The following is a 144179-nucleotide window of genomic DNA, read 5'->3' on the forward strand; positions in this document are numbered from 1 at the left end:
TTATCCATTTTAATCTCAGTGCTTGCCTCCCTAAATGCAAATATTTTACTAAAAACAGTTCCACTTGTTGCTATCTTGAGGGAACACTGTCGCCACACCTTTCGCTTAGACCTTCCCACTGTGATTGGTTTTAAACAAAACAAACAAGGCAGTTTATTCCCTTAAAGCAGAAAGATAAGGTGTAGCCAGACCATTATGTTCTGCAGAATGGATGGACAAAGCAAGATCCCTTTTTGTGCATATTTCTTTTTCATTTGAGTAGCATCTTTCACCCTCTGTTCCTTCATTTGTTATGCATATATAAATATATATACAACCTGTGTTGGTTTATTTTTGTTCACCACCTACTTAATAAAACCAAAATCAGCTCTAATTCAGCTGCAACCATCTGGCTGTGTCATTTGTTATTTATCTTTCCCCAAGCGAGGCTGGGTCGCAACACTGGGTTTCACAGAGATTTCACAGAAAACTCCTGATAAAAGACTGAAATAATGCAAACTGCTCAGTGCCAGAGAGGATGTGATGGCCAGAGCCAATAATTATAAATTCCTGCTATCAGACTTTTTTCCCTTCTGTGTGTATGTGAGAGAGAGAAAGAGAGAGATCTTATCATCAAACCCAGAGGCCAGAAGGTTTTCATCACTTCACCCTTATTATGCCATTTACAACTGCAGCTTTTGGATAATTACACCGATTTCATCTATTGAAACAGAACCGCTGATTTCTTCGGGTAATGACCTTGGATGTCTTCCTGAAATTCGAGGTATCTCACTGAACCACAGGCCATACTCAGTTAAAAAGGAATGTTCAACTTTTGGTAAACCTTTTTGGACTCAACTGCTGTGCATTTTTGTTTACTTTGTGAATGTGTAATTAAGTCGCTTATACATAATAAAAGCATTTGCATCATTGTTCATGCTGCAAAGGAATAAGTTTAGTTGTGTTCAGAAAATGTGAAACCAAGGCAAAGGAGTAAAAGCCTTGAGTGTAACTTGCAGGACGACACAGTGATGCTGAAGTTTTAGTTGCCTTTCATTCATGAATCAGACTTCAAATAACATCATGATCAATTCCTCACTGATAAATTGCTGTCAGGCTGAATTCTAGAAAGTTCTCTGACTGTGGTTACTGAATACATGAGTTCTCCCATCGGTATGACTGTATCGCATGCATGAAAGCAGACTCTGCTGGTCTCAGTGGGCTCAATGCAAAGAATTAAGCGACCTCTGTGACAGAATTTAATTTGTATTTCAACCCCAGCTCTGTCTGTTATGCTGCATTTTGTGCTTGCTACAGACGTAGAATTAGAATTTCTAAATATATCGAGAGCTCAACCCCACTTATCCATGGGTGCAAAAGCATGTATTGCGTATGACTTTCATATTTTGCATCCTCAAGTGGAGAGCTAACTCTAAAACACTGGTTGAACTCATGCAGGTCTGCTGTGCCGTGCCTGCACTAATGGATCCCGAGTAATTTCACATGCACCCCATGTCATGTTGTTCTGGCACTGGGCCTGTCAGCGGCCTTGTCTGTTTGTCCTTCTGTTTGTCTCCAATGCAGTCTCTCACTTTGATATGTGCCTAATATGAATACTTTCAGTAATCATGTTTCCACTGTCAGAAAAGATTGACATGAAAGTAGTCCAGCTGTAATTACCTCAGCTCTTCCAAACTAACCTTTGTCAGTTCACACAGAACTGCAACAACCTTGAAAAATGTGTGAATTGATCACCATGAGAAGTGGAGCGACAAAAGATCTTTTTTAGGAAACAACAAAATAGAAGAAGTCGGTGCTTGCACTCTTGAACTCTAAAAACTTGGCTTTTTTGTGCAGAGTTGACATGCATAGTTTTAAAATTAAATTTTTTGACACAGAGTGAAATTAAATACATTAGTTGGATTTATGTGTCATGCATTGGCTTTACTTTCAAAAGACAGTTTTCTAGCTTAAATTACAATTGTCTGGTTTTTGGTTGAAGATGAGGGAAGCTACACTTGTAATTATAACTGCCTTGCAGTATGTTTTACTGCAACTCAAGAGGAAAATACTTTTTCAAAATGAACTCCGTGTTGAAACTGAGTTTCCTTTGTCTGACTTTGGCTCAGACTTTGATCAAGTTAAAGGTTGTTCTAAAACACAATTGGATCATATCTCAGATTAAATTTCTGAAGAATAGAGTATTGTGATAGTGACATTGGGGACCTAAAATCAAAATGGGCAAAATACCTAAATTAGAAGTGCAATAAGTTTAGGGCACCACTCATTCTCCCTTAACTCTGCTCTGTTCCCTGATCCTGCATTAATTGCATTACAGCGGCCAGGACAGGGACCTAGGAGGTGCCTTTTAAAATTAGAAGGTGCACAGCTCCTCCAACTTGTGCTTCTTCTTGCTGATTGGTTCAGTGATCTGTGGGAACCCCAACAGTGATAACCTGATTAGCAGTCAGCCGATTAGATGCCTTTTCGAGACGGAAGCAGCCATTTCCCAGGTGGATGACTAACGTGGGCTTGGGCCGGTCAGCGCCGACTAATTTAGCGAAAAAGGGGCTAAAAGTGTAAAATAAATTATGAATTTTGCAGAGCAGATGCTTGAGTTGAGCAGCAGCCACCATACAGAGAGATTTAGTGTTTATAGATGAGCTAAGATATGAGCTGAGATCAGTGAGTTCACATGTAAGATAAATCCATGAACAGCAGCACAGAGGCAATGCAGATGTTCATTTAAGTAGAGTGAGTTTGTCTTAGCTTTTTTTTATGAAATATTTTATCAGATGCAACAAAACAAAACATGAAACATGATATCAACATTATTTATCGACCTGCTCTCTACATACTGTACCAACGATTGAAAAACCAATTTCAATCAACCGTTAAACCTCAATGCAATCAGTCCCTTTCTACCTCCTTTCTAAATATACTGGATGTTAGACCAAGGTACTGTATTCACTGAGAATGGAAGAATATAAAACACAGTGTAAGTTGTAATGTCGTCATGCTGTACTGTGACAGATATAGCAGAGAACCTTGTCTTGTTTTAAACAGGGCTCCCTGCTCCAACAACACGAGACCACAATGACGATTCCTGCATAGTTTCGTAGTTTCTCAGTGTTGATATTGTCCAAAAAAGGCCGATGGTTGTCTGCAGATATAATCAGTTTATATTTTGCTAACACTAGCTCCACTACTATGCCAATGTTCCCAGTCACATCTTTAAAAACAAGAGCCCTGTAAAATTAAGTCTTCTTGAAATCATATCTGTACTTGTATTTGCCTGTTCAGCTAGTTCAAACTATTATTGCGTGTTAGAATAAGTATAATGCTAAGCAATAATAAAAATGTATGATTGCACTAGATTAGAATGATTACATCCAGAATATTTTCAAACCAAATCTGTTAAAGCACTAGCACGGCTTGCTGCTTATGCTAACCTGACTCACATACGGGAAATACTTCACAGCAGATCTAATGATTACAAACTGAGCTTTTTACTTCTTTCAAACAATTTAAAGCACAGAAGCCGATGTTATTGGTAATATTCAATTAAAACTGCCACATAAACTCACTTTTAAAAAACATTCCATGTAGTTTTGCTGTTAGTCAGAAGACACCAACCTCTTTAAATGAGCATCACTTATGTAGGCCCATCAGTCTTCTAACAGAAAGCTGACATAGTGTTGCCCTTTAAAGAGTGTCCTCACATTAAATGAAATCAAATCAATTTTAGCTCACTTTTGCAAACTACTGATTCGCTTATTTTACACAAAACACACACCGCACTTACTTGTTGAACAAGTGCAGTGTGAGTGATAAACTGGCTCTTTTAGTGTTCAATACTGGCCTCCAAGCTTTGAGTATTCCTCTCATCTATGCTAGGGCTGGTTCCCTTAATAGTCTGGTATTTGATCGCTCTTGTTCTCATGTATTTTTAAACCCAGCTGTGATCAATTTTTCAAAAAGAGTTGATTATGCTATCGATCTTTTATATTTTCTAGTCATGCGTATGATTTGTTCTACGTGTCTGAATCAATATTGAATCAGATATTTACATAAAAGAGCCAAATTAAGTCTTGAAAATTCTAAAGCTCTGATGTCAGAATCAAATTATTAGCCAGATATATCTGCACAAGGGTTTTTTTTATTGGTATTGTAAAGAAATAAGGCAGCAAGAAGATCAGAAATAAGGTTAGACAGGAGAAAAATGACATTATTAAACTAAAAATATGTTTAAGAAGAAGTAGAATAAAACAGTTCAAATTATAGGATTATATGCAAATACAAAAAAGCAATATGTACAGCAGAGTTTGCAAACCAAATGAGGCTTTATGATGACTCACGCAAAAATACCAGTAATGTCCAATAACTTCAGTACAATCACATAATTACACAGTTCAAATATCATCATATATAACATTAGATACATATGTGAAAAAATACATGATAACCTATGACAAATATTCAGAGCACACTTTTTTGTTTTTACATCTTATAAATAATACGGGTGACAATTAGAATTTAACATTTCAAACATACTGTTTGCATCACAAACACTTATTTTTATCATAATTCCTTTCGACTCTGAGGTTTAATTAGCATCTTGTATGTGTTTTGTTATTATTATTCACACTTTCGCTTGAAAGCATCAAATAATTTTAGCTGTGTGTTCATGTGTTGTTTTAGCAGAACATTCAATTAAACATGAGTTTAAAAGGTGAGCCTTGTTGGCATACAGTGGTGGAAGAAAGTTTTTGGACACCTTTAAAATTTTACACGGTCTCAAATATTATCATGAAATATTTGTGGGAAAAATCTTTTTCAGGTTTCAAAAGGTGTGGCTGCATTAGACAGATACAAACAAATACAAATGATATTTTTTTTGTTGTTTACAAGAAAAACTAGCACAGATTAATTCTACCAAAATGACCCAACCCTCAGAATTTCTTATTTTTATGGCAACAATCAATTTTAGGTTTTTAATGATTCTTTTAGGATTTGTTTAATATAATGGCTGTGATTGTACTAAAAGAAACTGCACTTGAAGAGTGCAGCTAAGAGTAATTCTTAATGGTTTGGTGCGTGACCTGATGTGTAAAACTGGGATTTCAGCCGCAGAGTTCAGGGAGGTCATAGCCCCTACAGTGTGAAAACGATCTGCCAATCAGCTGCGAAGTGGACAATATATCTTTGTGAATGACTATAGTTGGTGTCTGAAACTGCTCAGCCGAAGGAGGCTTAAACCACCGATGCAATGCAATTGCTGCCTGAAGATGAAACGTTTCATAATTTAAACTACAAACTTAAAGTCTCTCACTAGGTTGTCACATATACAATTTCCTGCATGCGAGCAGTGCAGTGAAATGATCTTATCAGTTTAAGCAGGCTACTCCCAGAGGTTTTTCTGCCGCTGTCGTAGATGAGTCACACACTTTACGAGCACCGGAGAGGAGATCCTGCAGCACAGTGGAGCTGCTCAAGAGCTCTTCACAATGCATTTATCTTTCTCCCATCTCCTCCAGCATTCATGCTACCTGCACCTCCACTACTTCCCCGAGTCGAACTGCTCTTGAAACACCTTTCTGTCTGTCAGTCACCTCTTCCTCCTTGGAGTCCATTTTCTCTCCTCATCTGTGTGTGAGGATGTGTGTTTTGCCCTGTGTGTTTGTACCAGTCTCTATATATGGTTTTCGGCACACTTTCTTTGATACCGCTCATCTCTCAGAAACGGGCTTTCATATGATAATTCAGACGGCATTATTCGGCGCTATTGTTCAAGGTGTTTTGATGTATGGAAAGAGGCACGCTGAGCTGATATGACAGCGGGGAGGAGATGTGGAACAGGGGAGGCCCAAAGTAAAACTGCAGTGACAGAAAATGTAAATGTTAGGTGCAGAGAGATAGGCAAAATGAATTATGTTGTATCTTCAAAAGAGACAGATGTCTCACTAGCTGGCAGCTCTAACCATCCACACTTTGAATTTTATAGCTCATGCTTAAACCAATGCAGTGTTGAATATTAAAATGCAATTAAATGTTTTCAAAAGACAAAAAACATTCTTATATAGTCTGTTTCTCAAGTTAGATAAATATATGATTTGCTTAAAGAACTAGGGTAACTAGTTTAAGTTAATTGTGTACAGGTGCTTTGTGTGTTTCCATTTTTCCATCCATAAATGAATGTGTGAAGCTCTAAAATTTCACTCGAGGAAAAGAATGAAAAGATTATTAGCGAACCCTAAAAACATTATCAAACAGTAAGTATCAGGCTACAATTAAATGTGTCTCTTTACCAAAGTAACAGACATATTTCACTGCTAAGGACACACTAAAATCCATCGCCCCAAACTCAGTTCTTCAGACATTTCTTTCCCACATTCGCTTTGGTTGTTCAAGGGAGATTAGGTTTATCAGCAGCGCAATTACCATTTCTAAGAAGAGCCCATGGCCGTCTTTAAACACTGGGATGATGTGAGAGAGAATTCTTCTTATACTAAATTTCCTTCTCAGAAAAGCGGTAAACAGATTAGGGGGATTTAAAAAAAAATAAAAACTCCCCTTTGCTCCTCGGCGCTCATACAGAGACTTGACACAATAATCACACTCTTATGTATTGTCTGCACAATGTGTCATTAATATTTTGACGTGATTAACTGTAAATTTCTGGAAGACACGCTGGGAGTGCAGTGCTGCAGCTGTAGTAGGTGAGGGATGGTTGGGCACAATAGGACAGTGTTGAAAATAAAAATGGACTGTACTTATATAGCACTTTAACTGACAAAATGCTGCTTTTTGCCGCTCGTTCACCCATTCATACAATGGCAGTGACAGGTAAGCTGCTGTTGGGCAACTTAGGATGCTTTCACACCTGTTAGTCCGTTAGAGTGGTTCGTTTGGACCCAAAAGTTGTTACAATGTTGCTATTTTCAACTGGTTCAGGTCGCATTCACACCAGTGTTTTCGCAGTTGAACCAACTACGATGAATGTTATATCTCCCCCCCAGTCATTTGGCGGCGCTGTTCACAAAATAAGGTGTTATAGATGACGTAGGTGAACGCTGATTGGCGCAGCATGTGAAGAGGGAAAAATCCCTGAAGAAAACAGGCTGTGTTTATTCCATGGATCGAGGTTTATTCGTAAACAATGAACTATGCTCTCCTGTTCGTTCTTGTTGCCATATATTCATATCATTGCTTTATGCAGCAAGCACAAATACTGCTGTTGTTCCAGCATGAAGCTCGCATTCGGTACGAGAACATTACACAGTCGTTTTTGGCACGGAGAAGATGCATTGCGAGACGTTATCGTTATCCCAAAATTCCCTGTGCAGGTTGCTACGGAAGCTCCCGTTGACCAAAAAGTCTGCTGCGCCATCAAGCCGGTCCGAGTGGAGACAGGTTTGTGTTCTCACCAGGAGTGAACCGAACTGGAGTTCACATAGAAGCGGACCGAGACCACCTTCGGGAGGTGGTCTCGGTCCGGTTCTTTAGTCCGAACCAAAAAAATCTGGTCTGCTTTCACACCAGCCCAAACGAAGGTGTTGCAGGTGTTGCGGACTCCAGTCTGCTTTAAGCGGACCAAAAGGTGTAGGTGTGAAAGCACCCTTAAGGTTCAATTTCTTGCCCAAGGACACTTTTACTTGTGCACAGGAAGAGCCTGGGATTGATCTAATCCCTAAACCTGCCTGTGTGAAGAAAACTTTGACCATTTGCAATGTATATCATGTTTCTTCTAGAAACAAAGAAACAGTACAACAAAATATCTAGGGAAGGGCAAATGCAATTGTGTGAAAGGCGAATGAACCAGGTCATGTACAGGGCTACTCTTGAAATCAGTCTTCTTCCATCAGCTGGAAACTTTTTCCTGCCTCTAATGGCTGGATTTTCCAACAAGACAATGGCCCGTGACAAGGTCAGTTAAAGCCTGGATGAAGAACCACAGCACTGGAAGCATGCCCTGGCCTGCTCAATCACCAGATCTAAGTCCAGTTGAAAACCTGTGGAAAATCATCGAACGCAAAATGGAGAATCCCAAGCCCAAAAACAAAACAATCGAATTTGAATTTGTGACACAGGAATGGGCTGCTGTGACAGCAGAACAATGTCAGAAGCTGGTGGAGAGCATGCCAAGACACATGGCTGGAGTCATCAGAAACAATGGATATGAAATCAAATACTAACTCCTGTGTGTGTGTCATGTGACTAAAACGGATAAAAACGACAACATGAAATGCCTAAAAGCTGTTTTTGACAGTACAATTCTATAACTATTGATGTAAGAACTTAAGTGATTTCGGTTATCAAGAAAAACGGTGGAAAATGTCTGATATCAGCTCTGAAATTAAACTCTTATGAGCTATTTTTGTTATCATTATATTTGTCCAAACAAATGTACCTTTAGTGGTATCAGGCATTAAAATGAGCAAAAAATTGAAGAAAACAAGGGTGGTGTAATAATTTTTCTATGACTGTATTATGTCATTATACTACCACAATAATACCATCAAATCAGCAGTGCAACCATTGTGGAATCTGTGCTACAGCTAATTTAAACTTCTCATTTAGTTATTACAGATATCATTTAAAACTGATGATAAAAACATAAAATAGGAAAACATTCTGGTTGTGTTTACAGTGAACAAAACATTTGGGCCTATTCATTTTATAAGTTATTAATTAGTAAAAAAAAAATAAAGTAAAAAAGAAGTGATTGTTGGTTTTGCAGAATTGCACATAATATGGCAGTTATCCATAGGTGTCAGTTTAGGGGGGGGCGGTGGGGATGTGTCCCCCCCACTTTTTGTCAGGGGTCATTTTGTCTCCAACACATTCAAATTCTTCACATGTAAGCCGTTGTAAACCCAGTTATTTTCAGCAGTATAGAAAATTCCGACGCTCCTGAACGCACCATCCGCACTCCGCCGAGAATTGCACAGACATGCAGCACACCTTCGTGAGGTTAAAAAAAAAACGTGCATATGCTAAATTTCCGCCCGTGCCAAGTGGAAGCTCCGACCAGAGGCATGCAGGGGCAAAATTTCGGCCCGGGAGAATTAGTACTATAGCGGCCCACAGACCTCTCGATCCACATGTACCGATAGCTCAACAGGTTGGGCCTCTGCCTTTGGTGTGGTGGTTGTGAGTTCGAGCCCAGCTTGTGGCATTTTGCCGCCGTTCTTCGACATTTTTTCAAAGTGCTGTCTTACCAACGACACGGAAGCATATGAGAAAAGCAGGCGTGCCGCACCAATGCTAAACTTTGATCTCAAGTAGAGGGCCACAAAATATCGTCCCACGGGCCGCAGTTGGCCCACGAGTTTGAGACCCATGATTTAAAGCATTATTATTATTATTATTATTATTATTATTATTATTATCATTGTTATTATTATTTTATGACTGGAGTGGCCCAACAATAAAGCGGCCCACCGGGGATATCCCCGGTGTTCCCGATTACTCAGCACGCCACCCAGGGTGTGCATTTCTATCTGACAATGGCTGTGGTCTCCATCCCCCCCACTTTTAAAAACAAACTGACGCCCCTTGCAGTTATCACATCAGCAATAAAACATAATTCATCTACCATTTACTGTTTGGGCTTTTATAGTAGTTCAGCAGCAAGACACACTGCTGTAGAAATGAATAATCTTACACAAGAGCTGTTAAAGTGGAATTGCTTATGTAACTGCCTACATAGCATTTCAATTGTGTCAGTCCTCTCTGCTCAATAAACCTGCTCTCTTGCTGTATGATGCATTACTTGACACAGTAATGTACCTTTCATTCATATATTCATCCACCAGAGAAGTCATACAGCTTCTTTACGGGAACACTGAGTACTACTACTCCAACGTCTGAGGTCTAAAATCTTGATCTCTTCCAGCCACTCGTGCCTGGAACATCTCCAGAAAGACTGAGGGATGAGAATGTAGATTCCTGAAGCACTTCAGCTGACTTCTTTCAGTGTGAGGTGTTGAAAGATTGACACAAAAATCCTCACTCCATCTCACAGACTGAAAATAAGTCTCCCACAGAGAAAGCTAAACTGAAGCATTTATATCAGTGATCTTCGAGTTGATCATCACCCAGATCTTGAGATAAGGTTAGAAATGAAGATTGACTGAGACTTATTTGCTTTTCAGTTCTGTTTTACCACAACAGCACTGCATTCCTGCACTTTTAAATCCATCACAGTGTTTTTCTTTCAGTTCATATTTTTTCCTATCTCAGGCTTGGAGGTGTTGACCATCTTTCGCAGCCACGTCAGTCAGAGGTCACAGCTAACAAGAAGGGAACTCTGGGAGCACAGACCTCTGCCAAGGTCGATTCTCTCTCTTGCAACTTTTAAAGAAAGTGATCTGAACCCACACCAAAAGACTGTAGGTTTTTCCTTTGCCCATGTCTCAGTTCTCGACTGAGCTTCATGAAAATCAGCTCAGTAGTTTTTCCATTATCCTGCAAACAGCCAAACACATGAACAAAGCAAAAAGCACCAATTAAACCAAAGAGGCATTGGCTTGGTGGAGTTAATAGCATCACCTGCATATAACAGAGATAACACCCTCCCATTTACAAAACACTTTTAGTTCACTTTATTCTGCCTCCTGATGTTGACACTCCAAGACTGACATATTTAATGAATTTAAATATTTTGGCAGAATTATGAATCCAAATCTCATTTTTAACATTCAATGCTTTCAAGAAATAGTTAAAATAGTTGGACATGTTTTGACAAATTAAAAGCCATCCGTCTGTTGATGGAGCTAAAGACAAACACCTACATCACTAGTATGCTGAGCGACTTTCTATTAATGTTCTGAATAAATGCATCAAATTGTGATATTTGTGTTTAGTGGAGCATATAGTGCTCAACAAATAATACTGCAGAATGAACTAAAGATTTATATTTATGGTCACTTGCAGAGGTGTGCCATACTTTCTCTGATATTACTATTACATACTCTTTTTACTCTGCCCCGTTCCTTGGCGGAGTTGTCTGACAGTCGGCGTGTTTGTCCTTCTGTTAATCCGTCTGTAAGCAACATTACTCCAAAATGAACTAACGGATTTGGATGAAAAATGACACAAGGACCACCTCATTAGATTTTGGCAGTGATGCAGCTTATAGACTGGATCCACGGATTTGTCCAGGATTTTCCATTGCGAGATAGTGGCATGGCTTTACTGTAACTATGACAACAGGTGAACACTACATCACCTCCCTGCTGACGATCACATGATTGCGATCCTACTACAAATCCACTGGGACTTATCCGTTGGAAATGATACAAGGAAGATATGATTAAATTGTGGGGATGTTTCCCAGTCCCATCAATTCCCGTGGCCCGCTACATATTTACGTCATGCAATTTGATATTCAAGCGTAATGTACACATGCACAACACATGCCTGTGCTCTCTGCAAGGTCATTTTTTAATTCGAAATTTCATCTGTTGGAATTGATACGACTGAGCAGCTTTGGCGAACTACTGTACTCTCTTAGTGCTCTTCTTGTTGCACAAGTGGTGCAAAAAAATGCACCACTGGTGTACTTTTTGCTATCAAATTACAGAATATAAAGTTTCAAAGGACTAGTGCAGGTGAATCTTGACATAAGGTTGACCGGATAACTAATTAGTGCATGGTTGGATAGAAGAGAGGAATCGATTGTAAGAATCCAAAATATCAATACAATAAATAATGCATCGATTGCATGTACAGACAGTGATTTCTCCAGAATCCCTCCCTCAGCGGCAGACACATCAGCATAGGACTGTTTGCTGTGCAGTTTCCCCTTGGATGCATCCGTCCAGTTCAGAATCTGCCAACTATGTCAGCCTCAAGATGTCAGACAGTCACAGGAGTCCTCAGAGTGTCTGCATGTGTGAATCAGGACGTACGCTGAGCTCTTACATTCATGTTTGTAGTCAGCAAACACCACAAAGCCACCTTAACACATCTAATAAATGTGATTTAAAAGAGGAAATTGTGTTTAAATAAGTAGGAAAGCCCTTGGTGCATCTGTGCTCTTTTGCCAGAGGAATGTAAACACTTCAGTTACGAAGTATGTTATTGAGTGTCAACCTCTGCGGCTGGTTTCTGGAGACGTTGGTGAGCGTGTCCTCTAGTTTCTTGACATTTTCACAGGAACAAGTGTTTCAGAAGAAGTGGTAGGAAGTATTAGTTTCTGACCTCTGTGAGATTGACTGTCCTCGATTCTGTGACATTTCTCACAACATAAAAAGACTTTTGCATTTCTGAAGAAGCAAACATGGTGAACTTCTGCATCGGGTTTGATTGTAAAGAGCACTCCAGGCATGCGTGACCAGTCACATCGGGGTTTGCAGTAGAGAGAACATGTGTCGACCTCTGTGTGGTGTGTGGGAACATTCAATCTTGGATATTCTTCAACCTATTCTTGATTTATTCAAAAAAATAAAAATAAAAATCAGGGAAATATACCTTGCAAGTGCATCAGTGAAGCAAGATATTACATATCTGTCCTCAGATGCCTCAGCAGAAGGTTGTATTTGTTGAAGTTTTCCCTTGGATGCATCCATTCAGGCAGTTATTTCAGCCTCAGGACTGTGGGACAGGACAGACAGCAGTAGCTGATGTGTGTGTTGTTTGTGTTGCAGAGGGAGGTTCCTGTGCTCTGTGTGTGCTTGGTGTGCAAATTGCAGCATATCTGTATCCGCTGCATATTTCTTTAGCCGTCATCTTGATTCAAAGGAGCAGCAGTTATAGTACAAATAGTCGTGCATCTCATGTACCGTTTCATAAGTGACCTTTTAGTCGACTCATAAATGTCGGTGTGTAACTGTAAAAGACACGCAGTGCTGTAGATCTCACTGTGCCTTCACATATGGTATATGATTCAATGTAAGCTGTCGTGCAATATGTGCAGTATGAACATAATGTGGAGCTGGCTGCTAAAAAGTAGCAGTAACACCTTCCTTGGTGTATATCTCCAGTATGAAACACAACACACGAGTAAATCTGCACACCGATAAATAACCATTTACACTGGTAAATTCCAGCTTTTCCAGTTAAAGTGTTTCTGACATTTTGAATGCTGTGCAGACCTTTTTAACTAAAATTTAATCATCAAGGCCAATTTTACAAATGAAACATGATAACTCCAAAAATAGAAAGGAAAAAAAAAAACTCTCCTCAAGGCAGATGTGATTAAATGCCACAGTGGTATTAGGAATGCATGCTCTATTCAAATTACAAATCAGATATTAATTCTGTTACATGAATAATTTTCATAAGACCACATTGAAAGTGTGACAAACGAGGGACCTACGGGTTTATTTTTTGCTTTTTTTCACAACTGTTAACATGGGAAAAAAGTCTGCCAGAGGTGATATGTGTCATTAACATTCTCTGTAATATTCTACATAATTGTAAATAATTTACGTTATTTAGGTGTGAACATGCTGATAGACTGCCCTCCCGAGACGACTGTATTTTCCGTCACATTTTATTTCATTCAGCCACGATGGGCTTTAATGAAATGTCTTCCTTGTTTTTGATAGTAACTGAAAATATATTGATTATTGTCCTTGATAGGAGGCTTATTTCTTTTCGATTGCAGCGGAAACCTGATTTCTATTGGCCCTCTGTCTGAAAATGTGCACCACACTGTCAAGATAATAGGTGTCTTCCTGGATTCCTATTTCAAATTTAATAAACATGTCAGCAGTGTCGTGAAGAGCAGCTTTTGTCAGCTCCTCATCATCAAACTGGGGCCAGCTTTGTCTTAGAAGGACCTGGGAACTGTTATATAAGCATTTATTAACTTGAAACTGGATGGCTGTGACTTCCTGTTTGGGATATGGTTGACACAGTTCAACTTTACCACCTACAGTTGGCTCAGAGAGCAGCTGCCAGGCTTTTACTGGTACAAATAAAAACAGCATATTGTCCCACTTCTGGTTCACTTGCACCAGTTACCATTAAAATTCAGAACAGAGTATAAAAGTTTACAGTTTCTTTCTAAAGCTCTTAAAGACCCACCGAGGAAGATTTTAGCGGTGACACGCACTGTCGCAAACCGTTGTACCCACACAGTGTTTTTGCCACAAACTTAGTCAACTAAACCAGTCACAGTCAAACTAATCCCATAGTCTACTAACCACACATCGCAAGCAACACACACAAAAGACAAAAGAATTGTATCAAACTTACAAAGAGCTAAAGTTACGTACCTGTCTAGGAGAAGCACAGCCAGCTCGGCATCTGTTTTGATTCCTTTTTGCTCATGGAATTCTCTCCACCTCTGAAATGCCTGTCCAAGATGAACTTTGTTGTCGATCTGACAACCTTTTTGCTTGCAGACTTTGCTCCATTCGCTTCCTTTTGCGCTCCATGTGTGCCGTCTTCTCAACTAACTCTCCGCTCTGCTACTGCTAAAAACAACTAGCTCCGCTCTGCTACGCTCCGTCAGCGCACGGGCACCGTATTTGCTGTAAATCGCTCCGTCTCTCACAGGAAATTCTAGACGAGTCAACAAAAAATTAATAAAATACAAATATTTACAAAACAAAAATGATTCATGAATCGAAAATGGGGGCATTAATAAGTGTAAATAACGAAGATTCATCCACATTAATATGAGACTTTGTTACGAGCATAAAAATCTTCCTCGATGGGTCTTTAATGATTTAGCTTCACAATACATCACTGATATGTGAATTCTGTTTTCTCCTTCTAGATTACTTGAAGTGTTATCATCACACCCTGCTAATGTCCCCCAGAATAGTGGCTGCATTAACCTACAAGTTTCAATAATGTGCACAACCAAAAATGTTCATGCAATATTAGTGCTGTCAAACAAGTACAAGTGAATTTTCAGATTAATCAGAGTTGCTGTGGATTAATTTTAATTAATTGCAATTAAATAGCACTCATTTAAACTTAATTAATTGCTCATTTTGCATGAGCAAGTAGACTAAAGAAAGAAGGAAATATACAGTGCCTTGCAAAAGTATTCGGCCCCCTTGAACTTTTCAACCTTTCGCCACATTTCAGGCTTCAAACATAAAGATATAAAATTTTAATTTTTTTGTCAAGAATCAACAACAAGTGGGACACAATCGTGAAGTGGAATGAAATTTATTTGGATATTTTATACTTTTTTAACAAATAAAAACCTGAAAAGTGGGGCGTGCAATATTATTCGGCCCTTTTACTTTCAGCGCAGCAAACTCACTCCAGAAGTTCAGTGAGGATCTCTGAATGATCCAATGTTGTCCTAAATGACTGATGATGATAAATAGAATCCACCTGTACGGGGATTCGTGAAACTGTCACGTAAGTTTTAGTTTCGGTTTCGTGCGCACCAACACGATTTCGTCATGTTTTTCGTGCCGCTCACCACGAAATGTTTTTCGCTGTGGTAATCACATCTGAAAGTGGTTTATACCGGCGGATTCATGACGATCGAAGCTGTCCATCGGCGTATACTGCTTGTGTGATTGCGTTTGCGGCCGCTGGCCGCTGGACATTCTTGAAATTCCTATGCAAATTGGTAAGTGTACCACCGGCTTATGGTTAGGTTATGGTTAGGGTTATGGTTAGGGTTATGTTTAGGGACGATGTCATGCAAAATATAGCGTTGGATTCGCCACGGTTTTACATTAAAAATATAATATACACATTCTTTTGAAATACGTTCTGAGTGGCACGAAAAGTCCGCCGTTTAAAATACATTGGTGCGCATTTCGTGGTGAGCGGCACGAAAAACATGACGAAATCGTGTTGGTGCACACGAAACCGAAACTAAAACTTACGTGACAGTTTCACGAATCCTCGTGAGATCGGGCTGGTAATCAAGTCTCCGTATAAATGCACCTGCTCTGTGATAGTCTCAGGGTTCTGTTTAAAGTGCAGAGAGCATCATGAAGACCAAGGAACACACCAGGCAGGTCCGAGATACTGTTGTGGAGAAGTTTAAAGCCGGATTTGGATACAAAAAGATTTCCCAAGCTTTAAACATCTCAAGGAGCACTGTGCAAGCAGTCATATTGAAATGGAAGGAGTATCAGACCACTGCAAATCTACCAAGACCCGGCCGTCCCTCTAAACTTTCACCTCCAACAAGGAGAAGACTGATCAGAGATGCAGCCAAGAGGCCCATGATCACTCTGGATGAACTGCAGAGATCTACAGCTGAGGTGGGAGAGTCTGTCCATAGGACAACAATCAGTCAAACACTGCGCAAATCTGGCCTTTATGGAAGAGTGGCAAGAAGAAAGCCATTTCTCAAAGATATCATAAAAAGTCTGGTTTGAAGTTTGCCACAAGCCACCTGGGAGACACACCAAACATGTGGAAGAAGGTGCTCTGGTCAGATGAAATCAAAATCCAACTTTTTGGCCACAATGCAAAACGATATGTTTGGCGAAAAAGCAACACAGCTCATCACCCTGAACACACCATCCCCACTGCCAAACATGGTGGTGGCAGCCTCATGGTTTGGGCCTGCTTTTCTTCAGCAGGGACAGGGAAGATGGTTAAAATTGATGGGAAGATGAATGGAGCCAAATACAGGAGCATTCTGGAAGAAAACCTGTTGGAGTCTGCAAAAGACCTGAGACTGGGACGGAGATTTATCTTCCAACAGGACAATGATCCAAAACATAAAGCCAAATCTACAATGGAATGGTTCACAAATAAACGTATCCAGGTGTTAGAATGGCCAAGTCAAAGTCCAGACCTGAATCCAATCGAGAATCTGTGGGCAGAGCTGAAGACTGCTGTTCACAAACGCTCTCCATCCAACCTCACTGAGCTCGAGCTGTTTTGCAAGGAAGAATGGGCAAGAATTTCAGTCTCTCCATGTGCAAAACTGATAGAGACATACCCCAAGCGACTTGCAGCTGTAACTGCAGCAAAAGGTGGCACTACAAAGTATTAATGCAAGGGGGCCGAATAATATTGCACGCCCCACTTTTCAGGTTTATTTGTTAAAAAAGTTTAAAATATCCAAATAAATTTCGTTCCACTTCACGATTGTGTCCCACTTGTTGTTGATTCTTGACAAAAAATTAAAATTTTATATCTTTATGTTTGAAGCCTGAAATGTGGCGAAAGGTTGAAAAGTTCAAGAGGGCCGAATACTTTCACTAGGCACTGTATATGCACTTAACATGTTTATCAATCACTTTTAAAGCATGTCCACAAAGGAAACACACTTCCAATTAGGCATTCAGGAAACGTTTTAAAACATCTTTAAAAGAAAGTTATCCTTCCTATCTCGCTGAGGTCATTGCTCAAACTTTGCAGAACCTCCTCGGAACATTTTAACAACAACAAATTTCTAGCAGTTACTCCTTTCAGTTCCCCATTTACACCTCAAAAATACACATTGGTTATCAAGACCGGGTTCTAGAACAATATCCTGTTTTACAATAAATCCTGTCTACCATTGGCAATTTTAAATCAAAGTTAAAGCCTCACCTTTAATCTTAGTTTCTCTTTATTGTGCCACTGCTTTGTTCTAATTCTTTTCCGGATTTTGCTGTTTTCTATCTCGATATTAAACAAAACCTACTTTTTCTTGGCTGTCCTGTTCATATGACTGCTATTACACGTGTTCAGTTTCCTCTCGTCCTTGTAACTTCCTCCCTGCATTTGTATGCACTTCGGCAGGTTGATAACTTTGTGTCCTTTCTCTGCTGTAGTTTGTGCTTTGTCCTCTCTGTCCTTCCTCCCTGTACCTGTCTGCAGGTGTTTCAACCCTGTCGAATCTGAGATGGATATTTACAACTCTTTACAACTCTTCTAAAAATAGCACAAACTGCCCTGAGCATAATTTCAAGATTATGTCAACTTGTCATTTATTAGCTTTTTTCTCCATTAGATGAGCAACAATACTGCACGTAGTGGGGTTATTTTCCATACTAAGTTAAACATGCTGTGATTTTTTTCACCGCTTGAGGGCAACCAAAGTAATTTTGTCACACATTCTCCACCTGAAGAGTAACATCATCATTTATTTGTAGTCATGCTTGCGGCTACTTGGCAAATGTTTCATCAAACATTTACACCTTTTTAGCTCTGTTTCGGTTTCTACCAAATGCTAAGAGAAATATCTGCCAAAAGCACTCTATACATCATCATATAAATATTGATTGTTGCCACTGTAAAGACAATCAATTGCATATACACCAGTACTTTACAGTGTTCATTAAGACAGATATTCATTTTGACACACTTAAACTCCCCAAAAAGTGATGAGATTGCCCTCTATTTTCTGCTCTTTCTTGACTAAACTATGGGGGATTTTCTCACATTGTAATTTTCTATCTTCTCTGAGGGAGCTTCTTGTGTTTCTATGACTCACCCTGCCATCATTTGGTCTGTTATGCTCCATACTGTACATTTTATTTCCCCAGTCCCTTCTGGCATCTTCTTTCCACCGAATTAAATCCAATTTTCTTCAATGGTGGAAGAAATAAGTGAAAAATGCATTTGCCTCTGTGACTAATGGAAAATACTGTTTTTGTATTTTTGGAAGAAGAGAGTTAAAACAGACTATCAAAATCCCTACAATTTAGCAGCATGCTAAGGAGGAGATAATACATCGTGCCTTTTTTCTCAGTCTGTCTTTTTGATCTGACTTCACTGCCAGGTGACAATGTGATGAGAGTGATATGCTGCTGAATGAAGACCTTGTTTCAGGATAATTAGAGATGGAAGAAAAAGAGGAGAAGGAATGAAAAGTGGATAGGTGTGGAAAGTCTTTTCTCAGAATGAACATCTGACTTTTAATGAGCACCAAACCAAGAGCCTCAGCAAGAGTCGTGATTCAACAGCATGAAACTGTGACATCATTAAAATCTGAAGGAAGCAGATTGGAGACCGGTGTCAACACAGATCTGGTAATGACTGGGTGACGGTTGTGATTTAGTTTGCTTATGGTTTTTGATTGAGGCGTAAATCATGCTGTAACAGACCAAATGAATCCAGTGAGGAGAATTGCTCCAAACCATGTGCTGGTTTCAGCTGAAACGTGAGAATTTTTGGCAATTTGGAATTTATGTTCGTCTTTATTCCGAAACAAAATTGTTAATTTTGTCGGGATTACACCAAATCTATATGCACAACCCTGCGATACACATGTGTATTAGACCACAGAATAAATTTCCTTCAAGAAATTGTGTCCAGTTACAAAACCTTTAAATTCAATTGAGACTGCTGTTCTCCAGCTTAATATACAAAAACAAAAAGACACAAAATAACCAAAAAGAGTCAAGATTACCCCCACAACAAGACACAGAACTTCCACAAAGAACAGAACAACTGCAAGAGATGCAAAATCGCGACCAGTATTTTACAGATCAGTATTTTACAACGAAATGAGTTCCTGCTGTTTCATCGAGAACTCGGTTCAAAACGCCGTGTCTGTTTTAGTTTAATAACCTGAAATCCTAATCTGATTCACTGGACAGATATTTCTACCCTCCAAGCTAGTTTCCTAAATTCATCATTTCTGAAATCAGCGAGCTGCGGCCCAATCACTGGAGCAAAGTACTTGGTGTCATTACCACAATTAAACAGGATCCTGCCCATGCTGGCAGCCTCGGCCCACAGAAGAAACTAAATCACTTGAGTCATAAAATTAACACATTTGTAGCCAGCATGTGCACATGAAATGGATCCAAGCTGGTATTTAACATCATCTCTTCGTAATCCGAGCTCTCGTAGAGCACAACTTGCTGTCTGCAGCACACACTGAGTTGGCATCCGTTCCTGAATATGACTGACATCTGACCAAGGATTATCCCATTGCCCCACTTTCAGTGGGACCGGGGAGCAAGGAGCGCTGCGTCGTAAATAAGCTGCACAGAGTGCACAGAGATCATTGTGTGTGTGTGTGCCTATGTGTGTGTTTGACCCCCTTAATGTCTGACTCCGTTCACATCTATGTGTGTGTGCATGCCTCTTAAAAATATTGCTCAAGCATGAACATGCGCACACATTCACATTAGCCTGTGTGAGCATATGCTTACTTGCATGAGGGCGTAACCCGGTGTCTGCTTTGATTCAGTGGCTGTTTACAATTTTAAAGTAGTAGTCTGAAAAACAAAGTAGACATAATAAATTTATTTGCAAGCTTATGGCCTAATGAGTTCCTGAAATAAAATGTAAATAATGAAAAGCCGGGGTGAGTGCACCACTGAGCCGTATTTTCTGTTTTATGCAGTAACGGTGCAGACAGACAGATTATTATGCTGCCTCTGTAGCTGCTCCCTGAGAGACAGAGACACGACTTACATCCCTTAACCCAGACATGTCTTTCTAAATAATTGAACTCTGTTCAGTATTTTGAATATTATATGTACCGAGCTCTGCAGGGGCTCCCCAGCAGCAGTGAGGGTCTGTGAGCTTAAACGGGTGGGAGAAACTAGGCCAGAACAAAGTACATACACAGACACACTTTAGGCCTTTTAACACCTCAAAATCCCAACCAAGGTCTGAAATGGAGTTCATGTTTTTGTCACATTTTGTACTTTTAGCAATTACCAATTATGTCATGTACAAAGTGATTTTCTAACAAATTTTCCAACAATTTGCTGTTATTTTACAGAATTTGTCAAATTGCAGATAGCTAGTAAAATCATTGTTGGGGGTGGGGGTGGGGGGGTATTAATTTCCATGTTGACTAAAAAAATCCTTTAACTAATGCCCACATTAGGAATATATATTTTTATAAATGATCCATTTTTTATGATACAACATTTGACTGTAAACTTATGCTTATTTATTGTTTTTTAATCTAAATTAGCAGAAAAGCAGTACATAATAGATATTTGCAATTATTTGTAAGAAAATATATGTATATTAAAGACAAAAAAATAAAGAATAGGTTTTCAAAATGTTATTTTACAGATTTTCCGGTTATGTAAAATCACAAATATCTAGTAAAATAACATGATAAAGTGTTAATCTACATGTGGACTGTAAAAAATAAAAATGAATAATTAAAGAATAAACTGTACATAATGTCCCCATCAAAAACCTGTATTTTTGCAAATGGTAATTCATTCTGTTAGTTACACATTTTGCTGCTTTAAAACCAACTGAAAACAATCATTGTTTTGATGGAAATCTGCTGCTATTCACAGTTTATAAAAGCTGCAATATTCCACCGCTTCTTAACATGTTCTTTCTGGCACCCTTGCAGACAGATTTTCACCCAGTTTTTACTGAATTTTCTACAGTGTAGGTCTTATCGTCATCTACATACGCCTCCATATATTTGACACTGATTGGTTTGTCATCGAGGACCCAGAATGCAATTCAGGTCGTTATGAAAAGAAAAGTTGTCCTTCCCATTATTTCATTGATATCACATAACTTTGTATTCTGCACCGGCAGTGTTTTTATCTTCAGAAGGATTTGCTTTCTGTCATCTCATATCCCCCCTCTCTCTCTCTCTTGCATCCTTCCTGGAAATATCTGGAAAGTCGCTGCATTTTTCTGAGTTTTTTTGTTATTGATCCTAATGTCTGAACAACAGCAAAAAAAATGTCTTCTGAAAAGTATAACAGTTCAAATCAAATGAGTTGGATGAAGAAGGACCCTTAGACGAGCAGCTGAACATTTATTGATTGGAGTTAGTCTTTTGTTATCATACAGTGCATTTAATTTCACTAAAGATGTACCATAACTACCATCATGTTTTTATCTGTACTGTAGATCAGCTTTAGACACAGAGAGCAGGTGACTGGAAGTCCATTTTAAAAGCCCAGTGAGTCTTGTAAATGGATTAAAAAGAGGCACAGTTTTGTATGGTGTAACCCAAAAGCTCCTTTGAGATTTTCCTGTCCTTCTGAATTCATTAATAAACTGCTCACATCACCTGAACTCAGCATTAGTGTGGATGAAACCTGAGTCTTAAATGTAATGTCTTTTTTTTTTTTTTTTTGCATTTATTCTGGCTGGTATTTTAAAATATGTTGCTCACTTACATCAGCCACCTGCAGATGATTTTAGATTTCATTTTTGAGAGGGTCAGAGTGGCATAACGCCACATTCACCACAGATATCAGATCAAGAAGATGATATTCAACAGACCAGTGTGCCCTTAGCAGCTGGGCTCCTGCTTTGACTCCTGGTGGGTTTGAATCTTTGAATCTGTCCTCATCATCTGCTTGCTTTCCCAGATTTCTTGTCTATCTTGTCTTTCTCTGCCTATAAGGCAAACAAGACAGGATTTTGCATAAAGTTACTTTCTTTGTTTTGCACTGGGAGCTCTGTGTATTATCTGTTAAATGTGTCAGGCAGCATGATGCTAATCTCTCAATACAATAATGCACAGAAATCTTTTTTTTTTTTTTTTAATTTTGCAAAGTTTACTGCATAGACTTGAATTTATTTACTTTAGTCCTTCAGTTATGAAGCACTGATGCTATGGATGGTGTTGTGACCTATATAGAACATTTTACAATGGGAGAAAGGAAAAAAAAATCATATTTATTGTAATAAAACTGATTTTTTTTTTTTTTTTTTTGTAGAACCCACCAATGTGTGTTATCTGTAGAGCAAACAGTCTGTGTATTTGATGGCTTTTGTGCTCCATCTGCAGATAGCAGTTGCTTCAAATGGAAGCAATTTTTTATTTTTTGGATAATGTTTTTAAGCTGTTTGTGCAAATGGCTGTTTAACCCTGTTTTGTAGTATGTCAGTGTGTCTGTTGTTGTTGAACATCTTTACCACCTACAACAAACACTGATCAACCTCAGTATTAAATAATATTATCTAATATTTTGGAGCCCTGTCATGACATCTCAATAGCAGCTCTTACCCATTATCACATGGACTTTTCAGTGACCACCATGTTGGCAGCTCGGTCAATATATAATTGAGGGACTTTTGAAGTCCATGGGACATATCTTGCATACATTATTATCGAAAGTAAATGAAAAGTAATGTTTTTTTTAGGTTCATTATTTATTATGGAAGCTAACACTTATTAATAAAAAAAATGACTGGATATCACTAAAATGTCAACTAAATAAGCATCCAAATTTAAAAACTGCCACCTTCTAATTAGCTAAACTATAATAAAATGAGCTTGTCAAAAAAATGTTTTGATTGTTCTTTTTAAGTTGAGATAATCATTGCAGATATTTTGTTTTTGCTAATATATCAAATTTTATATGTAAATTATATCTGTCTGCAAGAAATCCCTTTCAACTAAGTTATTCAGTACAAAAACGCCTCTGATGGAAGTGTGATGATTCCAGAAAACAGCAAAAATGTCAACTATGTTACAAAAAGTCCCGCCATTATATATTAACCCAAAAACACATGCAACATTTCCACACTGATCTCTTAGATACTGGTCAACTCACTCCCCAGAATGTCACTCCACAGAAAACTCACTCCCCGTCTGCTTAGGTTACTTACCTATAACTAGCTGAAATCTATGGATGATATCCTTTTACACTGAAAGCTGAAATACCCTAACCCTAACCGGGGAGTGAGTTGACCAGGTACCGATCTCTTAGTGCCTCTCTTTCTCATTGGCGCGCTCACCTCATCAAAATCTTTTATCACATTTGCACATTTAATGACTTACAAAACTGGAAAAAGGGCAAATCAAACTTGAAGGCAGAATAGAAAACTGCTAGCATCTCCCAATGAGCATGCAGGTATGTCTAGTCCGGCTTTAATGAAATTCTTCGCTGCTGCGTCCTCGCCATTTGCCCAACTCCTCTCCTCCTCTTGTAATTCCCTGCAGGTCCGTCCCCCTCCTCTACTGCTTCTCTCTGTCTGTTCCTTCTGTTTTTCCTCCTCCACCTCTGAGCGCTGACTGCTGAGAGGCAGCATTTCTCTGACAGCAGGAGGGCCGACGGAAGGTAGAGAAGGTGTTGAGCACAAATTACAGATGGCCATATGTGTGAGAATATTTAGTGTGTGAATTTTGATCATTAAACCACATTTGATGGACATAAATTACTGTATTTTGCAAAGGTTTTTAAGAATAAATGGGTAAAAAAAAAAAAAAAAAAAAAGCACAACCGACAACAATAAAGCAACCCGGCTGGTGTGTAGCTTTTGCAGAAAGTTGGAACTTAAATGTAATGAAAACTGGTAATAGGGAGATATGGCAGCATGTCACAATACTGCAACAACCATGGTTCAGTTCTGGCCACCGACCAGTGTTTCATGTGGAAGTCACCTCTTTCTCTTTGTTCATGCTCTGAGTTTCCACTGTAAGTTGTCCAATAAAGGCAAAAATTACCCAGAAATATGAAAAAAGAAACTTCTATACACACGTGGACAAAATTGTTGGTACCCCTCAGTTAAAGAAGGAAAAACCCACAATTCTCACTGAAATCACTTGAAACTCACAAAAGTAACAATAAATAAAAATTTATTGAAAATTAAATAATCAAAAACAGCCATCACTTTTGAATTGTTGATTAACATAATTATTTAAAAAAACAAACTAATGAAGCAGGCCTGGACAAAAATGATGGTACCTCTATAAAAGATTGAAAACGATTTGACCAGAGTGACATGATTAACTCAGGTGTGTCATTTAATTGACATCACAGGTGTTTCCAAACTCATAATCAGTCAGTCTGCCTATTTAAAGGGAGACAAGTAGTCACCCTGCTGTTTGGTGAAAAGGTGTGTACCACACTGAACATGGACAACAGAAAGCGAAGGAGAGAATTGTCCCAGGACATCCGAAAAAAAATTATAGACAAACATCTTAAAGGTAAAGGCTATAAGACCATCTCTAAACAGCTTGAAGTTCCTGTGACAACAGTGGCTCATATTATTCAGAAGTTCAAGACCCACGGGACAGTAGCCAACCTCCCTGGACGTGGCCGCAAGAGGAAAATTGATGACAAATTGAAGAGACGGATCGTTGGAATTGTATCCAAAGAGCCCAGAGCAACCTCCAAAGAAATTAAAGGTGAACTCCAAGGCCAAGGTACATCAGTGTCAGATCGCACCATTCGTCGTTGTTTGAGCCAAAGTGGACTTCATGGGAGACGACCAAGGAGGACACCACTGCTGAAAAAAACTCATTAAAAAGCCAGACTGGAATTTGCAAAAATGCATGTTGACAAGCCACAAAGCTTCTGGGAGAATGTCCTTTGGACAGATGAGACCAAACTGGAGCTTTTTGGTAAGGCACATCAACTCTATGTTCATAGACTCAAAAACCAAGCATACGAAGAAAAGAACACTGTCCCTACGGTGAAACATGGAGGAGGCTCAGTAATGTTTTGGGGCTGCTTTGCTGCATCTGGCACAGGGTGTCTTGAAAGTGTGCAAGGTACGATGAAATCTGAAGACTATCAAGGCATTCTGGAGAGAAATGTGCTGCCTAGTGTCAGAAAGCTTGGTCTCAGTCGCAGGTCATGGGTCTTCCAACAGGACAACGATCCAAAACACACAGCCAAAAACACCCAAGAATGGCTGAGAGAAAAGCGTTGGACTATTCTAAAGTGGCCTTCTATGAGCCCAGATCTGAATCCCATTGAACATATGTGGAAGGAGCTGAAACATGCCATTTGGAGAAGACACCCATCAAACCTGAGACAACTGGAGCTGTTTGCTCATGAGGAGTGGGCCAAAATACCTGTTGACAGCTGCAGAACGCTCATTGACAAATACAGAAATCGTTTAATTGCAGTGATTGCCTCAAAAGGTTGTGCAACAAAATATTAAGTTATGGGTACCATCATTTTTGTCCAGCCCTATTTCATTAGTTTGTTTTTTTAAAATAATTATGTTAATCAACAATTCAAAAGTGATGGCTGATTTTGATTATTTAATTTTCAATAAATTTTTATTTATTGTTACTTTTGTGAGTTTCAAGTGATTTCAGTGAGAATTGTGGGTTTTTCCTTCTTTAACTGAGGGGTACCAACAATTTTGTCCACGTGTGTAGATAGGGAAGATCTGATTGTTGCACTGGCTGGCGTTTGGAATGTGAAATGGTGAGAATTATTAATGAGAATATCTGCCGAGTTTAGAGGTAGAATTGGGACTGAGGAGGAATTTGTGACATGTCACTACAGTGCTTTATGAAGGATTATACCACTGCACTTTAAATCTTTCAAAAAATCTTAATTTTAATTGGCTGGATGGTGCAGACAGTAAAACTGAACAGACATCTAAATCCATTTATGCATTTTTTTTCCGGCTGTTTCTCCTTCTGGGGGAGCGTTCCCCCTTTGAATAGCCGGACAAAGCAGAAATGTTGATTTCGAAATGTGGAATAAGGCAAGCATTGCACAGTCTATTGGGAAACCGGGACTGTAAACAGTGATGTTTCCTCCAACGCTCATTCCAGCCTTCTATTATGAGTTGCTCTTCCAGATACTGACAACAGAAGATTTTGAGTCCCACAGGCTTAAGTGAACAGACTGGAAACCTTTTGCTCCTCGGTTTGTCAGACTGATAAATTTGGTTCTAAGGCCTGTATAGACTGTTAACCCTCTGAACCCCTGGTGGTTTCTGGCTGTTTTTTGCTCCTGACACATTTTCCCTTACTGCGGGTTCATTTTTCAGTGCAATGTAAAGTCCTAGGCTTCTATGGAAACAGCACAACCACGACTAGAAGACGACTCAGAAATGTCCTTTGTGCAGTATTACAGCACAAAGTTATGTTGACATAAATGCTACAACAAAGAAAAACAAAAGTCATAGTTTCTTGCTTATTATTCTTTCACAAAAACCTCCCCAGAAATTGCCAATACTGGAAAAAGGTGCCTCTATACTCTAAATATTTTTACTAATTTGTTGTCGTAGCTGTCTATCTGCTCTGTCTGAACACCGCCTGCAGTTCATCCCAGTTTAAAGCTGCTGTCCGGAGTTTCCGTTTGTTTTCAATTTATGTATCATTTTTTAACAAAGCTTAAATGTGTTAGTCTAGTTCGATACTATAATATAAAGTTAGTATAACGCGATATGAAAATTTATTCCTGAACTCCGCCTTCCTCTCATAGACCCCCATGTTATTCCAAAAAGCGCCGGTCGCTGCCGACCAATCAAGTTCGAGCTTCGGCTTTGTCATGCTGTCAATCAACGGTTACGCGCACAGCAAGCAAGCCCATGCAGAGGTGGGCGAGCTACGCACTACGCAACCGCGTGCACATTTGTTTTGCTTGTGGAGGAGAGAGCATCAGGGCTCAGCAACTTCCAGAAAAGTTACCAATCCCACGGCTTGTCAGGCCAAGAGACTGCAGGACGTTTTTTGGCTCGAGGTGCTCGCGTCGCTCCCCGACCACGGCCTCCATAGCCCGGCTGACGGCTTCGTTTAGATGCCGTGGTCGGGGTGCTTGCGTCGCTCCCCGACCACGGCCTCCATAGCCCGCCTGACGGCTTCGTTTAGATGCCCGACCTCTGGAGGAAGATGTTGGGGCGTCTGGGACATACTCTTCGTCAGAGGAGTCATGCAATTCTGAACTCTAGATAGAAATAAATAAACAATGTAACACATATACACGCGTAAATGCACTAAGTTTGATAAACAACGTCATCGAGAGGGATACACGAGTGTAATCACATATTGAAACTTTACTCGTTCGTCCTAGCAGATTCATGTTATTTTGGTATTAGGACAAGTTAGACTCAATACAGCATTCTAACGTAATTCCTTTATTATTTACTAAATGTACTAAATGTAGAAGAGGGGAAAACAGCAAAACAGGCGAGATGCTGCAGCACTCCGGGCACTTCTCTCATGTACTGCGCGCGTGCACAAATAAAGGGGCGAAATCAGAGGGAGGGAGGGTGGGACCAACAGTGTCTTGGGAGACGCTGCGATTCAAACTCCGGACAGCAGCTTTAACTGAAAAGTCACAGAATTTTTGTCACATGGTTGTTGGCTGCAGCCGAGTCTCCAATAGCTTCATGGTTGAAACAAGGAGGGCAACATTTTCTGTTTTCACAAAACATAGTTACTACTACAGTTTATATTGGACACATTTTCAAATGAGACCATTGGCAAGTTACAAATCCACAGATTCTCCCTGTTTTTTTTTACAGTTTTTGGCTCTGGCAAATGATGTAATTTTGGAAATGTTCAAAGATAATTTGTCTTTCAAACTTGCTGATGGGCTTTTTGGTCCTAATGGTAAAACTGTCTGCAGTGCAGCTAATGTAGCATGTGATGGAATACATGTTTGTAGTGTTGTTGTTTGGGTAAACATTGTGCTCTGTCATTTTGCAGGTGAAAAAAACCACGCTAAAACAGGAGCATATGGTGAACCACATTTGTTGATTCGAACCATTTCAATCAAGAGCAGCTTTTTGAAAACCTTCTCTGTAACTCTGAACAAATATTTCATGCTGGTGGTTACAGTTCTTTTAAAATGTGAGCAAAATCCACCATCCACAGCTGTTCCTTACAATATGTGCTGTGATTGGAGCTGAATAGTGCTGCTGTTATCACTCTGTACCTGGAAAATTGCACCTCGAAATTGTCAGATAAGTTTTAAGTCCTCTGTCTACTCCTCTGTTGGGAGACAACAGGATGGGCATATGTATGGCTATTCATTTCTAGATGCCAGCCTTAATCTCCCTCTTTGCCAGGCAGCTTTTCCTCGCTTTATCTTCTCCTACTCCTTCCACTTCCTCCTTCCTCAATATCCCTCTCTCCTTTGAGAAAACACCAATGACCTGTCTGCAACAATCAGTCCTTCTTCACGTCAATGGTCGGATTTTAGCATAAATTTTACCTTTGGAGGCTATTTGCTGTTATAATTAGAGAGCCAGAGAGAGGATTAAGCGGCAGTTCATTTCATATCTGATTGCCAATTGTCCCTCATAAGTAATCAGGGCCACGAGGTCCTTGGAATGAATGGTCTAATAAGCTTGGTGAGGATTGTACACTTCTGCAGTGTGAAGAGAGGAAACAGATCCTATAATAAGAAGTCCTACTTAAATCAGCAAGCTTCGAAAATCATCTTCTCAAAGACGATTTTGTCTTGAAATGCTGACAAAAGATGCATTAGCATATCCAAGTGGAGCTTTCTGTCCTTCTTTTTCTTTGTCTTTCAATACAAATTTAGTAATTCCTTCAGTCATTCAGGGGTTTTATCTTGGTCTGATTATATCCGACCTTGGTTAAAATATTCAGAGACTGGACGGTCATGCACCTTCTCTTTCACATATGAAGCCACCAGCTGCTCTTCTTCACCTGCTCCGCCCAGTTCACAGCATGTCAGGGTTGTGTTAGCATTGTGTAAGCGCTGCATAAGCAACCATCTGTCCAATACGTTTCCACTCTGAGTCAGTCGCCGTTGTGTAATCTGTGTGGGAGTTTTTTTTTTTCTTTTTAAATTAAAAAGGCTAAACATCAGAAAAATTATCACCATCGTGTGTCAAAAGTTTTTCGTGTTTGCAACTTTTCTGCAACCATTTCGCACTTCAGAGGAACTCTACTGGCACTCTAGCAGCTCCCGGAAAATGTCCACTTTAAATGACAAAAGCAAAAGTTGTGTGTGTTTGATTTAAAAAAAAAAAAAAAAAAAAAAAGAACAAAGTCTAGATATGCTGCACATGTTGCTGGATCTGTGTGATTATTCACAATACCTGCAGAAGATGCTATTCACTTTTTTTGTCAGAAGGAAACTGGTGTTTTGGTTTCTTTTATGCATTTCCAGAGAAATGTGGCCCAAAAAAGTCATGCACTGACGGTGAGAAATCGGGTAGTTTTGCTTGTTTGTTTGAAGGCACAGAAATACACAGTAGCCTCTTCTTTATACACGATAACACTTTATATTGCATCTTCTTTATTTGCGCTTGAAACCCACTGAGTATCCATGTTGAGCATCACTGAATGAAGAACTGTCATTTATGTTGCATATATTATGGGCTGATTGAGCTGTTACTGAAAATGAATCAATGTTTAATACTGTTTTATGGCAATACTGAATTTTAATATCATTTTGAATCACTGTGATAAAGATTTTTCCGGTATGCACTTGCTGTATTCCCCAAAAACTGGAATTCCTCTATGGTTATATTATCCATTAGCAATTTCCCCGACTCATTTTCCAGGAAAGATTAGATTATAATGTGCTTTACTTTTACACCTTGTGTGAAATTCTATAAAGTTTACAGTGATATAGGATCACCCACCTCGAGCGACGAGAAACACTTGACCATGAGGGAGATTTTAAGATCGAAAAACAGGCAATTCTGGGTCGAGAGAAAGAGAGACCTTTTATGGAGCCATTATGAACCAATTATGGAAGAACACGGCCATGAACGCAGAATAAAGAACGGCTGGTGCTGCAGAGAGAGCTGTGTGCTCAGTATAAATAGGAAAATATTTAGATTTGCAAGTGGATCATCACCTGTCGTTTGGAAATACTTTGGTTCTATGCCAAATGACAACAAGCAATTACTGATTGGCTTATGGCCATAATGCAGAGCTTTAGAGTGCTGCTGCTGCTGTGTCTTGGGGAAATAAATGACGCAGGTTTGCCTCACAGACGGGATGGCTTTTGTCTACTAATGGGACAGATAGTCACTCTTTAATGCAATCAAATGTGTCCTTTTATTACCACTGCTACATTACAGGGCTGCTACATGGTAGGACGGTGTGTTTCCCGTCCTTCATTATGGAGAATTTATTGCTATTTGAAGCAAACTTAGCGTACTTTTAAAATGCTGAATTTGCTGTACGCGTAGTTGTATTCGTCCAAAGACTGTTTATTTCTGTCTTTTCACTGCCTGTTTCATTGTACAGTAATGGAAAACACAAGCAGCTGATGGATTCATTAGAATACATGACTCTAATTTGGAAACCCAGCTATTCATGTCACTCAAAACACAAGCCTTATCTGCTATTCGCGGAGGACTCCCGCAGATGAATAATATATCCAGTAGCCATGAAGGATACAGGTATTTTTCTACTACTTTTTTGCTGTCAATCAGCGGTGTGCATCATTATAGCCGGCAAATCTGCTCTCTGCAGCTCTGGAATAGTTCCACCCGTGGACGACAGAATACAAATATAATAGCACGAGTCTGAGTGGGAGTGTGAACATCTGAATACAACGCGGTGGGAAAAAAGAAAAAGCCTTCTCTGTTGTTCAAATTGAGCTCCCACAAGGCCTACATTAGGCACCGTGTGAGTGCTAAAGAGACGCAGCGGTAAGCAGGACTGACAGGCACACTCAGCACAGGTCACAGCTTCTTTTATTTTGAATTCAAACCAAGAGAGGAGGGACAAGGATGCACACTGATAAATTACACCAGGTATCGCTACATATCAACTAACGACATCACGATATCTCATTAAAGCGCTCTTGACAACGGATCCAACGTTACAAAATTGGGTAAAATAAATACATAATAGAATAAAATAACAGTACAGGAACAGAACTCGGCCGCATTTGAAGCCCATCTATGAACATACACAGCGGAAAATTGGAGTTTTGGCAAAAAGACACTGATATGCACAATATCTCCTTTCCTCTTTCTGTAACATTGTGTTTAATGAAGCTACAAGACTGGCAGCTGAAGCAATATGTAATTAGCTCACATGAAGGAATTGTAGATCTATTTTTTTTTTTTAAAAAAGAAGAAAGAAAAATGTCCTAGCAAAAGCTACTACAATGCATACACACAAAACTAGCCTGAATGCACAACTGTATGTACAGCTCGGGTCACGGGGGGGGGGGGGTAGGATTTCAAATGTATGGCACAGCACATTGAAAATGTCATTGTATTTATAGCTATCAAACAGCCATGACAGAGAAATTCATTCAGCCAACTGAGAGTAAATGTGGAAGTCGGCCTCAGACGGACCAGCTATTTCAAAATGTGCTGCAGGAGACATTTTGGGTCTGAATATGAAGTGATCTGTGTGTGTTTGTTTTCCAGGCATGCCTGAGGTAAATTAAAGGCCAGAAAGGGGGAAAAAAAGTGGGGCTGAGAATGAATTTACAGTAACTACAGTATACACAATTGGAAAAAAAAAAGACTCCAAACTCCAGAGAATCTCACAAAGAGGAAGCGTGAAATTCAGCATCGACTCGTGCCTTTGTACAAAGAGTTACCTGGTAATCACATACAAAACATCCATACAGTACAGTAAAAAATAAATATATCATGACAGTCAATGAATAATAAATTAGAGGGGGGGGACATGGTAATGAGTGAGCAGACTGTGTGTGAGTGTATCTGCAGACGATGATAATCCCAAGAGAGCAAACATCAGATGCCCCTCGATAAGAGACGGGGCACATAAATGGGCAGACAAGGTAATCAGAATATGACCTAGCATGTGCTTGTATGTTTTAATGTCTGCATGCATGTTTTCACTCTATATTATATATGTAGCTGCTGTGGTAACACGTGTCTCTTTTGGCTATCGTTCTAAATATTCACCTAAATGTTTGTGCGTCTATATCTGCCTGTGTCTGTATGCACGTCTTCATGTCTGCATGTGTCTATGTGTGCGTTTACATCCTTTAACTCAGTGGCCCTCGCCGCTCGGGGGTTTAGCGTCGTGGCCTCCCGTCCCTCCGGGGAGCCAGGGGGAGACAGAGTGCGAGGTGGTCTGCTTGGCCATGCTGTAGTGGCTGATCACTGTGTAGAAGCGGCCCCTCGAGTTGGCGTCCTGGGCGGCGTAGTAGGCCTCCAGAGAGGCTGGGATACACCGCTTGTGCTGCGAAGGGAGCAAGAAGAACAGTCAGGTTAATATGTTTTGGCAGGACAGTATCAGGTCAATAAAGAAAGCCAATGAGCCGTTGAACAAATAGAGAAAAATATCAAAATCCATTTTTCGTGACCACAATTGGAAGTGGAATTTAAATCAGAATCATTTTCTACAACTTACATTACATAAAATACTGATGTTTGGTGGTTTCGGTTTGCATGGTCTTAAATCAAATACGGTCCTATCAAGTGCACTGACATATTGAGAAGGTTCACAGCTGTGGTTTAGTGCTTTGACAGCTCTGACTCATATGTGCGTGCTCAGTTTTCTGATTTTATGTACACAAACACACATACATTAATTAGCCATCGCTGATCTCCTGATCTAAAGTTGGACTGACTGTATGAATAGATCATAAAGTTATGCTGAAACTCATTTATTTACAACAAAAGCAGCTTACCAGCCCGGTCTAAAGAATTCTGCACTTATTTTCTTAGTATTTTGTCAATCGAAGGACTGACATTTAGCCAGCCAGTACCCATTAGCCCAATTTAAGCCATTTTAGTAAAAAAAAAAAGTGTTGCAACCCAAATTTAGATTGCAACACCTATGGACTCTGTCAGTAAGAGTACTGAATAAGTTATGCAGGCACAAATGAAGACTTTAAATGCAATTGAAGTTAATGTGTTGTTAAATATTGCACTGTCCAAAGTAATGAAAGGATCATTTGCAGAGTTTTAGTCTTTACTAGTTAATGTTTAGAAAATAATAATCACTATTCCACTTACAGGCAACCGGCAACTACCGACAGCTTTTAAACAGGATTGTTTTCTTGTATGTTGCTCAGTGCAAGAAGTTGTGAATCAATCAACCCATCTTAACTGTCAATATGACAACAGTGACTGTTAGTTGTTTTTTTTTTTTAATTGGCTCGCTTGCTTGACACACTTTAAGTGAAGATCGGATCTTCTATTGCTTAAAAAATGTGGATGAATTTCACCTGGATTATGCAAACCGTGATCAATCTACTTCCTCAATTGGAGAAAATAGTATAGTAGTGTCTTTCTGGTGCACTCTGGCAGCAGTACATATCTGCTTCACAGCCCCAATTATTGTAGGTCTGGTTTAACAGGCAATTACAACAGCTCTCAAATACACCTGACCACTGCCAAGCTAACGGACAGAATTTTCCCACAAATGGAGCAATCAAAAACTACAGGATGGGTTCTTCTCTGCCAAAATAAATAGATCGAAATCAGAAAACCATCTGTGGCCCAGCATAAATTATGTTACCAGCATCCAGAGAGCATTATGTAAAACACAAGGAATATATTTTTAAGGCTAATTACCTGGAGCTAGTTATTTTGCTGATTCCAACTGTCACTCGCTCCAGCTTGTTAATGTTTTTCTAGTTAAGGGTAAAATCATGGTTTTTGCAAAGTGGAAAATGGACTTATTCAGTCCCCATTTTCAAACACAAAAGCTTAAGGGAAAGAAAAACACCACTATGCTCAACTTTTCCTCATTTTCCAGTCTTTCTCCAAGTGTTAGGCAGAGTTAAATGTTTCATTTGTGAATAGCCAACTTAGTGTTTGAACATGACCCACTCTGTTCTCTTACTAAATTTAAAGTACACTATATTTTATGACCCCCATTAAAAATTGCAATAGAAAAGAAAATTGAGTCAATTTGCAATGTAATTAAATATGACTTCATAAGAATTTGAACAAAACCTTTTCAGAAAAATTCACTTTAATCACAGATGCAAAACAATGGCTTCAGAGCGAGAATGTCTCACAAGAACGTGGTGATGGACTTTGGAGAGCTTTGATAAACAACACAGTTTACTGCCAAGGTGACATCTGTCTCATCACAAATAAAAAATAAATAATGAGCATTTTCATGAATCCTACTTTGATATCACAGCGGGAATAAGAAAGAGGAAGAAGACTGTGTAGGAAAATAATGAGAGGAAGAGAACTCAAAGCCCACAATACTGTAATGGAGCGTATGTGTGAATTAGCATATTCTGAGTCTGTATAGAATTCAAATGTGCCTGATTGTGTGTACATTTGCAACCTGAAGGTGTGTTGTGAGTGTGTGTGTGTGAGCCCATCGACACTTTTGCACCTTGTGAGCGTGCATGTGACACTGCTAATAATACCTCGGCAGACTGCAGTCAGAGCCCCTGCAGAGGTTGTGGGTCTGAAAGTAGATTTATTCCACCTTAGATTTGTCTAGAGACGCAGCCCTCCAAGGTGACCTCATTCGAGGTACAGTGGAACTTGTAAAGTACAGTGCAGTGGAAATCAGAGGAGGGGAGGCCGTGCACATCCACACACTGTAAAACCCTAAAAGTGTGATATGCAGCGTTATTCCGAGCGGCAGATTGTTGGACGAAAATGGCGACGTGAGCCATTTTCCTTTACGAGCTCAGCCGTAATGATCGGGAGTCAATTATAATTGTGGTAATTATTGTAAAATAGGCAGCAAGTCTGATTTTTCTAATTTTCATTTAATAGTCGACACAGCTAATGACATATGAGAACGGACTCAGCGGAGTGGCTTTCTTTGGCTTCTGTATCGAAGAACAAAAGCATAAAATTACACTTGATTACACTGGTCATAACAAAATCACTGATATCATTGATTGATGATTGCCCATCAGATGAGGGTTCATTAGCGTCTTCGGTTGCCATGACCTGAGACATTAGTGAAAGTAGGGCGGAGGTATTTTATTTTCTCTTCTCCCGTAAGAGACTGTGCTCACCTTTAATTCTTTATTTAAGTAGGAAAGTAGACCTAGAAGGGCAGAGAAGACACTTTAAAAAGGTGAATATCTGCTAACATGGCAGTGTAAGTGTGGCGTTAATCGAATAAAGCAATTAATCACTCACTTAAATGACAGAAAAATACAGTGCCAAGCTTTTAGTGTGAGGTTTTGCTGCTTTAAAGGGAAAATCATTTGGGTTTTACTTGTTGGTCTCACAGAACAAGCAATCTGAAACCTTTGGCTGTTATTTTTTTACTATTTTTGTAAATTTATCCACCATATTCCATGTAATTATGACAAAGATAAAGTGAAGAACTTTCAGTGTGAGGTTTTATTTGGATTTTACTTGTTAGATTCACTAAACAAGCAATCTAACACCTTCGTCTGGCTTTTTTAAAAAATTTGTTCTTGTGCTATTTTCGTACATTTAACCACCTCTTTCCTTTTAATCATGGGTGTGAATTCCAGTTTTTCTCGTCAATGAACCAGCATCTGTGAGAGCTGCAGGTTTACCTAGTTTTTACCACACGACGTTTGAACGTAGATTTTCACACCTTCAAACAGTTTGACATTTTGAGAAATAAGCTTATTCTTTCAGTTGATAGATGATAAGAGAGCGAAAACATATAAAGCAGTTGCTAACACTCAGATATCTTAACAAAAAAAGCTTGGAAACAGCAAGATATATGATGATGTTTCCCAAAATATCTAAGTTTACTCAGTGATTGAAGAAGTGTCCTTGGTTAGCCGTAACAAACGCAGTTATCTTAACATTAGCTAACTGATCAGTGATTATAAGGCTTTGACTTTGCTCCATGTCTTCATTTTAGATAGACAAGCTTCCCTCCACCTTCTTCAATAAAACACACTCAACCTAATTGCTGTGGAAGCGCTGATAAGCCACGCAGCTTGAGAGATTGTTCATCTCTTCTCGACATGATCACATTATCCCATTCGAGGTGTGACAGACCGCACATCATTTATTTTTCTTAACTGCGAAGCTGCCGTCCTCTGACCCGCCGTACAGTCCGGCTGGCCTGTTAACCACCTGACTGTCTCTGGATAAACGCGCCCTCGGAGCTGTAAAATGACAAATCCAGGCCACTTACGGGTCTCACCTTATAAATGAATCCATCTGGGCAGGCGTGGTCGTAGGTGAAGGCTTTATAAACCACCAGGAACACGATGCAGGCGAGGAAGGCCAAGGCCAGGATGATCAGAATTGTCACCTGGAGGGAGGACAAACACTGGTTAATGTGTGTGTGTGAGAGTGTGTGGGAGCAATAATGGAGGATGCGGTTTATATATATGAGGCAGGGTTAGGGTTAGACAGTGAGAAAGATGGAGGATGTGCACCGGTGCTTGTCGCTGTGTGTGTGTGGTTATAATAAATGATAAGATGCTGCTGACTTAGGTCAATGGCTCCTCAAGGCAAGGTGTTCCTGTTGAGTTATGTGACGAATGAGTCGAGTTGCGACACTTAAAAACTACCTTGTTTCCACGGACACAGAGAGGGAAATCGGTGAGGTAAATCAGCAGCACTGGAGGATTGTTTCGCTGCTGTTTAACGCTGTTTGTTCTTTTTTGTGTGTGTGTGTTGCTACATAATGAAGGATTTCTGAGCCCATTGCCTCTAATTTGCCTTTCTCACAGCCATACATTTTTGTCTTATCACAGCTACTAAAAATCTTAATGATGATTCCGTCCTGTTCAAGCATTCCAAAGAGCTGTAACAGCGAGCTAACATGCACAACACCAACTAAAGCAGCTAAAAGGACTTCAACTATCTTTTTTCCCTCTGTTTAGAGCACTTTTTCTCTGTGACATATAAAAATACTCTCCTAAAAAGGCCAGTTGTAAAAATGAACTTCTCATTAGCTGTGGTGAAATTTATACGCATGCCTGCCCCTCGCTAGATTACAAATGTCGTTCAAAAGTGCGAGAACAAATTAAGCTCATTAAGCTACTTCAGAGTCCTGCAAAATTTTGTTGTAATCCTAAAAGATTTCCCGTCCTGCTCTGCAGATGGTGAAGTTTTCTCATATGCTGTGAGCTAAATATGCACGACTGTTGTGAATTTATCGCTCTGTGATTTCATTTTCACCTGCACATACATCCTGCTGCATTAGTGTTTCCAGTGACTCCAAGAAATTTGTCATTAGTACCCTAGAAAATTAGTATTTTGATTATTTTTTGCTGATCTGAACAACAATACATTGATTATTTTGTCTTCAATTTGCTTGCATGTTTTGATATATATAATTATTGCTTCTTGAGAATCATCTCCAATGTTATGATATTATTAGACAGTAGCTAACACTTTGGCGTCATAGATTTCAATTGTGTTTTTTAATCAGCCACATGAATCAATCAGGGTCCTTCCTGCCACAAACCTGCACTGATTTTCATCATTCTCAAGTCAGCAAGAGAAATTAATTAGCCCTTCATCTCATTTCCGAATGCTTCCACCTGTTAACTGCCAAAAGCAGAAATAAAAAAATAAACAAATAAAAAAGCTCCTTTTTTTTTTTTCTCGCAGTAAACAAGGAGGTGGTAAATCTAATCATGGATTTTCTTTCCTGACAGTGCAAGCGGCTCTGAAGTGTCAAAGCCAAACTAAGCTGTCATTTGTTGTTTGTCCAAACTCAATGTATTATTTCAAAGAGAAACAGCGAAACCAACTCAAATGTTCTGGTCAGTTTCCACAACAAGGAAGTATGAAATGTTATTAGCATTTGCTTCGGCGAGCACTTGTACGGAATCAAAAATAATTATGCAGTGTGAAAAATGCTCAACATCACCCAAAAGCGGAGCTAATGTGAGAAACGATGGAAATAATACATTTATTTTCTGCGTGCCGATGCAAATGTGTAGTTTGAGGTGTGAAATATTCATTCCCCTGGCAGGCTAGACAATGCTGTAGTAAAGTAGATTAACATATAAAAGGATTTGTTTCCTCCTACTTTCTACCTGACACCCTGATTGGGTGATTCCGAGTGAGCGTTTAATTAGAATTATGCAAATCAAAGTGCAAAGGATAGCTGTAGGTATGTGTGTGGTAAATGCATATGGCTTCATCGCCTCACATGCACAGATATTTTTTTTTTTAAAGAAGTGTCATTATAAAATAGAACCTTCGATAATGGATAGATGTTTCTAATTTCCCGTTTCCTGCCGGTTTTTAAACCTATTCCCGACTCGCTGCTCTCTATGCGATCCGTCACAGCGAGATGTCACAGCAATTACACATGGGTGTGATCATCGGTCTCCATCAGCGTTATGGGGGTGGACAGGGACACGCTAGCTAAGTGACTGTTTACTTGGTGTCAACTGGGGGACACAACTCTCAGCCTTGGTTGCCGCTGACAACCTCAGTAAATTACATCTCCCCAAATCGCACGCTGTGATACATAAAAAGGACACGTTTAAAGTCATGGTGACCCATCTTCTGGTGTGGGAACAGACGTGGAATGACTAAGACCCTCCCTGACCCCTTTTTTATTTTCCTGAATAGTGATGCACATGAAACGGCTTATTAAGAAGAAGGATTACTGTAAAGCTCTCATATCATGGCGAGTGTTGCACGCATGTGGACTTTGCACACTTTGAAACATGAAACGAAGTCTCAAGTAACTCATGACAGAAGAGATTTACACTTTTTGTGTCAAAGTGGATGAAATTCAAACTGTACATGCATTTGGATTTTTTGAAATAGTGGGTGAAGCTGCTTCTCACATGATAAAATATCTGCTCTCTCTTTAACGAGCCTCAACATTAGGTCATGACGTGGCACATATAAGAAACAGATTAGTGGGATTAACCCTGGCATGGAGGCCTATGCTAATGTTCACTCTTAATTGTAGATTCAACAGCAGCAGCAGCAGTTGGAACAACAGTTCAGGCTTTCTTTATAAGATAACTGGTTGCTTTAAAATCCCTGTTGATGCAGCCATGTGGCGTATAAATCCATTAAAAATCTAGCCTGACCTTTCTCCATTATTCATAATCTGGCTGAACTGTGCAATAAACCTTAGGAGGTCATCATGGCAACGCGACAGCTCAGGGATGACGACTGCCTTCATGCACCAAGTGGATTCCTACTTTTATTTACTGGCCTGCTGCAAATATTCCTCTGTGATGGGATAAGGCTCTTATTTATCTGATGACAGCTGAATCTGAAGGGTGCAGCCACATTATGCGCAAGCAAATGGGCATGATAGAAAAGAGCACAATGCAGCTGAATACAGCAGAATAACACAATTCTGGTCAGTACGGAAGGATGATATCACCCAGCGAGGCCGCTTCGCCCACCCACATCAGCCTCATCCTATTTTCTATTCACTACAGGCAATATGACTGTTTTGTCATTAGCACTCCGCTACGTGCCATCCGACACCACTATCACCTCCAACACACCCACCGTCCTCTTTGCTGTGTGACACAGATAACAGACAGACATTTGTTTGTCTTGGATTCAGGTGGAAGCGCAGTGTGTTGCTACGATTTGGACAAAGAACAACGTGTCCTTAACAAGGATTGGCTTCATAAGCGAAGGTTGGATTGACTGCGTGGCAGGTAGCTGGGCCCCGCCGGGCTTTAATCGTTCCACCGAATCCACCCAGGGCTGATAGACAACCTCATGCGCTTCTTTATGCACACTGAAGAAACATTTGGATTGTATTTAAAGATGCAAAGAGCAAAGATTTCTATCCCAAAAGGCAGTTTTTAACCAGCATCCCAGTTTTCGTGAGGATTCCCACTGTTTGGCTGGAAGTGGAAAATAGAACACAAATACTGATACTATACCTATAACTGCAAAAAAAAAAGATTAAGTTGAGAAAAGTCAAAAGGTCAAGGCAACAAACTTATGTAAGTTTTCAGTTGAGCTAAGTTGGGTCATATAGCTTAGTATCTTAAGTGTATTAATGCATAACAATGAAACATACTTATCACTATTCCTCTGGCTTTTCTTTATAGATTCTTCCAACACGATTTTCAGCAACTAACTTAGTCCGCAGCTTTAAGAAAACCCTTATAAGTTATACATTAAAACGTGCGGTTCAGTCAGGAATGTTGCGCTATGACCCTTGGTAGCAATTTGTCATGCGGTTTTACAAAATTCCTATTGAAATGAATGGGACGTCGGCCAGACACCTGCCAAAACCCAGCCATCTTTGGAACCCTGTATCTCTGGCATATTTTACAATAGAAGCTTCATTCAATGGTTAAACAGGTCAAAAGACATAACATGTATTTCACATTTAAATCTTGGTCGTGTTGTCTTTTACGGTTTTTACCCAGTCGCAGTTGAAGTTAAATAATTTTTTTTTGAAAATCAAGATTTTTAAAATTTTGAGCAAATACATTATTCTGATGGGTGCAGTTCACCTTGTTTCCTTCTCACATTTTTCCTCTGCATGAATGATATTTCTATCAAAAATTTAGGCATTTTTGTCCTCTTTCACCCAGCGTGAGTCTCATTGCTGTAGGAGTTGTGGGTTTTTTTTATAAATCACATCAGAGCACAGAGTGTGCCGACCATAACTCTTATTGACTTCCATTATAGCTGTGCTCTAAAATGTGCAGCAAAAACAGCAAGGCACACTCTTCTTCAGAAATGTTCTAGTTATAATTTTTAAGTCCATTATAGTAAAGTTATCAACAAGAATCACAAAGAGATAGAAAAGGCATAGAGAGGCGTGCATGTGACATGTTTTGCTAGATATGTCTGAATGGTTTCAATAAACTTTTCTAACTCTCAGCATGACAGTTTATTTTATTTACAAAATGTCAAATCTCTGCCTTTATGATTTGTTGCTTTTGCTGTTAAAATCAAATAAATGTCAGAAAACTATTAAACTGTTGAGCTATAAAACGTCAGAAATGATGAAAAACACCCAGCTCACATTGCCTGACTCGTCTGACCAACATTGCAAAACTGAAAAAACGTTCCATCACCAAAGAAACTTAAAGTAGTGAAGCATTTCTGAACGATCCCGCTGATCTAATGCATATGAATCGTACTGTCTTTTCATAGAGCTATCAGTGTGACGACAGGCAGCTGCAGTTGTGTATTATAGGCAAAGACAAACAATCAAAACAGATTATAAAAGATCCATTAGGATTGTTCCTCTGCTCCCCAGCCGTCTCTCATCTCTGACTGCAGATTAAGCGTCTACAGTTTACCTACTGTTTACCCACCTTCTTTCACAGCACACACACCATCTGCCTATTTCCTCAAACGCTTACTCTCTCTGGAATCTGGATTGTACAAAATAATTGAGTGTGAGTGCAACATTTTCCGCAAAAATACATTTAATTATTTACGGCTGCGTCGCGAGTTCAAAGGCGGTTTGCTAAATGGATATGCCTCTCCACGGCCTGTTCTACCGTCGTTTGACATATGATTTCTCTCCTCTTTTTTTTTTTCCTTCCCAACGCCGCGCTGTGTTAGAATGCAACACGCCACCCACACTCTCACTGCTGTAAGTTGACAGGCCATATGGGGGAGCAGACACCTCCTCACATCCACTCGAGGAACAGAGGAGGATCTCGTGTGTCGGGGCGAGAGAGAGAGAGGAAAAGAAAAGGTGGGTGTGTGGCAGGAGAGAGAGAAAAAATGGCTGATAAAAAAACAGATAACAGAGTGAGCAAAGTGAGAAATAAGGGAAGGGACGACAAAGACAATAAAGCGGCGAGCAAAAAGGCAGACAGAGAGCGAATGATAGAGATCCAGGGGCAGATGGAGGATCTCGATGCCTCTGTTGGCAGCAGGTGGCAGAGGCAGACAGACAGACAGAGAGGCAGGCAGGAGGGCAGCAGACTCGATGGGATATCGGTTGATGCATCAATCAATATGCCGCGGAAGGAAGCATAAACAACTACTCTTCATTCATCTTCCTATTACCCCTCCAACACCTTCTCAACAGCAGCACAAAAGGCGGTTTCATGGATTACTTCCTTTGTGGCGCACATGTGAGACATCTCCAGCTACATGCATTAAAAAATGGCTATTAATATCAAACGAGGAAGTGTTAAATGTGTTTTATCTGGGCTGTAATATCTCGAATGCCTTCGGGCTAGTGTGTTGATTAATGAAATTAATGAGCTCGGTGGCAGGTTGAGTTAGTGCAGCGCAAAAACCTCAACTAAAATAATAAAGAAAGAAAGGAGGGGGAAAAAAGCTTAAAGGTCAGTGAATTGATTGCGGCGAAAAAGCCAACATGTTGATCAGACTCAACATCACAAAATAAAGAATAGATGATGTAAGCTGCCCCTGAAAAGCAAATTCAGGGCTATCGCACATTTGCTCTAATTCTGTTCATTACAGTATAATAGGTTAATCGCTGCGATTTCACAAAGCAGCTGCATCACTAAAATGAGGTCAGAAGAGGCAAGAAATGAGAGTGGACTGATCATCAATCACTTCATAAATGATTTTTCATTTTATAAAGCTAAGATATATGAAGCCAATATGAGAAGCTAAGAGAATATGGGGAAATTGCCACTTAACTGTTCAGAATCCAGAGCAAATTCGGGTTCAAATTTGACTCCAATTTCCATAATTCGATGTTACCAAATGTTTCCAGATCATCTTAATAACCATCTTTCCCCAAATCTGGGCTTAGAATGATCTTCCAGATGTTACCTATCCCCTTGGTGAGCATGAAAGTATTGCCACAGATGAAAACAATGACTAAAACTAATAAGAATGCAGAATAAAACCCAAAAAATGGAGTTGAAATCGCCTTGAAAATGTTGATTTCATTTCACTTCTTCTCTACAGGCCGACTTTGGTTTCCAGTGACTCTAAAAATTCAGTAAACCAGTCAGATAGATACTGTGTATTCACAGCAGCAATACAAATGTGCAATCAGTAATTGGAACTGGTGATGAAATGATTAGCCAATGAACCAACAATTGTAATTAATGATTTAAGGCACTGGCCCGTAACAATCTCTCCAATCTGTTCAAGTAGCAGCTAAATGGAAAACAGCCATCATTTAGACTAGTTTCACATCTGTTCCTTTGTTACATGTCAAAATGTCTGCAGTTAAAATTTAGTATTCATGAAGTAAAACTCATTTTTTGGTTGCAGCTTTCCATTTGTATGTCTTCTGTTTTATTGCGCTGCATACGTTCGAGTTTTGGACCGTTCCTCATAAAAAAATTAAAAAAAAAAAAAACAGACCGTGGCTTCTGGAAACTTCTAAAAGCCATCTTTCTACTTTCCCCCAAACACCAGTTCAGAACATAAAAATACACAGTTAAGTAAAAAAATATTCCACATTCATTCCCTGGGGAAACCCACCAACCAATCTAACCACAAGATTCACCAGCGGAATGGAAATGTGCCCAGCAGAAGTAGAACCAACCCCTGAGCTATTCAGCACATGTATAAGCGTTTAAGTCAGGGATCAGCTAGCGACATAAAAATGTAAATGAAATATTCTCTTATCCTCTTAAGGCAGTTTTGTCAGGACAAAATTAATGAAGTGGGTGACAGGATACCTGTTAGGGCAAGTGGTTGGAAACTCCAGCTGATAAATGAAAGGTCACAGGTTTGATCCCTGCATGTCCTTGAGCAAAATACAGCCCTCATACCTACTCTGTCACTGTACATGGAATATGAATGTGCAGGCTGTGGATATGGCCATTAGGTAAATGATGCCAAAAAAAAAAAAATCAGTGGACTACTGTACTGTACGGTGCTTCAAGGCGGTTTGATGATCTGGAGACTAAAGCAGTTTGGGAAAAGACAGCAGTGGTCATCTGGGCTCCACAATTAGTGCAGTTAAAATCCTATTAACCTCTTAAGCCCTGGCCATATTTTCAGTAAAAATTTCTTCGGCCCACCCGTGGGCCGACCGGGCTCAAGAGATTAAAGCAAAATCACTTGTGCTTGTACAAAATGTGCACCTATGACTTATACATTTTATATATATATATATATATATATATATATATATATATATATTTTGCATTATTAATACATTTTACTGCTGTGCTGTGGTTAGTTGAGGTGGAGGTACTTTTAACTGCTGGACCACCAGTTAAGAGGACTGGCATGATATCAAATCACTTGACTGTTAAAATTCTGATTCATTTTGCCAGTTTTTCTCTATTCTTTATCATTCACCTCTCCAGACGTAAATGATTATTTAAAATGAACAGTCTGACAAGTTTGTAGGTGGAATTTCTCTTATTAAACTGTAAACAGCTAATGAAACTGAAAAGCACTCATTTAATTAACACTGCTGCATTTTATAAACTCATTACTTGTGTTGTTTCTGTAAAATATTCATGTGAGAAGTAGCAAGCTATCTGATAATTACGGTGGAGTAAACAGAAATGCATTGTGTCGCTTTGAAATGCAGCGGAGAAGCAGTATAAAGCAGAAAAAAATGAAAAGGTACACATAATACTTTAGTACAAGATCGATTAATGGATTTTTGAGAACGATACCGATTTTTAGAGAGTAAAAAATTACATAATGATTTATCTCTTGATATTCTGATAGCAAATATTGAGAAGAGAACATGATGAGCTTATTATTTATTAACTTTCATTTCATAAAATGATTAGCAGCTTACCATGAAGACACCACATGACTCCACACCACTGTGTGGGACACTCTGCTACATGTGCTGCAAACAGTACTGCAAAGAACAGAGTTGGAGCTTTCTAAGTTATGGCAAACTGCATTAAGTTCTGCAGAAAAAGTCATTTAAATTCCACTGTATATCGGACAACTCTAACAGTTCAGTATTAGCCATTAATGCGGGATAAGTGATGGATCAGTCGGGCTCCATTCAGTAGTTCTCTCTATATACTCTTCCAGTATAGTTAGAGGTACGTTCAGATACTAGCATGGTGCCACACTTGAAGAGAAAACCTTTCTTTTATTTAGAGCTATTTTGTGCTACATTTGAGGAGAACACACTTCACAGGTTCCCTTCTATTTTCCTTTTTGCTATACTGTCTGCTAATCTTCTGCGTTGTTTTACCCCCACAAAGACTCAGTGAAAAATTCTCTTTGTTTCTCGTCACCAGAACAAAGACAGCTCTCAAAGCAAGCCTTGTTTGGGGAGTCGGCCATGCCAGAGCAGAGTATCTGAGATAGGGCAAGAGGGATGTCAAGGAGACGGCGTTGTGGGATTTGGGCTCTCAAGGACAGGTTATCTGGTTGAGACAAGCGGAGCTACAGTGGTGTGGCAACAAAGCACAAACACAAAGTGTACTGTCGCGATGCATCGCGTCTCGGATGGAAACACAAACTGTTAAAATGCCAACCCTGAGAAAACACACGATTTTGCTCTGAGTTCAGGTCGGCTGAGGTCTGCACACAAGAGCAAGTCTCCTCCAGAGCTTTGATTCGTCCCGGCAGCTCAACAACAACTACACTGTTCACTCTTTTCCTTAAGGATGTGACACTGGGGTAGAGTTTGTTAATGTAGTACTCATGCTGTTTTTCTGTGTAGATCCACTATTTCATATAAAGCCCACTTGGCTGCAGTAATGAAAATGACTCACTCAGTGAAGCCACATCAAATTCTCTATGTTGAAGATGACAGATTTAGATTTTTTTTTATAAACTGTTGCATTTAAAACCTACATTCGAGCAAATATAATCTCCCTCTCTCTGACTGCGCACATCCAGAGGTGAATGAGATACAAGCATTTTGTCCTTGAGTGTCCTCTGCAGCCTCCAACATAAAAGCACAGTAAGAGTTGCTGAATGTTCTTTTTAAACAGACCATGCTGGCTATCGTACTGAACTGTGGGAACAAAGTGAAAGCTTTGCGTCATACAGATTATGCACTGAAAGGGAAATATACAAACCGCATGCAGACGAGAGGACTTTTCAAAATCCTAACCCGCCGTGAAAATAACTTCACGTCTAACAGCTGACTTATAACACAGATCATAGCCATTCAGTTTCAAAATGTGTGGTTTTTAATCATCTTAAACTGCAGGGTGTGCATCCATATTAGTCAATTTGATTCATAGTAATTAAACATTTGTCGATGTTGACGCTGATGTAACGACGAAGGATCCAAGTGCTCCAATGCTTTGCTGGGAGATTTAGATTCTGCACACTAAAAGATAACGTGAATCTGTCCATGGTGACTTGGCCTATTTTTCTGGAGAAAAGACAGCCTCTTTACAATCTCCAAAAAAACATGTTTTTATTGAAAATGTAAGATTCTTGGGGCAACATGAAGCTGAACGTACAGCACGAAGGTCTGACTATACTGGAATACTAAAGGTATTTTCTGCCCACGTCTATGCACAACATCAATGTGAATTTTAACTTCCTCCTCTGTTTTGTAGTAAGACACGTTAAAGAACATCAAAATTCTCTCACATCCACAGAGAACCCACAAGCCCAGAACCGAGCGACACAGTGGCGGTTCAGCAGGAGAGGGGTGCTAATTATGCTAATGCTTCCCAATTAAGCCAGGTCTCTATGGAGACAAAACTTCAAAGGTTTTGTCGCTGCACACTGTCGCGTTCGTTACAGACGCTGCTCGGAGGTGAATGTGCTCTTGGGGTGTAGACTCCCAATCAAATAGCAGGTGGGCTTTAAAAAAAAGACATAAATAAGAAACAGTATGTGACAGAAAATGCATAAACAGGAGCATGAAAAATAAAGGTCACATGCAACCATGAAAAACCCTCCAGTGCAGGGACAAGACGATACTTCCTGGAATATGAATGGGAGGCCTGCTGTGCTGTACGTGTGTGTGCAGATCTCTGTATGCATGTATACATACATACATGCATGGTCTTTTATATTCATGTTGTTTGCAGGTCTCAGTGATGGCTTTTTAGCAGCTGCTCTTCCCTTTGAGCCTTTTTCCTTCAGTCGTCTGATCTAGAAGCATTAGCAGAAGATCAACAGTGGTCTTCCTTCTGTCTCTTATACTTAGAATCTCGAGGTGTCTGACATCTGCTTCAGTTAGCTTGCGTTTTTGACCTCTTCTTTGGCACATTATGTAAGTACCGGTCTTTGCAATCAAATCCAAGGCATACTTGAACACACCGTGAGCGCTTCTGTCTTGCCCTATTTGTATCAAAGACCATTCAGAATCATGAAGTGCTTTAATTCAGACTCTTAATGAGTTACCTACGCTTCACCATTTTGAACAGGAGGAATTTCAAACTCAGTCAGCACACTGGAATTATCTGAGAAGTCAGAAATAATCAAGACCAACATAAAACCACTAAAAGTAATTTTCCTGTTCAGGAATGCAAGAAAATAATAATAATGTGCTTTACTGTTTCTTTCTGCTACTTTTGTAAAACAGTAAATTTGGAAAGTCATGGATAACAACGATAATTATATTTTAAGATTAAAGATATCATAAAAAAATATTTTGGTTACCAGCAATACTGTTAATTTACAGCAGCACCCTATACTGGGTGGTGGTCTGATAAATTGGTTAAACATCGTATACATATATATAACACTCATCAAGTATTCCAACTAATCTGAATGCATCCTGAATAATGTGAACAGACTCATGAACACTTAAACAGACACTAATCATGAATCAGTAATAAGTCTCTGAGGAGACGCTAAACATCTGGATTATATTTGCTAATCAGCTCCAGCTCTGCTAGATGAAGATGCGGCAGGCGATGAGAGATTATTAATGATGAGACTTTCCTGCTAACACAGAGCACACCTCTAAACAGCTGTTTACATCACAAGACAAGGTTCATTACTCTAATGTCTCCTCAGCTCGCAGTCTCCTGGGTACTTTTTAGTTTTCTGCATATGTTTGCCATGTACACAGCTAACCGTCTCTAACAACTCCCACTCCCCTGCATTCACATTTATATAACATTGTATTTGATTTTCATTCATCATTCACCTCAAATGAAGGTTTTGGAGTCTAAAACATTCTCCTTGTCCAGATTATGTTCATATTTTTGTAATTGATTTGATTCCTTGGACTTGAAATAGCTGCTTTATATTACCCTGATTTCTTTGCATTATAAGGTAGCGGCAGCAGTATTATAAAATGCTACAGTGGTGGCTCTGTAGACTAGCATTAATCATATAATTTTTTATGCTGTTTTTGATGTTTTAGGTATCTATTTGATGTCCACTTCCAAAACATTCAACGTTACAGACAAAACATAAACTAACTGAATGTATCAGATCAGCCAACCATTCAAAATTTCCAGAATCTTCCAAATTCAGAGCCACCATGTCCTGACAGTTCTATTATACCATCAAAACTGATCACCAGAGACAAGTGTTCAGAGAAGAAATATGAGAAATAAAAGCTGAGGGGACAGATAGAAAGGATTTCTGTACTTAGGGAGTCGATGGAGAGATTTTGAAGCAGCGTAAAATTCAGCGGGGAGCGTGGTCGGATGGGAGGATTTGTCTTGAAGAGAAGAGCTTTGCGGGTAAAATAGATGATCTAAGCTGCCTACTGCTCTAATCATAGCTGGAAAGTTACTGCACCATTTTTCACCAGTCAGTAAAAAGAACCCAACAATGTCGGTCAACACAATTGAACAACGGCCATGTTTTCGGACTCATCAGCCTTTTTATTGACAAATGAGAAGTCAACTATGAACAAAAGAAATTTCTCAATTTCAAAGTCCTGTGTTGGTTAATCCAGTGAGAGTGATACAACTGATATCTAGACTGCAACTACAGCATGTGTAACGTCCAAACAATAGCTAGTCCACTTGTGGGGATGTTAAAGTGAGAGAAAACAAGAGAGAAGTCCGGAGTGGAGGGTCAGACCAGTCATCCGGAGTCTGTCTGTGTCCTAATTGCTCCCATGGCTCAACTTGTCAAAAAAACACAGGAGCAAAGTGAAGGACTCTGGCTGAGGACAAGGAGCACAATGACTGCTCACTTTCTTTCCTCGGTTTTTCATTTCCAACATGGAAACATAAAAGCCAGGCTTTTTCTTGGTTTTCTCTCTCCATTTTTCATCTTTTGATTCTTTGCTGCGGCAGAATGAGCAGAATAGTTCGGGCCGTGAACCTGAGCAGCAGCCATTAGGCAGCCGAGATGCAGCAGAAATTTGTTATTTGAATGAGTCTAAGGCTTTGTGCAGACTGCAGACAAATCTGATTTGTCTCTCAAATCAGATCTTTCAGGCCGACTGTCTGCACTGTTGTTTGCAAACCCGACTGCATGAGTTGCTGTGGTAACAATGTAGGCGTCGGGACCTGATTCCTGCTTAATCGGAACAGAAACCTCCCCTGAAGTGCAAACAGATGATTTATTTTAACATATTCTCCATTTTCTCCATAGTGCTTTCCTTGTAGCAGAACAGATCCTGCTCAGAACTTCTGTAACTCTATATGCGATTGTTGCAAAACACTAAAAAATTCAATCTGAGCGGATACAGTGGCCGGTCTGTGACACATTTGCAGAAATAAGATCATTTCAGACCACCTCTATATGGAGCTTGGATCCAATCTGCAAACATGGCGTTTCATTTGGTATTTCGTTATCTAGACTTTCGAAGATCAGAATTTGATCATTGTTAAATTCATTATAGAGTCCACAGTGTCCCCTGAAACTAACATCCTGCTAAATGATACACACTAGTGTCTGATTTGACGCCCTTATATCATCAAGATGACATCATTTTGACACAATTATGCTAAAGGTTTGGTTGAATTGAAGTATAAAAGCAACTTGGTTCAGATTGGGAGATAATACCCATTGTGTTAAATATCATTTTCCCCATTTCATAGCTAAAACTTTTGTTTGGAAACAGTTGGTAATTAGTAATTACTGTTGTCCTTTATGATTGTAGCTGTCCTTTCATTTACGTCTCTAAACTATTGAAGATTGGCTCCACATACCAGTCGTGACATTTGGAAAAACTGGAAAGCGTTAATCTCAAAAATGTCTTATTTTAAAAGCACAATTAATTTTTCATTTAAAACACACCCAGTCCTAGCCAGTCACTTGATACATGTGCCAGTTATGGTCTTAAAAAATGGCTTATCTTGCGGCGTGACGAAATCCTTTAAAAACCACTGGATCAGTACCAGACGCTAATTACTTTTTCCTTGGGCTACGGCCTAATTTTCCACCAAATTTCTTTGAAATATGCTGACACGTTTAAGAGAGACCCAGCTCGCTATCAAAACAAAAGGCGCGGATAATAATTATGTTCACAGGCAGTTTCCAACCAACCAATTACGCCTTAAGAAACTCGTAAAACACAACTGGATTGGGTGGTGGGGTGATGGAGAACATGTCGGGTATATGCAAAACATCATGGATTGTTATCATCGATATTCTGTACTGTGGTGGCTTTGAAAAACAAAATCTGAAAAAACTGACTGATACAAACAAGACAGGCTTGCGTCAGAATATGAGGACCAAGAGATTTAATAGTGTCAGACTGTATGCGCTTGCTGGCCATCGATCAGCCTCAGAAATCCTTTTTAGTCTTGGCAACCCCTGACAACTGAGTTATTAAGTCCAACAACAGAGTTTTGGACGCAGCCGCTGCAGCGTCCTTGCATCAAAGCGAGATAGGATGGTCAATCTTAGATGGATTCAGGACTCACAAATTAAATTTCCTCTTTGCTTTGACCTTTAAGATAAAACAGGACATCCAGTTAGAATTTGACCCAAATGTTCCGTGTATGCACATACTGACTGCATCGGTAGCACAGATGATTTATGTATATGTATTCATATCTGCTGATACTTATAGGGAGACGGCAATTGAAGTGCGCCGTCCTTTGAGGTGCGACTTGATATGGGATCTGAAAGAAGTAGAGCAGAACGGATGCCATCTGGACTTCTAAATCATCCCGAGTATCACTCACCCAGCAGTGATGTGTGTCTCGGTTGTTGTCTGTCTGTCTGCCTTTCACTCTAGCTACAAAGTTGTCTGCCTGTCCTGCCTGTTTGTCAGCGTCTCAGATGGCAGGGGGACCTCTTTGCATCGAAAAATGACTCAAATATGAGTCGACTTCGAGGGTTTTGGGACAGCACACTGACCCAAACAGGACAGTGTTTGTGGTTCAGTGGAGCGTGAAGACGTACGTAAAGCACGATGGAGACTGTGTTGCTGTTTTCAGCCTGTTTTTTTGTCTGTTTTGCACTGATTCCTGATGTTCCTGCTCACGTGAAGCTAATACACCCGTCACATCCAGCTGAGGTCTAAACTCAACACTTCAAATCATAATGACAATGAGAGCCTGCAACTCAAAAGTGTCCACTTCACGTCTGTGTGCATGCCAGGGCTCCAGGATCCAGGGATCACATCTGGCTCGTGCATTTAATCAGAAGCCAATCCTGAACAATAAGGCGTCTGTTTGTATCTGCCAACAGGAGCTGGCACAGCTATAACTGTAAGCGTGTTTGTGGTACGAGTGCTTTAAAATGCTTCCCAGCATAGAGTTTGATGAGAGAGTCTGAGCAGACTGCTGCCAATTGCTGGCTTGTTATGACATGATGGAGAGGCAGAGAAAAAAGGAAGAAGTGGGTGAAAGGAAGCAAAATGGCGAACAAGGGAGCAAACTCCACTGATCATGAGAGGGAGAGGAAGTTAAGGAGGAAAGACGTGCAAAGCGAAAGAGGGCTGAAGAGAGAAAAGACAAAAGAAAGTAAACAGCCATGAGGAGCAAAGGCCAAACCGAGTCTCAGAGCAGGTTAACTCGCACCTTTGTCACCAATTACTCTGTCTGCCTTTGGGCGAAACCACAACTGCTGAGGTGCAGATAATAACAATACAAGTCTCTTACAACATTCAACTTAGCTCAGAACTTGTTAAAAATGAATAGCAATGTATGAAAAGTAGAAATAAGTAGCCCTTAGGCATGTATGCTTTAAGTTGGCTGTTCATGAATATATTCACATAATGCATTTTCTGCATTTTGTTCCTTAATATTATTCTATAAGGGAAAAATGTAGTTTCTTGCTGGCAATGTATTTTGGTCTGCTTCAATCTCCTTTGCTAAAATTCTATTTTCTGTCTGTAGGTGTTGTCAAAGACTGTAGTTGAGCCGTCTTTGCTTCCGTAGTGCAAAATCAGCAGCATTTTCATGTTTTTTTTCCACACTTTCTATCAAACTTTGCCTGACCTGCTCCTCTCAAGCTTGACTTGAACAACTTTTGGATGCACATGGCATGAAATTTAGGTCAAAATCCGCTGCAGCAGCACTCTTGCTTTGACAAAATATACTTGTATTTCAGGGAAAGCAGGTTTAAACATGCTGCAGTTTTAAATGTGTAGGGTTTTTAAAAAACAGATGACCACAGCAGTAGTGGATGCTCAGATACAACCATTTTTATCTGTGCTTTTATAACACCTGCTGGACTGTAAGGTTGAGATGTGGTTTCTCCCACGTTAAGGAGAAAAAAAGCATCTGGCTTCCCTCCCTCTGATCCTCTCACTCCATAAGCAGCACACCACAGTGTATAATGCGAGTAGTGAAGATGAATCAGTTGTTCCACCTATTGTTCACTTGAGTCCGTGTGTGCGCATCAGTGTGGGTGTTTAACTGAGATCAGACGAATGCTCCCTACAATCAGCGTACTATTAGTCATCTATACAAAACAAGGAGGAGCGACACTCGGAACAAGAGGCTGCGTGAGGTTTCAAACCACAGCAGTAATTACCTCCAACCTGACGAACAGCGAAGGTCTTCTGTGGAGGTGGCGGACTCCAGGAGAGCTTTTATCAGAAGGCGAAATGGAAGCAATAATGGGATAATTGTTTTGGACAATGACGGCTTCTCCCACTGCTACCTGCACAGGCCTGCTAACTTGTGCTGGCACCATGCATGTTCTACTTGGCAGTCATGTGCTTGATGAGGTTTGAGTTGGCATTTATCGGGGAGCATGAGTCTGTCAGACCTGGACGTATGCATGTGGGTTTGAAGAGTGTGTGTGTGTGTGTGTGTGTGTGTGTGTGTGTGTGTGTGTGTGTGTGTGTGTGTGTGTGTGTGTGTGTGTGTGTGTGTGTGTGTGTGTGTGTGTAGGATGGGCGTCGAAAGCTGGCCAACTACACCGGGTTTTCCAAACAGGAAGCGAGCCAGAAACCAGGCAAGACAACACGAATTAAATCCCCCCCTTCATCAGTCTCTACACCTGCATCTCTCAATCCCTGCCCTGCTGCGGCACACTAATCCTTTCCTCTCTTGCAGTCCACATTTTCAAAGATGATCTCCATTGCATCCTTTTATGAGAAAGTCTGAAGCTGAGCACGGAGGAGTAGATCAATTGTAGCGAAGGCAGTGAGCCGAATTCAAATCGAAAACACTGCAAGGCATACTTGTTTTTTTTGTAATCATAACCTACCCTCTTGACTCTAGATGTTTGGGTTCTATGTTATTACGGAGTCTAGCGTGCACAAAGAATCTGAGAAAAGCAAGTGTATTTTCCCAGACTGTATGGCCACTCATGTGGGCAGAATCAGCTCAAGGTAGTCCATTGCTTGCATTTGAAATCCTGACTAGATATTTCATTTTCAATGTAACAGATGATGGCAGCTAAATGCTCACTATCACATATATTTGGGTCCTGTCAGGTGCAGGTCTTTTTTTTTTTTTTGATATCCTAAGAAGTACTGCAAAGACAATAAGGCTGATGTTTTGTGTTTGTGTACACATTTTTGAAGAGATTAATTCCTTTTCATGTATTTATACTCAAACCCTGAGACCACAAAAGTCTGAAAGGCATATTATCTTTTTTAAAAAATGCCATAATTATGCCATTTATCTGGAGAGTAACTGTCAAAACAGAAGTAATTAACAGATTTTTGCCTTTCTGACAATGCCTGAATTTTTCGTTATTTTCAGTTTTGTTTAAAAAAATAACAAAATCTAACCTGAGAATTGTGATATTTTATTGAAATCACTTCATTCTACCATCAGAAAAAAACTGTTTCTATTAACCAAATCTAGTAAAAACAAACAAAAAAATCTACACCATTGTGAAGCTAGTCACAGGACTCAAATTCTTGGGCTTTTCGGTTGAACTACAGGCTGTGCTTTCACAGAGCAGCAAGGAGCCAAGAATAAACGCACATTTAAAATTATGGTTGTGAAATATCTATACAATGCAGAGCTACCAAATTTTCTGCTAACACCTGTAAGCACTTAGCAAAAATGCTGCACATATTGATTCCAGCTTTTTCAGTTTTTGTAAAACATATATAATCGGGAAAAAGTAGCTTTCTTGTCTTTTTATTTGGTATGATTTATGTCAATACAACATTGTTATCCTGCATAAAAGACATTTTTAAGTTCTCTCTATTTCTAGCCATGGTTGTGCTGTTTCCATAGAGGTGTCAAACTTTTAAAATGAATCCACAGTGAGCAAACGTGATGGTAGATTGGGCCCGATAGGGTCCAAATTTGTATTAATTTATCTTTAATTTACCTGTATTCTTTTCTGCTTTTTGCTTACAACACCTACAATAACATATGTTAGACATATATGTTGTATTTTTTGGTATTATCATCTGACAGCATACTTGGATATACAGATTATTTCATTGGACAACATTCGGTCGGTATGTCTTTGCCTCTGTTCATCTGTTACTCCTGTTGGCCTCCCTTCTTCCTCATCCATTTAGGACCTCTCAACTTGCTCTACATGCAATGAAATCGAGGAGCTCTGTAGTCGTGTCTTCATTTCAGTCAGCTAACGAGTTGGGAAATGTGCCCTCCTCGGTTCTTTCATGGAACAAAACAACTACGGGGAATACGCTGCAGCCCATGTCAGCCGGGAGTAATCAGAAAGACAGAAAGCGAGTGGGAGGGAGGAGGGTAAAAGACAGACGGCGAGGGACGGAGCGAGAGTAGGAGGGAGGGAGGACAGGGATGGGAAGCGATGATACATGAACCTGGTCTGAAGGGAGCAATCTTTGGGAAACAGAGGGACGGAGGAGGGATGGAATAGATGATACAGACAAGAAGAGAGCAGGAGGGAAGGGTGAAGCCGTCACCACATATCTGCTGTTAGGTCCTCGTCCTGCCAAATTATATTAGCTATTTTCTGATGTTTTTTTCCCTGTTTAGGTAACAAAAAAAATCAGCCAATCTGCCTTTACTATCCTGCCTTCTTTGCAGACGAATCACTCTGGTGACAAGAACACTGTATATGATCTGCAGCCAAATATCTGAACCATGACATTTATAAATGAAGCTGCATTGCCATTTTTACAAACTAAGAGCTGTTTTGAACCAAAAAGAAGGGATAAATCTGTCTTGTTGCAGAAATATGCAAGGAGAGGAAAGAAAGGAGCAGGATGGAGAGTGGTAAGCAGGAACAAGGCAGTGAGGGAGGGCAGATTAGAGAACATTTTACACTCTGAGCTCTTCATCCATCAACACAATCTGTAAAGCTTTGAAGAGAGAAGAGATGTGCAAGCTTTTCATCCAGAAATGTTTGCTCTGCACTGCACAGCGAGCAGTGCTGTGCATGTGTGTGTGGCTGCAGAATCAGCTCTGTCAGTCAAGCAAAGCAAGCGGGTTCAGCTGAGCACCCAAAAACTAACCGACATTGCATAAAATCGCACAGACTGAAACGCATTTCTGCCTAACAAAAGCTGATGCGGTGTGGCAAGCCGGAGATGACGGTAAAGTCTGCCGCAACATTTCAGCCAGCTCTGATGAGCAGCATTCCTGCAGTGTACATTTCTGACACGGTGTCTTGATTTGTTTCCTCTACTGCAAGTGTCACATAAGGCTCCAAAACACCTGTCCAGTGTAGCATGAAAAAGCTCAAGAGGAACACTCAGAGTTTACAGCCACACCGACAGCTCTGTGATGCTGTATTGAGGCTCTTACGGTTGCCTATGGAGTGATTTGAGCAAAATGGTATGCTAACATCAGGATATTAACATACTCACAATGGCAATGCCAGTGTAATGCCTGTATTTACTGTTTTAATTTAACATGTCCGCATGTTAGCTTTTGCAAAACCTCTAGTACAGTCCAGCAGTGCCATCTTTAAACTCAAAAGAAAAGCCAGTTCTTTCAAAAAAACTTGAAATTTTACTGTCCAGGGCTCATTTTCTGAGTAAATTTCACGCCTCAAAGGCAGTCTATATTTTCTTCGTTAATTTGATGAAGTAACTGATTGTTTTTATAGTTTTAAAGCATTTTTTGTAATAAAACAGGTATTTATTTTATTATAATGTCATCTGGTATTTCCTCTGAAACCCAGTTTCTATCAGTTCCTTTGCTCCTGTCACATTTTTAGTCTCTGTTGCTCATTTTTCACTGCAGCATGAAGTCCTGCACCTCAGTGGAAACAACACAACCATGGCTAGAAGTACAAAGAACTGGAAAAAAAACACAAATGTCTTCTGTCCAGTACAGCACAGGTACAATGCCATACATGATTTTTAAACAATGAAAATACAATCGCTAAATGTCTTTGATAATTTGTGTTACAAAAGTCTAAAACATCAGGAATCAATAAGCGCAACGTTTTTCCAAATGCTCAAAGGTGTTCCCTTACTTGGAAAGAAATGGTTGCTTTTCATAGTACAGTGGGTCCCGGTTTACAGCGTCCTTGACCTGTGATGCTTCATAGTTACGTCAGAACTGGTTATGGGGAACTAGTTAACAAGTGGAGTGGATGAATACATCATCATGCTATAATGCATGAAAGTCAAGACTTTTCAGAAGAACCGATCGACATCGTGATGCACGTAATGGCTTTATTTGAATTTTCGCCGGAATCCTGACTTACAGCGAAAACCGACTTGCATCGATCTGTAGGAACGGAACTCTGAAGTAAGTCGAGGACCCCCCATGTCAATATTTGCACTTTACTACCTCTGCGACCTTTGTGTTCTTCATATTAACTCTAGATGGATATTTCACCAGGCTGAATGTGTCTTCTTCCTCTGCATGCTTTTTGTTGTAGCCATGCTGCACTTGTTTTACTCATCAACTATTTTCCTCTCAGTCTCTGGTCGTCTCCTGTCTGTTCTGTGTAAACACAGTGTGCAGTTCAGCTGGAAACTCAGAATTTTTGTCAGATAACTGTTGGTCAAATCTGAGTCACTAATGGCTTTATTTTTTATACCAATGTTGTCTTTTTTACACAATCCAGTTCGTTGATTTATTTTTTAAGTATTTTTGATGAAATATCACAATTTAAAGCTTAGATTCAAATACATTTACTGATAGAACTGCATGTTACACATTATTTGTTCAAGGACCGTTGGAAAGTTAAAACTCCATTGATTGTTCCTGTTTTTCCCAGTTCCTGGATCTGATAAATGACGGGTGTTTTCAAAGAGAGCATGTCTTTCAGACCTATTTGCAGCTTTTGCGGTTCAGGGGGTTAAATCGCTTGTCAGTCGAATTTCTGAAAAATACGCATCATGTCATGATATATAAAGATACTGCGACTTAAATAAAATGGGCTACACTGTGGGGGATATTTTTTTCACACCGCCCACTCCTAACCCTGTTTAGCCTGCATAATTTCATATATAGTTTATAGAACGCTGGAGGACTTCCAGCTCTTTACATGGATGTATTTAAAATCAATAAGGGGGCAGCTGGACTCGACATCACGGACAAAACTGATATTCTCCCGGCATAAAAGATTCTTGACATGCTCGTCCATTAATGCCAAGACCATCTCATTTCTGTGGAGTACAGGAGGGACCCGCTTTTCTACTTAACCTTGACAGCTTGAGTACAGTCTGTGAATATATATGTCTCATCCAGACAAATTTCCCAGCTCCCATCGGTGCCCAGTATCTAATTCTCTTCTCTCCAGCTTTAAAAGATATTTCAGGCCAGTGCTGAGCCGCTCATTTGCGCACATATACACCTCTACACACAAACATTTGCACACCTCTGCTTGTGCACTTTTTCTCCTGTCTGGCTTTCTGTCAGGGTTGCCATGCAGGGAGGTTTTCTTTGCTGCCATGACAACATGAATTCTCTTTGGTCTCCCCTAACGACAGGAGAACGGACCAGACAGCGCCTGGGTGATGTAGATGTTTTTGGAACTCTGTGATTCACACACACGCTGCTGAAATCACCGTTTCCACCCTTTTCCAAGGAAGGGCAGTGGTGGAAGACGCACTAAATTCCTCTGCTTCAGTAAAATACCAGTACAGCATGTAAAAATACTGTATCACAGAAAAGGTACAGCTCAAAAATCCTACTTAATCCTGTGACTCTAAGGCAGTTTCTTGGCGTTTTTTTGCTACTGTCACAGTTTTACTCAACTGTAGGCTCATTTTTCACTCCAATATAAAGTTCTGTATCTCTATGAGAACAGCACAACCATGGCTACAGTTAGAAAGAATGCGAAAATGTCTTCTGTGCAGAATAACACACTCATAATTCCAAAAATCATAAAAAATGAAAAAAGAGAGAATTTCTTCGATTGTTTACTTGACAACAATTTTTATAGTAAAAATGGAATCAGCATACATTATTCTTCCAAGTGCCCACATGTGTTAGCAAGGAAAAATGGTGATTCTGCATACTTTAGATATTTTATTACTTAAATCTTAACTATTTTTCTCCTGTAAATGCAAAACACTGCCTGCAGTTCATCCCTTCATTTTTGTCACGTGACTGTTGCAGATGAGTTCCTGATAGCTTCAAGATTGCACAAACAAGCACAAAATTATGTTTTTATAGAATATGGGTTTATTTTTTGGCATTTTTAAAAATATGACGCAAAGTATGAAGTGATTTTGAAGCCATATTATATATTTATGCTTAGAATTTACCAAATTCTCCAACGTGACAGCTTGTCAAGAATGGGTAGTTCAGGCACTGTTGGAAATTAGAAAATCCAATGTATCTCTGTTTTTACAGTTTGTAGATATGATAAACTGTGTCATTCTGGGGCTTTTTTATGTTCTGTTTGTTTTGATGTTAAGGTTAACATGCAATTGAAACCTACTGGCAGGTTTTGGGGTTCAGAGGGTTAAGTCAAGATACATAAGTGTTATCAGCAAAATGTAGTTAAAAGTAAAATGCTCCTGCAACAAAATGCCAACTGTCATCAGTTTGCTCATTACATTATATTAGTGGTGGGATGCAATGAAAAAAATGTATCTAATTACTTAGAGGTTTTTTTAATCATGATTAGTAACATTTGAAACAACAAGCAAACTTTTTCAGTTCAAATGAATTTTGGTTGACGACTGACTGAATGAATAGACATAAGTGAACAAAAACGTTTGTTCCATTCCTATTTATCTGCATTTTTCATCTGTCTACTACATTCACAGATTGCTGCAAACTCAAAGTGCAATCGTAGCGATTATATTCTTATAAAGAGAAAGTTTGTGACCGAGCCGCCATGATGGTCCGACGTTTCTGTTCTGATTCACTCTTAATCACGTCTGGCAAACAGACTTTAGTCTCATTACCGCCACCTACTGGGCTGGAGTGTGTATCAGTGTAACCAGTGTGCCAGAAATTAAGGAACTGAGAAAAGCTATTTTTTCTGTAAGTAATTCATCATATTTGACGCTTTAAAGCTGGCCTTCATTATATATAACATAATTAGATTTTCAACACTGATGAATCAATGTGTAAGCAGCATCTTTTAGTTGTACTGAAACTGACTGAAGTGAATCCAGTTTTTACACCCACACAGTAGGACAGTGATACCAGATAACAGTGATGGGCCACAAAATGACTAATATTAATGTGAAGAATGTAAAACAAAGTTCATCTGTTCTCTAATCCTTTTGCAAAATAATTGGATAGTTAGAAGGATAGATGAATAGAAAGCCTCGACCGTAACTAGCAAGTGAAACTGCACATGGATTTAATTTGGTTCAGCCAACAGGGACATGACAGATGAATCAATATCCTGTATGTAATTAGAGCTGTGATGGAAAAACACCCACTGGACACACATTGGGATTATTGTTGGTTTTGCATCATGGATCCTCGACATAATGAAGTACAGCGTGAGGTTTTATTGGGTTAATTCTTACCTTAAGTCTCTCAGACACCCCGTCAGTGAAGCTGATGGTGAACTCCTCCACCTTAGGAACCTTCAGCCGCTTCTTCTCTGTCTGGTACTCCGTGCGGGTTTTCACCACCACCTGGAGAGGGAAGAAGTAGTTAAATACTCCCAGTTTGCAGAAAAACCTTTACGTGACACACAGTAAATGGCAGCCATGTTATATTTGTGAGCACTAATGCATCCAAAACTGCACTGCTAAGGCTGAGGAAAGTATTGCATCACGAATGTTAAAGATGAAATACAAAATGAGATGAACAGCTGGAATCATTTGTTACTCAGAATTTCAATTAAAGGAGACCTGTGTAAAGAGTTATCGGTGCTAAAAGGCAAATTTAAGGAGAATTTAAAGCATTAGTTTCAGATTTAGTGTTTTTTGACTTGTAAACTAAAAGGAATGATTAAACATGTAGATGCTGGTGTTAATCTGAACATTTCTTGCCAAATACAGAAAAATTGTGGGTCAAAAATGCTGTTTTAGATGTCTTGAACCTTTCAAGGTTACACAGAGTGGCCTGTTTGGGAATTATTTACACCAAGAAACTTATATTTTTACCTCCTCCAACTCCTGCCCATGAGTGGGAGATTAATTGTGCTACTAATTTTCAAATATATCCTGATCAAGAATCATCATTCACAGGCGTTCACGATATTCTTTGCTGACCCTCTATACGATATTTTTCAGCTTTGGCACAATAGATTGGACTTGTGCTTTTGACAGCTGCAGAAGCACCACAAGACTTCTTTTTTTTTCCCCTTCAGACATTCATATGGCTGCAGATGGCAACGCGACCCCTCGATAGAAACACCGCTGCAGGAGAGCTTTGGCTTTGGGCACCACTAGGGCTGCAGCCAACAGTTTAAACTGATACGGCTCAGGACCACCGCGGTCCTCCACCACTCTGATGTCAGCCTCGGGGGAATCTGGAGGGGAAAAGTCCTCCACCTCAAACCAGCCCTCTGTGCCGGAGGTGCCTTCCCATTCTGTGTCACTCTCCATTTTTCTCCGGCACCTTGTCACTTAGCAACTCGCATATCCTCCCCCATCCCCCTCTACTCTCAGCCTTTTGCATACTTTTTAGCATTTTTTTTCAAATTTATGCAGTAGGTGGAGGTCGGCTCAGAGCTGGGGGTGAAGCCACACATTAAATATAACAGAATAAAAATGTGTTTAATGCTTCCTTTAGATACATATAGCCAAGAGGATCTTAAGCCACATGGGAGCAAAAGAAAAGATATGACAGTGAAAGCATATTAAGAGTTGAGACATCTTTCCACTCTATTCTTGGGAGGCACAAATGCCATTAAAAAGTCATTTTAGAAAGGAAGGTCAAGGCGAGTGCGCAGCTCAATACCCAAAGGTGAGACTGACAGGGAGAAGAAAGCATGGGTTGCTATTGTATCCTTTGAAACATGAGCAAAACAAAGACATGAAGACACATTTCCTGTGCACTATGTGTAAAGAAGGTCTTATATTTTGGAAAATGATCAAACGTTGATTTCAGAACTAAACTCATAACAATCAGAATCGGTACACTAATGTCAGACATCTGTTTGGATCTGCTAATTTCTGGTGTCCACAATCCAAGACCCTCCATTCTGAATGGAAAACACTGTGGTTTTCCATTGGAAAAAACAAAGAGCCAGGGCAGCACAGTCCTGGCCCAGTACTGTCAGTCTTACAGTCCTCAATCAAACAGGTTTAGAGCTGCAGTCAAAACAGAGTAAATCCCAAACGCCAAACTTTCAGGGTGTATCAAGAGGCATAAGTTGAGATACAGCAGAAATTCTCTCATCAATCAACAGTCAACTAAAGGATAAATCAATTTTATTTATATAGAACCAATTACAGTTCAAATTGTCTCAAGACGCTTTACAGAACCCAAATGCCTAAAACCCTAGAGCAAGCCCTAAGGCGACAGTGGCAAGAAAAAAACTCCCTTTTAACAGGAAGAAACCTTGAGCAGAACCCAGCTCTTTATATGGGAGGACCTATCTGCCTCTTGGCCGGCGGGTTGAAATTTAATTCATTTTTTTAAACTGTTTAAATGTCCAAAAATCACTGTAACCGTTCAAAAGGCAGCCATTTTGGAATTTCTGGCTTCAAGTCGGTTGTTTTTTTGTCATCATTTCGTAAATATTTGAGTTCATGAGGTTCATTAAAACTAATTAAAAATGCAATAAATGAGATGTTAAGAAAGGTACATGTACACCTTTATAAAGTCATGTTTGGTTTCTTTAAAAAGTGATGTTTGGTTTAAAGTCTAATGCTGTTTTACAATGTCCATTTAATGTAATATGAAGGAAATAACATGGCCTAAAAAAACTATTCTACACAGTCTGAGAGGCACACACAGTAACTGTGATTTAGGAGTTTTACTTAGTTTCATATTTGTTGCCGTTATTTCTCGAAATGCATTGTATGGACGGTTTAATACAGTGTCGCAAGCTCGCATGTGGGACCCATTTAACAACACATAACTAGCTTGAAAGACTTTATAGAATCCATTTAATTGGAAATATTTTTGGGAAACTTTGTGTATTTCTGAAATGTTTATAGTCTACATGGCTGACCGAAGAGCAAATAAACTTCAAAATCCAATGATTCTTTATTCACAGGATAACCCCTTGAGATGAATCATCTCGTTTTCGAGAGGGTCCTAATCATTAAACAAAATAATAAGACAGAGACAGTACATGCATTGCACAGTACAGACTGTAACAAGTGAAAAACATAAAATAAAGTTTTAAATTTATCCAACACACAAGCAGACACCTACCACACACAACATACACACCATGCGTATAAACATTCACAACCCCACACACACTCCCACGGGGCTATTAACTCTCCTCAAAGTTAACAAAAAATAATAATAACTAAATAAAGAAAAATAGGTTAGTACAAAAATTACAAAAAAAAAAATACATACACACACATGCATAGATAAACATTCAACAAGCAAAACTAAATTCAAAAACAATTACAAACATTTTGAAAATGGTGCACAAGAGCATTTTTAAACAAATTGAAGGACATTATAGAGCGGACAGAGGTAGGAAGATCATTCCAATCTGAGGGAGCTTTGTAGCTAAATGAGAGTCTACCAATTGCTTTATTGGTCCTTGGAGTAACAAAGTATATTTGAGACACATGTCTCAAATTATATAAAGATCTAAATGGAATTAAATATTGTTTTAAATAATCTGGGCACTTGAACGAATACATTTGAATATAAAAAGTAACCAGTGGAATTGCCTTCTAGATGATGGAGTAAGCCAGGATAAATATTGATACATCTGACAATGGTGGGTTCTAAAGGGGCAGCGAAGGATAAACCTGCACAGACTGTTATATACAACATTAAGTGGCTGTAAAATATTAAGCGTAGTGTTTTGATAAATTATATCACCAAAATCTAAAATAGGAAGTAATAATTGAGTAACAATACGTTCTCGAACAGAAAAACTGAAGCAATTAATTGAACGGTAAAGTAATTTCAAACGATATAAGATTTTGTTTGTAATAGAATTAACATGAGAATTAAAAGAGAGTGGAATCAAGCATGAGACCTAAAAACATCTGTATGATGCATGGCCTTCTGTACATCAGACCAGAGTAGTTACAATCACAGCTGTAGCTACATGTATAGTTTTCCCATATTTGTACAGCCTGGTTATCATCAGCCTCCACTTTACTCATTCAGCTTTCATTTGTTGTACTAATGAACAAGAGAAGCACTTTTACCAGTTTTCACTTCATGTCCACAGCTGTTGAAAAGACAAAATGTCCCTTACTGTTTTATGCATTCGCCATATACTACGGAAAGGGCGGAGAATGGGTGTGCAAATTGACAATGCACAGGAGAGGTGCATGGAGAGACAAAGAACGAGAACAATGTCTCGGTGTCCTTGTGGCTAATTGTGCTGCCTCCGAGCAGCTCGCCGTCACTTTGAGACAAAGCCAGAAACTGCTGTGCACTCAAACCGGCTCTGCTATCTGAATAACAAAAACTGTCAGGTGGCTCCAGAAAGCTCTTATCTGAGACTTGAAGGCCGCAGTAGGCAGACTGACTACGGTGTGTTTGATCGGACCCCTGAGGCTCCGGTGCCCCGTGGCTCTCGGAGCAGCAGCAGACGTCAGGCTTGCCATAGTCGTAACTAATGTCTCAATTTTGGCTCAACTTTCTCATTCTCCAACTCATTTCACAATAACATGCTCAGGGGCCCCTGGGTTCAAACACACCAGTGCTTTCTGTTGCTTCATTACTCTTTTCCTCCCTCCTCCCCTCCCTCGCGCTCTTTTTATTTCATGATGAAGTGGCCATCAATCAGCGTTGCCTAATTTACGCAGCCCTTTAGCTATCAGCAGCTCATAGAAATCTGCCAAACAAAGTGGCACCTTTTCTGATTAGACAGGTCCACGTACGCTCTGGGAAAACATTAATTTATGAGCGGCAAACTCGTATTTAACGACACTTGATGTTTAAAAAAAACAACATACATATAGATGACGTAGCCAAGAGCAGTCATGATAGGAAGAGGGGAATGTAATTACAGGTTGTTTTCTCATTATTTCACAGAAACGGCATCTTCTTTTTCATTTGTGCTTTCTTGTGAGAATTTGTTAATGTATTCAAGTTGTCGCATGTAGTTTAGTTTATACCTAAAATGTGTGTCTCTTGGGATGTTGGTGTCGGTCAGGCAGGTGGCTGAGATGAAATACCTCAATAACCGAAAGATGGATTTGCATTAAATGACATCCACGGAACCCAGCAGAGAAGTCCAAATGGCTTTAGTGATGCCTTGATTTTTCTGTTTGCATCACCATGAGGTTGACATATTTGGTTTTAAGTTTAATTCCCCAAACCCCAAGCTGTTTCTCAGCCTTTATAGCACCTGTTCCATTCTTTACTCACTGTGGGCTCATTTTTCACTGAAATACAAAGTCCTGCACAAACAGCACAAACATGGCTAGAAGCAGGCAGAGCTCAAAATGTCTTCTTTATTGATTTCAGAAAAAAAAAAACTGAGAAACCTTAGAAACAACATGTACAACATTTTTCCGGGTTCCCACAGGTGCTTCCAAACCTGGAAAAAAAAATTTACTCGACATACTATTGATATTTTACTACTTTGATTTTAAATTTGAATTCATACTTTTCTCTACTTCTCTCCTCATTATTAGGTTCATAGTTGCTACAGGGAGCCCAGATTTATTTATTTTTTATTCTTTTGGGGTCACTTAGAAATGTCCTTATTTTTGAAAGAAAAGCATTTTTTAAATGAAGATTACATTAAATTAATCAGAAATCAAGTCTAGACACTGTTAATGTGGTAAATAACTATTCTAGCTGGAAACGGCTGATTTTTAATGGAATATCTCCAAAGGGGTACAGAGGAACATTTCCAGCAACCATCACTCCTGTGTTCTAATGCTACATTGTGTTAGCTAATGGTGTTGAAAGGCTCATTGATGATTAGAAAACCTTTGTGCAATTATGTTAGAACATGGATAAAAGTGGGATATTTCTTTGGAAAGCATGAAATTGTCCGGGTGACCCCAAACTTTTGACCGAATGTGTACATGCATTTGTATGTGAGACACGGAATAAAGTGAAATATAATGAGTTCAAATTCGAACATGGTTACGTTTTCAGACAAAACATGTCATAGATGAGTAGTTCAGGGACTGTCATGAAAAATGGTGAAATGGTGTCTTTTTCGCAATTTGTGTTGTTTTAAGAGAACATGCCTGTCAAACCCTTACTATAGTGATCGCTTGACTTTTTGTCAAGCAGAACCAACCATTGATATTTTGATCCAGGGAGACTCTTGACAACTATTAGATGGACTGAACGGATAAAGACATTCATGTTCTCCACAACATGAATGAATGAAGCCTCCAATACACACTTTATACCATTCTGTTTAACTGTCCTATAGCTTTGCAGCTTTCTTTTTCAAAGCCTAAAGGCTTGTTTTTAATGTAATCCATTGATCATTATAAGGAATCTAAAGAACATAAGCTGGTACACTGAAACATTTATGCAGTGGGAAAACACCTCATCTGTTCACTCTCATATAAATGTATAGTTGTACTCCATAAATAATTAATAAATCTCTCATTATTCTAACATTCTTTGAGCTTCCTATCCCAAAACCACATGCTGTACTCTTGCTTCCCAGTTTAGTTCCATGTAGGTACGCAGTATTTCAAAAGCTATTCCTCAGCTGTTGTTCACCATAGCTTTTCTTCTTCCACTCAACCAATTTGATACAACAAAATGAGACTTGCTGCTATATAAAATGTTATCATACTATGACTTTTAACCTCTAGCATAGCAGTGGACCCCTGTCAGGCTCTTTTGCATGAGGAAGAAGCAGGTTTAATGATTGCAGCACATACAGAAGCACAGCCTGGGCTGCAATTTCCTTTGAGAATCTACTTGAATTAGTCATGCATATTTTATGTAAACATTTTGATTCACTGTGTCCTTTTCAAACCTGCATGTCTGGCTCAATTTTAGATCTGTAATCCAGCTGCATAGTTTATTTCTGTGCTGACGCCTGCCACACAATGTGATGTTTCTGACGTCAATGGAACTTATAGATATGTATTTTAAAAAGAGACGTTTTAAATTTCTTTCATTTCTATGTTTGAGCGTATGAAGAGGTGAATGACGATGAAGTACAATTCAAAAAAGACGGATTTAACACGTCAAAACTGTGAGCACAACCCGGACATTTTCTAATCTTTTAAGTTGCTGCACTCTGTTCACCAGCCTGTCTTTTGCTTCGTCTCTCCAGTCGGTGCTGGTTGGTTCAGTAGGTTTTTAGGGCTTTTTTTTATTTATTTATTTATTTTTACTGAAAACAGCTGCCTGGTGCATCTAAAAATAACAAAACAGTCAAGTTGTAGGCCATAGAACAAGAATAATCTTTCAAGTCTGAAGATTGAAAACCATAGTCAACCTCTCCTGTGTATATGTAGTAATTTTCTCTTTGTCAATATAAAATTATTGATTATTGAAAGTTGAAAATAACATTCCAATAAACCACAATCCATCCATCCATCCACTATCTATACTATGCTTAATCCTCATTAGGGTCACACCAGGACAGGTCACCAGTCTGTCACAGGGCTGCATATGGAGAAAAACAATCACTCTCACCTTCACACCTACGGACACTTTAGAATTACCAATTAACCTCAGCATGTTTTTGGACTGTGGGAGGAAGCCGTAGCACCCGGAGAAAACCCACACATGCACAGGGAGAACATGCAAACTCCATGCAGAAAGATCCCAGGAAGGCCGCGAGGCAAACCGAGGATCTTCTAGCTAGAAAAGATCTTCTTTCTAGGGGAAAGTGCGAACCACCAAGCCACTGTGCAGCCCTTCCATTGCGACCCAATCACTTGGCTCAATCCTGAAACCCTCTCAGGGTGAACACTACTGGTTCTCCTATCATCCAGCTAAGTGAGAGCAGTTATTTGCATTCCCCAGCATCAGAGCTATAAATCAATCTCTATTTACACAGTGAGAGGAAAACCAGCAGGGCTCGGAGTCCTGAGAAGTAGGACTGAAATAAACCAATCTAACCAACAGGCAGCGCTATGGGATTACTCAGCACACAGAGGCTCAGAGTGGCTGATAGAGAATGAAATATATGCATTAAAGCAACAACTACTGAGGGCATGCATGTCTTTCATTACTGTAAAAACAATGGATTTGGATATTTCATTTGTTGCAGTTGGTTTATTCTGTTTGTTTCCTAATTTCCTGACTTATTATTCCAATGAACTTTCTTGTACATTATTGGATTTTTACTCATATCTGATATTTTCTGACTCATTTTGGCTGACTGCCAATATATGCACCTTTTATTCTACTTAGTTGCACAGAAAGTCTCTCCTGTAGTGGAATTAACATATTATTAGGCCTCCTGTTATCTTGGTGGCTCAGGCAGATGCAGACATGCAACACAATGCTTTTCAAATTTGCACTTTCATTGGGCAAAGGGAGAAAACTACATCGCCTGAAGTGTAAAACATGCCACATTTTCAAATAAAACTTTAAACTTTTAGCTTGATGGGTATCACTGGCCTGTCAATGTTGCCAAATCTTTCATTTTAAAGCCTGTATCAGCCATTATTGATGATGACGATGCCAATAGTCATATTTGTAAAAACTAAAATGATTAGTCACTTAATTGGTCGATCAAGGGAAAATTATTCCTCAAATATTTAGAAAAGTGACTTATTGTCTTGGTTACTGTTCACACACAAAGTCAGACTTTCCCTAGTTCGTGCCATTTGCTCTGTTATGAGGCTCTTATATGATGGGAAAGTGACTATCTTCAACTAGAATGCATTTAAAGCTCTGGAAAAGTTACCAAGTGAACCAAACCAAACAGTGAACTAAGGACAAATGTAGGGATTTTAAGCTTTCACATTAAAATCACAAACAGTATATATTATCCCGTTTAAAGAGGATTCTAGTTGATAATTAGAAATTCTTGAGCTGATGATGAATTTACTGACAGATATCAGAAAATCTGAGACTTTTATCTTCATTTTGTTGAGGATTCAGGAGTTTACAGATTCTTATATGGGTAAGAATCTGTAAAAATCATGTTCTTGACCAAAAATCTGTTCTTAATCTTACGACATAAAGTCCAAAAGCATGTAAATGATTAGAGAAAAATGTAATGTTAGTTTGAGGAGAAGATGGTTATTTGACTTTTGATGAGGAGGTCGGTCAGGAGAAGATGTGAAGCAATTTGGGTATTTTGTTGGATATTTTTTACGACTTTTAATTGATTAATTGAGCAAAAAATAACCATTAGCTGCGGCTTTAATTCATGTCATGAGCCAGAGGTTTAACTGTTTTGTGGTGTGTTGTATAGATTTAACCATTCAACACAAATTGCATTTTAAAATCTTTCAATATTCTGTTTATAAATCGAGCAAAAGCTGACAATTTACAGTCTATGAAGCCAACGTGCTGTGCAGGACTCCCTTTTCATAAACTACTAATTACCTTTTTGTCTCCAGAAGTTGCTGCTAATCTAGCCTGGAGCCTCCGTGCACAGCCAGCCACGGTAATGTGGGAAGAGATTATGTTTAATTTGTGGTGATTTGTTAAAAATTAAACTTGGATGATGGCTCAACTGATTATGAGGCCTCACATCGTCACAACGCATAAGAAATCACTCATTGATCCATTACTGATTGGACAGGCTGACGGACGGTTCCTGCTCGCAGGAGTTCCTCTCTAATTTATGAGGATACAGCCAGAACACACAGCCGTAAAGAATGAATGAGAATCAAAGACTGCTCCAAAACAACCGAGGGGAGGAGAGGACTATAAAAGTACGAGGGTGTACGAGGAGACAAGAGAATCATTGTAAGTCTGTAATAGGCTTTGAAGCAACTCTTTGTATCTTTGCTTTGTTCTCAGAGAGATGACAAACAGAAGATCTGTGAGTCTTTCCGTGAGTCAATCTATTTCTCTCCATCCTCTTGTTGTTGTTCTTGTTTATTTCAAACTACCAGCAATCCAATCAAGATATTGGCGACCCAGCGGAGGCCGTGGTGCGTCCTCGCCCAGATGGAATCAAATCTAATACCTTTCTAATGCCTCAGACTCTGTTGGCCGCAGCAGCATTGTCGTGTGTGTGTTGGCGTGTCTGCATTTCACTCTAAAATCCCCCTCACCCATTAACTTGACCCTGCCCTTGCGTATATCCGTGGGTTGCCCTGTAGGCGGCGAGGTCATGCAGTCATCAGGCGGGATCAGGGTGAAAACAGCTGGGGTCGTATTTGTAAAGCTGATCTGGGGTGCTGCTCGGGTCACATGACCCAATAAACCTGCCTTTAGCTTTAAAGGACAGAGAAGATCAAACTGGTCTGAGATCAGATTCTGGGTGGGGCAAGTGGGGGGAAAAAACAACCACCTTGAAATTCAGTGGGATTAAGGAGATTTTCAACACAGATGTTATTAGTGTCCATATTATCAGCAATCGAAACACAACAAAAGGTACACCATTGTCCTTAAAGTTGCTACAATATTATTTCTACAATGCAGCTGCTTTCTGTGCAAAAAGCTCTTAAAAAAAAAAAAAAAGCCTGCTGAGCTCCACATGGCAGACAGGCAAAGTTAGCAACTCGCTGATGGACATGGTGGAGCATTTAGCAGCTAAAGAGCCAGATGTTTCTCATGAGAAGGAAAAAAAAACGGAGCTAAATAAGAGCGAATGTTGGATTTATGTAAATGAGACGGCCAGAACACGACTCAGAATGAATGATGTTGCTGCATAACAGCTGGATGTGACAGAAAGCAGCTAGCAAATTCACAATTTCTGCTAAAAACATGATCATATATGTGATTTGGGTTTTTTTTTGAGACTTTTCATTTATCAAAGATTTTTCAAACATGAAAAACAAACAATCAAACGAACAAAAATAAAAAGGTCACGGGGTGGTCACAACTAAGAAAACATTTCAAGTAAAAGAAAAAAACAAAAAACAAAAATGATGTACGTCAAATAATACTGCCACAATATGAAAAATCCAGCCATTTTTTCCAACGTCTTTTCCCTAGCTCCTCTTGGAGCCAAAGTGTGTAGGTCATACGTTCCATCAATTTTATCTGTTTTACAATGGATATGAAAAGGTTTACAGTAGGAGGCTGCTTCTGTAGCCAACACTTTGTTACGGCCTTTTTTGCTGATACCATAAAAATTTTCAAGAGTTAGGCATCATCTGCTGTAAGGTCCTCTGAAAAACACCCGAGATATAACGTTGAGAAGGAATAGCTTATATTAAAGCCAAGTGTTTTAGAAATGATGTTAGTTACATCCAACCAAAAAGGCTGGATGAGTGGACAAGACCAAAATATGTGTCCATAGTCTGCCATTGTTTCCCCGCATTCTCTCCAGCAGTGTGGAGGGACCACGCTGAACTTAGATTTTTGTCTTGGTGTAATGAAGAAGCGAATAACTGATTTCCAGCAGAAGTCCCTCCAGGTGCCGGAGTTGGTAGATGAAAATTGAACTTCCCAAGCTTTTGTCCACATTTCTTCAGTAATTGTCATGTTCATTTCTTTTTCCCATTTTTGTTTTATATAAGGTAGTGTCTACAGATACGGACCAGGCTACGGATACGGCACTTGCCAGACAGATACGGACCCGTACGCGAGTCTCGCGAGTCAAGAAGCTGCTAACCACTGCAAACTGTTGAAAGAAAGGTTAGGGTTAGTGTTAGGGTCAGGTTTAGGGTCCATGCCTGTAGTACCGATGCTACGGGTCCGTACCTCCAGCGTCTAACAGGAGTCACGTGACCAAATCTCGCATATCTGATTGGCAAATGGAAAGTACGGGTCCGTACCTCTAGCAACTACCTTTATATAAATTGTTGAGTCTGCTTTAAGTGTTATTAGACTACGATAAAGTTTACTAATGAGACCTTTAAGACTTGCTGATTTGTATGCATTGGCAAAAATATTAACCAAAAGGGAAAGTTTTTGAATTTTACTGCTTTGGATCTTTTTAGTAATAAAATCGCGGAGCTGTAAGTATCTAAAAAAAGTCTTGGTTCTCCAAGTTATATCTCTTACATAAGGCGCTGAATGACATTAGATTTGACTTCTCAAATATTGTATAAACTGCACTGAGGCATATATGTGATTTGTGTTAGCGGCTTCTTTCTGCTGCCCTCAAATTTTCAGGAAAATCAGTTATTGCAGCTTTAAAGATTATAACTTTAGAGCAGGATTATAGAGTACTACTGAAAATTGGCATGGAAAGGACAACAAAAATACTTCCACATGGTGTTTTACAAGGGCAGAATTGGGGACGCATACAGATATACAATATAGATGGTGTAGAATTTCCATTAAATGAACTCTGCTCACCATCATCAACAGCCCCTCTGCTAAAATGTCTAATTACAGATTTCATTATTTCTGCGCCTCGGTTGCTTCATGCATCACTGAGCATGAAGACAAATTCTCACACTTACACCTCCAGACAAATTCATAGATTTAGCCACAAATTGACCTTTACGACTCCCACAATGTCCCAGGCAAGAACAAATTGACCCATCTGCAAGTGCATAATGATACATTGCATATATTGATATATAAACAATTTTTTTTTGCCTAATGTTTGTCAGTGTGGTCAACTTAAATCAGCCCATGCAGCGCCTGAACTAACCATTTCTCAGTCCTGGGAGGAAAACAGGAAACCGCATTCAAAATCTGCATCAGCTGTCAGGAAATTTATCCAACAGCAGCAAGAAAAAAAGCAATCTTTGTGGAAGTGTCTCCTGAGGCATGTAAAAATTCACTAAGAGTCAAAAAAACACACAGAAAACCTCCAGTGAGCCTTCCTCTTTGACCCCTTTTCCTTTCAAATGCCGCCGGCAATAACCCTGAGCTTCTACGCGACTCGCTCTCAGTCAATCTACCTGCTCAGGTAATCAGTAGAAGCTAAACGCGCTTGTGCAATCACACCGCTCAGTAACAAAGCAGTGCTCAAGTGTGGTGTGTGTGCGCGTGTGTGCTTTGACTACAATATCCAGCAATACTCCAGAGTCGAGTGGGACCGATTTAATCAGTATAAAGTGACTGACGGCTCTATGAATGTCATGTCACGAACTGCTGGCTGCTGACAGAAACGACTTGTCACTCACACAAACACATGACTGAACTGTACATACACACTACTGGAAAGCGCACACGCTCTCAAAGACGTGCGAGTGTGTGCGTTTGAGTGCGGTGAATGACAAGCCTCCCCAGTTAACAGGTATATGAAATGGAAAGAGACTCTGCCTCCCTCAGCGGAATACACAATGTGGGTTCAGGCTGTGTTTGAGTTTCTGTCTGCAGCAATTGCAAAGGGATGTTCGTTTTTAGGATTTTTTTTTTTTTTTTGCGGGGGTGGGGGAATGTTTTCTGTAAACCCTCAATAATAAAAATTGCTGGAGTGGGCTTGATGCAAAGTTAGATATCTGTCATGTGAAGAACGCGCTCATTTAAAATGGTATCAATTGCTTTTTAAGCCTCTGAATCCTAAAACCCAGCAGGGGGTTGGAAGGGATGTTATCTTTTACAAATTTGCCAATCATTTGTAGAATAAACCTTCAGACTTTAAACTTTCCAACAGTCCTCGAACTACACACGTGGACAAAATTGTTGGTACCCCTCAGTTAAAGAAGGAAAAACCCACAATTCTCACTGAAATCACTTGAAACTCACAAAAGTAACAATAAATAAAAATTTATTGAAAATTAAATAATCAAAAACAGCCATTACTTTTGAATTGTTGATTAACATAATTATTTAAAAAAACAAACTAATGAAACAGGCCTGGACAAAAATGATGGTACCTCTATAAAAGATTGAAAACTATTTGACCAGAGTGACATGATTAACTCAGGTGTGTCATTTAATTGACATCACAGGTGTTTCCAAACTCATAATCAGTCAGTCTGCCTATTTAAAGGGAGACAAGTAGTCACCCTGCTGTTTGGTGAAAAGGTGTGTACCACACTGAACATGGACAACAGAAAGCGAAGGAGAGAATTGTCCCAGGACATCTGAAAAAAAATTATAGACAAACATCTTAAAGGTAAAGGCTATAAGACCATCTCTAAACAGCTTGAAGTTCCTGTGACAACAGTGGCTCATATTATTCAGAAGTTCAAGACCCACGGGACAGTAGCCAACCTCTCTGGACGTGGCCGCAAGAGGAAAATTGATGACAAATTGAAGAGACGGATCATTTGAATTGTATCCAAAGAGCCCAGAGCAACCTCCAAAGAAATTAAAGGTGAACTCCAAGGCCAAGGTACATCAGTGTCAGATCGCACCATTCGTCGTTGTTTGAGCCAAAGTGGACTTCATGGGAGACGACCAAGGAGGACACCACTGCTGAAAAAACTCATAAAAAAGCCAGACTGGAATTTGCAAAAATGCATGTTGACAAGCCACAAAGCTTCTGGGAGAATGTCCTTTGGACAGATGAGACCAAACTGGAGCTTTTTGGTAAGGCACATCAACTCTATGTTCATAGACTCAAAAACCAAGCATACGAAGAAAAGAACACTGTCCCTACGGTGAAACATGGAGGAGGCTCAGTAATGTTTTGGGGCTGCTTTGCTGCATCTGGCACAGGGTGTCTTGAAAGTGTGCAAGGTACGATGAAATCTGAAGACTATCAAGGCATTCTGGAGAGAAATGTGCTGCCTAGTGTCAGAAAGCTTGGTCTCAGTCGCAGGTCATGGGTCTTCCAACAGGACAACGATCCAAAACACACAGCCAAAAACACCCAAGAATGGCTGAGAGAAAAGCGTTGGACTATTCTAAAGTGGCCTTCTATGAGCCCAGATCTGAATCCCATTGAACATATGTGGAAGGAGCTGAAACATGCCATTTGGAGAAGACACCCATCAAACCTGAGACAACTGGAGCTGTTTGCTCATGAGGAGTGGGCCAAAATACCTGTTGACAGCTGCAGAACGCTCATTGACAAATACAGAAATCGTTTAATTGCAGTGATTGCCTCAAAAGGTTGTGCAACAAAATATTAAGTTATGGGTACCATCATTTTTGTCCAGCCCTATTTCATTAGTTTGTTTTTTTAAATAATTATGTTAATCAACAATTCAAAAGTGATGGCTGATTTTGATTATTTAATTTTCAATACATTTTTATTTATTGTTACTTTTGTGAGTTTCAAGTGATTTCAGTGAGAATTGTGGGTTTTTCCTTCTTTAACTGAGGGGTACCAACAATTTTGTCCACGTGTGTACTCGTCCATGATATGCAGTTGCAATGGAAAACAGAACCAAATCTAAGCATAAAATCATTTTGTTCTGTTTGTCTGATTTCTAAAACTCATTGTTAACCAGATTGTGTGAACAAAAATGATGCACAAACGAAGGCTGAGTGACTCGGATGCAATCAAAAGTCATGTGACAGAAACTGTAGGAATTTTCGGCTGAACTGCAGGCAGTGTTTACCCCGAGCCGATGCATGGATACAAATTACAAAATGTGAGTTGGAAAATATTTCTTGTTTTCGCTGCTGTAACATCGAAAATTGATCAATAAGGGTTTTATCTATCTCTCTATCTCTATCTGTCTGTCTCTCTCTATCTCTCTATCTATCTCTCCTGTAGAGTTGCCATTTTTTTCAGCTTTTTGCACTTGGAAAAATGTTGTACATGTTGATTGTAGTTGTTTTTTAACCCTCGTGTTAAGATGCTGTACACTCCCCTTATCCTCAGGGTCAAAAATGACCCGCCTCCAATAGGCCTCTAAAATAGAGCAGTTTGATTGAATTTTCAACCAAAAATCTATTTTACATGAAGAACCAAACTGTCATGCATCGCACACTTTGTGAATGTCTGGGTTTTTATCTCTTCAGAGGGCAGAAAGACTATTGAATCAGTGGGCATTGCTCATTTTTAGTACATCACACATGTTGTGGCTGTTTTCTTTACTAAAGTAGAGGTTTATTATCACTATAATTGCTACTAAAGGTTCTAAACATGATTGGTTTAGCAATAGATAGTACTTCTGTATCCTAGGAAAGTACCAGAAATGTGCAGAAAGTAGCTCGATGTGCATTTTTGAAGGGAAACAACAGTGTACTATATATATGTACAATGGAATGGAAAACTACAAAATTCAACCCTGGGCTAAGCAAAATAAATATGAAATAAACTATATTGTATTTTCTTTTTTCTGACTTATGGCATTATAACTGTCACAATGCACAAAGGGCATTTTTCAGTTTACCCCTACTCCTCCCCACAGTTGTTCTGTTTCCACTGAGGTGCAGGATTTTAGATTGCAGTGAAAAATGAGGTCACAGTGAGTAAAAATGCCACAGGAATTGGAGTTCAGAGGGGTTCAAAGGCAACAATGAAGCCTTTTGTACCTTTGCTACATATTGACATACCAAGACATGACATTTTTATTTCCCTGGTTGTAATATATTTTCTGTTTTGCCACAAATTGCTCTGAGCTGTTAGTTAAACTCCCAATAAAAGGCATTTCTTTCTCCACTTGAGGAGCAGCACCATTTAAGTATACATGGAAAACATGCTCGTGTAGCAGCCAGGAGCTCATTTACACACCCAGCAGTCACACAGCAAAATAATTCATTTGGATTCATGTTTCTGGCCACCTGGGAAAGTGATTCCAATATTCACTCTCCTTCAGGTCAGTTGCTCTCCGGAGGGAAATATCCTGCTGCTCGGGTGCGAAAGGCTTCACTATATCCATCAGCTAGTAGTTAAATTTGTGTGCAGGGCAGCTACTTAACAGTGAAGCTGAAACTCAACATAAAGCTGCAGATCAGGTGATAATTCAGTTTAAGTTCATCTCTGCAAATGAACCCTTTGGTCAGGGTTAAGTGAGTTATAAAGAAACCAATTATGGTTGCTTTAAGAATAAAAAAAGAAGCCATTTATTTGGTAGGATTTGGTTAATATGCCCAACCAAACATCAATCACAAACCTCAATAACGCAGTCTTATTTCATTCAGCAGCTCTGCAATAAACTGATCAGCAGCACAGAGGAGAAATATGGACTCGCATAGCTGAAAAATGAAATCATCCAGCTGTAACTGTTGCCAAGTAATGCACCCACAACACGGCGACACAGTGGATCCACGCTAAAGCTTTTATAGGAGCGAGAAACGACGACAAGCTCTCCTATTGTCTAAACCCATTCATTTCTATAATGTGCAATCAGTGCAGCTCTGTGCCCACCCCCACCCCCCTAAAAACCCACAGATCCACCAAACCGGCTCGGCACTGCCACCATGGTAACTGGATTAACGAGCGGCGGTGCAGTTACTGTGGGATGTCAAGATGATAAATGACAGTCTGTCTGGCACCAAATCTGTCTCCTAATCTCAGCTGGAAAACAAAGGACATGGCCGGGAGACAGCCGAGATGAATGAACGTGCGAATGAATGAAATGTTGTATGTGTGTGTGTGTGTGTACGGGTGCAGGTGTGTTTTCAGCATAAAGGAAAGGCTTTAGGATGGCACAGGTCAACAGCACTGAGTTATTAGGGGCAGAAAGAGATGCAGAAATAACACAGGTGCACAAACAAGAGGGGAAACACTCTCATATGGAGTTGGTGGGCAGTCTCTCACCTTGTCAGGTGCTTGGCTCTGGAGGCTGCCAACATCCAGCGGAGTGATGAGTGGCACATTCTGAAAGCCGTCCTCCACGCTCACAGGTTTGGCCCCTTTGTCTTGAAGATTACTCCCCAGTTTCACCATCTTCGTCCTTTTATATTCCCTTATTTCCCTGCAGACTGCTCCTGAACGAAGGAGGTGTTAGAAAAAGGGATGTTATTTCACCTCAAAGCCTTCCAGGTCAGAAAAACCTGACAGACACAGGCCATTTGATGAAGGAGGTGGCAATATAGGTGCATTCAATATTGGATTTCTTGCATTTTTTGGCTGTAAAGTACGCAGAAATGGATTGTTTATTTGGCACCATAACATCAAATTGCGCACCAATTTGTGAATGATTAGATGAGCAGAACAACAAAACTACCAGAAACCTAATTAAAAAACAGCCCCTCGCATCAGCATCTTCCCCATCATCATCACCATCCCTCACCAATTAGAAAAACACGACAAAAAGCGCATGTAAAGGCAGCAACTTACAGCTGGTCGTCCTTGTCCGTGCGCTTCCTCCGTGCTGCGGCAGTGTTTGTGTCTGGACAGAGGCGGAGGGAGCGCAGATGAGGAGCAGGTGAAGCTGGAGGCTGCGCTGCGGTGTCGCTGCTGCTGATGCTGCGGGAAAAGAGACGCTGAACCGCCGGAGACAGACTGGATGTCAGGCGGCAGGTTTTCCTACCAGCAGGCAGCCCAACCCCCTAATCCAAACACAGCCTCTTGTGCGCCCTGCTGCTTCACCAAAGCCGCTGGAGCCGCCGCTAGGGGGGATGTTTTTCCTTTTTTTTTTTTTTTTTCTTTTTTTTGTTCCTTTCGGGAGTCTGGTTTGTTTGGCCAAAAGTGGAAGCTGAATAAGTGCTGCCTTTAATGACTCCTCGTAAACTTCTACACCCGACCTGAGCATGAAATTTTAGCCATTCTTTCAACGCTGTAATTAACTAATCAAAGTGGATCAATCACTGCAAAGGCTCAGAGTTATTTCACAATCAGATTACACACGTTCAAGTAGTTTTTTTTTATTAAGGTTTAATTATTTACTCTGAGCCTCCTGAACATCACATCTGTTCGGCTTAGTAGCTGTAGACATATCTCACTTTCTCAAACATAATTTGTGTATTATTTATTTTTTGTGAGCTGACAAATACAACAAAATTAAATAATTCCCACAGCACCTGAAAGCAGCCTAAGCCATGCAGCATTCACTGGTCTTTCTGGTCCTACAGCTCCACCTGGCGGTTCAACTAGTGACACACAGTCACACCTATCAAGCTGTCATTTAACTCTGAACACAAGCATTCATTCATTAATTCATTCATTTGTCTATTAATGCATTTTATCTCTCTGTCCCTGTTAATTCAGACAGAATTCAAATAATGCCATCTTAGATTTTGTTCAGACTTTACTTATTTGGCACCCAAAGCTGAGTTCTGTAAGATATTTACGCTTAATATGAGAATTTCATGTGTTTTCAAAGCTGAAAATTCCTATATGTTCTTCCTCCTTTGTCTGGGAATCAATTTTAAAGGTTCAGCTTTTTTTTTTTGATACCACTGAAATTACAAAAAATTAACCCTTCTGTCCCATTTTTGAGTGAAATAAAAATGAGATCCACGGGATCTTCATATGTAGCAAAAGGTTTCCTAGTTGCTTTTGACTCTGAACCCCAAATGGTTTGTGGGTGTTGCTCTTTTACTCACTGTGAGCTCATGTTTCAATAGAAGTCCTGCACCTCCATGAAAACAGCACAACCATGACAGCAATTAGAAACAGCACCAACACGTCATCTGCACAGTATGACACAGCTATAATGCCATAGATCATAAAGAAATAAATAAAATAAAGCTTAATTTCTGTGATTACTTATTTTTGCAAAAAATAAAAAAATAAACCTGGGCTCAGCTTGCATGGCAATTTCACAAGTGTTACTCACACTGGGGGAACAAATGGTGACCCTACACGTTTCAGATATTTTACGATTTCTACTATTATGTTTTTAATCTGTGTCCATTTTTGTCTCCACTCTGCTCTGGAAACACGGCCTGTAGTTCAGCTGGAAAGTTCTTAAATACAGAAGTCACTAATTATTGTTTTTATTTTTTATTTTTGGATGAGTTTTTAAATGAGATGTAGAATAAAGTGATTTGGATGAAATACACTTAGTTCATATATATTTGGACTCTGACCCAAGATATGTTTCTTTACCTGTTTAATGAAACATTTTCCAATTGTAGTTATATAATGGACATGAAATGCAGACTCTCAGCTTTCATTTGAGGATATCCACATTCAAAATGGAAGAAGGGTTTAGGAGTTTCAGCTCCTTAACCTGTGCTAGTTTTAAAGGGACCAAAAGTAACTGGACAATTTACTCAAAGGGCATTTCATGACAAGTCAGCTCGGATAGGCTCAGACATTCTGAAAGGGAAGGTTTGTTGGAAAATGAAACTCAATGTAAATTGCACAGAAACATTTCCACTACAAGAAGTATAGCACTGTGTGGACCAGAAACAGTTTCCATAACAATATCCTGCTGTATCAATTACAGGACACTGAAAGCATTACGTGCAGTATCACTTTATCACTGTCAGATTTGCTGTGATACATCCGTATATGTTCTATAAAATGCGATCCTGTTTCAGTGTGTAACCCACATCTGACACCAGCTGTACTATCATATTTCACAGAGGCTTCTTTTTCTAAAGGGCCTCAGAAGGAAGTGATTGTACACGAGCCAGTTTGACCCCACGGGTGCCTCGACACTGTATGTACTGTTTGATGAGACAGCCATGTGCTATTTCTAATCACATCTTTATGCCAAGAGAGTGATTTATAGGAAATATTTTTTCCCTTTTCAGTCACTACATGATCTCCCATTGTGAGAATCTCAAAGCTCAAGCTCTGTTTGCCGTAGAGAAAAAGCATCTTCTACTTGTTTTGTGCCTGTGGGTAAGACAGCTCACTGCCTTGTTTAATTTCCTGATGTATTCTCACACGCTATCTTTATTTGTTCATGGAAATGAGATGATTGATTTTTAACCTTTCAGTAAATAAGCCGATGGCTCAGTCCTGTTGTGATCTTTTCACATTCACACGAGTGGGCATGCAAGATCTGTTTTCCTGCCTCGGTTCCTGATAGTACCCTGCTCGTTTCGGCATGGAAATTCTCACCAGGAAAGGTAGCTCACCGCTGTAATTCGTTAGTCTAACCCATTGCATTATATGCAAGTACGTAAAGCACTCTTACTTGAACAGATTTACACTTGACACCACCAAAAAATGATATGTACATAGCAAGAGCTCTTCTAAATTAAACCTCAGGACGGGATGCAGCCAGATGGTGGTGTCCCTGAGCTGTCGGTAAATTTGAGAAAACAATGCATGAACCAGTCATCTCTGGGTTATTTGATTGGTAGCAGCTCAATTCGGTTTTATTTAGCACCAATTCACAACATTATGTAATCTCGAGACCCTTCACACAGTAAAATGAAGACCTTACAGTTTTATATTAAAGAGAGGAACCCAACAGATCCATGCAGTTCCCTTTGAGGAAGCTCTTTTGACAAAAACTCCCCTAACAGGAACAAACCTCCAGCAGAACCAGGTTTAGGCAGGTCGGGCATCCGCCTCAGTAGGTCAGGGTGAGGGTAAAGGGAAAGAAAGAAAAGGATAGCAGCTAGTTTATATCATGTTTATGGACCACAAAGTGAGATTTGAGCCGAGGGCTGATCTACTTTAACACCTAAATATGAAATGAAAGGCTGAAAAGTTGGTGTTGACAGAAGTACTTATTTTAAAATATCTGTCCAATCTGAGCTGTCAAAGCTATGGTGTATTAGCTCAGCCAAACCAGTTATGGAGATTTCATTGGGGTGCCTGAAAGTAGCGGATCCAATTAGTCCAGTTAGACCAGCTTTATTTAGAGTTTTATCTTTATAGCCAAATATTATAAATCAAATCTTTGTAGGGCAAAAACCTCCAAAAAAAGAGTCAAATTAGGCTTCAAACTGCACCAAAGCATGCAGGCAGTGGTGCAGTATTTCAATGACTGGGACTGTTGTGGAACCTGCATGCTAACTTGAAATGTCAAAATATATGCTCCCAAAAACTACACGAACAAAAAAGCATCTACCCTTCAAATGTTTTTAAAACATGTCATCCTAGCTTGTTTGTCTCACACCTACTCTGCTGCTGTGCTCTGAACATATTTGCAAATCAGTCCACACTCTTTGCTTTTACTGTCGTCTACCTCGGGATCGCCCTCATGCATTTTTCAAAGATGTTTGTTTTGTTTTTTCGGCCCAGAAAGCACTTTCAGTAGATTTTCTGTGGAATAAGGTGAAGAGCTCATGAATACTGCATTTTACACATCAGAATGGGACCAGATTCAGTTGGAGATATATTACACTTCTTTGCATTTGACCACACCCAGACGTGACGTTCAGATCTAAGGTTAGCGAGGTAACTTCATGTTCAACTCAAGGCTGTTTGGGGTTACAGTGGTAGTTCACTTCTTACCTGCTCACGTGCTCCCTGAGGGCAAGAGCTTTCAGAGCTGCAATCAATACTAAAGTGATTTTACTCTTCTATTGTATAGCAATGTAATCCTAAAACAGAGACTAATTAAAGCACTAAAGCCTCGCACTTGTTGACCTTTTCAGATTTACAACTAAGCCGACTTACCAGGTTGAATTATGTTTCAATATTTGCTCTTTACTTGCTCTGTTTGTTCTATTTGTTCTTTACTTGACTGTTTAACACCTCCAGGCTTGCAGCTGCGAGCATAAGGCTAAAATTGTCTTAAATGCCATTATTTATCTGAGCAATACATTAATTTAATGGAACCCACAACTGTAATTACCGTCAGATCTACTCGTGCCGTATATGGGACAATTATGTTGATAAGCCTATTAACTCATGCATTTACACAGTCTGCACCATTTTTACCAGCTTTCATTCCATGGTTTTGCTGCAGCAGCTTTGATGCATTTAGCCTGTAGTATATTTTTGAATTCTTCATATTTGTTTGGGGTTATAGTTTGGTCATCTTGTGGAAAATATTTAGATCTAGATCTATATGCATCTCATAGCTACATCAGCCACACCATTCAAACCATATTGTTTGTAGGTCTTTTTTGTTCATCAAAACTACAGAGAACCTCAAAAGGTGTCCTTTGGGTCCTGTGGGTTGTTGGGTGAGATCTCTAGGGTCTCTTGTTTTCCTGTACCCCGTTGATGCCTTTTAAGACTGAAATCTGAAGAGTCTGGAGGCTAAATCAATGCTTCAGGCTCTTGGTTGTGTTCTTCCTCTCCTGAGCAGACTTTACAGCACAGCGCAGCATTGGGCATTGTCCTGCTGTAGGAGGCCGCTGCTGTAAGGTAGTGCTGTTGTCATGGTGCACTAATGTTTATGTGGGTAGTTAAAGCAACAACCGCATAAATACCAGGATTATTGAGGTTTCCCAGTGGAACATTGTATTTTTACGAGATGATAAATGGTCATGACTTCATCTTCAGTGGTTTTAATGTTGGTTGGTGCTCATTAGAGCAGTTTTGGCAAACTTGGGTTGACTTAAGTCGATAACTACTGTTGTGCCGATCGTTCGGCTTAGCGAAAGCAGATCATGAAAAGATATCCGGGGTATGTGGGACTTGTTCCATAGTACAGGTCTCAGATGTTTTAAAAGGTTAGAAAAACTTTCAGCCACAGCTTGCAGTGAAACTTTGCTGTTACAGAGTAAGAGCTGAATGCTGGAATGGCTACTCTTTTGCACAGTCAAAAGATGGCGTGTCAGACTACAGTAGAATCATCTAGCTGTTAGTATTTCCTGTGACAGCTTAAACTCACCATAAATAATCACACAGGAGCACATACTTTCATCACAGTTAAGATTTATTTCATTCAACATTTCACATTACAAATATTTAAAAATTATGCATACTGTTATAAATAGTTGGCTGCAAACAATTAAATAACATTAGATTTTTCTTTTTCGTTTCACTAGCACTTCTACAGACCAACTCCTAGAAATATGGACATATCCGTATTACATAACTTAATTAGAAAGGAAAATACAAAAATAGGAACTTATAAAGTGAAATGACAATAAAAATTAAGGTGATATCTTAAGTAAAAAATGCTATTAATAAATACAACAACCTTCCCATACACAGTTAAAAACTATTGAAATCTTGCCATTAAGTAACATCATTAACAGACAAATATTTAAATATTTATTTTCCTTCAGAAAATGTGAACCATATATTGTGGAGCACAATATAGCAATTAGTAAAAACTAGACACTTTAACATATTAAAAGCTTCACCTCAAAAATATAACAAAAATCTGATCAAAATTATAAAAATCAATTATACATTCCAATTAAAAATATACCAATAAACAGCTAAATACATTGTTGACCTAATAATTACAATGCAATCAATCACAGTAGCTTAAAATAAACAAAATAAGCAAATGAGCACAAAACCTTTAATGTTTTAAAAATAACTTCAATTATTTATATTAGTACAAATAGTTTGATTTCTTTTCTTTTTTACAAACACCAGCATGAAAAGGATTACAATAACAGTAGAAAATGACTGTGAAAAACATATTAACATCTTCTTTAATTAAATGTCTGCAATTAAAAATGGCATTAAAGAATTACATTGCAAAGAGTCTTTATCTGGAAAAAGGTTCAAAAGAAGTATTGCACATAACAACTTGAAGTTACCTTGCAACATTTACCACATTCAAGTCTTTAAGCTCCCCTTCCTCCAGATAGGTCTATATAAGATCACCTCGACAGACAGCGGGGATGAGTTCTCAAGTCTTTTAAACAGTGTTCTATAAGGATGCTCAAAGTCCTGCACTGCCAAATCAATTTTAAAGTTTTCTTATTTTGTTTTATTTTTTTTATCTCTCTGTCATGTGCATCCTGCAGAGGTCTGCGAATGGGGAAGCGAGGAGTTTCAACACGTGGGGGGGGGAGGTAGAGGGGAGGAGGGTGAGGTGAGAGTGGGTTTGGGGTGTCCTTAACAACTTAATAGTTGAGAAACATTTGGTGCACACCACAACAATTAATTTTAATAGCTAATTCATGTACTTGTCATTTTCTCTTTTTTTCTCGTCATGCATGCTAAGGATTACAATAGGTGCTAGTTGGCAAGTTCAAGAATATATATATATACTTTTTTTTTTCAAATATTAAAATATCTAAACACCAAACATCCATTCTTGTGATACGAGATTCAGCGTTAAGCGTGAACCGAATTTTGCATTCTCCTTATAATAAGTTATGCTCCATCTATGGAGAGGAAACCAAGACAGAAGTTACCATTTCCAACTAGTATAGCCATGTTTAGAGACATTAACATCAATTTGAAATTACAACTTGTCTTTTTTTTTTTCTTCTCGCCATGCTGTTATTGACCAGATTGACTGGAAACATCTAGTGTACGAAAAAGCTAAGACCAAGAGAGCGATACACTTTGGTCTCTCCTCTGCAGATCTGAAGTCGCATCAACACAAGTGCGCACTTAGTTGTAAAGATTCCTCAGCACTGAAATGTATAAAAAGCATAATTGAAAATAATATATATTGAAATCACTCAACTTTTTTCTTAAAATGAACATTTCCATATATGCAGATCTCTCAGTAACAAAAGTACAAAAGCTACCTTTCACAATGTGAAAAATTGAGGTATTGCAAAAAGGAGTTTCCCCATTTGTGAAAAATGTGCCTAAAATGACTGTTGGAAAAAGAAAAAATATTTAGAAAAGTAGTGCATAATAAATGTTTATATGTGCATGACAAAATAATTTAGCTAGAAAACACTGTACCAAAAATCAGCAGGCCATGTATAAAATAATCTTTTTTTCATCTCATTTAACAGCAAATTCTTCACAAAGTGTTTTAACTTCTAAAATGCTCACCCACCACACCCACAAAACTAATGTCCAGGGTGCAAAACTGGTGCAATGACACCACGCCGATATGAGGATTCTCACTAGTGTGTGTGTATAATCAAGTTTCTGTACTAACTCCCTGACATTTAAATGCTCGGCTAGTAAGTTACCACTGAGTGACTTAAAATGTCAAACAAATGTGAGGATTAGTTTTACTTTCGCTGTGGAAACGTGCACTTGTTGTTAATTTTCCCAAACACGCAGACCTATTTGAGATAAAAAATAACCAGTGCCCGACAGCGCGCACCTTCATTTTGAGCTATGGAAAGTGTGAGGCCTTGTTTGTGTGTCTGCAAGCCCTGCTCTTACTCCACGTGGTGCTCTAATGGTTTTGACTGCACTGTCATACATATACAGCATGTATACGTGTAGAATATACAGACTGTATAGATCGTGTTCAAGGCCAATCTTTGGTTTGCTGGATTTCATCAGGGCTTGACAGTTAAGCAAAACTGGGCAGAAGTGACAGATTTAAGAAAATATATATGAAAAAAAAAAAGAAACATCCTAGAAGAAATGAGAAAGAAAAACAAGAAAAATCTAAACAAGAACATGAGCTACAGTGTGACCCACTACTGCACAGCCATCTTTGGTTCCCAAAAGCCACTGGGTACAGCTGACTGGACCTGCAATCTCGTTTCCAAGAGCAAAAACACTGCATGTGGGTCACAAGTGTGCAGTAGTAGAGCGCACTGCAGAGACTATCTTCATTTATGCTTCAAAAACACTGGATGCTGAGTTGGATTAGCTTGGCAGGAGAAAGGATCGAGGGTTTGCTGAAAGGGCAGATCCCTCCGTGACTCATACGTGTGCTGACGATTCGGAAAGCAGATAAACTTTAATTGCTTCTTTCATTAAATGCAGCTGACTCTCGGATGCAAAGTAGAACTTCTTTTTCATTAAAGACTTGGGAGAATTGCACAAATGCGTTTTCTAAGAAAAAAAACCTAACAAAGACAGGCATTTCCTGTTTGGTGGTAGCCCCGTAAGAAACTGCAATAAAGGCGGCTACTTGACCAGCCTCCTCTCGAGGAGTTACTTTAACCTCAGTCCTGAAAGATCTGGATCCAAGCCCCGCTGTGTGCAGACACAGACGGCAGGCTTTGATCCGTGAATGAGGCCCTACCCTCTGTTAGCTGCTAGCTTAGCTGCAGAGGCCGTAGGCGTACATGAGAGGACGTGGGGCTGGATTTATCTCTTTACCAGTAAGCCTATGTCTCCCGTAGCCTCCCTATGCCATACATTCCCATAATATACTGTACGATGCTCTGCTCTGTCCCTAGCACAACCCTGGGTTTGATTACAAAAATAAGAAGGTGATGAAGCAAGTGAGTACAAAACTGTGCCAGTCACATCACTCTCTGCCTGTTACATCGCTTCCCTCTGATTATAGTTCTAAGGAAAGGAGAACACCAGAGAGCGATCATGTTTTCTTTCTTGCTTGCTCTCTCTCTCTTTTTCTCTTTACTGTATTCGGCACATTAGCAGCTGAGTTTGAGGTATTAGTTTTTGCATGTCAAAATGGAGATCAAAACCCAAATTACGTGTTGCTAAAATTTTGTCGTCGTTTTTCAAGTAACATCAAAATATTTGTATGGTCTTGGAAATCATAAAAAGAGAGGTTCAAACATTTTGATCTGGGAGGGAAAAGAATCCATTTCGTTCTGCAGTAGGCCCTCTCTGTTCTTCAAAGTTAATTCAGATTCAGCTTTGGTTAACTACTAAGGGTCTCATACACTGTATCTTCACTCTTTAAACAGGAAATAAGTGCACTCTTCTTTAGCAACACCTTTTTAATTCACATTTGCTCTGGAGCCTCTAGTATCAATAGCAAACTTAGTCCCACCTCTCTGAAAATAACAGCCAATGACATACTGTTTAAACAGTATTTGCACTGGAGACTCGGGAGAAAATAAAAAGCAATAGCTCTGCTACAAAACAAGTCAGTTGAATGTCAAATGAAGAGTATTTGTTTTGGGGCCTCTTGTATCAAAATTAAAAGTGAATACACTGTTTAGAAAAATATGCCAATTGAATAGCAGAGTACCATATTCCACACCTCAAACTACTTTCCTATATATGTATTTTTTTCAGAACTAATAAAAAATATCTCAAAAAATGAAAAGCATAAATTATTATGTTACACGTCTTTTTTTTCCTTGCTGGACATATTTGGATATAATTCCAGTTTTTCTTTTCTATCTTCAAAATATTGATATATATTAACTTTAAAATAAAAACGAGAAAAATGATCGGTGAAATTAGAGCAAAAAGGAACCAGCAACAGAAAAGTGCATTTATTTGTACAATGATTTGCGACTCCTGCACTACCTGCCCTCCTGCTCCTCTGTTGCCTCTCCCTCTCTGTCGTCCACTCAGTTCCAGCGGAAGGAGATGTGACGGGGTCGGTCGCCCCCCTCCTTCACCAGGGGTTTGTGAAACTCTCGCCCTGCACGCGAGTGGATGGCCGCCCAGCAGTACTCGCAGTAGTACTGCAGACAGGTGACGTTGGCGCAGAAGAACGGCGCAAACTTTCCTCCACAGCGAGTCCCCTGGCACTCATCGCACAGCTGGTCATCCAGCACGTATGGCTTCACTTCCACCTGAAAACAGAGGTGGAAACTACATTTAATTCTTTCAGACTTTTGTATACTCCACTTCCTTTATCATTCTAGACGAATGCCTGGAAAGTAGGAAAAGTAAACACTTAGTGGACTGCAACTTACGGCACAGTTCCGTTCTTACAGATTGATGTAAGTCAATTTTCCCCGGAAGTTGGAACTCCGGAGAAAATGTGAACAAAGCTGTTCACCATATTGATCAGTTCTTCATAAAAGTAATGAATACCAGTGACTTTTATGTATGTATGGATCATTTTACAAGAAGATAAGAGAATAAGTTTCACTGTTTCTACAACCTGATCTAATAATGCCGCTGTTCGTCGGTGTTTCGTCCTGTTCTGAGCATTTTATTAAATCTAATTTCACTTCCATGGTGTGCTGCCCTTAAGGAAGGATTATCGATGTACTTTTATTTTGAAAAGGCCTTTATTTTTGAAGTTGACAGTTGTCTCTTCCTGTCCACTAGTTTGATGTCTAGCTTTACACACGTACAAGCTTTTCTGGATGGACGGCTCTCTACTTTGCAAACACCACAGAGGCAATGTTCTAAGTAATTAATTTCATTATTGGACTTACTGGTTAAGTTAAACAGATTTATTTACATGCATTTATGTTGTTTTACTCTGTTTTTAAGTGCAGTTTTCACTCTTTTTGTAATATGTATCAAAAGCCACAGTAAAGAATTGAAGTTTGCTCCTATTCATGATTCATTTTGCAAGCATAAGTTTGATTACTTGGACAGCTGCAGCTTTTACCATTACTATTTTCTTTGCCATCAGAAGAGTCTGACTTACGCTTTGGAGCCATAATGAGGGCAAAAAGATAGCGAATGTAGCACAATACAAGGTGCTGTACAATCAGAGAATGTAAACAAAGCCATCTTGTAGCGCAGCATGACCATGTATTCGTCCGCTCTGCTTGTCAGCGAGTACCACATAATCAGTAACGACGAAACGCCGTACATCGAGGACGTCACAAACTGAGGACCCCTGTATATATAATTCTTGCAATCTTCAACCCTGTTTTCAAAAATATATACTCAATGTATTTTTCATTCTGTGCATTTATGTTTTGTAATTACCCCTATAGAATACAGTAGTTTTTAAAGTCTTAGTGGCAGCGTCTGCATCTCCACTCGCATGAGGGATTCACCAGAAAAGGTCTATGTCTGTAGTCCGGCTTACTGTTGCTGCTTGTAATTTTATCACATTGATACGAGCCCCACTGTTTACCGGTTCCTCTCCTACTGCTGCTGCATCAAGTTACCACCAATACAAACCACACATTCAAAAACATCCATCTGGTGAAAGTATTCACAGCAAAACCAATGTTTTTGTCACAGAGGTTAGCTTTAAGAGCTCCTGTGTTTGAGATTTTGAACAGAAATATTGCAACAAACAACCATCTGGTATGTAAAGATGGAGCAGTGTAACAGCGTCCTTAGCAGAGAATACAGTCACAGCTTTTCTGTGCGTGTTGTAATCCGAGCTTCAATGTTCTGTGTTTTGGGAGCCGGCCCAGCCACATATGCATGTGAGTCCCTCTCTTTGAAACTGCTGGCCTTCCTAGCATTTCTAAGCAAAGTGACAGTGGCCTGACACACTGCTTTGTAAGCAAAAGTGCAGTCTGTATCATTCAGTTGCTGTCCTCCCCCAAACAGTGACTAACAATTAATTAAAAAAAAAATGCTTATTTATGTAAACCACTTCCTTTCAGCTCAGTATGAGAGAGAGGAGTCAGGTGAACATGATGCCACTGAAGTTGACAACTTCTTTTATGTAATGAGTGTGTTGTATAATGCTAACGTGGGCTATTGGCTACGGATGGACCCTTTTTTTTGTTGGTTCTCATATATGCCAACAAGAGGGCAGGGAATAGATGTGGTCTGTTAGTTTTGGTCTAAGATCCTGGTGCTTTAGTGACATCCAGTGGTTCTGAATGCCACATACAGGATCTTTGTAGCGAAAACTCATTGAAATGAATCCACAAAGTAAGATATGGCCATTTTTGCCATTTTTGGTAAGTTTTAGCTATTGTGAAGTAACAGAGCATGAAAGGAAATTTGTGCGACATTTCTATGTTGAAACATTTCCATCATGGGTGGTGCCAAATCATCCAAATTTTACAGATACAATGACAGCAATTCTAAACAGTCCTTGTTGGCTTTTTAGAAATAATTACAATACATACTTGGCTCATGACTTATTTGAATGGTTAGTTAAGGTTGTTTAAGTGTCAAACACTCCTAACTTCTTGATAGTTGTCCAAATGCTGAAATTTGTGGATTTCAAACTTCCTTTTCAGGCCACACTATATTTTGAAACAGCTCTTACTTCCTTTTTCCACTTCTCCGTGATGGGGGATTGTGCTGTTAGCCAGTAGAAGTCACTGAGGCACTCAGACTGCAAAATTTGCACACTAATTATGCAAATGAGCAGCACCTACTATTATTCCATTATTTCGTATTATAATGTTGCCTCTACACTACATGTTTCTGCTGGGCTTCTGCTCAAGTTATCCTCACTCACCTACTGTGTAAATGTGAATAGTATTTGTGTCATTAACAGACTATCGTACGCTGTATAACAGACCTGCAGGTATTCGGCGCTGACAGCTGCAGCTCATAAGTATCAATATTACACAACTGTGCACCATGTGAGTGACTGAAACTCAGAAAATTGGTGGGGATCAGGAGTGTGAGCATGTGTAGCCTTTTTCCCAGATTTTTATGTCACAGTCGGAAAAGGACGGGGCTGACAAATAAATTTATCTTTCATTTTTGGACCCTGGGACTGTATGTGCTGCCGTACAACTTACTGCAATGTTTGGATAGATAAAAAAAAGCTAACTATTAATATACACCTGTCCTTACTGTAACAAGCCAAAAAACCTCCAGTAGCAGCTGACTTGTACAAAACAACCAATAGAGTTGCAAAGTGGGAGGAGGAATTTCAGACACCCCTGATTCTCGAAGTAAAAATCCCATTTACTGCTCCCACAGAAAATGTGACTCACAGTTGAAGCATTTCTGCGGCCTGGACCGGCATGAAACTCTCCCAGTGAGTTAAAATGATTTAAAAGACGTTCTTTGATTAAAAACTCAAAGCTACAAGCTATATATGAAATCTTCAAGAGAGGTCTACTATGACTTGCCATTTACATGCCAGTGAGAAATAACCAATCAACGAGCTGATATTTATGTCAACAGTTTTATCAATAATTTAGAATTGAATTACGCTTTATTGCTCGGTTCTACAATCTAGGCTGTCCTAGTTATTTTACTTCTCACTATGTTGTTGTAAAAGATAATGCTGTTAATAGGCATATATGCAATTAAAACCACCCTGCAATAAGAGATATTCCCTTTTTTTAGTCATTGTTAGACTTCCTTTTAAATTGACAGCAGTCTTTAAAAATCCTGTTGCTGTTCATATTGTTTTCTCACTCTTTTGCAGACACACACATTTCATATGTAGTGCAGCATTTTATTTTTACTCCAACAGAAGCTGTAAAGAAATGGGGCAAAGGCAACAGAGTCTGAGTGACTAGGACAGGAAGTAAGGTGGGGGGTGATACAAATGAAGAAAGAAGGGGGCTGTGTGGGGAGACAGAAAAACACTGAGCTCTCTTTTCTTTCTACTCACCCGTTTATCGATTTCTCCATGCTGCAGCTGTACAAAGCGAGCACTGATAGCAGCAATGTAGCTCTGCTGATTAGAGAAGGCGACCCGCCCCGCTCCCTTGGGGTACTTCAGCTCAGGGTCTGTGTCGATGCCAGCGTAGCAAACGCCACCGTACAGGCGGTCCATGATCATGGCCAGCTCCACTGCAGAGAAGGGAGAAGAAAGAATGAGCTCAACAAAACATTTCGCAAAAAACAAATTTGATAATGACAAGCAAAAGACACATAATAACAACTATTCTGGGTAACTCCAGCAATTTTGTGCATACGCTTAAAGGTTCAATACAAAAACTCATGACCATGTAGGCAGTGAATACAAACACCCCACACGCTGAGTTCATGAGGGCTGTTGATCTGAGTGTTTAAACCATCAACACGGATGGATTAAAGTCCAGCAGTGTTTGATGGGGCAAATGTGAGAGCAGTGCCCTATGGACAGCTGTAATAAATTCCAACAGGTTTATTTACAGTTTCCTTAACAAAAATGAACAAATATGCTAATCGAGGGAGGTAAGCCTGCAAATTTGCAATTCAGCTTTACTTGTTAAACATAGAAAAGTCAAATGGCAGTTTTTTTTTGATATGAAGCTTTTCTTACATGCAAATTTAGAGTCTGTTATTACAGAAGGTCATAAAATATTTAATGCGCAGCAGGGTCTTATGACCTTCGTCGTTACCACAACTGCAGCACCGAGGTCTACAACAAGGCAGAAAACATGAACACAGAGTCAACAAAACACTGCTATCAGGAAAAATGAAATTTAATATTCTGCACAGCACAGCTTGCCACACAGAGTACTTCCTGATATAACCAGTGTAGGTCAGTGCCTTTTTAGCTCTACCCTCCAGCAGGTCTAATTTTATTATGAACACAAGCTGATCACATTGCAGTGTCGTACAGAAATAAGCGTTTTGCTTACAGCTGACATTTAAAAAGTTGGGAAGGAAACACAACGAACACAAGCAAAGGATGACTTTTTATTGTTCTCAATGTGTGGTGTAGGCTATAAAAATATGCAAAGTTACATTGAAAAGATGATTGAACTCAAAGAACAGGAAAATACAACATTTTAAAGGCCTTTGATAAACGACTGAAAATATAGGTGAGAGACAATAAGAAACACTTGAGACTCAACCCGTATGCACAGTATATGCTTCAAATGTAAGTGTTTGCATGATAAACACTCCGTTGTTGTTAATTTACATGGTGGAAAAAGAGCCTCATGTAAAAACATTAAAGCAAAGAATACCTGCACGGAGCGGACGAGGAACTCCTCCCACAAAAATGGTTTTCCTCGGGTCCAGAGGCTGAGATCCATCCATCACAAAATCGCTGTCATTCAGGTTCCATGGGCGGATCTGGACCTGTCTCACACAAAACCCACAGGTTTCAGCTCCAGAAATAAATTTGCAGGCTGCTGGTAAAGTCAAGTAAAAGTCATAACTGCTGAGTTCAGTGGAAACGGCGAGAGATTTAAGCAGATGGGTGCATTTGTATGTGTGTGTGTTCTCCCACTGACCGGCTTGTCTTTGATGGTGGGGCTGGACACACAGAGGTACAGCTTGCCGTCCTCCTCGATGCAGGCATCGATCAAAGCCTGAACTGAGCTCTCATCCTGGAACAGCAGGAAGGCATAGCCTACACAAAATACAGCGGGGTTATTTACGCCGCTGGGGCCACAAAGTATTGACAAAGAATGGTGCTGGAATTTAGTGTGCTGATTACTGCGACTGTATGTCTGATCACGACACTCTGCATTCGCAGCAGGAGGGCGTAAGCTTTTGCAAACAGACAAACACTACAGACGTGGTTAACAAATGCTTCACATAATAGCCCCCAAGACAAAACCAGATTGCACAGATGCATACATATTGAAAGACGTAGACTGATACGAACATATCTGCCTTTTTGCAGAAAGATGATCGATTTACATGAAAGCGCTGTTTGACATTTCACAGAAAAATACAGCATGTGAACAAGCTGGAGCGGCAATTTAAGATACCTTTTGGGGGGAAATAGGATTTGCTCTCAGCTTTGTGAGGCCAGTCCACAAACAGGTGTCCAAAACGCCGGAAACTAGCCGTTATCTCATCTGTAATTAACAAAACAAGATGCAAATTAACTGTCAAGTTTTAGAAGCATTCACAGCACATGTTCTGCCACAATTTCACTGCAAATTATAATTAGCGTTGTGTGTAATCTTAAGAGTATACCTTTTACTGCAGTTTCCCATCTTGTACGTGTACATAAATGCAGAAAAAGACTAAAATTAGCCCAGGAATTAATCCCTCGTAATCTTCCCGTACCTTCATCTATATCCGGGGGCAGTCCTCCAACAAAGACCTTGCGTGAATAGCGTTCAACGCGCTCTCCGTTCTGGTGTGGAAAGCAGTGTGGAGAGCCGAGGCCAGCGAGACCCTGATCGGCGCGCTCATCATCGGGGAAACCATCCTCCATGGGGAACAGAGAGGAGTGGCCTGGGAGGGAGGAAAAAAAAAAAAAAGAGGAGGACAGCAGAACAGATTTATTTCCTGGGGAGAGAACTGGGTGTATAGATAAGTGATGCCATAGTAATGACCCGAGAATTTTTCTCAGAAGACTTGATTCACTTTTCCCTGCATTCAGCCATCTCATTGGTACGAGGTGAAAATGGAAAAAGCTTCTTCTTTTTTCTTGATCAAACCTCATCTTCTGCATCACTGCGGATGCATTTAAACATGTTTCTATTTTCTCTGGAAAGCTGTGGTAAGAACAAAATGTTTTACATCCGCCAATGTGTTCAAAAGCACAGCACAGACTATTAATATATGAAAACACTGCTGTCTGAAAGCAGAAAAAAACAAACAACACAAAGAGTTTGGCAGGGGATCACTTTAAACGAAAAATGAAAAATTTAAGAGAAACATGAGAATTCATTCCAGTCTAGCATAAAGATTTTGAAGTTTCAGAGACATATCACAGCCTTATCAATAAGAACAAAAAATAGAAATGTACAGTGTTATGTTTTATGTGTGACTAGATTTCTTTACGCCCAATTAATTCACATAAATCACACATGGGCAGCACCTGCACGGTATCTGAGCACTGAACATGCAGCAGTAACCAAGTCTAAATAGCGAGTGTGTGTGGTAGAGGTTAAGCTCTCCCTGGCCTATTCTTGCACCCATACAACCTGCCCTGAGCTGCTTTATAAAGATTTATGCGAGGGAGTTATCCTTAACTTGCAGCATGTGCTGTGTAGAAGTGTATGGGTGTTTGCCAGGCCATGTGTCAGCTTGTGCTGGGTGTGCATCTCACTGCCTCATTACCTTTTAACTAAATGTGACACTCACTCCTACTGTCTGGCTTAATCTTTCAGTATGTATGTGGAAATGAGAAACAGCAAGCGGAGCGAAGCGTAATGACGATAAACAAAAATACGTAAAGATGCATGAAGTCACTTCACAAGCTTATGCCGAGGCTTAACACTGAGACAATCATGCAGACAAACACCTCACTTTAAGTACAAAAACAGCAAAGAATCATTCAGAACTCTAATGTAACAGCAAATCAGCAGCCCGATAAAATCAGAACACGGCTTGACATCACAAAATCAGCAAAAACATCGAGACCTGAAAAAATATGCTGAAAACGAGTCATGATTGTTTTACCTCGTCTCCTGCTATAATTCCTGGCTGCATGTGGAATAAGCACAAATCAAAAAAGAGGATGTTTATAAAAGGCGCATAATACACTGTACCAATAAAAGTGCCAGGTGCTCCATGACAATGGAGGAATTTTCCATTGTCAGGCCCTTTATTTTGTTAATCAGTGATGAATCGCAATCTACTGATATATCAACACCAGCATGAAGTAGAAGAGTATGGTTTTATTTTTTCAATGAGGGAAAAGTTGTGGATAATAATTAGAAATGTTAATATGTGAACAATAATTTGACCTCAATGTATTTAAAAAAGAATGGAGACGTTTTACATTTCAGTGCACACTTGTCACAAAAGGCTTCATTATCAAAGAAATACAAGATAAAGGACATCTCAGGTAAAGAGTAGGAATTTCAGTGAAATAACTCCCGTTGCAATAAAAAAAAGTCACTGGCATTGGATAACAACACTAAAACAGCTGAGAGACAGCATGAACTTTAATGTTGCATTATTTGTATGTTTTAAGAAGAGAATCGTAAAACTGATTCTTGAACTTTTTCAACCAGAGTTCCAAAAGCATTGTGAACCCTGAGAACATAACAGAAATAGCACAAAAACCTGAACTTATAAATTAGGCATGACTGAAAAAGCCTTATATACGGCAAAAAAAAAAAAAAAGACACAAGGACTTTCGGGTTCTTCAAGGTGAAATAGTGTACAGAATTTGTAAAAGCTCCTGCAGAACGTGAGGCATGCACGGAGACACTCGGGGACAGGAATAGCAGCTTTGCTCGAATTTAATTCACAGATATGATTAGATATTCAATAGTGCTGAAACAGCTGTGTTGCTTATCCAGTTCACTCGGTTTGACAAAAGAGCACTAAAATAAAAGTTCTTAATATGACACAAAATGATCGAAGACCCAAACCTTAAGGTAATCAAGAAAAAGATCCGTTAAACCCCCCTACATCAATCAATTCATCGAAATATTCTACAAGGCATTAAATGCATCATTGAGGGCAAGCAGCAGTAACCCGACAACAGCAGATTCAATGAAAGAAACAAGAAATTTTCCCAGTACGTTGCCATATGTCAAACTTTTCCAAGGGCAGGCCAATGCAGAGGAACCACCCATGTGGCTAACCTTGGGGTGGGGAATAATGTTTCTTTCGCTGTGAGCTGAAGTGAAAGAATTAAAATGTGAACGCCGGAGTGATTTAAGCATCGACCCATCTAAAACTGTAAGAACACGGAGAGGATGAAGAAGTGGCCAGAACGCGCAAGCAATAATCCTCGCCTGCCTCCTCTCCAACCCAGATGGACATTAACTCCAGGGGGAAGGTCAGACAGAGCTAGAATCAGAGAGAGAGAGAGAGAGCTAGAGAGAGAGAGAGAGAGAGAGCTAGCTAGAGAGAGAGAGAGAGAGAGAGAGAGAGAGAGAGAGAGAGAGAGAGAGAGAGAGAGAGAGAGCTAGAGAGAGAGAGAGAGAGAGAGAGAGAGCTATAAAAAGATGTATGCGTGTGTGCGTGAGAGAGAGGGAAAAATAGATTGGAAGAGATGGAGAAACGAGCTGATAAAAAAGCTGTGTGGGGGTGAGAGAAAATGAGAGTGAGCGAGAGAGATCAAGAGAATGAGGAATGCAATCTGTGTATGCTTATGAGGCCGAGAGAGAGGGGGGGGCTGGTGTGCAACCTCTATCCTCTGCCTATCCGCTGGCACCATCTGTCTCGGGGCTTGATGACAGCTCCTGACCATGTGATCGCACCATGTGACCCGGCAATCTTTTGAAGAAACTACTGGCCTCTCCCGTTTTACGCCCCGTCCCAAGACCGCAAGGCAAAAAAAGCAACAACGCCACAATTACACAATGATTAAGGAAATGACATTGAGCAAGGGCAAGCAGAGGTAGCTGAATATTAAAACTGCCTTTGCAGGAACTTCAGCATATCAAGGGGATTTGCTGATTTTTGCTCAACCGCTAGAGACGTTCCGAGTCATGAATATGCAATGTAAGGCATCCCTAATTTTTATTAGTAGGAAACACAAGCAGGAGTCAAAGAATCAATACTGAAAAAAATAACAGACGAATGTGTTTAAAAGCAAAATCGAATTTAAAAAAAGGATAAAAGAGCCACATTCTGCATCAAAAACCCTAAAATTAGAAGCCTCACAGCAGCCCAGTGCTCCAAAGAACATACAATCATCCCCCTCTATGTTTTTGTCTGCTCCTCTATGGCATCTATCAAACCATTTATTATATCTATTAAACCATTTAACCAAAGGAAAGGTCATTTTTCTGTCCCTTCAGTCGATCCATTTATTAACCGGCTTTAAAAACTACTACTTCCTCTTTCTCTCTCTTTCATTCTCTTCTTTGCTAATCTATTAGTTTAAAAGGACAATGCAATATGAACAGTCAAAATGAAAGGAGACAGATGCCACAAAACTCGGTGACAGGTCGCGGGTAGAAAACGCTTGTTAGTTAAAACTGCTTTGAAGCGTCAAGTGTGGACATTTACAAAGCAAAAGGGAAACAAAGGACAGACACAAAACTCCGTGCTTGGATGCAATCCCAGGCAGGCGAGGGAACAGGAGGCTCCACAGTCACCAGACACAAACACTCGGGGTTATCTCACACCGTCCAAGTATCTCCACCTGCCACACTTAGTGTCACCTACGTAGAGATTTAACAGAGCTTTGTGCTTGAAAAAAGGGATGTCACTAAAATTGGGTGAACCATTCTTTTTCATTCCTTTTATACGTATTAGTTGTCAGCATCACTAATAGGAAAAACTGACACCATTCTCCAGAGGGAGGTACGCTCCTAGTGCAGGAACTAAAAATGATCCTGTGTGGGTTTTATTTAGTCTCTCAGGTGGACGCATATGAATGACAGATTGATATTCTATCAACTTATGTTTAACGATTCTATTTTAAATTTTGGATACAAACTCTATTTGATGATTTTAACCCCCAATTTGCACTACTGGCAGACCCGCGAGTGTTGTGCGGAGGTGACCATACGTACCATTGAGGGGAAGAGGGTTGTCCCCTCCTGGGTGGGGAAACCCTAGACGACCTACACAGGAAGACACAGAACAGAAATACGTATTATATATAATATTAATAGAAGTTTCAGGGTTACTCCTGCTGTGTGTCAGTCTTACTATGAAGCCAGTATTTTGTGCCGATTCATTATGCTAAACAAAAATAAACATTGCTAATACAGTGGGTATTGTGGTTGTGATCATTGCATAGCCTCCAGAAACGTGTTAATAAAACGGCAACCCCATTAGACAAACAATATGAAACAAGCTAGCACCACTAATACTATTAATTAGCAATTCCCAACTTGGCAAAAGGCTGTGCCCATGATAATGCTCTTGATTATTGCAACATATGCAGACATTAACTTGATCTATTTGAAGTGTTCTGTACTCGGCGCAGGGACGTAGTAAAAGACTGTGTTAAAACTAATTCAAACTGTTAATACGGAATAAGCTTTGGCTGCAAGAGCTATGAGCACACCAAGTACTTCCACATCAATCTCATTAGATAGTACATCTGTTGGATCTCTCTCATCGACCTCCATTTCTCCATCTGAACCTCGTATCATACGGTCGACGTTGAGCCATTTGCCAGCAGGCCCATCTCTCGCAAACACACCCGCACCCACACAAATGCATGTTATGATGCCAAACAAGCTTCAAAGTTATGCAAGGCCTGCTTTCTGCAGAGGGATAATGAGATGAAAGGGCTCAAATAGTACGGCCATTGTTGTGTGGGTACGGACCGCCCTTTTATTGGTGCATTCCGATGGAAATCTGCTGGACCCTCCCCCATTCCTCGCCCTGTTGAGCCCCACACAATATTACTGGCATCGAAATATAACTTCAGGCCGTTGGCGAAAACGTTCAGTTTAATCAAAATAAAATCAGATGTGCCAACGCAAATCAGATTACACAGAGGAGCTCAAATCTTCTGGAGTATACTGCGGAATGCACCAATTTAGCTCCCTCTGTAATTTAGCTCAGCAATATACACGCCAATAGTTGCACCACCCAAAATCAAAGTCCATCTGAGCACAACCTGCCATATCGAATTTTAAAACCCTCTAATAATCACGGAGAAGGAAGCGTGCAGGCGTGGAAGTGCACACACATCCCTGAGCGACTGCAGAGTTGTGTGTGCCCGTTCTGTGAACCTTATTTGCATGCTGCCGGCTGCGTACAGTACAGTAACACTTAAAGCACATGCATGCACGAGCACACACGACACAGTGGTGTGTGTGTGTGTGTGATGGCTGAACAGAGGGATCCTTTCTGTCAGTCAGGACAATGCTGGAAGCGATTCAAAGCCACTTCTACTGTAGACATTTTGTCTCGCGCGTTCCCTTGCTTCATTGCTCTCACTTTGTTCAATATGTTTGGCTGGAATGAGAAATCGGCGCTCTGCTTATGTGTATCTAAATGTCCTTGTGTACGCACGCCGTCTGTGTTTGTTATATTTGTGTCCGCATGCATGTTTTTGTGTGACAGAGAGCAAAAGAGAACGAAAGTTGGCCTGGAGAAGAGTCAGTGCTCAAACGAAATGTGCTGTAATTATGTTTTTTTTTTTTTTTTTTAACTTTGCCGTGAGGGTGAAAAGGGGGGGAAAAAAAATCTCACTTAAGTCACAGCATTATACAAGTCTGCACCATAATTATGAATACACAAATAAATACTATAATATTTTATAGTAAGCCATGCGCTCCAAGGCAAAAAAGAAGATAAGTAATATTGGATATGTTGTAATGCATCTGGTGAAAGCAGTAAAGAATGGACGGCTGAAGAGTTAGAAGATTAATTTGCTGCATAACAGAAATGTACTGCCAGGGAAATATTTCCTCGACATATATGACTCTGCTTAGGTGAACCGAGAAGTTGCATTCAACTATCCCAGGAAGATGGGGTTAAAATGATCTCGGCTATAAGTAATTTCATCATATATTCAAAACCCTGTGTGGTTTGATTTCTAATGAAGCAGAAGAGTCAGGCTTTCAATTTAGAAGAAAATTTGCTTCGTCTTCTAGCGCCAAGCTCTTGGATCTAACAGTCGAAGGAATCTGTGCCAGGATGGCTGGAACTAAGATACCAAGACACGGCTAATGAGGTAGCCTTCCACTCTTCCTCTCTTAATATTGAGGGAAGATTTACTGAGGTTTGACAGCAGAACATTAGATCACAGCTGGATGCAGCTGAGCCAAGTGGGTCTGAGGCTGAAATGAGTGCAAGGTGATAGTGAAGTGTCTTGAGCTCAGAGTTTTCACTTTTCTCATTATTCTGGTAGTGAAACCGGAAAGTGTTTTACATGGTCTTTATTGAACATAAAGCTTTGTGTAAAAGCAGAACGATTAAATGGGTAATCAGTTGATTTTTAGGGCTGTGAATTTGAGACAAGGAGAGTTGCATGTGCTGTATTTGAGATTCATTTTCAGCATTTAAATGTTCAAAACAAGCCTTTCTTATGGCATTAAACAAACAAGAGGACTAGACAAGGAAAACATGGTCTTTCTTACTTTTTACTGAGGATAGAGCTCATACAGACACCCAGGTTTATCAGTTTCTATTTATCAGCCCATTACATTCTTACAATCTAATTTAAAAAAAACATGTAGTTGTTATCTAGGATTAAGCCTTGTCATTTTATAGAAATTTCGCTGACAACTAGTCTGCACCCAAGCCAGCCACAGTGCCCCACCCAAATCCTTTAAACTCTCCTAAAACCTTGAGAAATCAAAAGTGTTTCCACCGAAACAAAAGGTCATTACCAGGACTACTCCCAAAAGCTCCTCCCTCTTGGCCAATATCACCTGCTGGCCACAGTCTTTCTGTTAGCTAAGCACTCTCTGTCTGTAATTACTAGAGTTCCACCCTTTAAAAGAATAAACAGTGGCTACCTGCTGCATTTAATAACCTTCAACTAAAACCAAATATTGGTTAGTGTCCGTGAATCAATAACCAAAGTCGATTAACCAATTTCCAGTGGACAATTCCAAGTGTGAGCCCCTACTTTAAGAAATAAAACCTCTCAACCTTTAATGCACCTACAGTAAAGCCCACATCTGTTTATAGCCACTGTTTGCGATCTGAGAAAGATGTGTCTTTATATGTTTTTTTAATAGCAATAAGTAAGAAATACATTAGTTCTGGTAAATAGACATACAACCACAGGAAACAGCAATGTGCATTTGCATCCATCTCAAATGTGCCCAACTTTTCTGGACATACATAAATGACTGTGTTGAGAGGATTGTTATCATCCTTCAAAGGGGGAGTCTGCAGCAGTGATCATTAGAAACTAATGATGGCCAACGACTTCAGTTCAGATCAGTGGGAGTCCTTCAATCTCTCTTCCAAGTCCCCCTCTTAAAAACAAAGCCAAAGCCTCCATCATTTTCTCCGCTTCTCTTTCTCAAAATGCATGAGGAGAAAAAAAATATCGTACTGAAATAAATTTGTGCACAATTAAGAATCCATTTCTTGATGTTGTTTTTAGTATTATTACTCAAAGTGGGAAGGAGAGAGGGGGAGAGGGAGGTGTGAGCTGATTGCTACACAGACTGACCTTTCTTATTGCTCTTGATAATAACACCAAAAGCAGATCTGTCTGATCTGTGGAGGAAGTGAAACTTCTTCGCAAAAAAGTGAGGTGTTAACTTGTGAACACAAAGTGGTTGTGAGCATTTATTAGCTTCACCTTCAAAAGGCATATAAATTACAAGCATGGAACATGAGAACTGGTGCTTACACAGTTACAATACAGATTTCATTTATTTTTTTATTGTACATGGTATAAAGCTAAGGCATTCTCTACTTTTAGCATCTAAAACTTATACCACAGCACTGTATATGATGCAGTAACCTTGTTGTAATCTATAGAAGGTGTTAGAGATGATTTGCAAAGTGTTAATTATTTTCCTGTTTTCAATTTATATTTAGATTTTGAAACTGATTTTAAATGGAGATGATAGATATCATATCGCATACAAAAACTGCCTGTCAACCACTTACAGGCAAGGCACAGTAGTAATCATTTTGTTGGGAAACATATTATGTCTTTAATTATGCTAAAAATACACATATGCTCAATCTGAAACGCCCTCCAGCACGGATCATGTTCTTGTCAATGTCATGGCATGATGTTAGACTCTGTGGATGACGTATTTGCTGTCATCACAGTATAAAATGACGAGGTAGTATTACCACTTGTCTGCTTAGTGCTTCATGTTGTGGACTGACAGCTGGCATCTTTACCTTTCAGGGTGTCCTGCTCAGCCCTCATGATGTCAATCAGGGAGCTCTCCAGAGTATTCATGTTGAAACTGTCAAAAGACCTGGTACGTTCCTGAAGAGAGGAGAGGAAAAAAAAGAGTTTACTCTTTACCTGCTTTATAGTCATGCAGCTCACACAAACGGTTTCAAAAATTGCAGCAGTCACACTGGAGCAATAATACTTTTAATGTAACACTGACTTAAGTCAAGCTGACCAAAGAGTACAACTACTCAGGAGGAGACAAATTTACACTAGTAACTGTACCGTTTTGTAGGTCTGAACACTTAACACAAAGCTTCAACACTTGAAACCAAAGTTCTAAAAAAAAAAATCTACAGAACAGAGCAGCCAGATGTTTCTGCTGCTTTCTTTCTCTTCATTCTCACCTAAGTTTATTTCAGAGAAAAATACAAAAGATGTGACAGATTGTTTCACTAGTGTAAATGCATATTTCTTTCTACCTTGCTTTGATAATTGTAATAAACTCCTGTCAGTATTCAAAGTCTTGACAACCTTCTCATTAAAGAGTCTGACATTTTGACATTGGCTCAAGCAGTGGAAAGGACAACAGAAGTAAGGAGTGGGCCTTCTGTTCACACAAGGAGCACTGGATTCTAACCTGAATCACTAATATATTCTGATAAGTAAGAACTGAGAATAAAACAAGTTAAAAAGATTTTTCTTTAGGCCTTGAGGTTTTTTGTTCTGTACATACACGTGTAGGGTTCTGACTAGGCCTTCCAAGCTACTCAGGAGCTCAAAAATCCCTCAGAAACATCGCTGTGACACAGATGCTTCTCCATTTACAACAATTTATTTTACTGACAAAAGCTTTCCTTCTTTTGCAGAGCTAATCTAGTTTTTGCTTTCAATATTTAATTTCTCTTTATCGACATCGTCGTCAAATGCCCTAATAAATTCTTTGCATGTCTTTGTGTGCTTTCACTGCCGTGTTACTTACAAAGCTTGCTAAATAACAAAGCAAAAAGCACATCCATTCCATGAGGCGGCATAATGAAAATCAAGAATAAAAACAAGCAGTAGAATCCGGCAGGAGCCAAGAGAATTCCTGGGCGACAGCTTTGTCACCTAAAACAAGGGCATCCTTGGCATACCAGCCATACTGGATATGTTCGTATGCCCACACAAACACATGTCAACACACACACACACACACACACACACACACACACACACACACACACACACACACACACACACACACACACACACACACACACACACACACACACACACACACACACACACACACACACACACACACACACACACACACACACACAAAATATGTTCACACACTGAAAACACGCTCCCATACACAAACACAGACTCAAAGCTCTACGCTGATAAGGTTTGTCTTGACTCCACCTCAGCCACACAAAATATGCAGCCGATGACAACAACTTGTTGACGACTGATGAAGTATTTTGGTTTCCTGCAATCCAAAAAATAACAATGCTACTGAACAATGACTGTCCAAAATTCATATCGTTGTTGTTTACATCCTTAGTTGGTTCGAAATGTCTCATGTCCCCACAACATCACGCGTTCACGTGTCTCATTCCTTCCTTCCTTCCCTTCCCCATTTTGCCAGTCCTTCTCCAATAAATGCCACCTTAAAAGCAGAAATACCTTAAAAAAAAGTTTCATATTCCTCACCCATGCGTCAGATCTCTCACACTGCACACAGCCAATAATGACTCTTGTGGCTAAAGGCAGTTCAGTAAGCTGTACTTTATGACTAAAATGTTTAGTCATGTTTATTTTCTCTTAACTGTCTGGTCACGACTGAAAAACTTTTTTTTCCTCACTTTCTGCATCATATCTATTATATTGACCACTTTGAAAAAGCAATACGATGAGACACTTTAGCTGTATGAAACCATTAGCTAACCATTTGCAGAGGTACTCTCAATATAAGCCAGCCATTAGCATTTTATGTAAATAGGTTGAAATGTATATGCAGAAATTTGAAGAAAAAAAACAAGAAATTCCACCCCACACTAATGACTTTTAACAAAGAGAGTGGAAGGAGAGGCTGCTTGACTACAAAGATACAAGCTTCTGAAATTTTAAACAGAGAACATTTCATGAGCGAAATTTTGAGGATGGACAAAATCTGTTTTGAATTGATAGCCAACGACGAGATGCTCGACAGAACAGAGCTCACAGACCTTGTGGTGTTCAAGAAAAGCATCGCACTGCAACAACATGTCCTATCCTTGTCTACACTTAATGTGATGCATAGTGTCAGGAGAAATGTGGACGGTCGTAATGTTTTTCTAGTTTATAAATTAGAAGCAAGGGGCCAGGGTCAGCAAAGCAAGCAGCGCATTCATCCGTTCAGGTATGGAGACCGTTTATGTGAAGGCTGAACCATCATAAATCTATTCTACAGAATACCGCAAATCAATTTTGTCTTAAGAACTCAGAAAGTAAAAAGACAGAAAATAAACAAGTGGATTAAAATGACCTTGTGCTTAAGCCCATCATTTACAGCAAAAGAACATCTACAATTAGTGTCAAGAAATACAGTGGGAAATGTGCAGCTTTAGGTCAAATTCACCTCTCCGGAAAAGTCTGAAAAACGTCTTGGCAAGAACGTCAACACTATGATGAGCGCCGCCATCGGCTTGACTGAAAATGGACAGGCCTTTCACAACAAGAATTGTTTAACATGTCAGTCAGCCTATAAGCAACCTGTCCTATAAGTCATTCTTTTTATTCGCTACGTTGTCTTTCCAACAAATGCTTTTATGCCTAAGCTCTCTAGTGTTTATCCAGCAACCAGGTCAAACCCTCCCAACAAATTGTAACCACTGTCAGACTGACCGAAAAAAAGCCTGAAAGCAAAACCACCCTGGGAAGAAAAGGCACATAGCATACTATGTTACCCTGAACTCCTCCAGGGTCAAATGCTAAAGAGTTCAGAAAAACAGACCTACGTCTGTGAACCATATGACCAAGAGTCCACCAGGCAGGCTACTCACTTTTTTATCTACTCTCTGGTGTCTACTGTGGCTCCCAAAATTCAATTGCTGCTTTTACTATCTGATCAGGCAAAGAGCGTGGTTGGATATCTGGCACGCTGGCTGGTAAGACAGCCAAACTTCCCAGCTGTAGCCAAAATCTGACCAGCATTTGGGCTGGAGTAGATTTCCTACACGGAGTGAAAAAACCTCACTAAAACAGAAATGACATGGTAGAAGAACACACCCAGTGCACACTGTCTCCCTCAAAACAAATATCAACACAGGGATATAGGCCAGACTATGTCTACTATTTTCTCATATCCGCTTCAGAATCGTATGTGGACTCGGGCTATCGCTTCAGGTCAAACAAGACAAACATTCAAAGACAAGAGAAGCAGGCGCACGTGGAGGCCCGATTACTGCGGGAAGTATACATGACTGATCAGTCACTATATGCTAGCACAGTGACAGGAAGCTTTGTGATACCACTTTATGTACCGTCTTCCTCGGGTGCTGTGGTATCATGGGGTAATTCTATTATAGGCTGTTTCTGGATAATAGGAGTTCATTTTGTGGACTCAGTATGGTGGAGTTGAGGCCTGGCTGGTGCTCTGCAGTTGCTAAGCATTAGCCTGGAGAGGTGCAGACGGTGATTAATCATGAGATTTGTGCATCCTTCTCTCTCAACAACTGGCCAGCTGACCAGCAAAGTACTTATCCCTGACAGATTGCAGGGCGTGCACAGACACACACATATACACATTAGCCACAAGCAAGACACGCACAATTTATAGTTTAGTCCATGTCATGTGTATCTATGAAGACTTGCCCACACTAACCCAAGGCCATAGGTATAAATATAAAACACGTGGCAGCACAAACTGTATTATTTGGAGGCAACAAGGAAATGTAGCCCAGGGTGTCTGGGAAAGTCAAAAAATATGTAACCATGAACCAGGCTAGTGAAGCTACAGGCATCTACAAAGTGAGGCAAATCCATTTTTCACAGTGACTCTCACAGGATGAATTGATTTGTATTGATAATCGTCGGCAGCAAGGCAGAGCACCTCCACCAGGCCCTTTGTGAATGTTCGACCCTGAATTAACAAATGTGTGCTGAACCGATCTAAATGTACCAGGATTACGCAAGTAGCGAGTGAATCATCAAATCTGAAATATCACTTTCAAAAGGTAGTGCGTCCTCTGAGAGTGTGAATATCTTTGACTGTGCGTGCAGTCTTAGCCTGCAGAAGATGCAAAAATAAAAAAAATCAAATGAGAAAATAATTCAGAATTGTACTTATGAGATAGAGCCATGACTTTTATGTTTATTTATTGATGTTTGTCAATATAAAATACATACATTTTGTCAGCACAAATCCATTCCTTCGCAATGTTTTCTCACATTATGAGCTCACTTGAAAGATCTGGCAAAATAGTACAGCACATTAAGGAATCTGCATACACAATACGCTAAAAATATATGTATTTTTGAGCAAAAGAACTGGTTCACCTTTAGTCAAACTACAGAAGGTACTAATTTACCAACTTAAGAAATGCTACCTGAACACTGAACTACAAAAGTTTAATGAGTCCATTCCCCTGCTAGCTGGTCAATAAAAATGTAAGATGATCGATCAAACAAGGCATTCCAGACATCACCTTAAGCTTTAGGAAACTGTGAGGGGTATTTTTTTACTCTTCTGATGTTTTATAGACCAAGCAACTCATCATATAATTAAGAAAATGACTGCTAAATCAGTGGATCATGAAAAACATCACTAGTAGCAGTCCAAAAGAATCCTAACTACTAATATGGATTGGAGCCTGTGCTTGGCAAACATGCCACAAATTTACTTAATACTTTCAATAATTTACTTAAATGAAAACTGCAGCCATTTGATACATGTCACATTTATTGCGTCATAACTACTAAGAAAAAATGAGTCGAGGTACAGTAGCAGGATTGTACCAATCGAGGTAGAGGCACTATTTTAAAGTAGTTGCTTTTGTGAAGAGTCATTCCCACTAATGTGTAGTCTTACATAGAAAACACCATGCAGGAGGATTTAGGGTTTACTAGTATCATGCAGCTGTGGTGCTTTTCTATTAACACTTGCTTTTTCTGCCAAGAGAGACCGCTGTGATTAACCAGCACACCTTTGTTGCCTTAGTTCCAGAAGAATTCAAGTCAAACAAATGTCCAAAAAAACCCTAGCTGGCGTTCCCAGGGTTAAACCTAACCGCCACTGTGTCCCAGCTCGATTATTTTACATACACTTAGTCATCGCCACCAGCCGTCACATATCAGCAACAGATGATGGTACTGGGCACCTGTACAACTCTATCAAAACATTCACAAAATATAAAATAAATAAGATAAACAGCTTTATCAAGTGCAAACAGGATTTAATCCAAGGCAGCACAAAAAAGAGCAACCACCGACAGATTTTGATGACATGTAGAGTAGCAAAGAATGATTAAATACAGCATGCTGTGGGTGATTAACTCCAACATTAATCATCCATGTCACCTGCCTGTTAATGAAAAATGGAAGCTGAGGAAGGCTAGAGGAGTGGAGAAAGTGTTGAGGTAAAGGACACAAGGATTCTGTGGAATTTCACAGTTTTTCTTTTGAGAATTTGGAGATTGTTACGACGGTCACCTCAAATTGAATGGTGGGAATGGCTGAGTTTCTAATCACATCCCTGAAACAACAAAAAGGGAGAGGGGAAGTCCTGAAGCAAAGAAGGCAAGATGGAAATGGCAACGAAAGAAAGGCGATGATGGAGAGAGGGAAAGCAGGTCACGAGGCAGGGCGTTGTAAGAAGAGAAGAAAGGAGGGTAGGAAAGGGAAGCAGGTTGAGCTTTTGATGCTTGCGATTGTGGTTCTTCCTGGTCAAGTATTTCAAAGACCTGCAATGACATTAAATGCCCCCAACTGTCAAAAACAACCAATTACTCAGTGTTGGCTGAATGGCTCAATAGTGTGTGTATGTGTGCATTTTGGGGGTTTAACAGGAACGACAGAGGCAGGAGTTCCAACAGTATTTGCACTGATTAAGGATTAGGCCGAACTCACTCCTTTATTGTATGCAATGAGCTAGGCTAAATACAATATGACACTTCCACATAAACTCTGCTTTGTTTTCTGCTTTTGTTAAGACACAAGTGCTGAAGACCTAGGCCCAGGACTAATTAGGGCTCGTGCACACACATGCATGTGCACATATACACAAATGCTCTTTCTCCCTGTTTCGGAGCGTCTGTCAAGGGTGTGAGAAGGGCACAATGAGCTTGTATGTGCTTGCCAGCGATGCTCAGGCTGCTCATTAGCTTAAAAAAACATTTCTCACATTTAACACCGCTATCACATGGAGCAGAGGCAACAGCTTCTACAGCATAATGACTGAGAGTGTTGTTTGTAGATACTCAAGAATTTGCATGGCCATGTCACTACTACCTGAAACGACTAAAACTGTAAGGTTCAGTGTGATCCTGTTCTCATCGTGTAAGTCTCATGCCAAACACAGGAAAATGGGCAGATGGATAGCTGTTTCACTGGCCTATAAACTGGTGAATGAAAACAGTGAAACATAATGTAGTTGTAAACCACTACCTAAGAATGATGATATTGTTTCTGTGGCTACGGTAGTTTCTGTTGCTTGGAGGCAATTTCTTCTTAGCAACAGACATGGAGAAATGAAATGCCAAACATCTATAGAAATGCTCAAAAGTACAGTTACAGCCAGCCCTGCAGCACTGTACATCAACTAAGATGACCACTTGCTTCAACTATTACAGAGCAATACCTTCCCCCAGTTTGTACTCTGACTTTTCACATGCTAATAATTCATCATTTGCTGATCTGATTCTAAAAATAAAACTGGTTTAATGGGTTGCTTTTTGGTGAAAACTGAAGCAAAGCCACATGCTACAAGAAAGACTTTCTGAACACATAGAACTGAGGAGGCAGTTTAATAATGTACCGTCAGATAACGGCACCATAAAACGCTGCAGCTTTTCTAAGCTACGACAACAGTAAGGAGGAAACCGTAACCAGCAGTTACCCAGGTGGCTTACTGAGACAATATCCTGTCCTGGCTTACTCTCCTTCAGGCCCTGCAGGACTTGACCTGGTCACAGGCCAAACTTACCAATCCGAATCAGCCCAGTACACCTGACACAGCAGCAGGCCTCTGACCTTGAAATTCACCGGTGAGGCATTAGGAAACAAAGAAAGAACAAATACCAAGACAGAAGGGGGAAAAATGAAGGCTTTCCTGACATTTACAAAGTACAAATTTCTGGTCAAAGGCTACTTACTAGCTGAACTGTGCATTAGCAGCTAGCAGCAGTGTGCCTGGACAGGAGCCCATCCCGAATACTAAAGCTGCTCTAATACAGCAGTGGCCCTCCCTGTTGCAGCTACAGCCACAGTACTGGAACATCTTGTCCCTCTGTGTGCCATGGTGCTGTACACCACTTTGGACAAAATATCTGCCAAATGGCATGGCTGCTCTCAAACTGCATCTTCTCATTTGCTTATGCGCAGACATACATTTCACAGCCTGAGACCATCAGAAAATAATTCCAAACTCTTGAAAGGAGGGCTGAGCGAGGGGTCTTCAGCAGTTAGCCGTTGGCATGTAGCATTTTAGTGTTAATGTTACAAAAGTGTCATCTTAAAGGGGTCAACTCTTTGCTACAATGGCATTCGATAAAAGAGATGCACAAAGTAACAGACAGTGGGACGCTGTCTGTAGAAAGGCAGAACTTTGAAAAGCAAAAGCCACCAATCCTTCATCTGTCATGTCAGTGCTAAAATGGAAACTATGTGAGGCTGTCAGAGGAGGCCTACAGTGGAAGAGTGTGACAACAGTTCCTCATGGGGCCTGTTGAGTTCAGAGTTACACGAACTGCAGCATACACAGGAGTGTGTTGTGTAAGGCAACATGCGTGATCAGTCATCTGAACAGTGCATGATCCCAACAAACACTGACAAGCCCCATTTCGGGTACAGTTTTTTGTTAAAAAGCAAAACAAAGCTATTTGTCGAGTCATAAAATTGGAAGTGAATGAAAAGGAAATGGCCTGAGCCAACTGGTGTGACAGATGTGGCAATTTTCGTGTCACATCTAAATACAAGCACGGACACTCAAAGTCAAACAACACTGACAGATATATTTAAGACCGAACTATACAGAGGAGGCATCTGACAAATAAACTTGACACTTGGTTGCCTGTGCAATAATTTAACAGTGGTTGCTACAGTGACAGCTTCAGCGCTGCAACATGATCCCAATGCTCACACCAAACCGACACATTTTCAAATTCAATTGCTGCAGTGAAACAATACCATAAGCTCACAGTTAAAATAAAACTGCATGATGTTTGGTTCAGAATCTGATTTGCTTACAGTATTCTTTTAAAAGAATAGAGCAGGCAACAACACCTTAGCTGGAACAAACCCTCCTTTCCAAAGCATATGAAGTGAATGCTTCCTAGCAGCTGCATTATTCAGCGTGAGGCGAGCGACATTAATCCAGGCATCAGTGAAAGATGTGACTATCGGCAAAATGATGCAGATCCACATTTGGCAGCAAGAAGTGAGGCAAAAACAAATCTGCCGGAGTTGAAAATGTTCAACTCGAGCAAGCACTTGCAATTATGCCAAAGTAAACTACTCCCTAAATGCACGGATACAGGAGCTGCGAGGAGAGAATCCAGAGAAAAATAAGTAAAAAGTGGAGTTCTAAGCAAGCTTTGAAATGATTCTGCCTGAGAAGCAACACAAAGAGACAGTTTTCAGTCACCTCTGACGTATTTATCAAGTCGTACAGTTTAAGGATTATGTCTCAATGCACATTTTAGTTAACGGCCATCTTCATGTTTTCCTATCATCTAGACCTATGTTGTCAGTTTCTTGTTTGTCACTAATGGGTTATACTTGCATAATCAGGCCGTCTCCCTCTCTCACACACAGTAAGGCCATTCTATGCCCATCCTCCATCTGCCCTTGCGGTATCAAGGGGGCAAGAGGACAATGCTACTTTAGTTGATCTGATTCAACCACAAGGAAGAGCAACATACTGCAGCTACAGTAATTCTAGCTTCAGCTCAAATCTCGCAGGGGCGATGTGAGAGAAGACTCTCAAAATGGATGCGGAATCACAATTCTGTTTAAAAAGCAGTGACTAAAACCAATAGGAGCTACTTAATGGCATTTGAAACCTTTCTGTGTAGCAGCTATTCACAATTGAGAATTTTAGTTTAAATAGACTGATTATAAACAGGAATTTTACAACAATATTATTCCAAAATATGAATAAAAATGAGGCCGGAATGTTCTGGAGCAGGTCAGACGTGAACCTGACCCCACGACAACCTGCTGCAATAATGTGCTATTTAAAGTAATTCACATATAGCTGCTGAGGAGTACTTACTCCTGCTTTGTGACTAATACAGCAAAAATACTTGAGACAAGGAAAGACAAGTCAAGACATGTCCATACAACAGCCTTTCTGTTTATCCTTTGACCCCCTAGTTACTAACCGCAAATGAAGATAAGAAAATACCTGGAAAGGTCACAGCACAAATTGCTGTCGAAATTTAAATAAGGTCGCTTTGCTTTTTCAGGGAATTTTAGGTGATCGGTGAAGAACATATGCGGCTATTGACAGACCAACAAGCAATCATTCAGTCAGTTTAACATTTTCTAATCCATCCATGACATTGGGAACTAAATGCATTCAAGTGCCCCTGACTGACCCCAAATTAATTAAACAGAACACTGTCCAAAGGTAAGAAGGCAAAGGACATGTACAGTACTTTCATCAGGCCTAGCTCAGCCAATAGTGACCTCCCTCTTCTTCTTCCCCCACCTCGTTGTAACGACTGACACAATCAATCATGACCTCGATCAATAAAATGAATTTATCGCTATGCTCCCTCTACCTTTTCCCATCACAGCTGGTTCCCACATGTGATAATACAATTACTTGAGGAGTCTTCGTGTGTAGATCCGACTATCAAAAATTACACTATGAATAGGATGTTATATTTTGAAATGGAGCTATGACAAAGGTGATTAATAAAACAGTAATCCTGAAAATCATTAGGCTCCATTTCGCAAGCTAAAATAGACTGATACCCTGTTACACGTAAAGAACAGAGCCTCAACCACTAATCTACAATATCATCGCTGATGTTTTGATCATTTCCTACTGGAATAAAAAAAATCCCATGGCGAAGCGTTCTTATTCACTGGTGTATCAAGATTTTTCTTTACATCGTAGTCTTTGTCGGCTTTAGTTCTCCATTCCCGTGATTGTTCCTCAATGATTAAATCATTTCTAACCTCCCTCTCCTTTTACCATTTCTCTCTCCCTATCTTTTTCCTTCCATCCGTGATGCCTGCCTCCCTCCCTACCCCCCTCCAACCCCTAAACCACCCCCAGCTCATATACGTGGCACACACCACTGCAGTGACAGAGCCACATTAGTCATCATAAGGGACATACAGCTGTAGAAGTCCAGAGTCCAATGACAGATTTAACACGGTAACAAATGTATCGCGTAAATCCATGCCCTCCCCCACACACCCTGTGTCTAAAAATAGCAGCTATGCCACATACCGCAATAATATTAATAGCTAACATAAATGACACATTGATGTTTAATAATTTAGGGGACAATTAGCCACTGCTGAAAAATATTCATGCACTGTGCACATCCACGCTTAGGTATACAAGCTCGGAAAAAATAGAGCACAATGTGTTACAGAAAATGAAAAGATGGAGAATTACCGCTAAATCATTCAAGGAAACCATCACTGGCACTAACCTGAAAGGGGAAGATGTTATCATTACGACCGACTCCGTCATCCATCCAGGACTTGGGATTGAAGCCTGCGGGACTGTTTCGGGGGTACTTCTGGGATGTCACATGGTTATTCGGGAAGGTCTTCTTCAGCGGAGAGATGGAGTTGATGGGGGTCATCCCACCGTTCAGCCCACGACGATAATCTCTGCCTTGAGATCCTCCCCAGCCGCCGCCACCACTTCCATAACCTCCTCCGGGACTCCAGGAGGTGGAGGAGCCAGGGGAGGGAGAAGGGCTCTGGTAGCTGGCCGGACCCCAGGGGGACGGGGGCTTGTTCAGGCTGTTGGACAAATGCGGCAACTGGCTGAAAGCCGGATTCCGGTGTGGGAAGGGCGGTGGAGGGTGGGGAGAGGCCGGGGAACGCCGATGCTGCTGGTGTTGGCTGTGGGGATGTTGGAAGTGGGGATGAGGCGGAGGAGCCGGGTGGTGTTGGGACAAGGCCGCTGCTGGTCCAATCTGGGGAGAGAAGTTCCCACCAAACCCTGGACTGACGTGGTGTGAGAAGTTCTGGAACAGCAGAGGCCCGTTGTTGGCAGAGGCCGGGTTGAAAAAGCTGACGTCCTCATTGATGATTGTTGACGGTGCAGGGGGATGGCAGCCGACCAGTTGTTGAAGCCAGTAAGTGATGACGAGGTTGTACTGGACTGGACTGGGCCAGTTCCCCCGAGACCAGATGTCTCTTGGTAATCGAAGCCTGTCAGGACAGGTGACTCAAGACGAAGCTGCTTCTCCTTTCCATTACTGCCTTCAGACGTGCCATTCTCGGTCTTGGCTTCCTCTGACCGGGCTTTTTCCAGTTCTGAAATTATCCCACCACCACTTCCACCCTCCTGGTGACTCCCAGGAGACAACTGCTGCTGCTTTTCTTGCGTTTCTTGCATTTCCTGTTGCTGCTGTGCTTTGGGCTTCTCCGGGCCCCCCAGGATTTCGTCTTGCACACTGTTGTGGGTGGCAGAGGCAGGGAAGAGCCAGGGAGAACCTCCTGTGGTGCCATTCCCTGCGGCTGTGGTGCTGTTTATGAAAGCAGCAGGGCTCTGCGACACATTTTGGTGGTGGTGTGGGGGCTGCAGATGCGGGTGGATTCGGACCGGGAAAGCAGACTTGTTGCCAGTGTTGTTTTGAACTAGGACTCCGAACCCGTAATCCCCCATTTGTTTTCTCCCCCCACAAACAAATGCTATCCCGTGATCGTTTGGTCCTATTGAGAGAAGAGCACACAGGATGGCATGCACTGAGTTAGCAGTCAGCTCCTCTCATTTCCCTTTAGATCAAGGGATTTAGAAACAACTAGACGTGAAAAGATTCCTACACATCTAACAATCACACAGGGCTGTCATGAAAGAGCTAACCTTGCACTAAACCACCCACCCTTATTACCCTGCGCAGTTGAAAAGAAGCCAACCGGTTAACATTACATCTTTAGCTAATTATAACCCCGTGACGTTGCCAGCTTGTAAGTCTACAGCTGAGCTGCTGGCAGCCACCAGTAAGGCTAAGAAACACTGCTGTGTCGAGCACATATTCTCCATTTGGAGTCGTTTTAAGAAGGCAAACCAACTGACAGACGACTATTACCCACGGTTGAACCTTAACGAGAACACAGTAACAGAAAAAAATAGCAAGATACGTTGAAATCATTAACAATAAATCGACACAACGTTCAGAAATAGAAACGCTCGACCTTGTTTGACAGCTGTCAGCATACTATTTAGAGTCCATCATTAAATGTCATCAGATATAAGTTTACTTTAACCAAAATGCGACTAATGCGAAAACTAATGCTCGTTCTTTCTTTTTTACTCTTGAGACAACCGTCGACAGTGAAGCAGTTTGGATAAACAAGATGTTAGCCGGCCAGCTAACTTTTCCATCCGCTGCTAGCTTTAGCCTGGCTAGCTATCAGCCGTTAGCACAAATGCTAGCTAGCCGGACAGGCTGCACACAGGCGAATAAAAAATGATTTTCACCTTCTGATCACCACCTTCGACCTCGGCGATGTCTTTGTCGAGATCCTTCCCTCGGGCTGAGAGCGAGGTGGTGTCCTTGAAACAATGAGCACGGCAGGCAGAAGCTTTCCAGAGGCGATTTAATAGCTGACTCGTACAGTGCAGTCGGTCAGCTTTTTTTCTCTCCCTTCTCCTGACGTGTCCTGCCTGCTCAATGACACAGCTCTCTATCTGCTGCCTCTAATCTGCTCTCTATCATCAAACTGCTTTGTTAACGTGGCAATGTGTGCACTACGCTCGGCCGCGCTTTCTCTCACAAGCCTTATTCGATCGGTTTCATTGTTCGCTTGGTTTCGGTGCCTTTTTTTTCCTCGCTAACTGTCTCTCCAACAGAGCCAGCCGATCCCTGTGTGCTTCTTTGGCTGCCCCTCTCTCCTGGAACCGACCGTGGCCGAATGACAGCGAGAGGATCAGCCGAGACACACTTCCGCTTCTGGCGCCTCCCTCCGCGTCGTGGCCACGCCTCCGTCGAGCCACACCTCGGCACGCGATTGGACCTTCCGACCGGCAACCTCGCCCTATTTCTTCATCGTATAACAGCCATGCACCAATAATACACCCATGCTATCCCTAAGTACTGCCCACTGAGGTCAAAAAGATAGGGAAAAAAAATAGAAAAGCCCTCCTCCCAGCACGGTCCTGTCCTTTCACGATGCAGCCGGTATCAGGTCGTGAGAAAAATGAGAAACCCAACCCCCCTCCTCTGAAGGATGGCAGAGGCTCAGTAAAAGAGCATCCTTGGCCCAGGCTTTTTGATCCCTGGCTTGTTTGTTGTAAATGTGGAGGGAAAAAATGGAACAGGAAGGGACGGTGTCATTTCACTGGCTGTTTTTTGTTGTCTTGTCGTTCAAGGTGTCTCCTTTTTCTCAGCTAACCCAATTTAAATTTCATCTTCTTTGCATTACCTTCACTGTTTACTTCACCATGCGGCATCTTCTTTTCTATTCACACCTATGAGGTTGTAAAAGACTCCTATTTGTCCTGTTTTTGCTATGTACATTTAAAGAAAACATTTGACACGGTGCCTTAAATAAAATGACCAAATTCTGCAGTTTAAATTGCTCTATTACTCTCCAAATTGTATCTCAGTCATTAATATTAATTACGCTGTACTCATACTTTTTATAATCAGCATTAGTGATTAGTGTTCCCATATGGTTAAAAAAACACACACACACACACATTTTATTGTGTTTTGTGGTTGTTATACACTTAGAGGTGTAAAGTAAAAGCTGTTATGCGTTCAGCTGTTTGGCTTCACGTTCTCAATCACAGATGCAGAGAGAGTCTTCTTCCTGAAAGGCGCATGGACAACAGCAGGTCAGCCACATTTACAAGTGCAGACACCGAAATCAGGGTTACATAGTCATGGTGTAATGAATCATCTTTGCAATATTTTTGAGCTGGAAAAATGAAAGATACATTTTGTGAACATGTGAGATTTTCAATACAATACAGAACCTTGACGTAGCTACAGCCAGGACCCTTAGCTTCGCTTAAAGACTGGAAAAAACAGAAAACAGTCAGTCTGGCTTTGTTTAAGGGTAATATCTGCCCACCAGCACCTCTGAAACTAAGCCTTAACTGTTTATGTGTATATATCCAAACATTTCTAAGAATGAAAATTAAAGGAGACTGTGCACTGGGCTGTTTCTTACTGCATTAACCTCCTGGGTCTTGTTGTCATTTTGAGGTTGCTAGTCAACCAGAAATAGTTGTAAAATGACATAACATGCTACAGAGTTGCTGGAAGGCGTTCTTCTTTTGACTTTAGCACAGAGGCAGGTTCGTTGTTTCCAATGATTATAGTCTTTATGCTAAGCTACCCTGCTGGCTGCAGTTGTATATTTAATGAACAGGCATGAAAGGGGTTTTGGTGTTCTCATCTGAATCCCAGCAAGGATGCAACTAAGCATCAGTGTATTCTTCTAAAGAGGGACCTCCTCTTTTACTTAAAATTACAATATGGTTCCTTACATCCACCATTCTATATCTGCTGAAACTTGATTCATCACAGAACAATGTCAGTTTTTCCCATTTTCTGTGGTACATCAGAGCAGAGCCAATCTAAGAGAGGTATCTATATCTGCTTTACGCCTCTCCGCCAGATGTCTGACCATCCAACCTCTTTTCCTTCATCAGCCGCCCACACCATTCCCCTCGTCTCTTTATCAGCCTCCCTGTCCTCCTCTGTGTCCTTCTCTCCTGTACGGTCATTATCACGGAGAGGTCATCAAACAGCTTTGACTCCGTCTGTCTCTCCGACCCTCAACTGGCAGTGTTACACACGGCAGCAAATGGCTATCTAATAAATCTGTCACTTCAAGTCCAGCTGGGATGGAGTGATGAATTAGAGAATCTGTAGTGTGTTACATTATTAAATATGTACCAAAAGGATGAGCAAGCGATGGGAGGTTGCGATGGGAGGTGGCGGGGGGCAGGCATTGGCAGGGTTAGGGAGTGACCGGATTAAAGTAATCCGATTAGGGAAAAGAAAAAAAAAATAGATTACAGATGTCTGATAATGGCACTATTCGCGTTCAGCCTGCAAATTGGTGTGAGTAAATACCTGCACTTGCACAGATATTTGGAGGTAAATGGTCTGGAACGTACAGCTGAGGCCTTTATTCGATAATAAAAGACTTGCACACCATGAGGAACCCATCTTGTATTTTTATAGAAGATGGGTTCCAAGCATTAATCCAAAGCTGTCGCTTCAAAATTGAACAATTAAGGAAACAATGTGTAATTTTATTTTTCACTTCTTGGGGCACTTGTCATAATGTACTCCATCAAAAAAAAAACTTACTCTTTCTGAATTTAGAGCACAGAAAAATCATCGCCCTTCATATTCTTAGAAAAATATAATTAGTCTTTTGATAGTCCAAAAATAATCATTTTACCTTCATTGCATTTTAATCAGTAGAACCGATTTGAGTGTGGCAGCTTCACTTGTATCATGCATTTCAATTACACATCATCATTTCTACTTGTGACCTCCATTTCCTCTTCCTCATTTTTAAAAATCTTCATTCGGTTCCACAAACAAAAGTGTTCAAGGGAAGTCTTATTCATACACTGGAGGGCAAGAATCAGCGGGGGGAGGGAGTAATGTTTGGTAGTCCTTAATGTGCTCTGGCTTTTTGCAGTACTTCTTGCATAGGGCATGGTATTCCTCTCACAGTGGGGTGGATGATTAAGCAGAGTGCTTGGCACCATAAATGGATTTCTAGGACAGAATAACCGGTCTTACTGGCCTCACTCAGGAGACAACACCCTCTCCTCCTGCTGTCCCTTTCACTCTCCGTCACACACACATTGTTTTTTCATAATCAAATTCTTCATGCCCAGAGCAACTCTCCTCACAAAAAAACATACAGCAAAAAAAGAAATGACATACATATTTATGAAATAAATTCTGGGATCTACTGTAGTATTCTGTACCGACAGTTTCAACCTAAAATACTGTATTCCAGTCTATTGAGATGTGTAATTTATCTACAGTATGATATCGCTAATGGCCAGTTTTAGCATGCACTCTTTCTGGCAGTGGTTTTCTGTGTGCTCTGCCATATCCAAGACTGGATAGGTACTATGAATAAAACATTGAATCCATTAAAAAATTAATCGCCTCTACCTTAGGCATAATTATGGTGCAATTCCTCCCAGAGCGCGCGTGCGCATATGTGTGTGTGTGTGTGTGTGTTTGAGTGCAAGTGTGCGTTTAAAAGCGTGTATAGGAGAAAATATGCACATGCTAAACTCGTAACTTACCACAATTCAAGTCTTAAAATCTTACGTGAACAATGTCATGCTACTCTGATGGTAGAAAGAATTGAATAAAGGACCTTAAAAATGCATCATAAGCTAGCTAAAAATACGACCGTTTTCTCAAGTTGGCATTGGAGGAGTACAAGGTTTTGACCTGACAGCTATTGTTTTTTGTTTAAATTATGTAGATGTTTACATGTACGTTGTTAGCCTCATGACATGCAGTTGCATAGAGTTTGTGTCCTATAAAATATTCAGAGGTTGCACATGTCCCTTACAAAACGGTGTGGACATATTCCTGGGTTTCTCTGGGATGCAAAGGACCTCTGGGTATGAGGTGGAAAGGCTGGGGGAGGGGATGTATTGATCAGCCCTAAGGTGACTTTCATAATCCCTTTAAACATCATTTGAAATATCAAGAAGAACCATCAATTTCATTCACTTTCTATATTACAGAGCAGCTCGCCTCCTCGGTTTTTTTTTCCGTCTTTCTGACAGCCTCAGACCTTTCACATCCTTCACCCGTCCAGTGCATTTTGCCCTGTTGTGCTTTCCTGGGGGATCCTATGCTAATTAAGCCAAAGAGGTCTTTCTGGGCAGTGGGGCGGGATGACTGTTTGAAAAAGACACGCTGACTGTGTGTGTGTGTGCCTGAGTGTGTGTCACAAAGGCCAGGCTGATTTCATGACTCCACTGGGTACAGAAGGGATAATAAATTACAACAGAGCAGCAGCTGGGGGTCTGTGATGTGAGAGTGTGTGTGTGCGTGTGTGTGTGTGTGTGCGCGCGTTCACACACTAGATTGAGCAAATATGTGATCGATTGTGTTAACACACATTTCAAAATTCAACATTTTTGCACTGCGGCAAAAAAAAAAGGAAAATCTGCTAGTCGGCTCGTTCTTCGTCCTCAGTTTTATCTGATGTCGATGATGTAACTTCCCACATTAAAATATGACAACTTCATGATTTTTTTTGTCTTAATATGTTAAATATTTCATGAGCTGCAAAAAAAAATCATTTTATTTGGAAAGGCACCGACTTCAAAGAGCAAACTGGCAAAATTAGCATAATTACAGTAACTTGCATAGAAAATTAGCAGCGGTGGATTAGCCTTTTTTTTTTTTTTTTTTGCCCTGCTGTTAGCTGGGACAGTGAAATGTGAACTTTAATGCACCAAAGTTTCATAGAAAAATGTGTGAAAGCCCTTCAATGAAAGAAGATTTAGCCTTCCATTGAAACAGGGACTGAAAACTGTGTCTTCGTTTAGCCAAAATGTTATTGATCTCTCACTGTGGGGAAACTGGGTCAAGGATAGAGAAGGATGAACGGAAAAAGTATGACAGTGTTTGTCTATCTTCATAATCTTTCCCTACACCCCATTATGTTGAGTGATTCTTGTACTATATGTGGCAGTGTGCAATTTGTTGTTGCCATGGTGATGTCAAATTTGGGCTAGTTGTTCATTCATTCACTGTTCATGACATATAAAAGGGATTCTAATTCTGCTTGTTTCCATCTATTTGCATCTTTATTTTTCTTATGAATCAACACAAGACAAACATTTGGAAACAAGTATTGACATGCTAGAGGTCCTGTGTGTCTTTGCGTGTGTGTGTGTGTGTGTGTGTGTGTGTGTGTGTAGTTTAAGAATGCGCACAGACGTGTGTGTGAAATCAATTGAGGAGCTGTGCCTCTAAAGCCAGAATGGTTTCATTTACCTTCTGGGCACCTCTCCATGGCTGATGAGTCTGGCTGGGCGACAGGCTGAAAGGAGCCAGGTCCACAGTCACTGGATAGATGTGGTGGCCAGACTCAAGTCGAAACAAATCCACCGTTTTTATCATCTCCAACATTTTGTTTAATTGTGTGATGTCCAAATCACAAACCGTGTCAAATCTCTACGAGTCATTTCTCCAGGAGGTGCTGTAACATGAATGATCATAACATCTAGAGTATATAATATTTGGTAAGCATGTTTCCTCAGTGTGCTAATGAACCTGGTTTCAGTGATTTTTCCACCTTGCTAGTGGCAACGCACCATGATCCAGACTGAAATATCTCAAAAACTATTAGGTGGATCAACATGAAATTGGGTTAATCATGTCTACCTTGTAGTGTAATGTTTTCTGGGTGATGAATATTCGAGTAATTATTGACGTTTTGATGGCATGGTGTGTGTCTGTGGAAGACGCACACACATGTACAGCTGGAAGATCACAAAGTATAACCTGTAGCTATGGTGTGAAAATACATGCTTTTTAGAAAGAGTACTCAAAACATAGCGGTGTAAACTTAAATCAATATAACTTTTACAAGAAGTATATCAGAAACATAACAGTACATAAAGGAATAATATGCATAAAACATGTCTCACAATAGTTAGAGCAAAGTCTGAACATGTCTGGGCATGTCCTCTGTAAAACATGACCTCATGATTACTCAATGCATGTCTTCTGTAGGGGGTGATCTAGAGGTGAAATATGATAACCTGATGTCATGATCTGACCAATAGATTTAGAAAAGTATAATGGTGTCAAAACTGTCACTCCTATATATGTGACAGGCATAGAAAAATGACCAGTTTTCAGTTTTTCTTGAGGGTGTTAATCACTGCTAAGAACTGCTCCTGGGTTTTTGCTGACAATAAATCCTGCCGCCTTTGAATGCTGACTTCTCTTGGTGATTTTTAAAAATATCTTTAACATTTAATTTACACTTCATCAACCTCTGAAATAATGTAATACGAACTGTAACAAGTAAGTTTTTGCCTCACCTTGGATCATCATCAGGTCCACATTTCACTTTGTCCAATGCTGCCTCTTCCTAATCAACTAATGGCATTTCCTGCACCCTCAGCTGTAATTAGTATTTAGTGCTAATGAGCAAATGTTTGCAAGCTAACAGGCTAAACTAAGAGGGCAAATGTGGTAAATATTACACCTGCTCATCAGATTCGGATTTGGCTCAAGGCTCAACCGTACCTAAATGCAGTCTTAGATGATGTATATTGGTCCATATGCACACATAAATGTAAGTTTTCTTTTTATTACATACTGCTGGCAGCTCATTGACAAGTCAACAAGCCAAGAGTGGTGAAAGAAATATCCAGATCTTTTACTTAAGTCAAAGTAGGAACACAACAGTGTATTAAAAACTCCATTACAAGTAAAAGTCCTGCATGAAATAATCTGAGTTAAGTAAAAGTACATTAGTATTAGCAGCCAAATATAGTTAAAATATTAAACAACAATGTTGGTTTAGCCCCTCAGTGTGATATATGATATTATATATTACATCATTAGATTATTAATATGGAAGCATTAGTGTGTTAGCAGCATGTTACTGCTGTAGCTACTGCAAAGTGGAGCTGCTTCAAACTATTTAATATACAGTTTTATATGCAGAGACAGCAGATAAATCTGTGGGATCATCAGATGAAAGAAGAAAAAACAAATCTATTTTCAGGTTTTGGTGAGATGTTGGATCATTTAAATAATAATTCAAATGAAACCATGTGAGAAGTGTAGAGGGCAAAACCCACCCACACAGCTTTTTGTTAGATATCAGAAGCCAAAAAAGGTTGGAAGTTGCCGGTCGAACCTTCAACAAAGTGTTGTATTATAAAGCAAGTTGGGGTATTGTTGTGCAACATCATCATCTGAAAAATAACTACTCATTATAGCTGTGAAATAAATGGAATGGAATAGAAAGTACAGTATTTTCCCCGGAAATGTAGTGAAGTGCGAAGCATAAAGTATCATAAATACTCAAGTATTTTAAAACTTTACTTAAACACGTGAATGGCTTAAATTTAATGATCTCAAGAATATGGTTGTTTTGCAGCATTTCTGCCACAGTTTTTGACACTTTTGTAGTTTCTTTTTTTCACCAAACAAAGGATATTGTAGCCCTCAGAATCTCCTCAAATTTCAGAGCTGAGGTTGACACCGAGTCAGCTGCCTGCCAACATGTTTGCCGTATTAACATCTTGTATTGAAGCCGCAGTCGGTGGCAAAATCGTCATCTCTGCCTCTGATGTTTGCCACCGATAACATTTAATTTCCAGTCAGGCTTCTGGAAATTGCTGTTGACCCACAAAACAGGATCAAAAAGTCTGTTTGTTGTCTGCTGACCTGCTGGTTGTACACCAAGTTGGGCTGTGTAAGATCTGTTTGCATGGGCTTGTGTTTGTCTTTCTCGTTTTCCCTTTTCTGTGTGTGTGTGTCTGTACATATCTACACACACACAGAGACACACACAGTGCTGACAGAGGCTGAAAGGAAGAGCAATGGACAGAGGAATGCTGAGTCAAGCAGACCTGAGCCTCCCTCTTCCCCAATAAAGGTACAGAGCATGTGGCCTCATCAATAATGGAATGTGCTCTTTAACGCTCTCAAAGTCACGAGGGTGTGTTGTTAGCTTGTTTGTTAAGACGTCGTAGTTTTCTCGGGGATTGTGTGTGTGTCTTCATGTGTCTTCATCACTCACGTGAGGACATAAATCTGCTTACAGAGTCACATTGTGGTGACTAGAACAACTCGCATCACATAAATCTGTAAATTTTAGGATGCAGACTCAGTTTAAGATTAAGCAAGCATTGGTTATGGTTAGGTCTAGTTAAGTCTGCTTAGAATATAAGCTCGTGTGTGTGTGCTTTGTAAGGGGATGAAGCGAGAGAGAAAGTTTGGCTCATGGTATTTCCAGATCTCTTTAACTTTGAGGTGGAGCTCCAAGAGTCTCTTATCAGTCGAGGCAGCTGTACCTCCGAGGACACTGTGATGCACTGCGATGTGTGTGTCACCCGGCAGATGTAGTGAAAACCGGTCTGAATAATGTGAACACTGTGACTACCAGCCAGAGGTCTGCAGACATGGCTCCATGTTACTTCCTCCAGCAACTCTGTAATCCCCCAAAAAAGTCTTAGCTTCTACAACTGCGAAGTAAAAACGAAGGAATTTCTGGCAAATGTTCCTAAAGGCTTTAACTTTATGCTGTGTGCATCCAAAGTGTCAGCTGTTTCACTTTGCACTGCTTTGATCTATCAAAGTCATCAGCTGTAGACATTAATTAGGTGTGTTTTGAAGTGCTTGGGCCATAGCTGAGTTCATTTACTACTGTGTGTTGTCTCAGAGTTGATGCATTTTCCCTCAAATCATTCATATAATATGGGAATTGAAATTTTGATAGTGGTCTGTATTACAAACTGCATATATGTGTTATTTTGGGTTGTCTATTTGCTCTGTTAAACAGAAATAACTCCTCTGCTTCTAGTGTAGTATGATAGCATTTTCCAGTACCTAAATACGGCATACAGTTGTGAACAAAAGTTTACGTATATGGTACTTGTAAAGACTATGTATATCATGGCAGTCCTGAGTTTCCAGTGACTTGGACCATTTTAAATTTTCTGTGATGGAATCATTGAAAACATGTGATTTTGTTACAAAAACAATCATGCATTTTGGTTCTTTCAGAGATTTATTATAGGCCTTCTAGAAATCCGACAAAAGCTGCAAAATCAAAAATATACATACAGCAACTTGAATTATTAATTTTGGTGCTGCAGAAAGCTGTGTAATTTTGATTGACAACATATGGTAACACCTCAAAGGCTATTTATTTTAGACCTATTTGACATTAACCCCAAGAACACGATAGGTGCTTTTTAACGCAGCAGCGGAGTGGAGGCCACTCTTCCTGTAAATGGCGTCCATTTGACTAAACCACTTCCAACACCTCCGGTTTGACCAACTCTGGCCTTTGTGGTCCTTGATGGACCGATAGTTACTTTGGAGCTTTTTCAGCTTCTCCCGACATTGCTTCATTGTCCTGCTGTATCCATGGGCGGCCATCTGCTTGGAGACCTGTCAGTATAGTTTTTTGTTGCGAGTCGCATCATCCAACTCCCTCTTTATTCTTTGGTCCACTTCCAGAGACAGAAAAGTCTCGACTTCTTCATTTGCCCATGGTTCAGGTCTCGTGTGTCGTCCCTCCCTGCCTGAAAATGTATTGAGTTATTTTACGAGTTATTGGAAAATCAAGATTGCCATGATATGCATGATCTTTACAAGTGTATGGAAACTTTTGCTCACAACTGTATCTATGGTATCAATGCCTGAAATTCCAAAATGTATACTGCATTCACTGCAGGCCTTCAGAGCAATTTGAATGTGGGTTTATTTGTGTACGGTTTTCTATAGAAATCAGGGGAGTTGTCAGCCTTGAAAGTGAGCCCTCTTTGTCAAAGATTCACATTCTGAGAGCCAGATTGCTCTATCTTAATTACTCCTCCAGATGTTTCTGTCCACACTGTGGTCTCTTCGGACCTCACGGCTCCGCCAGCCAAAAGCTAAATGAGGTTATCTCCCTCAGTCATTGTTTACTGAGGCTTTGTTCTCTTTCACCTCAGTGTTCTTTCAGATTTGGCTGTGAAAAACAAACTGTAGCAGAGTTTGACCTGCAGAGTTAAGCCTGTACATCACTGTACCACCAGGAGCCCTGACTGCTGACTTTATTTGGGCTGCCTTATACAGCTGGGGACCACGTTTGCACCATAGGGGCCAAAGTTGCTTAAATTGAATACCTCACAAAGTCCATAACAAGTAACAATAGCTCTTGATCAGTTGTAGTTTTGCTCTCAGATAAACCTTTTGTCAGATTTAGACTCGGCCCTGTTGATGACATTTGGTCAAGTATTTGGGTCCAGTCATTGGTGACTCTACAGAAAAACAGATTATACGAACAACATATATAAGATAAAAATGCTCAAAATATTTGTTTTGGGGAATTGTTGTGCCTTTTTTGAAAGGAAGATGACAGATAAGAGCATTGATCTGCTGTTTGGGTGCAGGTAATTGCATGCGGACTTCTGCAACGCCTGCCACAGGGGAGGAGCTGAAGAAGATTGTGTCCATTGTGTGAGAGATCTGTAATGATTTTCCAAGCCTGTTTACTGCTCCTTGAAGGGTTTGTGCGTGTAAGGGCAGAGTTACATAACACGATACGCCACGTGATTTGTTAATCTGCTATCAAAATGCTGATCTCGGACAATATCTCAAGACCGAGCGATTTTACAGACTGGTCTGAGCGGAGGCCACTGTAAAAGAGAGGTCACAGATCCGCATAAGGTCAGAAGAGTTTAAGGGATTTCATTAATCCTATTTGATCTCTGTGTGGGTGATGATTGCCGTGTGAGCTGCGTTAGCATTATTATCAAGCAGAAACACTTCGTGACCTTTTCCAGTGAGCGACAGTGGAAGGCCTTCCTTCAGCGGGCCTCTAGTGAAGAGACTGACCCCCCCGCCCTTCCTGCTCCGAACCCCTCAGGATCTGCTGTATTTATTGACCTCTGTTTGCAGAGTTCACAATCTGGTCCATCGGTAGTTAGAGCCATTGATTGGAGAATAATACATGCATGATCAATCTGTTAAAATCGCACTGACTGGGAGCTCAGCCAGCCACCGGCCTCTGGGGTCACGGGAGGCACGCGGCAACGTGACTGCTGGGTGGGCTGCAGCGAGGTTGCCTCCTCCATGCATCCACACAATGGAGCATTTTGTGTGCATTCATGCATATCTGTATCATACATTCATCAAACGCACTCATTAACATGCGGCATGTGCCCTGTGTAAACATACATTAATCATAGCATGCTTCCACACACAAATATCACTGCACCCAACAGTCGATACCTCACAAAATCCATAACAAGCTAGCACGTTCTTTGACCGTCTGTAATTCTGCCATCAGAAGAGCCTTTAAAAGCAGGACGAACAAGTAAACGAAGAGCAAATGTCACAGTTTCTCTCTTTATCATCAGAGTAGTAACAAAGTCTGTTTTATAGCACCATTTGAAAACATTTCCAAAGTGTTTTAGAAACATGAAATGGTAACAAAGATGCAGAAATAAAATCATAAGGCACTTTCCACGGATTTGTTTTGTTTCATTTTAGTCTGTTCCAGTATAAAATGGACATTTAACAAAATGAAAGTAACCTTAAAATGATCAGACACTGAATGAATGTCTTACATGTAAAAGAGGAGGTTTATACCAGAGAAAATCAAACCAGGGACGCTGCAGTAATAGGCTCAGGTTTGCATCTTAAAGGTGGAGTCTGTGGTTCTTGAGAAAATTGGATAGTTAGCATATTTTAACCCTGCTGCAACACAAAATTGCGTTTCTGTACCACTAGACAGCATTCTCAGTTATGTTTTCATGGATATTTTCTGCCACACTGTGTGTGTTTCTGTAATATCCCAAATAAATTTAAAGTCAAGTCATATTTTTGTCATTTATTTTGTTGATTTACCGAACATATATTAGATTATGCAGGAACTGTCACCCCGGTACCCAAAAAATTATTGAAAAGCATGAAATGTGCAGCGAAAGGGCTACATTTGAATTCAAACCGCACTTTCCCAAACCTCATCAAAGAGCAGATGGAAACCAAAAGTAAATAATGAGTGAAAACAAAACTTAAGCCAAAGAATAATGATCCCACATGGGAAAGTCCTGTGCCAAATTATGTATCCTCTGCAGGAGCACGGATGTGGACCGGATGTGCTGGAGTAGGGTAGGGAGTAGGGTGAACCACTTTGATTATTTCCTATTTACAGAGGAACCAATGTGTACCTATACTGTTTTGTGAGTATGGACAGCTAGTGAACTATGATGAGATAATTGCTAAATCTGACAAGAGGTATATTAGACTAGAGCTGTATGCTCCACCTTTGGTTAGCTCTTCCAATTGTTCAATTAAGTCCCTTTAATGATTTTCCGGTTATCTAATGAACCGTTTCACAGCAGACATTTTAACTTGCCACCGCAGGTAAAACACAGGTGTGGCTTTAAGAACCATTAAGTCCTCCAGTAAACCATGGCAGTAAGTAAGACTGCACAATGCAAGGATCCTTCAATACTCTCACCTAAATAGGCTGCATGTTATGAAATACACCTCTGCTTTTCCTGCTAAGACAGGGCAAAATGTCAAAATCCCATGTGAAAATGTAAATTCTACAGTTAAATGGCACTTTCATCATCATTGTTAAGGTGAACTCTTCATATAGAGGTTAAATTTTCTCCCACCGTACGACAGTTCTTACATTATCGTGTAGGTTTCTCTGCTCTTTTTTTTTTTTTTTTTTTTTTTGCTTTTATTGTTGGGAACATTTTCATTGTAAAATAACTGTGATGGATGGATGGATAGATAGATAGAGGACAAGGGAAATTCGGGTATATCTTGCTCATTTATATAAAAATAGACTATTTCCATTCAGCGTATTTGTTCCTTTGTAATAGATGATTTTGCACATTTACAAACAAAGAATGTGCTATTGAAATGCTTTTCTGCTGGAATTATACCAATATAATTATCAATATGTCATGTGAGCCTTGATATTGTGATGTAGCTACAGCGCACCTCACAATATCAAGGTTGAAACAAGGAAATTTAAAGTTTTTGCTGCTTGATACAAAAGAAAGCCTTCACAGTTCTCATTTTCAATATCAAATCTAGAAGAGAAGACACAGAGTGAGTTGACTTGCCGGCTTCATATGTGCACAAAAATGAGAGGAAACACGAAAAAGGATGATTTGATTGCAAAAACAAACACAATATCAACTGCATGGAAATATCTCAGCTACAGAAAGGAGAATATTACTGAAAACAAGTATTTTATCAGCAGTGTCTTGCAATTGTTACCACTATATGAGGCTTTGTAACATTTTAAAAGCGCCACAAAACTCTGAGAGCAATAACTGAATGCCATCCAAAGCAGATAACTATTTTGGATGCGTTTTCCAGCGTTGCACCAAATGAGAAAAGTTTTGAGCAATTTTTTTGAGCTTTTCTTAAAAAATAATTTGTAATTTTGATGCAGATGCTCTCCCCTGCAAAATGCCCCCAATCATTCTGGAATGAAGAATTATTTCTAAATAGAGTTCATCAAATCGTATGGTGAAAAGTCCAGTTTTTTTTTCACATTTTGCAAAAAAATATTTTGCAGAGGAACAAACTATCCCACTGTCAATATCCAGTTTTCCAATATCGTGCAGCCCTAACTAGAATGCCCTGTATTCGACTTTCAACAGTGCTCCTCCTGTTTTTGCAAGATAATATACCTGTTTGCAATCTAAAGCTTAGTAACGCTAATAATAATAATAATGACGATAATGATAACACAGAATTTATATTTATTATGCTATTCCAGCTACATCCAGCCACTATAGCTTAGAGTATTGTGAAGTGAGTCAATGCCTCAACATTAGATGAGTGACGTGTTCATCCATGTTTGTTCATATTAAGTGGAATTCTCCTTGTGATATATATACAGAAGACCAGGTTATATTATACCATGAAAACATTAAAGTGCCATTAAAGTTTGCATTACATGTATAATATTCACACACTGGGGGATGAGCAGTCATTTCTCTGTAATCCTGCTGACACGATAGCGTGCTAATATCGCCTTATTTTAAATCGAGGTTTGCGGTAGCGCTGCATCCGTCTCTCTGTAGCTCTCTTTCTCTCAGCCGGCAGTAGTGGACAGATGGTAAGATCAAACCCCATCAAACATTTACAACCTCCCTGACACAGCCTCATCACACTCACTCCCTAACATCACAGAGGTCCACCCTCACCACCCCCACATGTACAGACACACACCTGCCTGAGCCGACAGCGAGCTCACAATGTTTTCTAACTGTGAGTTCGATGGCAGAAGTCTGAAGCTCTTCCTCTCTACACCCTAAACACTGAGTGATAAGTTTATTTATTTAGGTAATAAAATGATCTTATGTGCTCCACTGGACATCAGGTCGATGGCATGTTTCCTTTACGTTGTTGAGATTTTGGTCGAGGACGTTCATCAGGACCTATTGAATCCATCAGACTTATTTTACTGCAACCTTGAGTCCCCGGGGTCTTGCATCTGAAACTAACGGAGAAGGACGTCAGGGAGGACGAGGATGATGAGTCAAGGGAAGAGAGAGAGAGAAAGAAAGAGCATGAGAGGAGGAGGAGGAGGAGGAGGATGACAGTGTTGAGGAGGATGGGAAGAAGAGAGAAACACAGATGATTAGCAGGCGGGGGAGAAAGAGGAGGAGGAAGAGAGGTGGAGGTGGCGGAGGAGGAAGCGCAGGAACTAAAATGGACAGCTGCACTGCTGTCACGTTACAATGTCCTTCAGGCTTTGAATGAAACAACGACCAGAGTTTTGCGCCCACAGAACGATGACGATAATACAGAGAAGAACTCTTTTGCACAGAAAAGAAAAAAAAACTTGCAGAAACATGGTTGTTATTTCTTGCATGCTGAGCAGCACTGAATCATACATTTAATGTGTGCACGAACTCCAGCTTTTGACATTTCTATGCAGCAATTGTGCAGCCGAAGAAGAGATGTCTTTGCAGCTGCAATCCTCGCTGAAAGGATCAAACATTATCTATAATGACATGCATGCAGACAAATAGATGCAAGAGTTAAAAAAGATCTTAATAATCATCAGTCTGTTTCTATCCCAACAACCCCACAGAGATTTGGTTGCCAAGTCAACCGCTGCCACCTCGATGACAACCAGGCAGTAGTCAGCTTGTCTTCACCTCGATTCTATATTCAACTGAATCATGCTTGCTGCTCGTCTCACCGTGATCGTGTGTTTTGTTCACTTTTGCTCAAAAAAGGAGTGCGGAACAAGCTTACAGGACCATTCCAGGTTGGTGAGGTTTACACCACTGGTTTCAATCACAAACTTATTCAGTGTGATTGGTCTATTTTATACCTTTTGCGACACTCAGTCAAGGCCGAGTCTGTCACTTGGCTCCCACGCCAGTTGTCCTGAGGAAAGCAACAGGAGTAACTTTTTTAAACCTGGAATGACCTTGCTGACAGCTCAGTACAACGATTATGGGATGGAAAAAGAGAAAATGGGGGGAAAAACAACAATGTTAACGTACAGGAACAAGGAAACAAAACAGGAAGAGAGGAAACACTTTTGGCATGTGTACCACGGGACAAATTTGCACTTTAATAAATGGATAGAATCCCAGAACAACACTTCCTGCTAGAGCCCAAATGATACTCATTTTTGAAGCTGATATTGATTTAAATTAGTCAAAAAATTCCAATATTGATTTATCTGTATTTTTTAAATACTATATTATATAGAATCATGACAAGGAAAAATGATGACATCATTGTTTCTTAATAATAATAATAACTCCAGAAGTGTCTCTCACTAGCCAGTTAGTAATTTACAGTGAGGACACCGCTTGACTCCACACCACCACCTACTCAGCTATGATGCAGGCTCTGCTACATGTGCTGCAAAGCAAACAGTGATAAGAATACTGTAAAGTCTGTGATGACGCCATTTCAAAGTTGTCACAAATGTTTTCTACATTATGCTCTGTAAAATAAAATTTAAAATTGGAAAAAAATCTATAAAACATACAGAAGGTTGGTTGGTTGATTGTTTTTTAGTTAGTTAGTTCGTTAGTTAGTTGTTTTGCTTTTTTGGTTGGTTGTATTAGGTTCCAAAATGTTCTCAGTAAATGTTTGGTAATAATCTTTAAACCATAATACAACAGTCTTATTTTCTGAATGTTGCATTGAGAATGTCTGTACTTTGTTATAATACAACATTGTATAACATCATGGGATTGTTTGATCGAAAACATTTTTTGTTTCCTAAAAAATCTCCTCAGAATATTACACATTTGTTAATGTATCACATTACAGGAACATTTTTTTTTTAAAAGGTTCTGATATCCTGAAAACACTGGTTAAATGCTGGTTAACAATGACCTTCCTTTGTTACATCTAACTAAATCGTTGACCCTGCTAACATCCTCAAAACATCCTCTAAATGTTGCAGTGAAACATTTAGACAGCTTTTAACCTTATATGAAAATTATTTGAAAGAATTCATATCATTTAAACATTTTTAAACCTTAGATTGGAAAATATCTCTTTAAAACAGTATTAAAATATGAAAGTAGTGTTAGCTAATGTTGCTGAAACATTCCCTGCAAAATGGCCAAGTGATTTTCTTCACAGGATTATGGTAAAACTGGACCTCAGAGAAGAACATGTGCATTTGAAGTCAGCACTACTTTAGCATAATTTGGGGCAGCAACACATTCATCAAACTGAGAGTTACTTGATAGTGTTAGCATAGTGTTTAATATCCAGAAATTCTCCATTGTGACCTTCTAAAATGACACATTGTGTACTGCTCAACCTTTCCTTTGTTGCTTCCTTTGGGTGGATAAGTGTACGCATCCGTCAGTTTCCATTTGAGGCGAATCCATTTAGCCTCTGTGATAACAAGATGGCGTGTTTACACTAAAATCATGCACAGTGCACCTTTAAAGTTTTAATAATTGAAATGTGATTGCATTGGAGCCTCTAAAGGTTTACTGTTGAAGTCATAAAATGTTCTCCACTGGGAGTAACAAACACTGCAGTGTACAGACCGGCTGCCACATGATTTGCAACTCAAGCAGGAAGATAATTTGACCTGACGGCACACAGTTGTAAATGCATGAAGGGTTCTGTGTACATTACTCCGAGTGCACATGCATTAAGTGTCGGAGGAGAACGTGGTGGCATGAGCATACTAGAGTCATGCATAAACTGCACAGAAAGCTGTCTGCTCACATGTGCATGGACTCACTCACCACCCACAGAGACACACATTCGGTGTCCTTGCTGCTGATTGCTACACCTCAGCCTATAATGAGTCATCATGCCGTTTCTTTCCCCGACAGTTAATTTACCCATAATGACACCGGGCATGCAGGTCACCAGAACAACAGAGGCACAGACGAGCGCCGAGGTCGCAGTAACACAGTATCTTTGCCTTTATGTCAGTCAACGCATCTGCTGTTTGCAGAGCAGCAGAAGGTTCCAGCGTCCTCTGACCTGATAAGACGCGCTGTAGATTAAAAGTCCATCTTTTATAGGAGGTGATACAATATTTCTCTCCATCTCTCTCTCTCTCTCTCACACACACACACACACACACACACACACACACACACACACACACACCTCAGCCTTCAGAAACTCAAACCCAGAGCCAGTGATGAGAGTGAATACTCTCCCGGTGTTGACTGTGCTTGACTCATTCTGCAGTGTGCCTGCAGTCATTGAGATGCATAGCGAGGTCTAAACGCAGCTCTGCCAAGTTGTGGGCAGCCATTTAACCAACACAACACACGCTCACACACACACACACACACACACACACACACACACACACACACACACACACACACACACACACACACATACACATTCTAATGCAGACACAGATGCGAAGGGGAGGGAGAAACACAGAGACCAGGATCATGTTAAAAGGCAATTAACTAGGAGCTCCTGATTCTGTGGTGTAAATTCCAAAATCTGTATTTGTTGTGATGATCTTTGTGAAACAAGAATGAAGTCAGTGTGTGTTGCATCGTACCTGTTTAACCCCCCCGAACTCCAAAACCTGCTAATGGGTTTGAAAGGCACGTTGTTTTATCAACAAAATATGCCAAAAATACACCATTTATTAGAGCCATAAGCTGTACAAACAGAAAGAGCTGTCAGAGTTTCGGCCTTTATTAACTCATTCATTCCACCTGTCTGGTTTAAAAGATTTCCAAAAAATTAACCAGTTGTAGTAGATTCTGCAAAAGAAATTTTAAAAAAATTCTGCAGGTCTTCCCCCACATTCCTCTCCCTACTTTCCTGTCCGCCTCTCAACTTAACCTGTCAGACAAAGCAAAAAAAAATAAAAATAAAAATATTTGGAGTTTGTCCGTGTAACCAAGAATCCACGACTGACTCAACTGCAACAGTCTCATGAGAAAAAAAAAATCTGGGACTATTAACTGAACTGCAGGATGTGTTTATACAGATTAATTAAAACGGAAGTAGTAAATCATCTATATAATGTGGAGCAACTATTTCTTTTATTGATTATATAAGATTTCTGATCACTTGGGTAACTGATGTACAGATTGATTGCAGAGAAATACATTTTTATTTTCTCTTTATGGCACTAATACTGTCTCATACTGCACTGAAAATATCATAAATAAAACTTACAGTATATAATATGAGCTCTATTCATTCTAGTCATAGCTAGGCTGTTTCCATAGAAGACAAAGACTTTTTGTTGCAGTGAAAAATTAATCCACAGGGAATAAAAACATGACAGGAGAAAGAAAAACACCCGGAAAATGCCAAGGGTTCAGAGGGTTAATTTTCACTGTCTATTCACCATTATTATCGGTGATAAAATAAAACCTACAAGAGTCTGTGGTCATGCTAGCAGGTCTAGGAGGCTGTACCAACATGTTCACAGTGACGGGGTTAACAAGTATACAGCTCACTTTCTTAGTTTAGCACAATAGCATGCTGAGGCTGAGAGACATCATTAATTTAAGGTATTTATTCAAAGACCTATAGCAGAAGAAAAAATAGGTGGTTCATCCTAGTGTTGACAATTCATCCTGGGAAGGACATAAATATGAATACCTTTGTCAAAGTTTGTGGAGATATTTCATTCAAAATCAAAAATGTCAAACTGGAGGGAAAGTCAGTGGACAACTAAAATCATTTGGACTCATCCTCAACTCATTTCCGCACCAAATTCAGAACAATCGATGCAGTAGTTGTTGAGATATTGTCCTTACAGCGCTAAGTAGTGGTAAAATACATTCAAAACTTTACTTAAATGAGTTTGCTCTTATTCTCTTTATTTGCAGACAGTTGCTTAAGATGCATCATCCTCTGTACAACCAAACGTTTCCCATTGCCTTGTTTGCTTCCTCTGACTCCTCTATGCCACTGTAAATAAATGAACAAGTGTGAGCACTATAAAGCCATGTGTGGAGCAGTTTTCCCTCACCTTTTCCTTTGAAAAGATGACGCTGCTCTTTGCAAGACAAGTATCACCCGACATGCTTGTTGGGGATGACGAAACGATGCAGAAACACGCGTCTTTAAAGGGCAGGTTGTATTGGAGAGTGAGGTAATATTTCTAAATACATTTTATAAAATCAGTGTGAGCCTGACATCCAGGCTGATGCTGCAAACAGTCTGATCATTGATGAAATGTGATTATTTCACATGATTTCACATGATGGCTGCCCCAATTAGATTTACCAGATTTACATATTTACTGTGATTCTAGAGAACATTTTGCTTTAGAAACTTGTATTTTTGGTTCAGACGATACAAATAGACTGTCATGAGATTCAGTACCAATAAACATGGGTCCAAACTCAATCTGGAAGCTTTTGGTGAGCCTCTAAGCTACATCTTGCGCCACCATCATGTCAAAATTTAGTTGTGAGTGGTGCATGTAGCTATGAGGAAAATGGGCTAAACTAAAATGGTAAACCTAAATATTGTCAAATAACCATGTTAGCATTGCTTTCTGTAAATACAACATATCATTGTTATGTCCTGTCTTGACTATATGAGTATGTATTTGGGCTCTCAGTATTTCCAAAACATGAGCTGCCTACAACTCAGTTCTGCACCTGAACACCTCATGAATAGATATAGATGGAGCACCATAGCTGCTGCTTTTCTGCAAGAAATAGCAGTCGCTCCATCACCCACTTCAAAACATTCGTCCCTAGAGGACAACCATAGAGGTGAATACTTTTACCTGAAATTCATCACCAATCTATTTATTTTTATTTACAATATCTAGGCCTTCTATTAACCATCTGAAGCCCAAAACCTGTAGCCATGCAATCTTTAAGGAACTATTTGTAGAGTCAAAAACTGCAAAAAAAGAGAAAGAATTATTACATTTTCAACTTTCCGACAGTCCTTGAACTACATATCTGTGACTTTCCAGCTGACAATGTAATCAAATCTGTGTTTAAAATTGTAAAATTTAATCAAAATTACCCTATTCCACATATCTTATTAAAGTTTTCCCTAACAGTGTTTATGCTGATGAGATTCTGTTAAAAACCAAAAATTGTCTCCTCCTCATCCCAAGCATGAAGCCATTAGTGATGCAGCTGCGACAAATGGTCAGTTTTTTAAAAATCTGTACCTTTTTGGCTGAAGTGCAGGTTGTGTTTGCACAGAGCAGGTAGGAGACAAGCATAGAAACAAATAAAAAATGTAAGTATAAAAATACAGGGGGTCCTCGGTTTACAACATCATCGATCTACGGTGTTTCACTGTTATGTCGGAACTGGTTACGTGGAACTATTTGCTGAGTGGTGCGGACCAATACGTTATCACACGGTGCTATAAGATGACTCGTTTACATTGTACAGTTGTATGCCACCTTGGATCAAGCTACATTAACTAACTTTTTGCCCTTCATTCTGGCTCCCAAGTAGCCTAGCCGCGCTAGACCCATGTTCTGAAGACGCAAGGGTCTAGGCACGCTCGACAGGGAGGGAGGTGGGCTAAAAGGTTGTCTATCAAATCACTCTGCAGCAATTGGGTAGGTATACAACCAATCAGCGCAACGAATAGGCTCCTAGAGTGCCGGAAATCAGAGGATGCGGGAGTTCGGTGAAGCCTTATTTATTCAGTCAATGGGTGAAACTCAAGTATATTACAGACATGTTAACAGAAAGATTATTCATAGTCGGTGCTAATGGAGCTCAACGACTGTTGTCATTTTTGTTGTTGACCCTGGCAGAGAATTAAATTCGTTGCCGTGGGTTGTCTAGCGCGGCTAGGCTAGTTGTTTCTGGTTGTTTCTGTCAGAATCGTCGCGCCTCTGTCGTCACTTAGTTACGCCCGCCTTCAGACTCTACACTTCATGGTGATTCGTCCGGCCAGTTTTAGGAGCATCCAACCTCGAGCCTTATGGAGGGTAACTAGACCCACCCTGGCAGAGAATTAAATTCGTTGCCGTGGGTTGTCTAGCGCGGCTAGGCTAGCTCCCAAGCATAATCAAGTGGATTAAATTGTAAAAACATTGCCACATATTCTGCTATCTTCTTGTAAAATGACTCATATATGCATGAAAATCATTGTTGTTCATGACTTTTCCGAAGAACTGATCGATATCGTGATGCACGGAATGGCTTTGTTTACATTTCTGCGGGAGTTCTGACTTACGAACACCGAAACAAACTTGCAAAAATTGACTTGCATCAGGCCATAGGGACAGAACTCTGACATAAGTTGAGGACTCTCTGTATCTATTGTATGTAGAGTTGCATTATGTCCAGTATTTTAAAGATGTAGTACATGCAGATCCCAGTTTATTTTCTTGTTTTTGTAAAATAATTCATCAATGAAGTTTAACTTTTAAAAAAATAGCATTATAACTGTGTCATACTGCACAGGAGACATTTCTAAGTTCTGTCTAGTTCTCGACATGATTTTTCTGTTTCCACAGAGGTGGAGGACTTTATATTCCAGTGAAAAATGAAGCCACAGTGAGTTAAAATGTGATTGGAACAAAAATAAACAAACTGCTTGGCATTCAGGGGGTTAATGGAATCACCAGATAGCCAATTAGTTTGTTATCACATCTCAGATATTACTGTGCAAGCTGCTGCCTAACTTAGCGATTTCCTGGTGAGATTCACAAATATGTGAGGCGCAAATAGAAATAACAGGAAAGTCGGGACTTAAACACATATTTAACATGCAAGCAGCTGCATATGAGCCAAACACCGTAATCTGTAAGAAGCACTTGGCGGAACAAAGGTCATAATGCAGTACTTTTATCTGCATGTGTGTAGGGGGAAGGGTTGGCACCATGAAGGGATGATCATGTGTTTGTATCAAAGGGCCAGCCAGCTGAGCATGATTAAACCGGTAATCTGGCAGCGACACTTTCGCCGTGTTTAAGCTTCTTCTCTCTCAGGTTGATGATACAGTTTTAAAGGTAACAGCGGGGTAGAGTAAAGAGGAGATGTTACAATGCAGTAATCTTGTTTGTTTGCCTCTATGTCATTCAGTCAGCTGATTCACCGCCTGCCCCCAAATCACGATGCTGTAAAAATCCACTGACTGGGAACTGGCGACCATAAAATTTGATGTGGCCATTCATGCTCCCCAGAGGACGGATGCTAACGATTTCTGTTATTTTCTTGGTTTTCCATCACGTTTTCCCCTTGAGCAACACTTTTGTGAAGACACTTGGAAAAGTGAGCGCCTGGATTGAAATGAAGTTAGCTGCAGATATCCATGGTCCTTAAATGATGAAACCTGATTTTTTTCTTGTTTCTATGTCGTCAGTAAATTCCTGTGGCATGAAACCAATATTAAAATCTAATGTGCAGGTTTCCATTTTTATGATATTATAGCCTTTTTTAGCATCACCCTGAGGAAAAACTATTGATATTGGCTCTTAAAGAAGTAAAACTGACAGTAAGTTTGTTGTTTTGACCAACATTAAGCCTGCATTTTGTGTATTGCTTGTTTTAATTTTTTATAATCATGGGAATGTAACATATTATAGTAAATCATAGTATATTTATGAAAGTATAATAAAATATATACATTGAAGACTCGTTTAAGGAAGGGTTCATTTGTATTTTTTAAATTACATGTGGATATCAAGTGTGTGCTCCAGTTGTTTTTGTGACCCCTTTTAACCCCGTTGGCTACAGCCTCATCTTGGGCATTCACTTGGGATTTGCTGCCTGCAAAAAGACAGCACATTTACCATCCAAAAGCATCGCGTCGTGCATCATGCACAAACACGCTCTTGTTGCACCAGTGTGACATAATTTGTCTGTTTTTCACTGCGTTTATTAGCATTCCTTCAGTTAATTTGCCTCTCCTCCACAATCCCCACGGCGGAATAGATGTCTAAATCTTTTTTTTTTCAACAGAAAAATGATAATCACCTGATCCTCATGTTATAATTGGGGTCAAGGAGAACTCATCATTTATGAAGTAATATTCCCCACTCTTATCCCTTTTCGCTCCCTCTTCCTTTCTCTCTCTCCATTTTATCATCTTCTGCGAAGGGTGTCATGGCACCCAGAAAAAACTGTGACCTTGCTGTTCCACTCCAATTCATACCCATTTGTGTGTGTGTGTGTGTGTGTGTGTGTGTGTGTGTGTGTGTGTGTGTGTGTGTGTGTGTGTGTGTGTGTGTGTGTGTGTATGGGATTGTGTACATATGTGTGTGGTCATCTAAAAAGGGCCCACAGGAGGGTTTTGGCCCACAAAGGCACCTGACAGAAATGTCTCAGAAGCCAATACATCTCTAGGCTGTTTACACACACACATGCAAAAAATGAACTGACACACACCTGAAGGCGGAAACAGAGGGAGGAAGTGTACAAAGACAGTATGTACATATAGAGCTACGTGTGCAGCCTTTTTTCCTCTAAAGGTCTTCACAAACTCCTCCACCAAACAGAAACTGCATCGTCATTCCTAACAGAGATGCCATTTTGTTTTCAAAGGCAGTTCAGCACTGGAGCATCAAGGTTAGGACTGTGTTACCCACACAAGCACAAGTGTCTGTCTCAGAACATCTGACACCATTTGTCTTTTTTATTTTTGCTCAGACAATTTCTGCTTAGCGGAGGCTTGAAGATGCAGTCTCCCTGCAGTGCCACAGTTTGGTGGCTGCATATTATGAATACATCTTTGACTCAAACATGATTCTCTCTGTCACGAACGCTCTTATGTTTTCCCTGACTCTCCTTTTTTGGTGTCCTGATGCTGCCCACTGCCACGTGTGGCGAGAATAAGATGATATGATTACCATGACAACATGAAGGAGTGACGTGGGGTTATTTCGCAGATGAACCTTGATGACACTGATGAATCATGAACAGAAAGAGGACTGGCGTGTGTGACACTCTTCCTGTTTAACATTCAGCATGTATCCTGTATGCTGTAAAGACTGAGCGAGTTTAGCTTTTTCCAGTTTAGTTTTGACATTTTTCAACTTTTGTCATCCATGTTGAGTGTTTTCAGCATCACTCTCATTCACCTTCCTTTAATGCTTTGCTCACTTTGTCAGCGTTTAGAGGACAGAGCTGCAACACCTCGTTCAGTTTCCTCGCACTGAGCTGGACAGAAGCATCATCTTTAACCTTTACAATAGCAGACTTGTTTCACACACCTTCCTCATTTTTGCACACAATCCCCAACTTGTTCTCCTTCATCTTTCTTCCTCTTCCTTTTTGTTTTCTTCACCGCCTGCTGTTGCAGACTCATCTTGCCCTATTTTCCCTTTGTATTCCTCTTCCTGCTCGTCGTCGCCACCGTTTTCCGACAGCCCTAATCTTTCCATCGTTTGCCGGTGGTCTTTGCGATCCTCCATTTTCGCACCCGGAGACTCGTCATAGCAACAGAAGTGACTGTGTGACAGGGCTGCATGTCGAGGAGGAGAGGCAAAATAGAGGGATGAGAAGCCGGGAAAGACGGAAAAAGAGGGACGGAGAGAGGAGTTGTGCAAAAAACAGTCGCCTGCTTGATGAAAGATAGCGAGGGGGAAACGCCAAGCTTTGGTATCCGAAAACATAAGTAGGTCAGTCCTAATCTGGGGTTGAATTTAGCATATAAATAAATAATGAAGTCAGCTTCACAGCATAAACAACATCTAGGTGGAAAACCTCATAAATATGAAAGCCCACTGTACTGTACTGCACCGTGACCTAAATGCAGGTGTTGTCCTTCAATCGTCACATCTAGAAGCACAGTATCAGGTGTGGTTTCTGATGGCACTGATTCCCTGTCACTGGAAAGCATCAGTGATGAACAGACATATCATGATAGAGGCAGATGTTGTGTACAGCCTGAAGACTGTAAGAGAACCAAGATTCACTAGATAGTGAGGAGGTTATCGGTAGCACATTTAGTCACTGCACGGATGTGTGTAGTATAAGAGAGACAGACTGGACGTTGTTGGGGAGATGACACTGTTGGTAATATGAGGTTCATTAGACGGACAGGGCATGTGATAGGACACATCTGGTAATGAGAGGAGAGGAGATGCAGGAACTGATAAGAAGCAATAGCATAAAGATGTAGGGCGGCTCCGAATAGTGATTTGTGGGCTATGGATATTCAGGCCCAATTCCGAACACTGAGTTTCTTGGTTCATTACGCTGAAGTTTCCACTTCTCTTCAGAAGTCGTAGAAAGGCGGGACTGCTCCATTATTTGGTGGTTGCTGTTTTGCTGTGGGGGGATATCCAGCTGAAGACCCTTGGCCTCAGTTTGCTTGGCCCTGCCTTGCTGCTGTATAAGAGGTTGCACCATAACCTTGAAAAGGCAGGTAGTTCGGAGGATACTGAAGGATCCTCTCAAAGACGAGGTTGGGATGATGAAGATGACTCTTTACAAGCATGGACATTTCAGTAGCTTATCTACACTCTCCTCATGTTATGTGCCAGCAAGATGAGCATATCTACATTTTTGGGCTTAATGACAGTAAAGCAGCTAAATATTCAGATACCACCACAACAACTGAATATTTGGATATTCGGGTCCAGCCCTATAAAGATGAGGTTGAAAATGGATAATATTAATGCACGTATATGAATATTCAACCCGGTCTCACGGGGATTCGTGAAACTGTCACGTAAATTTTTGTTTCGGTTTCGTGCGCACCAACACGATTTCGTCATGTTTTTCGTGCCGCTCACCACGAAATGTTTTTCGTGTTGCTCACAACGAAACCCGCTGTGGTAATCACATCTGAAAGTGGTTTATACCGGCGGATTCATGGCGATCTAAGCTGTCCATCGGCGTATACTGCTTGTGTGATCGCGTTTGCGGCCATCGGACATTCTTTAAATTCCTATGCAAATTGGTAAGTGTACCACCGGGTTATGGTTAGGTTATGGTTAGCTTATGGTTAGGTTATGGTTAGGTTATGGTTAGGTTATGGTTAGGGTTTTGGTTAGGGACGATGTCATGCAAAATATAGCGTTGGATTCGCCACGGTTTTACATTAAAAATATAATATACCCATTCGTTTGAAATACGTTCTGAGTGGCACGAAAAGTCCGCCGTTTAAAATACATTGGTGCGCATTTCGTGGTGAGCGGCACGAAAAACATGACGAAATCGTGTTGGTGCGCACGAAACCGAAACAAAAATTTACGTGACAGTTTCACGAATCCTTGTGAGATCGGGCTGGAATATTTGCATTTTAATCTCCAAATATTTTTGGGATATTTCACTTAAAATTGCAAAAAATCTTGAAATAATACATTCATATCTCAACTAGCATATCTTTAAAGATAGACCCCACCAGTTTAGGAAATCTACCAGTGTGCTTTGTTCTTTCTGTGTGGCTGTAATTGATTTCTTTCGAATATCAACGTATAAAAGTAACTTGTGCAACGTTAAAGACGTGAGCTCATGATTTAGCTGTTTGGTGCAACTTTACTTTTTAGTTTTATTCTCAAAGCTATTATAGCCTAACTACTTTCCACTTCAACTGGTCCTAATGAAAAATAAGGAATATTGTGCTCAGGTTGACAGAGACATGAGCCGAAATGATTGATAATGATTGCCGCTTCCTAACTATGACATATACAAATCAGCAACTGCTAGTTAATAGTTCACCATGTCCACTTAAAAAGTAAGAACATGTTAACTTGTTTAGGATTCCAAAAAGCAGCCTAAAAAGAAAACATTATTTCAGGTTAATTGTGAAGCTAGAGATAGAGCTGGTTTAAACTCGTCTAGCATGAAGTCAAGCAAAGGGAAATTCCAAAATTTTGAAATACTAGCAGCTCTAAGAATGCAAACATGAGAAAAAACATGTCAAGTATCATCACTAATCACTAAGAAGGCTCAGTTTTCATAGTAAAAGACCTTACCATTTCCAAAACCAAGCAAAGTGGATCAACTCAGAGGTGCACCAAGAGCATGTTCAGTGTTCTCTTCTTTCATGTGCTTATGCAGCAGAGACTAATCCTCCAGAGATGGCAGAAGTCTTCTGGAAAGTCCACAGGTGTCTACAGGTGAACCGACAAACCACATGAACTGTGGTGCCGTAGCATATACGTGGTCCAATGAGCTGCACATCCGGTCACATCACAACAAGCACTTGCAGGTTTTTTCGCCACGACAACACAATCGCGTTCCCCCACCTACTCACCAGATTTGGCCTCCGGTGACTCATTCCTCTTGCCCAAAATAAAATTCAAGATGATGTGTCGCCATTTTTACACAGTTGAAGAGATGCTTGACATGTTTACATAATTTTCAGGGAGCGTTAGAAGCGTTGCAGAGGGGCTGGATGAGCTGTATAGGAGACTATTTTGATGGGGATGGCAGCTAAATTAAAATCAGGCATGGTTTTTTGATTTTCGTACACACAGTCTCTCAACTTTTTCATCAGACCTTGTAAGTTGTTGAACATGACGAGGATCGCGTCCTTCATACCACTCTCTCTCTGGAATATGTATATTTTCCACATATGGTGACTGCAATCTCTTCTGCTTCTCTGTGCGTTGTCCTGTTTCAAATTAAAAGCCCTTATCTTGCACATACTGTACATTCACAGACAAAACCACTTATAGGGGTTCAAAGAGGACACTTTTGTTCACATGTGGGTATGAAACAAAACACTGTCAGGGTGAAATGCAAATGAGGCAGCTCTCGAGTATTTATATATATATATATATATATATATATATATATATATATTCTACCATTAACGCAGTTGATGTCAGATTCTTGAACCTTTGAGGTAATCTTCTCACAGAC

General features: G+C 40.1%; 2 protein-coding genes across 3 annotated transcripts; both read right to left on the reverse strand.

The window, feature by feature from the left end:
- Positions 1-31171: 31171 nt before the first annotated feature.
- Positions 31172-78404, reverse strand: nsg2 (neuronal vesicle trafficking associated 2). 2 transcript variants are annotated; one of them, XM_022207450.2, is made up of 5 exons: positions 78109-78404; positions 77587-77756; positions 60380-60490; positions 36536-36655; positions 31172-32662 (listed from the first exon to the last, which is right to left on the reverse strand). In XM_022207450.2, the coding sequence occupies exons 2-5, from the start codon at positions 77713-77715 to the stop codon at positions 32471-32473; spliced, it is 552 nt and encodes a 183-aa protein (XP_022063142.1). In that variant the 5' UTR covers positions 77716-77756; positions 78109-78404; the 3' UTR covers positions 31172-32470. The 2 variants fall into 2 exon arrangements, with proteins under 2 accessions (XP_022063142.1, XP_022063143.1); XM_022207451.2 differs by having other exon boundaries at positions 36545-36655; positions 78109-78398.
- A 5087-nt stretch (positions 78405-83491) lies between these two features.
- Positions 83492-114430, reverse strand: cpeb4b (cytoplasmic polyadenylation element binding protein 4b). Its single transcript, XM_022220104.2, has 10 exons — positions 113683-114430; positions 102826-102916; positions 98559-98609; positions 95539-95562; positions 94195-94365; positions 93891-93980; positions 93408-93526; positions 93138-93252; positions 91850-92031; positions 83492-88187 (listed from the first exon to the last, which is right to left on the reverse strand). Exons 1-10 carry the CDS (start codon positions 113836-113838, stop codon positions 87960-87962), a joined length of 1227 nt encoding a protein of 408 aa, XP_022075796.2. The 5' UTR covers positions 113839-114430; the 3' UTR covers positions 83492-87959.
- Positions 114431-144179: the final 29749 nt, after the last annotated feature.

This window comes from Acanthochromis polyacanthus, chromosome 17 (genome assembly GCF_021347895.1).
Source record: "Acanthochromis polyacanthus isolate Apoly-LR-REF ecotype Palm Island chromosome 17, KAUST_Apoly_ChrSc, whole genome shotgun sequence".
NCBI classification, from domain to species: Eukaryota; Metazoa; Chordata; class Actinopteri; family Pomacentridae; genus Acanthochromis; species Acanthochromis polyacanthus.

What these genes read in the sequence shown, in the direction of transcription:
- nsg2 (XM_022207450.2), bottom strand. Translation starts at nt 77,715, where the DNA reads ATGGTGAAACTGGGGAGTAATCTTCAAGACAAAGGGGCCAAACCTGTG. An exon ending in AGAGCCAAGCACCTGACAAG is followed by an intron (nt 60,491 to 77,586) that starts GTGAGAGACTGC and finishes TTCCCTCTCCAG; the next exon opens with GTGGTGGTGAAAACCCGCAC. An exon ending in GGGTGTCTGAGAGACTTAAG is followed by an intron (nt 36,656 to 60,379) that starts GTAAGAATTAAC and finishes TCCTCCCTCCAG; the next exon opens with GTGACAATTCTGATCATCCT.
- cpeb4b (XM_022220104.2), bottom strand. Translation starts at nt 113,838, where the DNA reads ATGACCCCCATCAACTCCATCTCTCCGCTGAAGAAGACCTTCCCGAAT. An exon ending in CAACCCTCTTCCCCTCAATG is followed by an intron (nt 95,563 to 98,558) that starts GTACGTATGGTC and finishes TTCCACATGCAG; the next exon opens with CCAGGAATTATAGCAGGAGA. An exon ending in CCACCATCAAAGACAAGCCG is followed by an intron (nt 93,253 to 93,407) that starts GTCAGTGGGAGA and finishes TGTGTGAGACAG; the next exon opens with GTCCAGATCCGCCCATGGAA.